The sequence below is a fragment of the Tachypleus tridentatus genome, chromosome 13, assembly GCF_004210375.1.
Source record: "Tachypleus tridentatus isolate NWPU-2018 chromosome 13, ASM421037v1, whole genome shotgun sequence".
NCBI lineage: Eukaryota > Metazoa > Arthropoda > Merostomata > Xiphosura > Limulidae > Tachypleus > Tachypleus tridentatus.
Genome location: NC_134837.1, coordinates 182605573 through 182749751, shown reverse-complemented (window position 1 = coordinate 182749751; position 144179 = coordinate 182605573). Strand labels below are relative to the sequence as shown.

Below are 144179 nucleotides of genomic sequence, written 5' to 3'. Positions count from 1 at the left end.
TCCAGGCCAGTCCAGCACCTTTTTCGCATTGTAGTTATAAAATTCTTCACAAGTTTCGATGTCTGGCATAGAGCCAGATCTTGCTGAAAAATGCCAGATCCATCTGGAAATCTCTTTTTCAATTCTGGAACGACTGTTCTCTGCAAAACTTTGATGTACTGTGGTCCTCCCATCATACCTTCTATGATATGAAAGCCTCCGACACCATAGTAGCTGAAAAAGCCCCAAAACATCTTCAAGGGATGTTTTATGAACTGATTGATGTGAGATTCTTGAAGTTTCTCACCTGGAGATCTGCAAACATGCAGACTTCTTTGACCCTGTGTGAAGAAATGAGCCTCACCACTGAATAACACCTTCCTCCATTGTTCTTGCATCCATTTCGTGTATTTCAGACCTCATTGATACTGTTTTTTCTTCATTGAGTTGGTAAGAAGTTGTTTTTTGACTGGTCTACTTGCCCTTTTAACGCAATTTCGAATATGGTAATATTCCTCAAAATTTCGTCATATATCCCAAAAATAGATCGACTGTACTGCAAAACACCGCTAATGATGTCATCTGTGTGAAAAAATGACTATTAAAAGAAGTGGGTCCAGCGAGCCTACACTGGCCGCCATATTGTAAAATGACTGTTTGTTTCAATTAATTTGCACAAGGGTGTAATTGTAAATAATTTTTAAGCATATCTGATGGTAACAGAATGAGAGTACCTTGGTCTGTCATTACAAGATAATCAAGTATCTGCAAGTTTTTTGTAAATACTGTTTACAAGGTAAGATGTATAGTAAGTCTCCTTCCAGAGATAATCTAATATCCTAGAAATGATGTGGTTCAAGATTGGAAATAAAAACAGAAGGTCAACCATATGGGTCAGATAATGTTTATCTTAGGTTATTGAAGGAAGGAAAAGAGCAAATCTGTGGGCAGTTAATTGTATTTTTAGTTAATGAATTTAAAGTGTAAAGGTACTATAAGATGGAAATTAGCTAATATCACTGACTTGTAAGGAGAGTAGATGTTCAGTGTCCAAACACTTACTGTAAATTGCTGCTCAGTATTATTATTTTGGTTGTTTGGAAATTACCAAATCTGTAAGTAAAACCTTTTACAATAGCATTTAAGGTATGTTTCGTAACAGATAATCACCATGAGTCTAGAGAGGAAAGGATAAGTTACACTTAAGTTATGAGTAAAACTGGACTTCCAGAAGGCTTTTGAAAAGGGACAATATAAGAGACTTCTCAGAAAGATTGGCAGGAAATAAGCTAGCTAAATGGATTAGGAATTAGTAAAATCATTGCTATATATATATTCTAAAAATGCTATGTAAATATAGGTTTACTGTGATGGGTAAAAGCTGAAGACACCATACTTATAATGTAAAAACATTGTTTTTAAAAGTTATCCCTGATGGTTGCAGTGAAATATTGTCAAAACATTTTATTACAAATTGCAATTAAAGTTTGATTATACATGAAAAAAACATTAATTTTCATGTGTTGTTCAGAATATCCATCAGTAGTTATTTTTTCTAAGTTGGCTGCCACTTGTAGCTGATTTTAGCGTTGACTATAAAATGATAATTTTAAGTTTTTTGAAGTTAGACATAAAGTCTTGTTTGATAAAAACATCAGTTGAATGTTGAAGAATCATGTACAGCAGCAGGATAAGCTTTCTGTTCATCATGAGTTAATTTTTAAATTTTATATTAACATGAAAGATTAAGGTGAAAACACAATCCATTTTTCTGTTCTTTAAGTTTCAAATGTTTTTTGTTATTTTTAAGACAAAAAATTTCAGAATCTTAAATTTCACTTTTGATCACTTGCAAGTTTGTGAAGTTCAGAAATCTGTCTTTAGTAAGTGTATTTTCTTTATTAGCAAGTATTTTTTTCTTGGCACTGTAGGTCATGATGGAAAATATGAATTTGGAGATTCTGAAAGAACCATTGGGTTTCTTAAGAGTTATTCAACTTGTAAGTATTAAGATGGTTTATTTTATTTAAGAATGTTACTGAAACTATGAGAATGTCTTAAAAATAGTTTGTTAAGGATTTCTTATTGTTTATTCTTCTCATATATTTTAACTTATTCATTTAGCTTCCTGGTGGCTTAGAAATAAGTCTTGGGACTGGCATGGCCAGGTGTTTAGGGCACCTCATAATTTGTGGGCCACAGATTTGAATCGCTGTCACACCAAACATTTTTGCTGTTTCAGCCATGGGGGTGTTATAATGTGACGATCAATCCTACTATTCATTGGTAAAAGAATAGCCTAGGAGTTGGTGGTTGGTGGTGATGACTAGCTGCCTTTCCACTAGTCTTACACTGCTAAAGTAGGGATGGCTAGTCCAGATAATCCTCTTTAGCTTCATGCAAAATTCCAAAATCAAACAACAAAATAAATCTTATGACTCTTAAAGTGTTGATTTAAGTACTGGTGCCAGGCAGAGAACAGACAGACAATAACGTAGTCTTGTTCCTGGTAGCAAACATTAAGTTTCGATACTTTATTGAATATACCTCTTTGTAAAATGATCGTATGTTGGATAAAAGAAATCATCTTGTGAAACTTCAGTTGTTGACAGATTTGCCAATATATGTAAATTATCTATAACCCTAATTTTTTTAAAAGCCTATTTGGTATTCACATACTGTGTATGTTGCTGTAACTAAATTAAGTTTGATTAAGATAGCATATCTATCAGAAGGTTATAGTGATGTTCTAAAGTAAGATCAGCAAATACAGAAACTTTGTACAGAGCTTAATTGCAGACACATTCTTGATCTATGTTTTTCACTGCTAGTAGTAATGCTAATAGTATTTGAGGTTACATTTATAAATATATTGATTATAAATCATTAGTTAGGCCTTAGTTAGAGTATTGTGTATAGTTTTGGTCTTATCTAAAAAATACATACTGACTTAATAGAAGAGTGTAACAAGAGGGCTATTAGGATAATTCTGAGCATGAAAGGCCATGGACAGCTTTAGATCTTGTGTATTTTCTTTCCATAAAAGAAGGGTTGAGGTGAGTTTAGAAAAGCTTGCTAGGTGATCTAAGGATCTGATAGGATAAAGTCATCTGATTTTTTTGCCATATGTTCTTAAAATAATAAGAGAACATAAGTCTAAAACTTCAAAATTTTAGATATGCATGACACTTAAAAGGTCATTTATACCAGTCATGATAGGGGTTAATATCATATTATGAATTTTTTTTTACACCCTGCATTTAAAAGTCATCTTTATGATTCTTATTATTTTTAATGTATTTATGAAAATGTCTTGTTTTTTATATAGGAAAAACAACAAAACAAATTAAAGTAATATTGTCATATGTATAGTAAAAAATTAGTGTGACAAAATCAGTCAAAGTGTTAACCTGATCAGACATATGTTCTACCAGAAAAAAAAAAATATTTTGCTGCCTTAATATATTGTGTAGGGATATTGTGGATTGAAATTTGAAAAAAGTTATGTTTTAATGGTAAATAGTAGATATAACATGGAATTGTGGACTAATTGGTTCTTATTCTACTTTAAATATATGATTTGAACTGCCTCATACCACCTTATTTCATCAGTAAATATAGTATTGTAAATTAGATTTAAAAGTTACTTTTTCAAATATATCAGAAGGTCTATAAAATAATTAGATTTAAATAGTTTGAAACATTTACTTGTTATATGGAAGCAACTATCAGTGTATGTACTTGATAAATATAGTATTCAACTGTGTTATTGGTTTAGTAAAATATCATACTCCAGTTCCAGATTTATTGGTGTTTCATTTGAGAAGTAGTTAGGTGGGTAACAAAAGCACAGATGTAATCTTATGTCTATTTAATCTTTAGATTGTATACTTTAGATTTATTGGTGTTTCGTTTGAGAAGTTGTTAGGTGTGTAACAAAAGCACAGATGTAATATTACATCTATTTAATCTTTAGCTTGTATCCTTCAAATTTATTGGTATTTCATTTGAGAAGTAGTTAGGTGGGTAATGAAAGCGTAGATGTGATGTTCCATCTATATAATCTTAAGCTTGTATACTTCAGATTTAGTGGTGTTTTGTTTGAGAAGTAGTTTGGTCAGTAATCTCTTGCCTTGTATGCTTCAGATTTAGTGGTGTTTTGTTTGAGAAGTAGTTTGGTCAGTAATCTCTTGCCTTGTATACTTAAGATTTAGTGGTGTTTTGTTTGAGAAGTAGTTTTGTCAGTAATCTCTTACCTTGTATACTTAAGATATAGTCGTGTTTTGTTTGAGAAGTAGTTTGGTCAGTAATCTCTTGCCTTGTATACTTCAGATTTAGTGGTGTTTTGTTTGAGAAGTAGTTTGGTCAGTAATCTCTTGCCTTGTATACTTCAGATTTAGTGGTGTTTTGTTTGAGAAGTAGTTTGGTCAGTAATCTCTTGCCTTGTATACTTAAGATTTTCCAAATCAGAATAATTTGTTAAAACCTGTTCAATTACTTGTATTTACACCTGTATTTTAAGGTTTGTTTTCAGAAGATTTTTATTTGATAAAAGTATCTTCATCATTAATGTTGTTGTCATTATATATGAAGTTTTTAAAAGAATTGCCTGAGTGTTTAGTCTGATTTTACTGAGTCTATTTTCAACAGTAGTGCGTTCATCTGTGTATCAGAACACATGCTCAAGCTAACAATAACTTTTAGCTGAAGTTAATCTATTTTTTATATGTAACCTTTGTTTAAGAAGCTACAGGGTTACATTATGAGGTTCTTAGCTCTCTTTAATTATTTGTATTAAAACAAATACAGGAACTGAGTGTGTACAAGTTGTACTATTGTTGTATAGAAAATTATAGAATTTTCCTGTACCTTTCTTTATTCAGTTGGCTTCTCAGGAGGAGACTTTTGGATCAACTCTCTCGGGCTCACTTTCTTCAGTTTGTCCATCAAGAGTGTAATGTTTTGGATCTTTCCCTGGTTGCTTTTGAGCCTGCACCTTCCTTAATGGCTGAAAGGTCTTAGTTTGCATTCCATTCCCTGATGTTGTGGTTCATGCAGGGAGATTTACTGTTTTGTTATGTGAAGGGACAGCTTTGCCTTGCCTGTCAAGGTTGTCAGAATTATGTTATTTTGTCTACACCACCAGATCGAAACATATTGTGACTCTCAAAGAATACATCTGCTACTTTAAATGTGAGGCTCTGGAGCAGAGTCTGTAGTTACCCTGAATAGATCACAACTTTCTATAGTTAGTCATACCCTTTTTATGTAGGAATGAGTTATTTATTATCTTTGTTGTAAGATTCTCAGGATCACTAGTTCCATTGATGATCAGTTGGGATCATTCTTAATATGCACATTGGTTCAATTGCCAGCTTCTATGTTCATCTCGGTTGTCGTTGGCATCTTGACTTTCCTTGTGTCCAAGAAGGGGTCATAGTTCCACTTCTAATCGAAGGTTCCAATTCCTGATATCAGCTCCTTAGTCCATTAATACACAGAATAGATTCTGTCCATATTCAAGGGTTATTCTACTAAGTTGGAACACCTCCAATGGTGTTGGTTGCTACTGCATGCCTTTGGAGTTTATGACAGCTTGGTTCTGAGAATTTCTGGATGTGGTGCAGTTCCTCCACTGAGATGTTAATCTTCTATTGGCACATCTATGATTTGTGCAGATGTTTTCTGTATGGACGATGTCCACACTGGCCCCTCCACATTTTCATTGTAAAATTGTAGCTGTAAGTGTGAGAGGAGGTAAGTATGTTTTGGAAGTTAACATTTTTTCAATCAAAAAATTACCAGTAATACTTATCTTCTCTTGCACTTTCCACTAAGTGCTGGTGTTAAAGACTGCAGAACGAGTTGGTCCAGAAAAAGTGATAATATTTCAGAAGTTCTTATATACAGTACCAGGATAGAGGGCACATTGACATAGGTAGAAAGTCTTGTGTGACAGGTAATGCTAATGGCAATTAATTTGGGAATATAATAATGGGGCAAGTGAGAAAATTTCAGACCAATGCTCAGATGGGGAAGGAAACACTGGCAGTTGAGTAACAGCTGTTGTATGAAAAGAGACAAGTATTATTGGAAATACATTTTTGATTTAAGATAATGTAAACTTTTGGATCAACATAATTTACATATCACTTACAAAGTCACTGAATGTAGGTTTCAATGATGTTGTGCTATGATAAAGGGCATTGCAAGTGAGTATAAGAATAAATGTTTTTAAATGTACACTCGCATTTTCCATTGTTTTATTTTAGTAAATCTTTCTTAAAACAAAATTTATTGTTGTATTCATATAACTTGTAATCCAAATATCAAATGGTCAACTTTTATCTTAATTTAACAGATAATGTCCATCTTTGCTTTTGCGACCACTGCAGGTTTCAGTACTTACACATCTTTTAAGATCAATTGTTCAGCTGGGAAGATCAGTGAAGTGATTTTTAGCTTTGGTTATCCATTCAAGTAAGTGTATAATTTGGTTTATTTTATGAGAGCTCTAAATATACTTTGTTTCTATGTCAGTGTCACCAATGGTATTTACCAGTGTAGTCATCTGTTTTAAAGTGTAGTACTGAACAATTAAAGGGGTGTTAATGGCAATGACCAAAAGACAACATTTCAGCTCACAAAATAAAATCATTAACTAATGAGTCTAAACTTTTGATCAACTTTGAAATAAAAAAAAATAGAAAAATAGCTTTAATTTTATATGTAAATGTATTTCTTTGCATTTGAAAGCCCAACTGCAAGAAACTAATGTTGTATAACAAAATAAATAGACAGTTAATGTATTAGTAAACATATTAAACAAGTTATAATGTTCAGTGTTATACATAATTTATAAGTAACCTAATAGTAAGTGTCAGAGAATTAACATTTTTTGAAAGAGGGTATATGATAGGAGGGTGTGGCATGTGAATTTTCATTTATAGCTCTGTATCTGTAAATCATGTTGATTGTAGGTTATAAAACTAAGTTGTGTATGAGGAATATATGTACTACAGACTGGAGTTTGTACTAATAATTGGAAGCTCTGTTAAAGATGGAAGGAATGTTTAAATGGACATTTCAGAGCATACAAGTATAAGAAGATACATAAAGGTGAAGTTATTAGTAATGTTTCGATGGCACTTTTGTTGACACGTGACGATATTAAAGTCGTGTAATTACATTTTGAATTTAGTTCTATAAAATATCATGACGTTCACATTGACTCATCACTTGTACAGATAGGGTTGAAAAATACAAATCCACATAAATATTATGTGTCCAATCTGTCTGTCTCTCTCTCTCTCTCTCTCTCTCTCTCTTCTATATATATATATATATACACTGCTGGCCCAAATCTTAAGGCCAATGAACATAAAGAAAAATATATATTTTGCATTGTTAGACTCAACCACTTATTTGAGTAGAGCTTCAAAAGATGAAAATAAGAAAAAGGAAAATAAAAATAAACTTTTTTAGTATCTAATAGGGAAAATGTGAACACTATGAAATTATCCTAAATACTAGTTGGTCAAAAGTTTAAGACCATACTGAAACAAAGCGTTAATCGGTAAACGTAACAAAATTTAGTTATTTGTGTTCAAGCATTAGCATTATCAACATCTCTCACTGATACCTTTTGTGTTACATTGCGTAGAAACATGGCAAAGGCGAAAAAGTTGACAGAGTTTGAACTTGGCAGAATTGTCGAGCTGCAAAAGCAAGGACGCAGAATGCAGCTCAAGAAAATAAGACAGCATCTTCGAGAGAAAGGCTTTAAAAATCGTAAACGTCTTCAAAGGCCACGCCTCCTTCCATGCCACGAAACAGCTCGGTTAACCTTTGCTGAGAAGCACCAAACATAGGAGGTAGGAAAGTGGACAAAGGTTTTGTCCTCTGATGAGAAAAAAATTAACCTGGATGGTCCAGATGGCTTCCAACGTGACTGACACGATAAGGATATCCCACCGGAGACATTTTCTACACGAAACAGTGGAGGAGGTTCCATCATGATCTGGGGTGCTTTCTCCTTCCATGGAACAATGGAGCTTCAGGTTATACAGGGGGCGTCAAATAGCAACTGGCTACTTGGCATGTTGAAGAGAGAATCCTTGTTGACTGAAGGCCCTCACTTATGTGAAATGGCTTGATCTTTCAGCACGACAATGCTGCAATCCACAATGCCTGCAGGACAAAGGACTTTTTCATGGCGAATAACGTGATTCTTTTGGATCATCCAGCATGTTTGTCTGAACTGAACCGCATTGAAAATGTTTGGGGGTGATTGGCAAGGGAAGTCTATAGAAATTGACGTCAATTCCAAACAGTGCATGATCTTCATGAAGCCATCTTCACCACTTGTAATAACATTCCAGCCAGCCTTCTGCAAATGCTTATATCGACCATGCCAAAGCGAATGTTTGCAGTTATTCGCAATGATGGCCGTGCAACTCATTACTGAGACCTCTTGTTGGGCATTTTCTACCCTGTTTAGGACTTTTTTTTGGTATGGTCTTAAACTTTTGATCAGCTAGTATTTAGGCTAATTTCATAGTGTTCACATTTTCCCTATTAAATGCCAAAAAAGTTATTTTTATTTTTATTTTCCCTTTTCTTATTTTCATCTTTGGAAACTACTCAAATAAGTGGTTGAGTCTAACAACATAAAATGCATATTTTTTCTTTATGTTCATTGGCCTTAAGATTTTGGCCAGCAGTGTATATATTTAAACATTTAATTTTATATATCGTATAACTAAAATCTTGGGCAAGAAGCACTGTTGGAAGGAAATTGTTTCAAATATTTTGTTCAGACATGGAAGTAAGGACTTCTTTAATTATGTGACTTTAAAATAATGGACTGTAGTGGAGAAATTCTTTATGATTTGTTTTATTTCCTTGAAAAATCTGATATCTATTAAGTCTTCATTACACCACCATTTTTGTGGATGACATCTTATACAAATTTTTGTTCTGGGTCAATGGAAAGCAAAGATAGATCAGAATTGTGTTGGTATTTATTGTTTTAAGAAAAGTTTGTATGCTGTGTAATTTGAATAAAAAGAAAGTTTTTAATAATTGTGTGATGAAGTGATAAGAGTACAATTTATTAAACGTGTATATAAAATATATCAAAGAAAAGTAAATGTTTTTCTCTAATTGGGCCAGAAATTTGAAAAATAATGTGTAAATGATGACTGTTTTTTCAAATTAATTCATTATGCATGGATGGGGATCTCTACATTGCTGGTTGTGTGGTAATTCATGTTAGAATAGAGAAAATACCAGATACTTTATGTAAAGATACTGAAAAAACAACAGTATATACATTTATGAGGTTATAAAGGTTATGTAAATGGAATTTGCAAATTATATGATGGAAAAAAGTATTTTTATTCTATGTATTAACATCAACTTGGACTCTGGCTTCCAAGAATCTGAGTCAGACTGAGTTCAGCACTTTTCAGACAGTGCAAATGTTTCAGCAGCTATTCTTATATTTTGTGTACAACAGACTTGTGATCTAGACTAAGAGCTTGCCACATTTCATGAAGATATACTTGGTAAATATGGAACTATGGTCAACATTACTTTTCTGATACATGGCTGGTTCACTGAACTGACCCCATACACATGTGGATAATGAATCATGTGGCAAAAATGTGCTTCAAAGCAATCACTTTACATTATGTATCATTAGAAAATAACGTAGACATTGTCATTGGTGATTAGATTTAATCACACATGATAAGGAAACTGTTATTGATGATTAAGACATAGATAAGTATATACACAAAAGTAAAAGCGATGTTATGAGTCTTTTTTTTTAAAGTGTATAAATTTATAATGTTATGTATGTTAATAATGGTGTCTACCTGTTGAGAAGTGAAAAGTACATACACAACAAAAGTTGTGATTGTAAATATTTGTTGTTGTAGTTGGCCAGTAAATGTAATTATGTTAACTCGTTTTTATGATAGGCTGAACCATATACCTATAAAAGTAGTGAAGTGTGATGATAAAACTGTGGTAGAAAATTTACCATGGGACTTTTCAAGCAGTGCAGAATTCTTTGTGGCAGTAGGTGTGCTTACCTTCTTGTTCACTCTGTTAGCTCTTGGGATCTACATTTTATCAGTATCCTTCTACACTAGTAATCAAATGGTTCCTGTTTGTGTAAGTATGTGGAAATAAAGTGGGTGTGTTTTTATTTATTCACTGAAATGTAAAATAAGTTTATAATCTATTATGTTTTAATTTGGAACGGTGAATTTGGTCGTATGTCATATAAACAAAAAATATCCAATGAGCTTGAAGAATGGAAGATAGAAAATAAATATGTCAAAAAGGAGCCCTAAATATAGAGATAATATCATTATCTTAATCATTTCTTAATGTTCATATTTATTATTGTTTTAGTTTGTGTACAGATGTTTTTATAATGTTGCATTCTTGTGTATCTTATATTTTGCTGATTAAATTTATCTCATTAGTTAGATTGGATGATGAGAGACAAAATATTTTATGAAAAATTATTTATATATGCTGTATAATGCTTTAAAAATTGTGGTTTAAATGCTGAATGTATACAAAATATTGGCAAAGCAATAGGCTTAAACATTATTCTAACAAGTTAACTGTAGATGTTCTGCTATAGAAAAAATGGCTTTATTAGAAAGTGATTTATAAAAGACAAAAGTTAGATCTGAAATGGTATTTTTACACACTTCTAATTTTAAGTAACAATGGACAAATGAAAAAGGACTAAAAATGCTTGAAGTTTTTACAATTTTTAGGCCTGTTGGTTTTTCAGTATTTATCCAGCTTTCTGCTTTAAAGTACAAGTTTTAAAATGAGTTATGACTGGTCATTTCCTTAGGTTTGTTACAAAGTGTATGAGTGAGTGTGCAGATATGGATAAATATTATTGTAAACACTTACAAACATGTAGAATATTTCAGAATTGTATGAAACTAAATCAGTAAAAGTGTGAACAATATTGTTACAACAGGTGGTTGATAACAGGATAAGTCCTCTTTTTTGTTTCTAGATGTTATACAATGCAGTTGTATTATGTGTATAAATTTTCATGTACAAAGTATAGTGTCTAAAGATAGTGTTTTTCTCTGGCATTTTGTATTTTTTTGGTGCTTGCTAAAATCTTTAGAAAAAACAACACATTTTGAAGTCAGTTTTAAACTATATTTCAGTAATTTTAATTCAGAAATAGTTTAGAGTTAATATTTAGTGTAAATTCATGAATAAAAAAAAATAATTAAAGGCCTAGCATGGCCAGGTAGTTATAGCATTGACTCGCAGTCTGAGGGTTACAGGTTTGATTCGCCATTACATCAAAACTGCTCACCCTTTCAGCCATGGGGATGTTATAATGGGACGAATAATCACACTATTCATTGGTTAAAGAGTAGCCCAAGAGTCGGTGGTGGGTGGTCATGACTTGTTGCCTTCACTCTAGTCTACCACTGCTAAATTAGAGATGGCTAATGCAGATAGCCCTCTTGTAGCTTTGTGTGAAATTCAAGACAAACAAACAAAAAGTTATTTCAGCACAGATGCAGAGTTTCACCTTTAATAAATACCCAATTTGTGTATTTATTCTACAATTGTTCTGCCTATCCCAAAGAATAACTTTATTTGTGCTGTGAACCTATCACCCCTTGAGAACGTAGTCAGTTTCGTGATTTTCAGATGTTTCCCTTAGTTTTTGTATAAGCCTTGGTTCAAACCTTATTATGGTGCCACATCAAGGATTTACTAACAAAATACTATTTTGAAAACAAAGGAAGTCTAAATTGATTGAATAGAGTAAGAATTAGACTGTGATGTAATAGTAAAGTAAATATATAAGTTTGTTACATTGCTATGAAAGCTACAGACATTTTTTTCAAGAAGAAGACACCAGATAAATTGAGATAAGGTATGGTATACTTATACGGTTTAGAAAGAAGTTGAATGGGTAACAAATAAAACTATATTACAGGTTTAACACAATAACAAATGGACAATGCTTGAAGGTTTTGTCACCACCAGGTTCAAGTAGTTTACCTGGACACAGGTTGTTTACCAGTGATAGTAAGACACACTTTCAATATTTCATTATCAATGTATTTGAACTGTATAAAATAAGTGGGAAATTACAATATATTTTGAAAGCAAACATGAGGACAACCATGTGTGGTATGTTGTCATTTGGTAAATATGAAATGTGTAGGTTATCTTTCAAAAAATTTGTGGCAAAATATTTTTTGCAATTTTCAAAACAGCTGTATTGTATGAAATCAAGTTTAGTTTGAAAATTACTTTAAACAAAAGATAACATTGAAAGATTACTATTACATTAGGGTAGAGACATATTTAGATACTTATGTACACCCAGTTTTATTTTTATTATATAGGGGAAAGGGGTTGGAGTGGGTGTGTATTTATCAATTATTGAGACCAACATTTGACTAGCAAACATGATAAAATACCCAGCTCTAATATTGCTTGAAAATATAGATAGCTTTTAATAAAAAATAGCTTGATGTGATTCAGAAGAAGTTTGAAAGTATTTAACAATTAAATGTTTTCTAGTTCAGTTTGGGGTTGTGGGTGTGTTATAGGAGCAATAATTAAATCCCACTTTTCAGTGAAAGAAGTGCAGCCCATGTGCTGGCAGTGGATGTTGTTGACTACCTGCCTTCCCTGTAGTCTATATTTTCAGAACCCTTTGTGTAGCTCTGCAAGAATATTTGAAACAAAAAAATAATCATCCCAAAATATAAAAATTAAATAACTATATTTAAATAACAGATGTGAAACCCAACAGCACAGTCTGCTTTGTTTTTATTTTGATGTTGTTTGTTTTCACCAGCCTGGCATTTTGGAGCTGATGGTGTTATTCACAAGTGAAGGTATTAAAGTCAAATAATTTTAGTTTATAGTTATTTAGTGTATGTATTTGTACAGGGTGTTTGGAAAGTCACTGTGCACTTATATATTTATTAACAGACAAAACTGCACAGTGACTTTCCGAACACCCTGCATTTAAATAATACATGACCACATTTAATCACTACAAACGTAGTAATACCATTGAAGGTACAATTCTCATATCTTGTATTTTCTCACAAACATTTAGTTGGTTTTCACCAGGGTGCAGTAGGGCTTATGTAAAGAAAACAGTTTTGCAGAAACTATTTAATATACAGACACAAATGCACATATGTGAATGATATAAGTATAAAATGACAAGTTTATGGTTTGGGTCTATTTATTAAAAGAACTTGATAATATAAATGTGCAGTAGGTATTGTGATTTTTAAAATGTAGAATTTTAGTGTCAAAATTCCAAAATAGATAAATCATATACAAGTGATTAAACACCATCTACATCTCTGAAATAAAGAGCCTGGTGTTGAGTATAAGATTTAATGGTTTGATGTATGTGTGTGTGTGAGCCAAGTTTTATGTTTAACTTTCAGGATCTGGCTTCATCTCTCCTCCTGACGATATTATGGCTCTCAGCTGCTAGTGCCTGGGCACATGAAGTTGGCAATGTGAAGTTCTATGCTACTCCTGACAATTTTTTTTACCAAATCACTGAATGTAGAAAGCTGCCATGTGTAGAAACCTATGGTGGAAATTATGCATCTCTTAATGTCTCCTTGGTAACTATGTGCTCATGATATTATTATGGGTAAAGAACTAGATTTCAGGCTATTCCTCTGAAAAAGAAAAAGTTCTCTGCTCAATATTTTCCATTGCTATATTATCCAGATTTCTAAATGTGGTTTAGTAACATGAGATTCATGATGAATTTCTCCATTTTTTTGCAAGATTCACCAGTGTCTTTATTATTTTGTATAAAAAAACAAACTTGCATGCATGTACATAGACACAGAAAAAGTTTGTGGACTGTATAGCTTGTGTAAAAGCTGAACTAGGACATTTTAATATATGTATATTAGTGAAAATAATAACATTTTAGTGAAGTTAAATGGTGAACAAAATCATAAGGAAGGACTGCATTAAAAACAGCAAATCCAAACCTCTGACAAATTATGTAATTTGTTATTTTAACTCAAAAACATGCCAAAACAAAAACAAACAAAACACTGCATCAACTGAAAAGATCCCAGGGTACAAGCTACAATGTGGGATCATAAAATGTACTCTAGAGTGCATTGTAGCTTGTACCCTGGGATCTTTTCAGTTGATGCAGTGTTTTTGAGTTACATAATATATATATAATGTTATTTTAACATATTATTGCCCTATTGGGAAATGGAATATACCTCTCTATATAGATATTTTATAAACCTATGTGAGTCGTGCAGAAAGTATAGACAGAAAGCATCCTGTAATGTTAAATGAGACTCTTTTAAGAAATGTATTTTTTCTTCTTAGTTTGTTAATTTCATGAGCAAAACTCAAATATGTGATTTGTGAGACTTGAGAGACTACTTAGGATTTACCAGGAATTACAGTGTAAGAAAAAACTTTTTCTGAGTTATAGAAACTTCAATAAGCAGTGAAGAGTTTGTTAACTTTATGGGCAAGAAGTACGGCATTTATCTTAATGTTGACACAGAAATATAAGTTTATCTATGGACTATGATGCTGTACACAAGTATTATCTATATGTGGACAAAATAAAATACAAAAATTATATTTATCAAGATCAAATCATTTTCATATAGAACCTGTATGTCAGTTACATAGATGACATTTTCCTGCTGGTTTTTGGTTTTCTTATGACAACTGTTCGTATGTTTGTTGTAATTATCATGTATAATATTATGTGTGTGTGTATATAAATACAGAAGTGTTAATTTCAAGTATATAATGAACTAAAGATGGTGTACTTGACATGTAATGCATACATCTACAAACCTAATTATATACAATACAGAAATCTGAGTAATTCAAAGTGTAATAACAGCAACTTACATATTTGGCGACTTCTGTTTGGTCCATAATACTGGGCCATCATCAGTTATAGAGTTGCATTCAAAGAGGCAGCTGAACTGCCTTTTGGACACTTGCAATTCAACTACAGTATCAGAAGCTACATATGTTTGGTGGTGTTTCTGTTTTTATTTGTAGTATTAAATGAGTGTAATTTAGTGTTGTAAGGTAATTTTTATTTCTAGTATTAGTTGAGTGTCTAATTAAATAAAAACAGCATTTGGGTGTTACAAAGTTGTTTTTATTTCTAGTACTAATATGCATTTTACTATTTTGGAGGTAAAATATCTTGGAAACATGCCCTGAAATTTCCTTGTAAACAATGAGAACACCTAGAATGGTAAGTAGATGAATGCTTTGTAGGAGCAAAAGAGAGAAGAATGGATATTCTTGGCATAGTGTTCAGTGTAGCATTTACTTTTATAATTATAGCCAGGTCATTACCAAGATCTTGACTAGATTAAGTTGTGTAAAAACAATGCCATGAGTTAGCTAACATCAATTTTAGGAAGGTCAAACCTTCTGTATTGAACATTGACCAAGTCTGTTATTAACAGTACTAGTTTTACTTGCTTCTTTTCAAAAATTCCATACAGCTCCTATTGCATGTTCTGACATGGCCATGTGGTTAAGGCACTTGACTTGTAATCTGAGGGTCACGGGTTCGAATCCCCATCACACTAAACATACTTGCCCTTTCAGCTGTGAGGGCATTGTAATGTGATGGTCAATCCCACTATTTGTTGGTAAAAGAGTAGCCCAAGACTTGGCAATGGGTGGTGGTGACTAGCTGCCTTCCCTCTGGTCTTACACTGCTAAATTAGGGACAGCTAGCACAAATAGTCCTCATGTAGCTCTGCACAAAATTCAAAACAAACCAAACCTACTGTGAAATGAAATATAACCCCCATATATAGTATTTACCAGTCCAGATTTTGATTTGTAAATTGTACGCATATAATGTTTTTAATAAAGTACAATCACCACACTACTGCTAAGAGTAGTAAAATTATTATGCTGATGTGGCACTGTCTGATTTGTTAAATGACAGTCCAGTGTAGCTTATTTTTATGCAACAGAGGTAAGAAATTTTATAATACTTCCATTTTATATTATTTTTATTTACTATTTTCGTAATTATTTTCAATACTGTATATAAATAAGATTCTTTAATGTCCAATAGAAAATTAGTCAAATTTTTCCATTTAATTTTAAAATTGCATTAAGTTGTAAGTTTCTATATATGTTAGTAAAACCTAAGCTTGTTTTCTGTTATGTAAATTGAAGAAAACAGCTTAATATCAGGAGCTACATATGTATACAGTTTTGCTTCTACAGAAAATAAGTTTCTTGTGATGTACAACTGGCTAAACATACGGTGTGCACATAGTATGGATTATTCACGAATAGCATTTCAAATTAAGTTTTTATTTCCATATGACCATATAGCTTGTGCAAAATTACTCTTAATTAACTTAAAAGTAAAACTGTGTACAGGGATATATTTTTGTGTCTTTTAGTATGACTGTCTTTGAGATAAAGAGAATTTTTTGTGTGTATGTTTACAACTCACTTTTTCTTTCATGTGTCAGATCTTTGGATTTGGAAACTTCCTACTTTGGGCTGCAAGCCTTTGGTTCGTTTTTAAAGAAACAAAATTCCACCAAGAGACTAGTCAACAGGAACAACAACAACATCAACAACCACCACTGTACTCTTCGTAATCTTCTTCAGTGATGAGTTTAATACATGCACTGAAATGATTTTTCTGGCTAGATAAGTTGTACTTCACTTTTCACTGTGATGTGACGGAATGGGTTGCACTCCTAGTAGTCTGCAGGTATTGGCAAATAATCTTTAGTTTGCCAACTGCAGAAGCTAGAATATTTACCAGGAAATTACTTGAAGTTTTTGTTTGTGGTTTTAGGATGTTTGTTATAACACTGAAAGAGTTCAGAACAATTTTTAAGAGTTTTCATAACTTTTTAACTACTATTTGTTTATTGTTAAAACTAAAAATAATTATATATTTTTATGTATAATTTAACTGTTTTAAAAAATTAGGGTGGTTCTTTTACACTTGTGAAATATGTAGTCTGTGTAATTAACATAAATCTTAACAGATCTCAATTTTTCTTTTTATAAATGAAAGCATCATGTGGTTGTTATTTCTACTATTGCATAAGTCAATCGTGCTATTACTCTGTGTTTGTTTTTTTATTCCATGTGTTTTGGATGTGTGTTTTGAATGGTCTCATTTTTAAGTATTCAAATATTTTATTAATACTTAGTGGAAGTGTATTCTCAAGATGGCTGGTACAGGTATTAGCACTTTAATTAAAATAAAATACAGAACAATGTAATTAAAGTGCTAATACCTGTACCAGCTGTCTTGAGAATACAGTTCTACTTCAAGTGAGTTTCTCATCATCACAAACTTAGTAGAACTGCATACACATGTCACTTTTATAGTTGCCAAAAATATTTAAAGATTTTTATTATTTAAATAATAAGAGATAATTTTAGTTTGAGTTTTTTGTCTCATTTCTTCTTAGTATAAAATACACAAACCTATTTTTTGTTGTTTTGTATTTGTTGGTTTCTTTTGTATTCTTAATATTGACCTCTGATGATTTAGTGGTAAACATAACCAGATTATGGTGTTAGAATTTGTGGCTCAGTCTCTGAAACAAATCTTTTAAATGTTATTATCATATCTAGAATTAAATCACCAGGTAACTAAGGAAAGTTGTTTTATTTAAACTGAGATTTTGTAATCTATAAATGTGTGACTGTGATCAAATTTTTCAGTCAGTATCTAGAACTAGAGCTTTGGCATGTGCCTTTCTGTTTACAACATTGGATTTTAACTGTCTAGTAAACATTTACAAACTAGCAGCAGCCAAAAGTTTGTATCATTATAAAACTATTAAATGTTTCACCATGTATTGGATAGCTTTGAACGATGTAAAAGTGCTTTTGTGAAATTAGTGCTTCCTAAATTTAATGGTTTTTGAAAATATAGCCAAAATACTGAAATGCTATCTTGGCCAATCAGACATAAGAAGGAAGTAGATGCATATTTCAAAGTTTAGAGTTTGATAGAAGTTATTCTACATATTCGGTTTGGTTTCTGACTGAAATATGTTATTTACAAGTGCCTTGTATGTACTGGTGCTCTAGTCATCAAAAGAATTGTAATAAGATACTTTATTAGCAGTGGAAAGTATTTTGTTTAATAATTTATGCTACTATTTAAAGGCAACATAGAAGTATTTTAACTATGAAAGAATTTATCTGTTTTAGAAATTATCAATTTCAAGTGCCATAGTTAAGAGTTAATCCACTTTTCATAGATTTGCATTACACTTAAAGAAATGAAGTGTCTTTTAAAATATATCAATTTTTTAACTTCTCTATGACCACACAGTTGAAAGTGGTGTTCTAGTCTCAAAGTTGTTTGTTTAAATTTTGTACATTGTTATTACTTAATTTATATTAAAAGTTAATACTTCAGTTGTGTTAAGTAGTCTTAACAAATGAAACAAAGAATAATATTTATGAAAATCTGGTTACCTTGTTTTTTATGACAATTGTAAAAATTGTTCATTTCAGTGGTTTACCATTTGTCAGCATTTAAACATTACCTTTTGAAAATACATGTTGATAAAGAGATAAAGTAAAACAAAAGTTTTAGACAAGAAATATACTAAGACCTGTAAAAGGTTCACCCATTATCAGTCAGAGTTTGTTTTGAATGGGTTCAATTATCACCTTAAATGTACCAGATGAACACAATTTTCATTGGTAATTTTTTTTGCACTGATTTGATAGAAAATAAATACTTAAATTTTTATGGAAAGAAAAGTGTGACCAATAGAGAGGGACTAGTTCATAGTTTGTTCATATATCTACTTGGGTTTAAATTGTAATTACTTTTTGTGTGTTAAGTGTTAATGTATCAAATTGTACCAGAAGTATGTTTACACGAGTACAGCTTGTAAGTTTGTTAAAGTTGCAACAAGTCTATTGTTCTCTAATATCTAATTGTAGATACAAGTTGAAATATTTACCATCTTCCATTTATGTCCAGTAGTATGTACTTGATAAACTATCTACCATCCTCTGTTTATGACCAGTATTATGTACTTGTTAAACTATTTATCATCCTCTGTTTATGACCAGCAGCATGTACTTATTTAACTATTTACCATCTTCTGTTTATGACTAGTAGTATGTAGTTAAACTATTTACCATCCTTTATTTATGACCAGTAGTATGTAGTTATTAAAGTATTTGTCATCCTTCAGTTTTTTGTAGAATTAGATATTTATCGAGCTCTAAACTTCCTTTTGTGTGAAGTAATACATACCATTTAAATAGTTTTCAGCTTTCAATTTATATGTAGAAGTGGATTTTTTATTTCTCAGTTGATATTAATAATAAAATACAGTAATTGATACAGCTTTACTGATTATAGTGTTGGGAACAGAAGATATCACTGCTGTCTTATAGTGCTACTACAATACTATATTACTGTCGTAGTGTGTGTCCTCATAAATTTTTTTAATGCTTTGGGTATCGTAAACATTATGTACTTGATATCTGGTAAAACTATACTGTTATGTTTGTACAAGGTCTGATGATATTATTTTATTTAGTTGTGATCATTCAGAATTGGTACTTCTGATGGCACTTAGTTGATTGCACTTGAGTTCTTTGTTTGTATGGTAACTGAGTGAGCTAGTAATAAAGAGGTTTGGATTGTGTCTTATATATTGTAACCATGTGTTTTATACACTTTTGGTACTTTGGACACTTTCTTACAGGTGAATTGGTATGACAACGTATTAACAGTTGATGCAGTGTTTCTTTGGTTGTCTATAGTTACATGATTTTCGACATTCTTACCAATCTACATCCTGGATAATTCTACAAAACATTGTGTCCGGCATGGCCAGATGGTTAAGGCACTCGACTCGTAATCAGAGAGTCAAGGGTTCAAATCCCCGACATAACAAACATATGCTCACCTTTACAGCTGTGGGGGCATTACCATGTGATGGTCAATCCCACTATTTATTGGTAAGAGTAGCCTAAGCGTTGGCAGCGGGTGGTGATGACTAGCTGCCTTCTCTCTTGTCTTACACTGCTAAATTAGGGACGACTAGTGCATATAGCCCTTGAGTAGCTTTGCACAAAATTCAAAACAAATCAAACAAAACATTGTGTTATTAGTACAGGAGTTAACATCTTTATCAATAAAAGATGGTGAATATGATTATGAATATACTCTTCAAAAAAAGAAATGCAAAAGGCAAAATTTGAGACATACTGTTAACAAGTTTATTCCAGGTAGTTCTGTATGACATGTGTGAAACTTTGCACATTCACTGCTGAACATCCAAAGTCTGCAGAGGCAAAGTCCACGCTCACTAGTTGAAGTTTAACGTTACATAACGTCAATAACGAGTATGCCACTCGTGAGCATCAATAACTGCTTGGCATCTCCTGCCCATGGAAGCGATGAGATGACGAATCACATCCTGTGGAATGGCTGTCCACTCACCCTGCAAAGCTGCTGCAAGCTGAGGTTGAGTCTGCGGTTGAGGTAGTCGCCGTCGCAGACGTCGGTCCAACTCGTCCCAAAGATGTTCGATGGGGTTTAAATCTGGTGATCTGGAGAGCCATGGAAGAACGTTGATGTTGTGGTGTTTCAAGAAGACAGTGGTGGGTCGGGCTGTGTGAGGACGGGCGTTGTCATGTTGAAAAACGTCGTTGACGTTCACCATGATGGGTTGCACATGGGGCCTAAGAATCTCGTCGACGGTTGCGTACGGTCTGATCGGAAATCCTACGCAGCCCTGGTATGGTTGAGGCAGTAAACGTCGCAGTGGTGGTCCTCTCCCGAAGGTGACGTAACCGGATGTAGCGATCTTGTGCGGGCGTGGTCACACGAGGTCTGCCAGGTTGTGGACGATCACAAGTTGATCCATGTTGTTGGTGACGATTCCATAGCCTTGTGATGGTGCTTGGGTGGACATTCACAGCTCTAGCAACATCTGATCGAGATTTGCCTGCTTTCAAGCGACCAATGGCGTTGTTGCCTTGTGCTTCAGTCAGTCTTGGCGTAACAGTCGGTGGCTTAACACTGAGCTATGGAAACCGAGAACCTGTCACTTTTATAGGGATGTTGCACTTGCAGAACATGCAGATCTCTCAAACAAATTTATTGGACACGGATTCATTTTGGCGAAAAATCCGATGTTTTCCTCCGTTTTCAAAGTGCAGAACTTTTATTGTCATTTTGGTCTGACAATCAGTGCCTTAACACATGTAACATCACATACTCTGAGCTTGTAACGTTATTATATATATTTCTCTTTAAAATAACAAAAATATCCTTTTGCGTTTCTTTTTTTGAAGAGTATATTTTTGTTAATAATTCCTACCCTAGTCCAACCACACTTTTCTGTTTTAAATTTAAATCAGGTGTCTGATATTTCTATGGTTAAATATACTATATTAATTAACTCATTGGAAGTTACCAGTAACATATGATTCATTTTGTGTCACTCAGTCAATAACTAGTGTATGTATATAGTTGCCAAGACAATTTTCTCTGAGTATCGATTACTATTAATACACAACATGTACCCTTTCTGTTGTCGAGGCAGTTTTAAATCTGTAGGGTTTTTATCTTAATTAATGTTAATTGAAACACCAGGTTACATTGTGTGGGTAAGATTTTCAATAGGTTATGATTTTAACTTCTAATACATAGCTTGCTGCAGCGTTATTGTCTAAAACCACCATGGGAATTGAATGACCTTAAAAGTGAGTCAAGAAACTAACGTTTTTCTGTACGTAAAGGAGGGATTTTCTTATGTTGGCTCAGAAGTACAGTAAACTTTTAGAAACTTTTGTCATGTTTTGGGTCTCATTCTGGTATTGATATTGAGTAGTTTTTGGATGCAGTTATTGATGTACAATAAAGATGAAAACTGCTGACTATATGAAAACATTTAAAAAATATTTGAATGTTTTGGAATACACTCAATTTTTAGTAAAATATTGGAATATTATTGTAATCACATTTAATCAATCGATGCTTTGATAAGAGCAATAACTCATTTACATGAAATATTCAGTGATGAAGTGAATGAAGGAAGGCCTAAAAATTATTGAATATGTAACGGGAATAACAAGATAGGTTGTAGTAACCTGGTAGATCAGTGGTAGGTTTCCAGACTTACTAAAATCCGAGGTTCAATTTGCTGCGATGAACAGATCATTTTATGTAGTATACTGCGTAGCTGTGCTTTAAACTACAGGTTGCATCAGACTTCAACTTATAAACTATACTTGACAAACCGTTAATGTTTTCAGTGAAGTTATTCAGAATAAATTTAAGTCTAAGGATGTTTATAAGTGAATGATATTCAGACGTCTATTGCTACAAGTAAGTTTTTAATGCACATCTCAGGGTCAGAAGGCTCTGTAGTAATAGTTGAATAGGTGCATCCAGAAATGTTCGATGGTTTTGTAAATAAATTGTTTTCGTCATGTCAACCATTTTCATTATTAGACTTTTTTTTTCCCCATCATCATTCTATTGATGTGGTTGATATATGTTGTATGTTACTTCTGTTTATATAAAACAAAACTGTTCAACACTTCAAAGAAAACTTGTATGGAAGCTTTTTCGAAACTGGGGATATATTGGTATATCACACGTGTGTCAGGACTTAACATATGTGTATGTTAAGGGTTCTTCCATAACAGGTGTCTGTGACTTGTTGGAGATTCAAACAATAAACATGAAGCACATACTCCACTCGTTTTAATAAAATATTCTAAACAAAATAAATGTGTGTACAAAACTTTTTTTTACGTTATAGAGATCACAGTTGTATCTTATACACTACACAGTTCTCTTTTTCTTGTCAAAAGTCCACTTAGCCTGATTCCATAACTGTAAAATCCATTTGACAAGAACTATTTTTCCTATTTTTAACACACTATTTTCGGTAAACAATTCACTTAACACTATCTTGTGGATTACCACAATTGTATTCTGAACTTCAAGTAGTTGTCTTTTCATCAAAGACCTAATATATGGGTTGAGTTACTTTAGAACACTTTCAGTCGTGGTCAATCTCATTATTCGTTGGTAAAAAGTATTCCAATAGTTGGTGGTGAGTGGTGATGACTAGCTTGCCTTCCCTCTAGTCTTATACTGCTAGTTGGTAAGATTCAATCAGTAGTCCCTTCCTTCGTTTTGGTAAGATTCAGTCAGTAGCCCATTCTTTTATCTTCGTATGATTCAATCAGTAGCCAATTCCTTTGTTTTGGTCAGATATATTCAGTAGCTTCATGGTTGATTTGGTAAGATTCGATCAGTTATTATTTTTTTTGACTTGACACAGTTCAGTTAGTAATACTTTAATTGTTTGTTTTGAGTTTCGCGCAAAACTACTCGAGGGCTATCTGCGCTAGCCGTCCCTAATTTAGCAGTGTAAGACAAGAGGGAAGGCAGCTAGTCATCACCACCCACCGCCAACTCTTACCAACGAATAGTGGGATTGACCGCCACATTATAACGCCCCCATGGCTGAAAGGGCGAGCATGTTTGGTACGACCGGGATTCGAACCCACGACCCTCGGATTACGAGTCGAACGCCTTAACACGCTTGACCATAAGCAAATACTTTAATACGTTAGGGTTTGTGCTACCCGAGAGTCAAAACTACAAAGTCAAGTTAATTACAGTTATTTTTCCTAGCATTTATTGTTATTTGATCGTATATAATCTTAACTGTTAGAAGTCACAAAATTCGGAACTACGTTAACTTATGGATGCCTTTATTTTTTCAAGCATCTTGCTGTGGTGATACGAAGAGGCTTTATTATTACAGACTTCATTCTTATGTGGCCAGGCGGGCTAAGGCATTCGACTCGTAATCCGAGGGTCGCGGTTTCGAATTCTAGTCGCACCCAACATGCTCGCCCTTTCAGCCGTGGGGGCGTTATAATGTTTCGGTTAATCCCACTATTCATTGGTAAAAGAGTTGGCAGTGAGTGGTGATGGCTAGCTGCTTTACACTGCTAAATTAGGGACGGCTAGCGCAGATAGCCCTCGTGTAGCTTTGCGCGAAATTCAAAACAAAAACCAATATTCCAATGTGTAAAATTTCAGTTTTTAAGTTTTGGAAGGATGCTTCCTGTTTCTCCATTAAATACGCGAGTTAAATGTATTTAATAACATTTTTGTTTTTACGTTTGTTTACGAACTTTACCATTCTAATTAACGTATTACTGGTGCAAAAGGATTGTCTTAAAATAAACGTTCAAAACTACTAAGTTATTTGTTTTTATACAGTTAACTAGTTGTGTGGTCCAAATATCACACCGTACAGAATAATTTAATATCTGTAACAGTGCAGATAGCCCTAGAGTAGCTTTGCGCGAAATTCAAAACAATTAATATCTGTAACCAGCGTTAACCAACTAAAAACTTGAGTGAAAACATTCGTTTCCTGCTTAAAATGCACCAGGAACCCCAGCAGTGATTAATTAGATAAAGGATTTTTTGATGATGTTTAAACCTGTGATCATAGAAGAACTAAGAATTTACCCAGTAATAAGTACCTGGTCTAACTAAAACATGTAATGATTAAGATGCAGTGACTCAATAGTTGGTTGCCCTTTCTGTTATGGAAGATAACCTTTGTTTGTTTGTTTGTTTTGGAATTTCGCACAAAGCTACTCGAGGGCTATCTGTGCTAGCCGTCCCTAATTTAGCAGTATAAGACTAGAGGGAAGGCAGCTAGTCATCACCACCTACCGCCAACTCTTGGGCTACTCTTTTACCAACGAATAGTGGGATTGACCGTCACATTTTACACCCCACGGCTGGGAGGGCGAGCATGTTTAGCGCGACGCGGGCGCGAACCCGCGACCCTCGGATTACGAGTCGCACGCCTTACGCGCTTGGCCATGCCAGGCCCGAAGATAACCTTTTGTACCCAACTCGTACAAAATTAGAGATCTGTTTGTTTCGAATTTCGCACAAAACTACTCGAGGGCTATCTGCGCTAGCCGTTCCTTATTGAGCAGTGTAAGACGAGAGGGTAGGCAGCTAGTCATCATCACCTACCGCCAACTCTTGGGCTACTTTTTTACTAACAAATAGTGGGATTGGTCGTCACATTATAACGCCCCCACGACTGAAAGGGCAAGCGTGTTTCGTGTGAAGGGGATTCGAACCCGCGACCCTCAGATTACGGGTCGAACGCCTTAACCCGCCGGGCCTAATTATAGATCTTGCAAACAAACAAATTGTGCATCCACAAACAAGTTAATTCATCGAAAGTTTAGAAAGTGTGTTTCAAAACCTGTCATACCCTCACTGGTAATTCTAGAGTTGAAAGATTTAAAGATACTAGCCTAAGAAATTTCTTAATGTGATACATTCTACCTGGAACCTACATTGTTGTTAAATAAGCAATTTTTACTTATTTTTTGTTTTTCTGAAAGAGAGATCAGTAAAATATTTCATTTAAATAATATTTATTTATTTTCATGGTAAAATTATTTGTTCATTTTGAATGAGATTCAACTGACGAGCGAAACGTTTTTTACTTTTTATTTTTTATAACTTCGTTTAATGGGGCTCCCGATGATACACGTATGTACTAAGAAGTAAAAATGAGTGTATATTTTCGCCACTTACCCTTTGGGGAAATTCAAAAGAATACAATATATTATATGCTTTATGCATTAACCACGAATAGCACTTGAAAAGGGAGGTACTTGTTACAGCACATTGTTTTTCAAGCTTCTTACCTAATAAACTATCATACATCACAACAGTTAAAGGTCATTCTCCACAGAAGTTTTAAATAAGAATATTGGTTTTTGAATTTCCCGCATAGATTCACGAAAACAATTTGCACAAGCCGTCCATAATTTAGCAGTGTTAGACTAAAGGGAAGGCAACTAGTCATCACCACCCACTGCCAACTTTGGGCTACTTTTTCACCAACGAATAGTGGGATTGACTACAACTTATAACGCCCCCACGGTTGAAAAGGCAAGCATGTTTCATGTGATGGGGGTTCGAACCCACGAGCCTTGTATTACGAGTCGAGCGCCTTAACCACCAGGCTATGCCGGGCCCTGTAGGGAGAAAAGAAAATTCCAAGACATACACCAGATTCTCTCAGGTTATTGTGGTCTAAGTACCAATTCGGACCAACTTAGTTTGTTAATAGCATGTATATTACTGAGGTGTGTTACATGTTGCTTGAGAATTGTTGCTATTTATATTCTAAAAATTGAGTGTCAATACCTGTGATTGGAAAGGCATAGCCAGCCTATCGTATAGCTTTATGCTTAACAAATAACTATAGCAAGTCATTTATATTTAGTTTTTAAGTATACAGGAATATTTATTTGTTTCAGAATTTCACGTGAACTTATACAAGGACTATCTGTTAACCTGGAAGGACATTCAGATAACATATCCCATCGCCAACTCTTGAGCCTCAATTGTCTAATCGAACAGTGGTATTGAACTATTATTTTTATAATGCATCCACGCCCCTGAATCCTTGGGCTCATATTCCAGGTGTGCTAATTACTAGGACTCACCCGCAGTTGTAAAAGGAACTTTGCTTAGGCGACAAAATACTTGGTGTGTTTTTTGCATAGTGGTCGTCGCGAATATTGGACATTAATTTATAGCGTATAAGCTTTCAAGGTTACTGCTGAACTACATGGAATTGGGACTAAAGGCTGAGCTAGCTTAATATAACTGCTTGTTTTCATAGACGAAGGTACCGTTTGTTTTTAAAGATACAAATGTTCGTTTTTTATTTTAAAATTTTCTCTTAAAAACAAGAGATTTTTTTGCATTACGGAAGAGTTCATATTTAATAAGAGTTAGGGCTTAAACACCAAAAAGTGACGAAATTTGAGAGATATTTACGCCTCTGTTGGCGATTGAATTAAACTAAAATGGGAAGGGGACAGTGGAAAGAGGAAGTATTTTAGGATAAGTAGAACTGAATTCGAAGAGCTCAAGTGTGGCTTGCACACTGACCAATCGCCACACGGCTTTCGTGATTATGATAATTCTTAAGGAGAAGACTCAATTTTCTTTGCACACAGGTACACACGTCAACCGTTTAAATTTTAAAACCAAAGTGTAAAATATACTGTCACCTTTTTAAGATTACAAAATATCACATCTCCTATCATTAATATATGGAGCCTCTCTGTGTATATGTGCGTACATACACACACACACACACCAAAAACTCATGTAGGAGTACAACTTACTAATCGTAAATGTACGTGTGTAATGTACCACCTTGAGCATTGTTAACGGAAGGTTTGGAAAGTTTTGTTGAAAAGGGTAGTTAGTGTCTTGTTGAAAAGCTATTTTTCCTGTCATAATTTCAATTTATATTCATTTTTTTTTTATATTTCTGTGCTGTTTGAAAGGTATACAAATAAAAGCAGCATTTCGTGTACAATTATTTATTGTATTAATACCATTATTATTTCAGTAAGAGGTCAGTTGACATAATTTTTTAAAAATAGCATCAAGTTTTTCTTACAACGACACGAACGTTTCATATAACTTTTTATGAGAACAAGGGAGTGCGATATCTTTATTTAGAACTAGCCCCCCGCTAGTACAGCGGTATGTCTCCGGATTTACAACGCTAAAATCAGGGGTTCGATTCCCCTCGGTGGGCTCAGCAGATAGCCCGATGTGGCTTTGAATATTTAAAACTAAGTGATTTAGATTCCTAAGTGGTTATTATTTGTCAAAAAGTTACACGTTACTTATCAATCTTATTTTAGAGCTATTTACAAAACATTATTTGAATATTTAAAGAGTAATATTGTAGTATAAATTAGAAAACTTACTTTCTATAGCTGTATATAATTGTAAATATTTTAGTTGCTCAACGTTTATTAATTATGTATGTTGAGGACGTTACATGATGAAATAAGGTGCATGATATGCGCACAAATTATTTCTACTGTTTCTATGTGCCTTTTTTAATTCAGGAAACCTCATCGATACATGTACATTTGTATCAACTGAGCGGAAAGATGGAAGAGAATGACATCACAAACAAACTTTCGATCGAATAAAGTGAGGTTTTGGTTTGCGTGATTGGTTGATAGTATCATTCAAATCTATGTCTTCGACACGTGGAAGTGTACAGAGCCATTTGTGAATAACGCATGCGTTACATCATCCAATATATATATACACATGTATTTGTTTTCCGCAGAATAGCGGAAGAACAGATTAACAACATGATACCATCGCGAAGTATCTCACGTCATTAAACACTGATTAAAGCGACACAATGAGTGAAAGACACCCCATAAACTATCTGTCTTATCCAAGGTACGTACATTTTACTTGAAGATTTATGCGACAGTCAAATCCCATTACTTGAATAGAGTATTTTGTTTGTTTCTGAATTTCGTGCAAAGCTACATGAGGGCTATCTGCGCTACCCACTCCTAATTTAGTAGTGAAAGACTAGAGGGAAGAAAGCTAGTCATCACCACTCCATTGCCAACTCTTGGGCTACTTTTAACCAACGAATAGTGAGACTGACCACACATTATAACGCCCCCACGGGTGAAAGGGCGAGCAAGTTTTGGTGTGACGGGGATTCGAACCCGTGGCCCTCGAATTACAAGTCGAGTGTTCTAACCACCTGGCCATGCCGGGCCAATAGAGTAGCCAAATAGTTGGTGGTGGGTGCTGTTGACTAGCCACCTTCCCTCTAGTCTATCAAATGAAAGTTAGTGGCAAATAGCGAAGACACCTATGAAGTAGCTTTGCGCAGTTATTAAAAACATGAAAACCAATCAGTATCGTTTAAAGTAACTATTTAGTACGATGTTAAACGTTTTGCTACTTGGTATTGTTGAAACGTTTCATCTGTAAGACAACTTTTACCTTCCAATGAAGAATTTCTTTGTGCTGATAATTTATTTGAAGTTTAAATATATTAAACCTTCATAAAATATCAATTTATTTTCCAATTTTTGAACTATACAGGGTTAGGAAAACGTGTATAACTTCAAACTGACTGACGTATCTAAATTTAAAATAAAACGATAAAATCATTTCAAATGCGTATTAATATCAGTTGCCCCCTAGAGTATCATGTGATGATACTATATTGAGTGTAATCTGTGTTTTCTGTTATGCGTGTAAAATGGTTTCAAATCATAGCCAAAACGTAAAAAAGAGCAACAGTAGGTTAGTTTAGAATATTGCTTTATCTGTTGTGTCGTACATCAGGGATCGAATCTTCAAAATAGAAATTGATAAATAAAAAGTAATCCAAATCCAACAGTTATAAAGAAAATGATTTACCATAAAATGAAATTAGTAATAAGAAAATTATTAGACAAAACGAATAAAACTCGTTTCTCAACTGCGATTTATCCAATTGACATGAGTTTATTTCTCGGCAGTGTTAAAATGAATACACCATTTGAATTATGTTTACGAGTAGTTAAACATAGCTTATCCACTTGCATTCTTGCGTATCTTTTTCTACAAATGTAATATTGATTTTTGTTTATTTTTAGTAGTTTCATCTTATTCCTAATCGGTTATGCGCTTTTTGTTTATCCGGAAAGTGGAAATGGAAACATACAAGAAAATAAAAGTACTGCTTCCGTCACAGCAGAAGATGTTCGACGAAAATGGGATGCAGAGGAAATTATTAGGGACTTAGAGTAGGTATCTGTTTGTTTATTTGTTTTGTTTTTAATTTCGCGCAAAGCTACAAAAGGGCTATCTGCACTAGCCGTCCCTAATTTTGCAGTGTAAGACTAGAGGGAAGGTAGCTAGTTACCACCACCCACCGAGTAGTGGGATTGACCATAACATTATAACGCACCCACGGCTGAAAATGAGCATATTTGGTGCTGCGGGATAGCTATCCGTGAAACCCTTAAAAAAGAGGGTGGTTTAAAAGTTAGCTTTCTCCACAGTGGTATATTACCTTTCATATGTTCATTTATTTCAGATAAGTACTTGTGAATGGTACGTAACATAAGCATGGCACACTGATTGACAGGGAACCAGCGAATTTTGGTGTTGCAATCAAAACGTTATCTGCACAAATTAGATTTAATTGTGAGTGAACCGACTTTTACTTGTAACTCAATCCCAACTTATATGCGTGGTTCCATTTATAAAAAAACGTATTTCGCAATTTTTAATTTTATAAAGCTGGCAATTATCGTCAGTAACGAACGTCTTAAAACGTCCTTCTGGATATTTTGTGTAATGAACATCTAAAACAAGTCTTGAGAAGGTTTAATACAAAGAATGTGTATGATAATTGATATAATGAAAGTCTAAAAACAGGTGCTGGGCACATTTAATATAGTGGAAGTATATGAAAGTGTATGTATATTATCAGAACCAAGACATATGATTTATAAGTTATTTCACACGTGAACCATCAAGGTAAAATGCTCATTGAAGTGAAGGAGTGAACTGCTGACGAATAATTTGTTTCTAAATTTCTCATGCACAATTCTGAGCACAAACAAATTCGTTCCTATTCTATCTTAATAAATTCCTTTTGACCTTTATTCTCGAACACAGTGTCTCACAGAGTTTGTGTGCATTAAATTGAATTTCAAAGGATATTTAATCTTCGTTTAGTATAGACGTTTGTAACAAAACTGTAGTGAACGGCGAAATATATATATTTTTTGTTTTTCTGCTTCTTATGCTTAAACAAGCCACATAAAAGAAGATCTGAATAATATTCTGGAACTCCATGAATCGGGAGCAATTTCTCCAAATGACTCTTTATTTTATTTTTTTCGGTAAGTACAGATTCTATGTGTAGAAATATGTTTCGTATATATATAATTATAATTATAATCCACAAGTATTTATGCTGTAAGTGTTTTTAAATGTTTTCTAAATTTGTCAATTTAAAAATAAGTATGACAAAGCTGTCATATAGTTTTTTAGCTTTATTTAGTTACTCACGGATTTTAGGGTTTCTCTTTGCTTGCACTAATTACACTATAGTGCACCCATCTATCGTTGACTTATTGTACTAAATCTACGACATATATTTAATTCTTCCTACATTTTTTTAGTATGCACGACTTTGACGACAATAAGATGTTAGACGGTATAGAGTTGATAGTCGCTGTTCGCCACTCCTTCGAACACTCGAATCAACCAGAAGATGAGATGCCATTAGTTGAAGTGGTTCGTAAGTATAAATATATTTTGGGATATGTATTACACATATGGAAGTTGTTATCGTCACAACTATTTGGAGATCCAACTGTACAGGAAATAAACTCGTGATCAAATTTGATTTAGGATACTTATTTCTTGCTACTTTCGATATAAGGACCTATTAGTCTTTAACACTGAAATGGGTAAATAGATAAAGGGTTTTGGATTTGAGGTGATTTTTTTTGTTTGAGCACAAACCAACACATTGGACTATCTGAGTTCTGTTTGTCATGAAGATCGAACCCTAAATTTAAGAGTTAGTATTCAGGCTTACTACTGAGCTGCACAATCAAAGAAACCGACTGTCTTTGACAATAATTTGAGGTTATTAAAAAAGACGTATTATTTCAACATTAATTTCAGTATATAAATAAATTTATTGGTCAATAGCAATGATTTAGGTATACAGATACAGGTCCAGTAATCTTTAACAATGATTTAGGTATACAGATACAGGGTCCAGTAGTCTTTAACAATGATTTAAGTATACAGATACAGGGTCCAGTAGTCTTTAACAATGATTTAAGTATACAGATACAGGGTCCAGTAGTCTTTAACAATGATTTAGGTACACAGATACAGGGTTTAATAATCTTTAACAATGATTTAGGTATACAGATACAGGGTCCAGTAGTCTTTAACAATGATTTAGGTATACAGATACATGGCCAAGTTTAAGGTTTAGGGTGTGTTGATAAATTTACCTGGAACAACTAATCGAAAAGTTGAGACTGTTCAGCTTTCCACTTAAATCAGATGTTACAGTACTACATTTTTTATTTATCAGATTTTGTTCCCAGGTGTACAACCCAGAGAAAATTAAAACTAGAAACACGTAGCTTCTAGATGATGCACGTTTTGAAACCCACACAGGAACAAAATGTAAAGGTGTTAGTTTGTGAAGAGAACAGTTAGAGACGGATTAAGTTCAGGATGTTTTTGATATAATAGTGCTGTGAGGGTTAATATTGATACCAAAACTGAAAGAACTGTGGTCTTTGCTTTACTAACAAATGCATTAATGATACACTGAACATTTGAGGAATATAATTGTATAAAACATGATATTAAACTGAATTCTGTCGTTAAAATAGACCAATGCTGTGTGATTAACATCTTGAGCAGTATTTCTTTATGACAGATGATAGTAAGAAAAAAGAGAAACAGAGCCCAAATAATATTTAAATTTTCAAATCTTTTACACATCGTGAAACAAACCGAATTCGCTTATTACGACGTTTCCTATATATTTTGTGTAACTCTCTTTCTCTCTTCACATATATATATATATATACAATGCTGGCCAAAATCTTAAGGCCAATGAATATAAAGAAAAAATATGCATTTTGCATTGTTAGACTGAACCACTTATTTGAGTAGAGCTTTGAAAGGTAAAAATAAAAAAAGGGAAAATAAAAAACTTTTTTAGCATTTAATATGGAAAATGTGAACACTATGAAATTAGCCTAAATACTAGCTGGTCAAAAGTTTAAGACCATACCAAAAAGAAGTCCTAAACAGGGTAGGAAATGCCCAACAAGAGGTCTCAGTAATGAGTTGCACGGCTATCATTGCGAATAACTGCAAAAATTCGCTTTGGCATGGTCGATATAAGCATTTGCAGAAGGCTGGCTGGAATGTTATTCCAAGTGGTGAAAATGGCTTCACGAAGATCATGCATTGTTTGGAATTGACATCCATTTCTATAGACTTTCCTCGCCATCCACCTCCAAACATTTTTAATGGGGTTCAGTTCGAGTGAACACGCTGGATGGTCCAAAAGAATCACGTTATTCGCCATGAAAAAGTCCTTTGTCCTGCGGACTTTATGGATTGTAGCGTTGTCCTGCTGAAAGATGCAGTCATTTCATGTAAGCGAGGGCCTTCAGTCAATAAGGACGCTCCCTCCAACATGCCAATATAGTCAGCTGCTGTTTGACGCCTCTGTATAACCTGAAGCTCCATTTTTCCACGGAAGCACCCCGGATCATGATGGAACCTCCTCCACTGTTTAGTGTAGAAAATGTCTCCGGTGGGATATCCTTATCGTGCCAGTCACGTTGGAAGCCATCTGGACCATCCAGGTTAATTTTTTTCTCATCAGAGGACAAAACCTTCGTCCACTTTTCTACGTCCCATGTTTGGTGCTTCTCAGCAATGTTTAACCGAGCTTTTTTGTGGTGTGGAAGGAGGCGTGGCCTTTGAAGACTTTTACGGTTTTTAAAGCCTTTCTCTCGTATATGCCGTCTTATTGTTCTTGAGCTGCATTCTGCGTCCGTAAGGGCCTTAATCTGGTTCGACGATTGGCTGGTGACTTACCGGACAACCCGTCGAATCCTCCTGCTCAACGCCGGCGAAATATTCTTCAGCCGACCACTTGGCATTCTTGTTCCGTATCTCTCAGGATCCTTTAAGAAATTTGCAACAGCAGTTTTACTTCGCCAAATCTCACCAGCGATGGCATGTTGAGAGAGACCTTGCTGTTGCATCTCGACAATTCTGCCACGTTCAACTTTTTAGCCTTTGCCATGTTTTTACCCAATGTAACACAGGAGATGCCAGCTAGTATTTAGGCTAATTTCATAGTGTTCACATTTTCCCTATTAAATGCTAAAAAGGTTTTTTATTTTTATTTTCCCTTTTCTCATTTTCATCTTTCGAAGCTCTACTCAAATAAGTGGTTGACTCTAACAAAGCAAAATGCATATTTTTTCTTTATGTTCATTGGCCTTAAGATTTTGGTCAGCAGTGTGTGTGTGTGTGTGTGTGTGTGTAAAATTTATGGCATCTCTGTCACAAGACACAGATTTGTTAAGGCTGGTTTAGTGGCTAGGGTGCTCGACTTGCAACTCAGGGGTCGTGGGATCGAAACCTGCCAACAAACGTACTCGCCATTTCAGTCTTGGGTGCACTATAATATGGTAGTCAACCGAATTTATTTTTTACAATATTTTATATGTATTTGCCTCTAGCGGCACAACGTTATGTTTGTGGACTTACAAATCTAAAAACCGGGTTTCGATAACTGTAGTGAGCAGATTACAGATAGTCCATTGTGTAGCTTTGTGCTTAATTCAAAACAACAACCTATGAGTTTACTGTAGCTCTACATATACGAAATTGGTAGGATTTCTATTAAAAACACAGATTTATTAAAGTTGGCTTCATGGTTAGGGTGCTCGACTTGCAACTTAGGGGTCGTGGGATCGAAACCTGACACCGGACATACTTGCCATTTCGGCCTTGGGGGGCTATAATATGATGTCATTCCTACTTTTTGTTGGCAAAGAGTAGCCAAAGAGTTAGTGATGGATGATTTTTACTAGCTGTCTCCCACCATTTTAATCTATTGCTCCTAAATTAGGAATGGCTAGCGCAGGTAGCCCTCGAATAGCCTTGTGTCAAATTCAAGAAACAAACTTTAAGGTTATTCTAATATTTCTTTGTACTAACAAAGTTATATCAGTTATCTATTTTAAAAAAATGGTTGGGATGTTATAGAAGTAACCTAAACGTGTGATGGCTGTTAAACATTATTGAGGTAAACATATTGCAAAAAGTACTTAATTTTCTTAAATAATATTTCAATCGATTTAACTGGGAATTGTTTGTGATTTTTCTAGAAATAGTTGATTCCTTTTTCAAATACGACGAAGACAAGAATGGATTTTTGACATATCCAGAAATGAGAAAGAACCTCGGAGACACAATACAGACCAAAGAAGAACACAAAAAATGAACTCTTCCTTTTCCACGTGGGACAGCGGCAAATCTACGAATTTATAATGCTAAAATCCGGGGTTGTATTCCTCGCAATAGCCAGCCAAGTTTGTCTTTGTTTATGTAACATACTGAGAAGGCTATTATTAAAATTTGTATCTAATTGTTGTTTTTTTCTGTAAGAAAATCAAACATATTTATTGTGCTAATAAATAAATTGCATTATCTGGAACCATAACTTTCAGAAGTACATAAACATTTAAAAATTAGGACCTGAATCAAAAGTAATCAGATTCACAATGTTTATTACTGCAAAAAAATTTTGTTCACTGTTTAAAAAAATACGAAACAAACTTCAAACAACAAAAACTGCTAAAAAAGATAAAACTTGTTCAATAATTTCTCGACAAAAAAGCGAACAATTGATTCTTAAAGATATACGATTTTTTTAAACTAATAATAAATCAAAAAGAAAGACAAAAAACCGTTTTGGAAAGATTAAAGTTAAAGAAGGAAAATTTTTTTAAAAAACTAGCTTTGAAACCTCCTACCTGAACACATCTGTATGATCTGAGTATAGAAATATTGTGCAACAATATCTTTAAATATCTGAAAGAATATTCTGAAATAGTGGTAGTTTCGAAAATGGATAATTTGATTTTTGTGGAAGAAAGAATCGATGATTTTGTAGTATTTATAGTTAGTTTAGGCAGTAATCAATCCTTTTATGTAAAACACTGTTTGAGAAAACATCCGTCTCTAATGAATCAGTAGCTCTTAAGTAGTTTTTTATTTCTGTTACACGAAATATTGAACTTATTGAAGTTAGTGACAAAAAAAGAAAATCTCCTTATCTGCCTAACAAATTTGGACAAGACAGAAACAAGAAGGAATAATCCTCTGTGACAGTTCAGTAGATATTTGCTGCTAAATGTTGATAAATACCGATTGAAATAAATTATTTGTACATCTCTCTGGTTTTGTTTCAATATTTATTAATTTATTTATAGATACATATATATTTTCTATTTTTGACAGTTATATATTTATTTCAACATTTATCTTCATAATTGTTTATTTTTTATTGAGGATAAAAACGTTTAAGTACGGATTTGTAACAAGCAAATGTTCATTTAATTCAACAGACCCAAAGTATGTTAAAATATTTGTTACTGACCTTTAATGAAAATGTTATTTTAATATTTAATATGTGTTACATGAAAGTTGACAGTCATATTTGGATTAAGCAAGATCAAATTATGTTGAAACCTAATGTTACCGACTTTTAGCTGACAAGAAATATCTTCTAAAGTTGTATTTTCTGATAATCTGATCACCCTAAAACGTTGGAAGTGACTTAATGTTTGAGGCTGTGTACCAGAAGGTCCATAGTCTATAACATGAAGCCGGTTAATGAGTTTCATACTTTCAGTTATAGGTACGTTATACGAATGTTTGTTTTGTTTGCTTATTTTTGAAATTTCGCATATAGTCACATGAAGGCTATTTACTCTAGCCTTCCCTAATTTAGCAGCGTAAGAGAAGAAGAAAGGTAACAAAGTCATCAACGTCTACTGTCAACTCCTGGGCTACTCTTTTACCAACGAATAGTCAGGATGACCTTAACATTATAATGACTCCACGGCTGAAAGGGCTAGTATGTTTGATGCGATAGGGATTCCAATCCGCGACCCTCAAATTACGAGTCGAGCGCCCTAATCACCAGACAGTGCCAAGCCTGTTATATATGTGATAGCCAATCCTTTTGTTTAATTAAAAAAATCTGAGAATTTCCTTCATGGTGGTGGGTGCTGTGATTGGCTGGTTGTCTTCCCTCTGTTCAGTAGCTCAAAGTTAGAGATGGTTTCCACTAATCTCAAAAAGGATCTCGGACCTAGTCGTTTACCTCACAAGGTGTCGTTTGTGTTCAAAATACTAAATATCAATAATTGGCCAAACTACAGATATTTGTTTTGTTATTAAACACAAAGCTACACGAGGGCTATTTGTTCTGGGCCAATCACAGGTATCAAAACCGGGTTTCTAGCGTTGTAAGCCCGCAGATATGCTACTGTGCCACTGGGGAAGGGGGTAATTATTTGTTATTATAATGTAAAGAAGAAGGAGTATGTTACTGAGTTTTCTTTTAAGTGGTGATGGATGTTACAGTTAAAATTAAGTGGTGATGGATGTTACAGTTAAAATTATCTGATTTTACATGGAGGTTTCATCTTTCTAAACTGTATACAGTTTCAATATCTGATTAATTTTAATAATGCACTTTAATATTCAGATTTCGGCCCAACTATAAACAGTTAAGATAAATACCTTCATTTGATAAAACGTTACCATAAGCTATATTTGATTGAGCTGAGAGTTTAAATAGAATGAACTTTAAAACCGAGCAACTGTCACAAATTTTGAGATTTTCGTTGAATAAAGTTTGTTTGCTTTTGAAATTCGCGTAAAGTCCAAAGGGAATATCTGCACTATCTGTCCCTAATGTTGCAGTGATAGACTAGAGGGAAAGTAGCTAGTCTTCACCACCCACTGCCAACTCTGGAGCTACTATTTTACGAACGAATAGTAGGATTGTTCGTAACATTATAACATTCCCACGGCTGAAAGGGCAAACTTGTTTTGCGGGATGAGGATTTGAACCCAATACCATAGATTGCGAATAAAGCACCCTAATCACCTAGATTTTTGTTGTAAGATATTTATTAGTTTGTTTTTTTTGGGGGGGAGGGGTAACTTTTATAACCTAGAGCACAATATATCTTTTTTAATAAGTTTTCACGGTTTTAAAATCTGATCCACTTTTAGGAAAAATAGTCTTTGCGCACTTAGGAAAACAGCTGGTATAGTATTAACACTTTTACTATTAAAGCAGAGAACAACGTTCCGACTCTCCTAGATATATTTTTGTTTCAAGTGGGTTTCTCTTCATCAAAAGTTTGTTTCTCCACATTTTTAATCACGTGTAACTTACAAGAAGCTTTTCTTAAAATCAATTACTTAACTTTTATTGAGTTTTAACAGAATTTATTTAGTTCATTTAGTCTGTTCTTAGAGACTTTTTAGCGAAAAAAACGCAGCAACTCTTTTCTTAGAAAGAGACTGAAATAACCTGTTTTGAAACCACCAATCGAGTGTAAAACAAACAGTGGCATCTATGATAAAATTACAAATATTATTTACTGAATACTTTATTTCATTTTAAAAATTTGAAAGCTATTTCAATTTAAACAAATTTTCTGATAGAAATTTAGTTTCTGAAAGTTTATATGTCACTAACTAAGCCTTGGAAAAGTGATGATGGTGGCGATACAAGTCTTATTAAAATAATGTATAATATTTAAATCACGTACCGTACTAAACAGGAGACTAAGTGCCGTACTTATAAAGTGATTGTACATGTGTATTTTAAAATATATTCCGAAGTTTTTCTATAATTTCGAACGCCTTAATTACAAAAACTCACTTCAACTGCTTTGAACATAACAAAACGTAGTTGCGTTTTACTGAAAACGTTTAACATCGAACACAAAATGCACACGGATGAAGAGAGACATAGAGCCAAGAATACAATAACCATCTGCTTACCCGTATTTAAGGTATGCCACCTGTTCGCACAGACCACGTGACTGAACATCTGTCCAAATTTTTCCTAATCTGCCAAATAACAAACTAAACCGATAGAGACGTATTAAATGTTTCATACTGCAAGACACAGCTATAATTTAATGAAACATTTAAATAAAACAAAAAGTTACAATATAAATTCTAGATCGAGGATTAGTAACAACCTGAAAAGGTAAGTGTTTTCTGAAGATAAACTTTTATTCAAGTTAATTATTTTCAGCCTATCATGTATGCATACCTAAGTACTTCATAGTTCTGCTTGATTGATAAACATCGAAATTTCCAGTTTCTTACACAAAAAGTTTATTATTTTATACATTACAACAAATTCCTTGCAGTGGACAAAGGTTTAATAAATATGCAAGCCTGATGGAGAAAGCTTTAAGCAATATTTTTATAACGTTTTATATAGTTTGACGAGTTATTCTGGATTATTCCGTAAATATAATGACAAATCCAAAATCCACATAAAAGTAACGAATTCATTTATATCTTCACTAACGTTTACGACAATACAGGTTATGTTCACTTCGTAAATAACTTTTGATCAGAAGTTATGAGACTACAGATACAATAAACAAACACCCTAAATAACTGTTTACCTTACTGATTACTCATTAATTAACTGAACACTTTACTGACTGTGGCATTTACATTGTTCTCGTTTTCTTCTTATTGCACCAGATTTCTAAATTATTACATCACGATGATCAGTGACGTACTTAGATAGGTGTTAGAGAGGACCTCAGCCCCAGGGCATATTGATAATTTTATTCTATGTAAAATTACATAGGATGTAGGGCACACAAAACTTATTATTCCCTAGACCCACACAACCCTAAATCCGCCACTGACGATGATGATGTAATGACATCTTCAATCTAGAAATTAAACGCTTAAACTGAAATAAAAATATAAATTACAAAAATACAGATAAGTTTTTTTTTGTATTTTGAATAATAATAAATATATACTTAAAATATTTTGGATTTGGTTTGAATTTCGCGCAAAGCTACACGAGGGCTATCTGCGCTAGCCGTTCCTAATTTATCAGTGTAAGATTAGAGAGAAGGCAGTTAGTCATCACCACCCACGGCAAACTCTTGGAATACTCTTTTACCAACGAATAGTGGAATTAACCGTCACATTATAACGCCCCCACCACTCAGAGAGCGAGCATCTTTTGTGCGACAGATATTCGAACCTGAGACCCTCAGATTACGGGTCGTGTGCCTTAACCACCTAGCCATGCCGGACCGTAAATATTTTGGAAGTTATGTACCTAAAGCTTTGGTGAAAATGAAGTGCAAGGTTTACACTTCGCAAGTCAAATTCTACCTCAATATTACTATAGTTTTGTTGTTTCATATTTTTTTCGTGAAATATGTAATATTTTTGCATTATTAGTCATTCATATCCAATAGAAAGTTCTCTGTTTCAGCTAATTCACTCGACGTTGTTTGTGTGTTCTGTAAAACTAGAAATAAATATATTTTATAAATAAATTTTCTTTGCTCTTATTTTGGACTGGATAGTTAATTTTTGTTACAGCTTATAAAATCTCAATGTATTATTTGCTTATAACAATACTCAGTGTAAGTAACTAACCAAGAAAACTGTGTAAAATAAAGTTTTCTCCGTAATACGTACAAAAAGGGACCTAACCAGCAGTGATTGAATGGGATTAATTAATATTTATTTTTTGTGAACAACTGCGTGTGAAAGATATGCGTCATTCATTATTTATATTTCGTTGTTTACTTCAGTACTCGAGGAAATGGAGCTACGCCTAGTTCCTCTCTGGACTGTTATAATCTCGTCCAGTCTTCCAATGGTAATGTTGAGAGAACCGAGGCATAATGGCCACGTCCCAGACTTACTTGACAAGGGATCTTCAAGTATTCTTCATGATGAAAGGTAAGAAAATAATTCAAAGAAGGACCTTAAAAGATGATAAGTAATCTGTATAATGAAATTTTATCTTCTTTTTTATTGTAGAAATTTACAGTCTTCACCCGTCGAGAATTCCCAGAAGGTAACTAAATGTTTTACAGAAAAGTAAAATATTTGGTTTTAGTAAATTAATAGTAATCTTGTTGTTTTCCAAAGTTCCTGAAATATGTGTTATATGAAGTGTTTTAACACCATGAAAATTGTGATCTACTGAAATAAATGAATTAAAGTTTCCATAGTATTAATAAAATCTTTTTTTATGTAAATTAGCGTCTGGAGAATTAAAGTTATCCTAGTTTTATAATATGGTAAGAAATTAGCGTTTCGGAATCTTTTTATTCTATCAGCCAATTTTTTGTATTAATTAATGTTGTATATTTTTATTCATCCAAAAATATTAACTTATCCAATAAATGCATGTATTTAAATACAGGCACATTCGAGCAGATCTTTATAACTACTTCGGTGTCAGTATGGACGAAACTTTGACGAATAGTGAAATAGGTGTATACTTTTTTCAGTAAGTATTTGATGAAATGTATTTTTCGTAGTTGTGTGTTGATGATGTTTAAAGATAGTCTAAATATTTAGACTATCTTTAAATTAGTCAGTTTTAAAGCACAGGGTTTGGTTTGTTTTGAATTTTGGACAAAGCTACACTAGAGCTATCTGCGCTTACCGTCCCTAATTTAGAAGAGATAGACAAGAAGAAAATACATCTAGTGAAGATCAACTTTTGAACTATTATTTCACCAATAAATAGGAAAATTGACCTTAACATTATAACGCCTCACGGCTGAAAGGGCAAGAATATTTGGTGTGACGGGAATTCGAACTCGCGACTCTTAGACTGCGAGTTCAGTGCACATCATAGAGCACAGCATTAGATGGAATTAATCTTTTCGTCAGGGGCGGCGTGTATAAGAGGCTTGTGTGTATGTTTTTATCCTAAATTTCTGAGAGGATTTGTTTACTTACTAACTGTTAAGAGCAAAGCTGCGCAATGATTTTTCTGAGTTATGCACATTGCGGGTATCGAACCACTATTTTGTCATTATAAACCCTCAAGCTTACTGCTGAGCCTCTGAGGGTTATTAAAATGATCATGGTAACTTTAATAATACTGAAAATTTTTACAAATTGTTCACTAACACATTGTTTCTTGCAATCTTTCACAGGTTACACGATTTGGACAAAGATAATAGACTAGACGGATTAGAGATTCTAGCCGCAATAAATCACGTTGCTGATAACGTCTATGATCCGTCTGATGATGAGAACGAAGCATCTCATCCGGCAACTTACTTCGTGCAACAAAAGTGGAACACAAAGTTTGCCAATGACGCAGGTCGGTTGGTATTAAAAAGGATTGTGACGTAAAATTAAAGAAAAGGCTTCCAGAAGTAGCTTAATGTATATTTTTTTATGTTTCATTTCAAGTTTAAAATAATTAAAATGGAAATTATCACTGAAGAGTCGAAGAAGGACTGACAAGATCAGTGACCAAAGGTCAGTATTAGAATTAGTATCTCATTAAAATATATAGGAAGAAAAATTGAATGTTTTGACACCAATTTCAGGTGGACATTTATACACTTTGTCTATCGTGGGTGTTGTTGTACACCATAAAAACATTATTTATACAAATGAGATTGTTATAAAGAAATTCATTACAGCATGCTTTATCACTCTAACTATAAAATAAGTTCATGCAGGATATGAAAGTATGTGGACTTTTTATCTTGTTTACAGAGTTGTTTCTGAAAAACAACAACAAATATACTAAACAAAACAACATGAAACTCCGGAATTTTCCCGTCTCTTATCATAAACCCAAATCCACAATTTTCACTTTCGAACTAACTTATTGAAGTAAGGCGTCTTTGTATAATACTTCACGACATATCAAATATGTAAGTTGTATAGGTAAGATTTAGATACGGGGGGAGGGGCAAAGTTTGTTTCTTTGTGTGTTTTGGAATTTCGCGAAAAACCACATGAAGACTATTTGCGCTAGCCGCCCTTAATTTAGCAGTGTAATGCTAGAGGGAAAGCAGCTAGTCATCACCACCCTCCGTCAACTCTTCAGCTACTCCTTTACCAACGAATAGTGGGATTAACCGTCACATAATGACGCACCCACGGTTGAAAGGGCGAGCATGTTTCGTGTGACGAGGATCTGAAACCACGACCCTCGGATTACGAGTCGAGTGCCTTAACACGCTTGGCCATGACAGGCTTGGATAATAATAATAACGACTTCTTTCTTTTCTCGTTAAATTCACATATGCATTAATTAATAACGAATACAACAAAAACAAAGTAACGTACATGATACAACTTCAATAGTCCAAGTTCGACTTTTATACCATTTGCACAACACTGTATCGTTTTATTATTATACTCGCTGAGGTTTTATTTCACCTTTGACACTGTGGAGGTATTACAACCCCACCTTAACTTGTATTGCATGATGTCATGAAGTCCTGTATGTAGACATTGTTATTGTTAAAAGCTAGTTTTAACATTTAGAACTGCAGATTTGGCATGATGTTAAATAATGAGGAAATTTCTATGTTTTTCTGTGCTTTTGTTTCAATGGTGGGCTCCTACTCTTAGAAATAATACTACAAAATTCTAAATACTCAACTGAAATCACAGTTCACACTAAATTATCCTATAAGTGGACTGGTCAAATATGGCGAAGTAATCTTTTATGATCATCTTACTTGCATGTGCAACATCTAAACGTCCACCACATTATTCCTGTTGACCTCATTCATTTGAAATTGGTGCACAAAAAAATTCAATTTTTTTTACGTATTTCAATGAGACACTACAAAGTTCCATCTCTGTTACTAACTTTTGATCACTAATTTTGCCGGTTCTCCTTTGATAAAGACTAAATATTGTTTTTTTGGAATCAAGGAGAAATTAAAGAAATATTTTACTGAAAACATGTAATTTGAAAGTAGCTGCATATATATATAGATACATATATAGATATATAGATACATATATATATTAAAATCTAAATAGAAATATCAAACATTATTATCATCATTTATGACTTCCGTATTTCAGACATCACTGCTTGTACAAACATCTCAAGGAAACTACACCAAAACATTTCGGAAACAGAAACTTGTAGTTTGTTACTCATCATTTGTTTCTCTGTTTTTAATTTTCAGTTGTCATCGATAAGATCTTGCAAGAAAACGACTTGAATAAAGATGGATTTCTGATCTACTCCGAGTACGCATTGGCCAGACAAAGAACGTGAATTTTCCCTCTAATTTAGATCTAAGTTCTTTGTTTTTTTAATATTTCTGGTAATTTTTAATCTGAAATTTCAATTACAAATTGAAGTTCATTTCTTTGTTAAATGTTTAAATAATAAATAACTCATTTGTGAAAAGAAAACTAGTCGTTGTTAACTGATTATCACATTGTTAAACTGATGAAACAGTATCTTTGTTTCATGACCACAAACGAAAATTAGTTAAGAGAGATATTTGAAAATTCGAGAAGAGTTCTTAGATGATTTTATGAAGTAATATATTTTTATGTGCCCAAGACAACTAACAAATAATAAAAATTAATTTAGAGATAAAGAGTGAGAACATTGCGCTCTTACTGAGAAAAGGTGACCTAACTTAACTGCAGATGTGTAATTTTGAATGTTCCAGATCAGAAGTCGGCAACCTTTTTCCGCACAGGGGCCAGAGGCCATGTCTTTGAGCGGATGGACGGCAACATAAAGTTAAAAACTTGAATTCTTTTATAGGACCACCACGGGCCGGGTGGATGGGATATTTCGTTTGAGGACCGAGGGTCAGATGATTTCGGCTGGCGGGTCGTAGGTTGCCGACCCCTGTTCTATATTATAGGATAAGCTGTTCAGATCGATGAAGGGGTCTTAAGCAACATACAAACACGTGAAAGATTTTTTCCCCATTAAGGATTTATTCCTAATTTAAATATAATCTAGTTCAATGTAGTAAATCTCTTTCTTTAGAACAAAATTGTCAGCCATATTTGGATGTAAAAATCAACTTAATATTATCACATTTCATTATATTTATGTCAGGAAAGGCTTTTATAGTCCGTTTACAAAAAGAGTTTACAGATATAAATGACACAAGCAGAATAGTTTTGATCAGAACGTTTGGGTAAAATACCTCGTTCTTAGTGTTTGTCAACATATATAAATATAATTTAATTACATCAATAAATTCAAGAGTGGACAGCCAGAAAAGCATCAATAATCCCGGGAAATGATGGCACTCAAAAACAAACAGAACATTCCATTACGATAACTTAAATACAGATACACAAAAACAAACAGAACATTCCATTACGATAACTCAAATACAGATACACAAAAACAGACAGAACATTCCATTATTTTGATGGACAGAGGAAGACGAGTCAGAGGCAGATATAGACTTACTTGGCTCGATGATATTAAAACTGTGGATGTAAACGAGAAGTTATAACTAGGAAAGTTAATGTAAGCATTGATTACCATGGAAATATAGAGGGTAATGAAGAATCAGTCATTGATCCTCAGAATTGGAGAGGACGCCATAATTAATTAATGTTTTAAACATGGTATTGACTTAAAAAAAAAAAACACTGTTCAAAATGTAAAATACATGTCGTGAAGAAAGTGTTTCTTCATTTATTTATACAAATAGACATACGTACATATGTAAATAAATTCATTAAACAATAAGTATGATATTTTCAAGAAAAGTGTCGAGACGACACTCGAACCAGGATTTCATAAGTAGCATATTAGTATTCTACATTGAGCCAATAATTACCCGAGAGTTGTTTTTTTTTAAAGCTTAGGCTTAATTACTTATGTACGTATGTACATAGATACACAAATTCATTGAACAATAAGTATGATACTTTCAAGAAAAGTGTCGAGACGACACACAACCAGAATTACATAAGTTGTTGTTGTTGTTGTTGTTTTGAATTAAGCACAAAACTACACAATGGGCTATCTGGGCTCTGCCCACTACGGGTATCGAAACCCGGTGTTTAGCGTTATAAGTCCGTAGACATACCGCTGAGCCACTGGAGGGTAATTCCATAACTAGCAAATTAGTATTCTACATTGAGCCAATAATTACCCGAGAGTTGTTTGTTTTTAAGGTTAGGCTTGATTACTTATGTAATTCATTCAAAGAAACATTAGAAAATAAATATTTAAATCAATAAGAAATCTTTCTGAACAGCTTTCGAAAAGAAACAGAGTATTTGATTAGAATATAAATAAAGAACAGTGGAAGACACTTTGTAGAAGTTTATCCGTAGCATCAGTTACCAAGGAATTCAAAAGTTTAAGCCTAACTTTTATAGCAAGTTTTATTCTAAGATAATAATTGTTAAAAAATGAAATTATTACTCCTCAGTATCTTTATGATGTTTAGGACGCAAATCATTAAAAGAATGTGAAAGCTATAGCGCGAAAACGTAGTTAACGGTGTTTTCAGCCATAAGTATAGTTTGGATGATGTTGAATATTTAATTTAAACCTGAATAATTATACTAAGCACTATTATAAATAGTCGTTAAAGCCTAAAACGAGTAAACAAATAAGTTTAACGGTGTTTCAACTTCAATATTTTATTAATTTCGGTAAAACCACATGTCCGTGGGTTCATTATTTTCAAGATAACCGTATTGAAGCTACTCGTTGATTTTTCACATGCTAAGTAGTATTATCAGTTTTCACCATTACGAGTGATGAGCTACAGACCTTAGTTAAACATATTAGTTCCAAGTTTTTTATATATGCATACTTGCTTTATCACGTTGCTTTAAAAACTTAAATTTGAAAACTATTAAACATTTCTGGTTAAAGGTAAGTTTAGAATTAAACAATTTAACATAATAAGAAAGAGAAATATACAAGAAGTATATTTGGATAATGTTGGATGTTATCAATTGGATATAATTGCTAATAACGATATTTTCCGACTAATCCGAACAAAATCACACGTCGAAAATTTGAGATTAATTAAATTTCTTCAATTGTCAAAAAACAAACAAACAGACTTTACTTATACATCTTAATAGAATAAACACAAGTAATTTCTACTCGGAGACGCTAGACTTTGTTATTTTTATGTCTTTAGTTTTAAAATATCGTACGCCTAAAAGTTTTTAGTATAGATGAAACTTCCCTTATTAATGTGACTTTTTATCTTCTGAACATCACGATACCGTAATTCAACATTATATACTTTTTTACGTTTTTATTGTCAAAATGTTTCACAATATTTGAATATTTCTGGTGTTTTTACCAAACTTGAACCGAAATGTTGTGTTGTGGAAGACGCCATTATAATCGAGAGTGTTCTGTGATGATACATAAATATGAAAACTTAAAAAGAATAAAAAGACGTGAGTGAGTGTTTTATTCACATTATTTTCGTTCTTATGATTTTAATATCCGAATGCTGGCTAAGCATTGTAAACTAATAGGCCTAATACCTGTGATAAAAATCGCGTAAACTGAACAAACGTGATAATGTTAAATTTCTCAGAGTATGTGAGTTGGAATTTTTTATGAATTCACAAATAATTAAGTGATGGCTTTATGCGAACAATAAAGCTCTGGTTGTGTTACGAAATGCTTGATGCGTTTTTTACAATTAGCGTGTATTTTTCACAGAGAGAATTTAAGAACTAACATATCAGTACTTATGAGTGTGACGTTGTAAAAATTATTATCACAACTAACAAGTATTCTTTACACAACAGTTTTTCAAAATATACAATAAACAAGAAACACAATATTACTAATATCAATGCATTATCAACTTAAGACTCTCTTATTTGTTATAACTTTTTTTTTAATGTTACGATCGTGTTAATTATTTATAATCTAGTAAAGGAATGCTGCATGCTGTAAATCTAGGTGTGGATTACCTCCACCCCCATCCGCCAACACTCTTTGTGTCCCCCCATCCACTATTCTACGTTGAAACATATGAACCAATTGGGTCCGGCATGGCCAGGTGGATAAAGAACTCGACTTGTAATCCGAGGGTCGCGGGTTCGAATCCCCGTAACACCAAACATGCTTGCCCTATCAGCCGTGGGGGCGTTGTATGTGACGGTCAATCCCACTATTCGTTGGTAAAAGAGTAACCCAAGAGTTGGCGGTGGGTGGTGATGATTAGCTGCCTTCCCTCTAGTCTCACGCTGCTAAATTAGGGACGGCTAGCGCAGATAGCCCTCGTGTAGCTTTGCGCAAAATTCAAACCAAATTAACCAATTGTTTGTTACAAAGGTAACTATGCTTGGCGCGAACTTACACTCTTGTGCAAATTAATTGAAACAAGACGAAAAATTACGATTTTTTCAATTTTTTGCTTTTATTTCTGAGAATTCAAAAATTACTCACAAATTAATACATGATATGACCGCCTATAGTTTTCAGAAGATCATTAATCCGCTTTGACATCGAGTCCAAGAGTTGACTGGAATCTTTACTAATTTTTGGATCGCTGTATTACACCTCAATTATGGACTCAACTAGCTTATCTTTCGTAGTACAGTCTTTTCCCCGAAGTCTTTCTTTACAAATCGTCCAAAGATTTTCAATAGGATTTAAGTCCGGAGAGTTTCCAGGCCAGTCCAGCACCTTTATGCGTGTTGTAGTCATAAAATTCTTCACAAGTTTCGATGTGTGGCACGGAGCCAGATCTTGCTGAAAAATGCCAGATCCATCTGGAAATCTCTTTTTCAATTCTGGAACGACTCTTCTCTGTAAAACTTCAATGTACTGTGTTAACAAATTAGCAGAACAAGACTTCCTTTTATTGAATCTATAAAATCTTTCTTTTATCTCACCATATGCCATTAAATTATTTGCAAATTTTTATATTTAGGTTTTTCCCACTAAAGAAGTAAAATTCAACGGTTTGTAATTTCCAAGTTAACTCTCTAATGATCTAATCTTCAGCCATCAACGTACTGTCTCTTGGCCGATCGTTTCTAAAACTTTAAGAAAATAATTTTTGGTTCTGATACTGTAAATCGCCTTAAAGTTAATTTTAAATTTACAAATTCAAAATTTTTCTTTCTTAGAAGAAGGATTGACACGAAGAAACAAATAACTGAAGTCTGTGGGAACAAGAAATCCACTTGAAGTAAAAATGTGTTCTCAAAACGCCTGATATGGGAATTAGAACTTTAATTAAACTTTGTTAAACTGAAGATGACATAAGAAGGTCGAAACGTTGTTCTGTACTTTATTTTAAATAAAATTCTGATACCTATACCAGCCGTCTTGAGAATACAAATAACTGAAGTATTTTCAAAATATGGACTTCATACTTAATAGCGTAATAATGTATTCTATTTTTATACACAGTTAATTTTACTGAATGTTATTCATTATCATATTTGAATAATTCTGAATTTTTGAACTATAACGATACCATTGATGATTATTTTGCATTATTGGCTTAATCTGTGGACTGAGGAAAAACTGGATTTAGTTAGATTTTTAAAGCATAATTAATCTCATGGGATGGTATGATATAAAAGTCTGTTTAGTTTAGATATTATTAACTTTGTTAATAAAAATTTTATTTTTGTTTAGTTGTTTTCTTTTCTTTTTTATTATAAGAGAGTTAAAAACAGACGAGTATTGAAAGCTGTGTTGGTAACTCAATGATGTAGAGCAGCGTTTCTCAAAGTGTAATCTGAGGACACCTTCAGGAAATCCACGAGGTCAAAACTATTTTCATGTAATTCCTTCAATGAAACATTTTTGTACGTTTTGAACCAAGCGAGAGAATGAGAGTGAAAAGGCAAATAACGTCTTAGTACGTTTTGAGTATTTGAGAAGGAAGGTTGTGTCTTCAAGCTCTAAAATTGCGTTCTTATGTTTTTGGATATATAAGTGATATTATTTTAGGTCAAATTTTCATTCAATTTATTTGGGATTTAACTGAATTTTAATCTGTATGGTCGATAAATTTGAACTTTTCTCTATTCTAGAAATAAATACATATAAAAATTAAACTTATAAATTGAGATTTAACATTTTAATAGAAAACTTTGTAAGGAGAGATATAAATGCAGAGAGGAACCAGACAACAAACAATTGTTCAATCGTTTGAAAAGTAAGTACACTTTGTTGTCTTATTTTGCAATAATATTTGTAAAAAATTGAAACTTTTTAAAATTTTATCTAAAACTTTTATTATTTTATAATTTTATTTTATTATAAAATAAAAGGAATTTTATTTATAAAATATTTTTCTTATATTTAAGGATGCATTGTTCGCTAAAGAATAACGTAGATTAGAAGACTCGCTTTCACAACACACAGCTGCACCGTTTACATCTAAAGATGCTGAAAAAGATGAAACTGACATAACAGAGATTTTTCTGACTCATGGAGGGAGGAATCTACTCCAGAGAAACTGGGTGAAGCCGTAAATAAATAACGAAAATATGACAAAAGCTACCTTCGGCTATATAGATGTTAATAATTTACCTTATTGTGTCTTATGCAACAGAACATTTTCAAATACTATTATGGTGACAGTTAAGTTGCGGTGTCATTTTAAGACCAATCATTCAGAGTTTAAAGAAAAAGGAACTAAATATTTTAAATGTAGATGTAATCAGCTCTTTAAAACCCAGAAATTATTTGTTACAGGTTTTCAAACTAGAAATGAAAAAAAAAAAGCCACTGAAGCATCTTACAGGGTAAGTTATTTTATTGCATTGGCTGGAAAAGCACACACAATAGTTGAGAGACTAATAAAACCTTGTACAGTTGACATTACTGAATGCATGCTGGATGAAAAGTCAGTAAAATAAATCACGGCAGTGCCACTTTCCAACAATACAGTAACTCGTCGAATTAAAGAAATAGCTGCAAACATAAAGACTGAGTAAATATTTCGTCTACAGAATTGTACTTTTGCTTTACAAATTAACGGACGTGGTTGGACTTGCTGTTTTGCTTGTATTCGTTCGGTATCAGCACCAACTAACCATCGAAGAAGATCTTCTTTTATGTAAATTCTTGCTAACAATCACAACTGGTGCTGAAATATTCAATGTGTTGAATAATGTTTCTGAATCTCATGGTTTATCCTGGAACAACTGTGTTGACTGACATTTGCACTAATGGTGCAAAAGCAATGGTGAGTTAAACTGCTGGCGCTTTAGCACGAGTAAGCCAGTGGCACCAATCTGTACCAGTAGTCATTGTATTCTTCACCGCCACGCACTCGCGGTAAAAAAAATGACAGTTTTACTTTAGAATGTTCTTGATGAAGCAGTAAACATTATTAATTTGATTAAATCTCGACCCATGAGTGTATGTCTTTTTAATATTCTGTGTGACGAAATTGGAAATTTGCATAAAGCATTACTGCTGCATACCGAAGTGCGATGGTTGTCTTGAGGAAAAGCACTTATGCGATTGTTTGAGTTGCGAGCTGAACTAGCCGCTTTTTTCATAGAACACCATTTTTACTTGAAAGAACGACTGGCAGACAAACTACGATTACTCCGACTTTGGTATTTGGCAGACATTTTCTAGAAAATGAACAAGGAAACCAATTAACAGTTTTTGTTGTCAATGGTAAAATTCGAGCCTTTAAGCGAAAGTTAGAATTTTAGACAACTTGTATCCGCTATCATGAGCTTGACAGCTTCCCAATACTTAAAGACTTTTTTTGACGAGATCATTGGTGATATTAACGAATGTGATTTTTTGGTATTGTATATGAAACTTGTCAACATTTCGAAGATCTGCATAACTTAGTGAACCAATATTTTCCAGATGACCAATGCATGATGCTACAAAATCATACATGGGTAAAAGATCTATTTCAAGTGCAAGACAGACCAATGAATTTTAATGTAACAGAGTACGAAAACTTCATTGATGTGATTTCAGATTCAACGTTGCAACTAACCTTTGAGGAACTACCACTTGTCGAGTTTTAGTGTAGTATCAAAGAAGAAATCCACAATTATATGAAAAAGCTGTTAAAATATTCCTCTCTTTTCCAACTACATATCTGTGTGAAGCAGAGTTTCTTCATATGCTTCAACCAAAACAACATATCGCAACAGACTGAATGCAAAGGCAGATATGAGAATCAAGCTGTCTTTTATTAAGCCAGACACGAAAGAGATTTGCAAAAATATAAAACAATGTCGCTCTTCTCATTAAAAACGTTTTTTTGTTTTCGAAAATATAGTTATTTTCATAAATATATGCTATGCTTAACATGTAATGGGTTTATTATTGTTATATTAAAATTAATTAATAAATAAACATTTAAAAAAGTTCTCAGTTTTAATTTCTAATACGGTAAATATCGATAGATATAAGCCACTTATACAAAATCTTTTTGGGGGTTCCCAATAATTTTTAGGAGTGTAAAAGGGTTATGAGACAAAAAAATTTGTGAACCGCTGATGTAAAGAATATAATGAACAGCAGATTTGATAATAAAAATATATATATTATAAAGATTAGCGGCGGGCAAACAGCAGAGAGATAAGAGGGGACGAGAAAGTAAATTTCCGTAGGAGGAAAGGCTTAACAGTAGAAGTAATAGAAGTAAACAGAATAGTGTATTTCGTGAAAGAGAGTTATAAAGTAATTAAACTAGTCTCAGTGGACTTTGACAAACAGGCGATTCTTGGAAATACAAAAGAAAAAAAAGGGAGACGAATTTAAAAGTATAGGACATAACCGTGGTAACCCGACGATATAGTAAGTGAACTATATTCGCATAGTTTGGCTATAGTGATAGAGAAAATAGTTCGGTTTGTTAACTGAAATTCTAAAATAATTGAGTAGGCCTAACTGGAATTTTGGCAAGAAGAGAACCATATATAGTGTTTTTGATATGCCTTTGACTTCTATAGTGTGAATAATTTATTGTAAACACGTTTAACTTGTACCGAATTTATGTTAATTGGAAAACAAGCGAAATGGTACTGTTTATTTATCGTTGAATTTATCATAAGTCACAGACACCTGCTGTTAAGCCAAACATCAAAATGATATATACAACAACGGAAGTCTGTAATTGTAGTCTCCACAAACTGATTGAAAACCCCTCTAGTTTATATCATTAAAGTACCCTTTACAAAAAAGACAAAAATGATTGCCAGCTTTAAAACAAAAACCAACAACAACAACAAATCAGAAGAAAATATTGGGCATCTTTTGCATTTCAACACTGCACAGAATTCTACATATTTTAACAATAAATCTATTAAAATTTATTTTGGTTTAATATTCCATTTCTGACCATAGAAAATATTTATACTCTGAAATATTGAAAGTAAAACTTGATATATATGTGTGTGTATGTGAAACTTTAAACAAGAAGAGTTAAAAAACGCTTAGAAGGCATATATTTCTCACCCTACCGGAAGCAATTGTTGACAAAAATTATAATTAAGAAATTCAGGAAACGTCTCACATCTAAGGACTCCAAAATGCCGAGTGAATAACTTTTCAATATTTAATTTATTTGATATCGAATTCACGTCAGTAATTTAATCTCTATAAATGTGTTTGGTATAGATAAAAAAATTATACTATTTTTCTGTTCAGTAAAAATGCACGTGACCTTAAAATTATGAAAAAAATCGTTTAATGATAGTGAGGATTTTTTGTTATCGTTCAAGTTAATGTAACTGAGTGAGTATGAATTTTTGAAATACGTTCGTAAAAGACGAAGTTCAAAGAAATGCTGTTTAATTTTTGTCACATTTTGCAATTATTCCCAATATTTATTTCAAAAATATCGCATTACGGAATACATAATATTCACATGAGAAATATGTTAAATATCCCGTTTTTAACCATAGAACAATTAAATTACAGATATTGAATTGGAAAAGAAAGTAGGCTATCAGATAATTTTACAAAATATAAAAGTAATTGCAAATAATAATGGTTTTGGGGAATTAATCCGAATTAATAACAATAACAATACTTTTTTATTATATTAAGAGTACCACCAAATTACTAGGTAGCGCTGCATGCAAACATGGCGCTTGGGTAGGGAAAATGGATTTTGCAAAGCTTGAGGTTAAATGTCTGCCTTTTCACTGAAGATTAAGCAATCTTCTAAATGTTAAACCAAAGTATCTTGAGGAAGGAAAAGAAGCAACTGTGACCAAGGTATGCAGTGAACATGACTGAAAATTTTAAATTTGTTTCTGCATGCTTTGTGAGCATAAGACAAAGGATACGTATCTGATGCGCAAAGCCAGGGCAATGCTAAAAGGGGGAATGCCGTGACTCGACTCGAAGGACCCCACGTGGCGAACAATGGCGGGAAGTTCAAAAAGATGTATCGCGATTCAAATTCGCGTAGAATGTTTTAACAGAGGTTTAAGTGACCTAAAGGATTGCTGACATCGATCAATCATCCACAAATGTCAGGAATGTATGTTTATGTCAGACTGTGGCTTTCGAGATACTAGCAAATATAAGCAATACATTTCTGCACTCGACAATATTCTTCGAATTCATTGCAGATTTAAGCCTAAAGCAATGTAAAACTTAATAATTAATTTGTTAATAAGAGTATCAATAAATGACAATATATTTTTGTCATGTGATTTTTAAGGTCAGCAAGTACCTTTCATTTCAAGTTCTTATCATAAAAATACCTTATGGGTTACCTCGACATATTTACAATAATTTATAAATGCTTTGTGAAATAAGCCATACGGTGGCGCTTTAAACGACAGCCATTACGTTAGTTTTTCGAAGGGTAAGCACAATTTTGCTCTGTACGCCAATTGTAAGAGGAAATTTTACAATTTCTTAGACGTTTTAACAAATCTTTAATCAAATTATAAACAAATCCAAAAGGATTTGTAGAATTTAATTTTGGAAAGTATGATCTTATTATTTTTCATTGTAAAGGGATGAGTATTTCAAGATTTTAGTATTAATATCATAACGAACGCAAAGCCTAACGGGAAGTGAAAGGACCTTGTGAAATGGCGGGAATTAAGCTGGTTTGCTTCGTAAGCATCGTGCTAGGCGCATCATCCTTTGTCCTTACTCAAGGTGAGTTTTCCCTCTACTTTTATCGGAAGGACTTTCATAATAAACTATGAAACTATTGCCAATTATTCTGATTTTTATATTGACCATTAAAAATATGAATGCACACATCAGGGGCGTAGCGGGGACCAAATGACCATCCCATTATTCTAAAAGTAAAACGCCCGGTATCTTCCGATTTATTTAAAAATACACTTGACTTTCATTTAAATTACTTATAGAACCACTTTGTCACTGCATTGTGTTGGCAACGCCTCGTGTATTGACTATGTATGTATTTTTCAGTTTAACAGACCATAATGAGTGCAGAACATGATTGGTGTTAGACAAAACGTATTATACATCTTGACCAAAACACCCTATTATATATATTGGTTTTATCATTTGGATTATGAATAACTATCTTTGTAAGAGAATCAGTTTTCCGTAAATGCTAAGAATAAACTGTCCAAAATTAGGATATAGTTAAGCCTAATCTGTATCTGCTTTATTACTGGACACAGAAGTGCATTCGAGATTAACCAAATAATTTATGTACGGTAACTAATGGATTTTTTTTCTTAACACTTGATATGGATTTAGTTTCATGCGAAGGGAAAATGTTTTATGGATATTGCTAGAATATGAATTACACTTTCTTAATGCCACTGAGAATTTTTGGAAATCAACTTCTGTTGTATATAAGAAAAACAGTATTAATATAGCCAATTGAATGAGAAACTATTATAAACTTAAAACAGTGTGAAAACTAGTCTATATTTGCACTATTTAAAACCTAACGTTTTTTTCTTATTTTAGTCCTCATAATATGGTATAATGATGTTATTTTCTTCAAACTTGTAAATAACAAGTCAATCTATCAGTAATTTATATGGCGTAGCACTTTGTAGTGAGGACAGTTCAGATAATATTTCTCAGATAAATTGTATTTACAAGTATGTAAGTGACAATGAACAAACTTTTGTTGACTAATATCCATAGTAATTTACAAAATTAATAGATTACATCTTAATGTTGTACATTCCTGTACAAGTTTTGTTACTCATCATTAGCGTACACATATAATACATAGATGATGAAAAACTCATTAGTTGAACTTCATTACTACGATTTTAGTAAAGTGACGTAAAATAGTTACATTATATTGAATATTGATTCGCTGTTATATGACATTTTTCGAAACGGAAAAAATACGTATGACCAGTTTTTTAAACGAAACGTCTTTTTATTATTATTATTTAGAGAAATAATATTAATGTATTGAATGTTCTGATATTTTTTACTCTCAGGTTCTTAAAGTCTTTACGTTTTCTGATAATTTTGCATTTATGCAGGTATCAAGTTTTCCATTCTTTTCCATAACAGAACCACCAACGCTACAGTCCTTTGGCTTTCCTAATGACATAGTTTTGGGAGCAAGTGTACAAGTTTTCTGTAACCTGAACAAAGGAAAACCACCCGTAACGTTCATCTGGACCAAGGATGGCCAGGCTATCAACGAGGCAGAGGGAATCAAAACTGGTCTTTTCAATGATCGATCTAGTTTTTTGGTGATTGAAAACGTGGCTGCCGACAAGATGGGTAATTACACATGTACTGTGAAAAACACCAACGGAGCGGACAGTCACACTGCACTGTTGGTTATTCCAGGTACTTAAACTATTTGCATCTGTTTTTGTGTCTATGAGAATTGTTTATCTGTCACGCTAGTTGATGATCCCTTCTTTTAACAGTTCAGTTTAGTTCGATGCTGGTATAAAATAATCAGTGTTGTCTCTGTGAATTAATCTCATAAAGTAAATCCGGTGTGTTGGTAGTTGTTGCCATTTTCACACCAGTAATAACACCCATCAATAATGTTGTAAGCATAATGGTTCATTTGTTTGAATTATGACGGTTGTTTCTATGTGTTCAATGTTTATATTAGTTGTGACAGAAGACACACTAATTTGTAAGTTGACAAATGAAAAGGTTCAACACGTTTTTTAAATCACAATAATGAGTAGAAAATTCTGCAGTACGTATGAAAAATAGATTTGTTAGTATCTGTTAGACCTAAAGTTAACGTTTATTTGTAAGCTCTGAAAAATATATTTATTGTGAAAAAATAGTGTTATGGAAACGATTGTATGTTATACGCACTAACGCAGTTTATGGTTTTACAAGTTTTTGTTTGTTCGTATTTGGGTTTTGCATATCTATAACACCTCTTTGAATGGTTCACTCACAAATTAGCATTGAACTGATTCGTCTAATAAGACTGGTGAGAACAATCAGCAGCGCTTATCGTGAAATAATTGACTTTCGTGTCATAATTAACGTTTGGTTATATCAATATACATTTCTACCACTGGGATTGATAAGTTAATTTATACATCACATGATGATGCATCAGATTCCTCTTTAAAATATCATATGAATTGGCGACAAACACCGCAGGTAAGCAAATAATTTTTTTCTATAATTATTGATAAAATATAATATTTGTATAAGCTATAGAAATAAAGGAGTATCAAGGTAATTAATCAGTATTTCTGTTATTTATTATTTCTACCTGACATCTTTCGTGTTTGATAGCCAAACCTAACTCGTGTTTGCAAGTCAAACTCAAAGTGTGTACTTGAGATACCACACATGTAAGTAAACAAAATTAATGAATGCCGTGTTATTTTTCCCTTTAAGTATTCAAAATACATTTCGCAAGAAAATTATTATTTATTAAGAATTAGTGTGGCACTATTGCATTAAGATTTATATTATTCGGAATAAAATGTTTGTTATTTTTATATTTAGCCGTCTGTTAAATATTGTCTAATTCTTTTTAGTAACTTTTATAGAAAACACATGTCAGTTTTTTATCAGTTCTATGAAGAATTCGACGATTTGAATTCCAAAGAAAGATGTTATTTGAAACCACGGTCTCCATAAAGGATTTTGTAAAATTCGACACCAGAGTTTTTATGGAAGAACATACAACGTTTATAAATAGAAGGCTGTTTCTTCATGGTGGATTTGCTTGATGTTTCGGATCTGAGCTGTGGCTATAGCAAATTCGAACACCGCCAATGCAATTTTGATGGTAAGAATTGAACCATATATTGTTATAAACCATTGGTTCGTCATCTTGTAGTTTTATAAGCAACTGAATTTTCTTTCAAGGCAAGTAATGTCTCATTTAAAATAAATATCAAAATACACTTTGTTCTTCGTATCAGAGTCGGTGTTTCTTTTAGTGTTTCCAATAGGAAGGAAATAGAATGATACAATTATTTACAAGTTTATAATTCATAAGTAAAATATAACTACAAGTTTAAATAATGACAACTTTTCCATTGTGTGAAACGCCATATTTGGTGATTAAGTATGAGCTTGCGGTAACATCCGACAGGTGTAGCTATATACAATGACGTTTTAATCCTATTATAGGGAAATAAACGAAAAAGACAAAAATTGCTACTTAAAAGTGGTAATGTTAATAAATTCGATTTTAACATTAAAAGTATGTTTAAGGACATCATTGTAAATCCGCGAAAGTACTGAAAACGAGATGTTAGGTTTGCACAATACAAAACTATCACTGGAAATGTTTTGTTGTACAAAAATGCACGTTGTTACGATCGTAGTTGGGATATGTGCAATCGTTGTGAAATAATCCTGAAAACAAAGAATTTTATTATTGCAGACAGCCCGACCTACAAGTATATTATTGTAATTACATTTATGTTTTTGAATTTTCTTTCTGTGCACGTGTCCAATGAACTTTCATGTTTGATCAGTTATTTCAAATATATGGCTATAGTGCATCATAAATAAGCTCCGCCTTTTAAAAAACATAATGGAACCTACGACACCATCATGATGATAACACTTAAAGTAATTTATTAAAATTAGTGTTTTGATTAAAAAGTGCGTAAGCTTATTTAAGTAATAAGGAAAGTACATAAAATAGAATTATGTAATTAATCCTAACACAAATATAAGTGACTTGAATTAGTAGAGCTCGATAATAGTTAGATCCGTTTCGGTAAAGTTAATTTCTGATTGCTTTGTGACAGGTAAGGTCCTTATGGAGTACAAATCACCAGATAAACATTTTCAAACCTGGGCTGACCTAAAGGGTGACTTGATTTGTCGACCATTGGGCCTGTTGTATATTTAATATGTTCCTGGGTTGTAAATACTCCTACCAACTGGAATACTGTCTTACTAATAATGTGTCTCAGAACGGCCTAGGAAGGTCGAAACGTTGTTCTCTGCTTATCAGTAAGTGTTAATACCCATACCAGCCATTGTTCTGAGATAGTTTTATTTCAAGTGGGTTTCTCGTCAAGAATGTCTTATTAATAACTACACGACAAGTTGATTGGCATCAAATAACTGGAAATATACCTGTGATTGTAATTTGCAAGTAATTGTCCTTTAAATGAGTGGTCTAAGCGTGGCATAGTTTTTAGCATGACAAGAGTTATCAAAGGGGGTCACCATGCTTTGGACCGTAGTTGCGCAGTAAGAATAACAGTCAAAAACAGCTGTTATTTCCGAAGTGTACTCTTCTTTCCCTTCTTAGTTTATCAGTTTAGAATTAAGGCTGGCTATCTCCAAATGTCACCTGTTTGATTGCACACAATAAAAAAGTAGCAAACATTAACTCTTTAGATCCAAAGTATTGCACACAATACTTTAGATCTAAAGAGTTAATGTTTGCTAATTTTTTCAGGAATCGCTAAGTAAATTATGATTTACAGTATTATTCGCTGTTTTTCGTGCAAAGCGATGATAGATAATTTTTAAGGGGGCAATATTTTACCTTTTTATTTCAGAGGACTTTTATTCCCCTCCAACAGAATGGGAAAACGTAAGAAAGTGTGACTAAAATGTATTCTCTATACGTACTGAAAGACCAAACGTATTTTTATTTAAAATTGGAGATATGAAAACAAACGACATGACGACATTGCAGAAGAAAACCATAAACCACAGTTTTCATTTGTTAAGTTAATAATTTCAGTAATTGCCTAAAAAATAAACGTTCATTTTTGAGTTGGGATCGAGTATTAAAATTTGTTTCACGTATATTGATTAATTAGGTGTTTGTTAATTTGGAAATATTTTATGGACTTCACACTCTTTAAATGATTTTACATTTCGCCACCACGTTGCGCTGTATTAGCTGATGCATCGTAATGTCGGTCAGGAAGTAGAATCTTTTGTATCCAAAGGTCTTCATCTGGGAGTTGAATATATTAATTAATGTTCTATATGAAAAGTTGTAGTCGAAATCACCCATTATATTTGAAGAACGTATTATTTCGAAAGAAGTTTAATTGTTGGTAAGGAACTCTACAGTCACTTGTAATATTCTCAGTCCACTTTCGAGCCGTAGCACTCTGCGAATATAAGCCGCCATAACTAGGATCGACGTCACAAAATATATAAAGAAATGGCGCCGAAATTCCTTACGATTATTGGATGTCTTCTCCTTTCTCTTGATGATTTAGTGTTTTTAATGGGTAGGTTTTTTTTATGGAATACAGTTCTAACTAATAAAGTTATTGGTTATTCAGTCTAGTCACTGGTGAAATATAAATATTCCTAGTATGAAGCTATGATTCCTTCAAATAATTTTCCTCCTTGTTGTCTTAGATTCCTTTTTGGCTTAGAAAGTTGTAGAGTAGTGATGTACATTTAGGCTTAGGAATGATGGTTACATATCCATCTGTAGAAATATTTGTAAACATAAATTACTGGACGTCAAACTGTTGGTTACTTCAGGTTACCCGTATTTTGCTATAAAGAATTAAGCTTAATTTTAGTTATTTAAAATAAACTTTCAACAGCTTTTCATAATTGTGTAATATTATCAACAGTTGTATATGTTAATTGAGGGTCACGAACAAAATAAATTCAAAACAAAATTTCGTAGCCGAGATACGAAATTTTCAAATTTTTGGTTAGAGTACGAAATAGTTTGAAGTAACGTCTGGCCAGAATTCCGTGTTTATAATAAACATTAAAACATATGAAAATAAATTAAATATTACGTATTAATAATAGTCTTTTTACATGTATATTGTACATACCACAACTCAGTGGTATATTTAATTCTATCCATAAAATAAAAGCTAACGTAAAAAGTTACTTATTTTTGTACTTAGTTGTAGTTGGTTCTGTTATAAGTGTAAATTTAAGACTGGTTCATGTTTTGGTTAACCATTTTCGTATTTTGTTAAATTATTGGAAAATGTGCCATATAATTAATAATGCAAAGTTGTTTATATATGAATTTCTTTTCCTCTTGAGAACGTGAAGGTTCAGTAAAGAAGTGATGACGTATTGAAGTCTTATCTATTCGTTGCAGCCGCGAGGATAATGAATCAACAAATAGATCAGACCTGTATGTCTGATTTATTTCATTAACTGAAATTCAAGATTTGATGATAAAAAAAAATATTCGTATATAAGTGACCAGTTTGTTTGTCTGTCAAATAAAAATGGATAATTGTGACATGTTATCCCACACCTAACGTACTTCAGCTTACTGGAGATGATTCAGGGATCATACATTAAAACCAGTGCGTAATTATTGTTACTGTGTTATTTTTTGTTTTCCTCTGTCATTTGGGCGCGCCATGATCATCTTGGATCAATTGTCTCGTGATTATGCTTATGGACTACTTGCATAAATTAGGGTTAGCAAGTACCAAACACGTTATTTTCAGTGGGTGATGTACAGAAACCAGGAAGTCTTTTTTTTCATGTGGTTTTGACTAAGTACAACGTTTTGATTGTTGTCAAATAGAACCTGCTGTGGCAATTCCATTATAATTGATACCATAACTTTGAATCCTGTTTTACTTTGTGTGTGTTTTTTTTTATTTATTAGAAGTGTTTGGATAATCAGTCTGAAATAAGACATTTTGTGGATGATGCTGGTTCAACTTTTGTTTTGTGGACCTAATTTGTACAAAAAGTTGCAACTTCTGATATGTTAGGATAAGTAGTTCATTCAGGAAGTTTCTATTGATTTTATTATATGTATTGGTATTAAGAGTCGATTTGTCTGTAAAAAGTGGTTTCTTTTTTTTCTAGATGTTCCTAAACTTCATATTTTTGGATTCCCTGAAGGCGTGGAACTTGGAGGAAGTGTTCAAATACTGTGTAATCTTAAAAAAGGAGATCTTCCAGTAAAGTTCTCTTGGACTAAAGATGGAAAACCAATCAGTGATAAGGAAGGGATTGAAACCGGAATCTTCAATGATCGTTCCAGTTTCCTTGTGATTCAAAGTGTGTCTTACTTGAATATGGGAAACTACACTTGTGTTGTTAGAAATGATAAAGGTTCCGATAGTCACACTGCTCAGTTACTTATTCCAGGTATGTCAGTTATTAAAATAGGGCATTATCCATTATTTGTTTCTGATAAATGACCAGAAGACACTGGTATCATAATATTTGACCATTAACGTGATTTACACCCAAGTTTCGCTTCAGAAAGTGGAGAATCCAGGTTGGTGATTCCATACAGTTCAATATTTCCATTGATGAACTGTTACATTCGTATTGGAGATTACCACTAATGATCCCATACCAACATATTTTATTTGAGCTGAAACATTTTATTTTGTTTAATCTGCACCAGTCGGAATATTTCATTTCCAAATTAACGAGTAAGACTCCCAGTTTATCAGGGTGCCCTATATAATGACATTGGTTATTACATACGTGTTAATCCGGCCTAACGAGAAATGTCTAACAGCAACCATCATTTGGGGCCACCGCACTGACGTGAGGGGGCAGGCTCCTCCCGTAATGATGCTCCTGGAATTAATACATATTATTTACTCTCGTTATGTATTACAAAATGGCGAATACTTTTGGTAGGCGAACTTCAACTTTACTTTACACAATTTAAAACAAGTGAATTGCCATGAAAATCACATTATTGTGACAGTTGAATGTATAAATCTTTTTATATGATATTTGACAAGTAAAACATTTTCCTTTGTTTTTTATGTTGGTTTTTCGACTTCTAGTGTGTAATTATTCTTAGTAAATAATTACTTCTGATAAGTAGAAAGCACACTTTTAATGTTTATGCATTCGGATAAAGAAATATTTGCTGCAAGTGCTTTCGGAACAATATATATTTCTAATGAACTGATTTAGTCCTAGCAATATTTTAAAAGCTCTAAGTCTCTACTTTGTGTTCTGCTTAGGTTTATTAAATATATATTTATAAGTAATTTCACACTTTTTTCATTGACAATTAAAATCACCACCACGTGGCGCTACGTTTAATTAACTTGCGTAATATCGGAAAGGCAGAAGAACCATTTCTATCCACATTGAATGCCACGAAATCTTGGATATTTTAGCTCTTCTGTTGGAAATATTTTTATATTTGCACCTAAAGAGATACGAATAATTCTTTCGCACGTCAGATCTGTGGAAGCAACTGTTTTAATCAAACTATACCTGGACTAATTGCAACCTAGTGATACCGTTGATTGTAGAAGCAATCACCGCCATTCTTTGTTGGTGACGTCACTCACTGCATGGCGCCAATGTTATTGTGGATCTTATACTGCATCTTGTTATTGCCACGTGTTTTGGTTTTAGGTAAGGATTTTGTGAGTTTTTGTCATGTGTAACTTAGTATTTTTCGCATTATATTTAATTGAAATATTTGACTTATTTGTACATAATTGAATGCGACTTTGATGTGTATTTGTTATTATAGTAAATTTCACTTTCGAACTTCGGCTTTATGATCTATCACAATATAACATTTAGGCTTAACTATGACTGTGCAATTGTTTAATATAGATACAATGAGCTATTTTTATGTACATATCCAAATTAAAATGATCAAATATGTATTATATTTATTAAAACGTTAATTTACATTGAAAATCTAATAGATAACATGTGAAGAATATCTTTTTTAAATTCTAATCTTCTTGGTTTGTTAATCATTCTTTTAAAGCCTTAACTCTTTACTTTTAAGGTTAAGATTAACCAAATTCATTTGGTTATAGTTATCTTATGGGTTTTGTAATATAAAATTAGTATATGTCCAACATTCTCCTGTTTGAAATAAGACATTTTGTGGATGAGGCTGGTTCAACTTTTGTTTTGTGGACCTAATTTGTACAAAAAGTTGCAACTTCTGATATGTTAGGATAAGTAGTTCATTCAGAAGTTTCTATTGATTTTATTATATGTATTGGTATTAAGAGTCGATTTGTTTGTAAAAAGTGGTTTCGTTTCTTCTCTAGATGTTCCTAAACTTCATATTTTTGGATTCCCTGAAGGCGTGGAACTTGGAGGAAGTGTTCAAATACTGTGTAGTCTTAAAAAAGGAGATCTTCCAGTAAAGTTCTCTTGGACTAAAGATGGAAAACCAACCAGTGATAAGGAAGGGATTGAAACCGGAATCCTTAATGACCGTTCCAGTTTCCTTGTGATTCAAAGTGTGTCTTACTTGAATGTGGGAAACTACACTTGTGTTGTTAGAAATGATAAAGGTTCCGATAGTCACACTGCTCAGTTACTTATTCCAGGTATGTCAGTTATTAAAATAGGGCATTATCCATTATTTGTTTCTGATAAATGACCAGAAGACACTGGTATCATAATATTTGACCATTAACGTGATTTACACCCAAGTTTTGCTTCAGAAAGTGAAGAATCCAGGTTGGTGATTCCATACAGTCTAATATTTCCATTGACGAACTGTTACATTCGTATTGGAGATTACCACTAATGATCCCATACCAACATATTTTATTTGAGCTGAAACATTTCCTTCTGTTTCATCTTCACCAGTCGGAATATGTTATTTCCAAATTACCGAGATTCTAATATATTAACAGTTGGAAAAAGAATTTTAAAACTTTTTTTAAAATTCAAAATTCTTACAAGGTTTTTCTTTTGTGTTTTGGAAGTGTCATTATACAAAAAAGCTTGAGGAGTGGACAAAAAAAGACAGACTCCCCGTAAAACTCCCAGTTTATCAGGGTGCCCCATATAATGACATTGGTTATTACATACGTGTTAATCTGGCCTAACTAGAAATGTCTAACAGCAACCATCATTTGGGGCCACCGTACTGACGTGAGGGGGCAGGCTCCTCCCGTAATGATGCTCCTGGAATTAATACATATTATTTACTCTCGATATGTATTACAAAATGGCGAATATTTTTGGTAGGCGAACTTCAACTTTATTTTACACGATTTAAAACAGATGAATTGCCATGAAAATCAAATTATTGTGACAGTTGAATGTATAAATATTTTTATAGGACATTTGACAAATAAAACATTTTCCTTTGTTTTTTATGTAGATTTTTCTATTTCAAGTGTGTAATTCTTGGTAAATACTTACTTTCGACAAGTTGAAAGGACACTTTTAACGTTTGTGCATTCGGATAAAGAAATATTTGCTGCTAGTGCTTTTGGAACAATATATATTTCTAATGAACTGATTTAACCTTAGCAATATTTTAAAAGCTCTAAGTCCCTACTTTGTGTTCTGTTTTAGGTTTATTAAATATATATTCGTAAGTAATTTCATACTTTTTCATTGACAATTAAAATCACCACCACGTGGCGCTTCGTTTAATTAACTTGCGTAATATCGGAAAGGCAGTAGAACCATTTCTATCCACATTGAATGCCACGAAATTTTGGATATTTTAGTTCTTCCGTTGGAAATATTTTTATATTTGTACCTAAAGAGATACGAATAATACTTTCGCACGTCAGATCTCTTGAAGCAACTGTTTTAGTCAAACTAGGCCTGGACGAATTGCAACCTAGTGATATCGTTGATTGTAGAAGCAATCGCCGCCATTCTTTGTTGGTGACGTCACTCACTGCATGGCGCCAATGTTATTGTGGATCTTATACTGCATCTTGTTATTGCCATGTGTTTTGGTTTTAGGTAAGGATTTTGTGAGTTTTTGTCATGTGTAACTTAGTATTTTTCGCATTATATTTAATTCAAATATTTGACTTATTTGTACATAATTGCATGTGACTTAGATATGTATTTGCTATTATAGCAAATTTCACTTTCGAACTTCGGCCTTGATGATCCATCATAATACAACATTTAGGCTTAGCTGTGGCTGTGTAATTGTTTAATATAGATACAATGAGCTATTTTTATGTACATAAGCAAATTAAAATGATCAAATATGTATTATATTTATTAAAACGTTAATCTACATTGAGAATCTAATAGATAACGTGAAGAATATCTTTTTTAAATTCTAATCTTCGTGGTTTGTTAATCATTTTAAAGCCTTAACTCTTTACTTTTAGGGTTAGGATTAACCAAGTTCATTTGGTGTATAAGTTATCTCATGGGGTTTGTTATATAAAAGTAGTGTATGTACAACATTCTCCTGACATTGGAATTACCAAAACAGTGTAGAATACTGTTTCTTTTCTAATTATTTTATATTTTTTGACAACTAGTTAGATGCTTTATTTCATTGAAATAAACTGTTAACTATATAATACTGATGTTTTTTATAGAAGCACCCAGGCTACTTTCGTTTACTTTTCCTGATGATGTTGAACTTGGAGGACGAGTCCAAGTATTATGTAATCTGAATAAAGGTGACCTGCCGGTAGAATTTACGTGGTTCAAAGATGACCAACCGGCCAACAAAATGGCGGCAATCAAGACAGGAATGTTCAATGAACACTCTAGTGTCCTGATTATTGAAAAGGTGTCTGCTTTGAATATGGGAAACTATACGTGCGTCGTTAAGAATAATATAGGTTCGGATAATCATACTGCTCGACTAGTTATTCCAGGTTTGTGAAAAGATCCATAGAAAAACGCGACTCTCTTTTAAAATTTGGATCTAAGATGATGCTACTGTATTACAATTAGGAATTTTTTGTACTTTAAAGCATTTGTGGTTTACCATTTTGTTGTGTGTATTGACTTGTACTTTCAACCATTAATAAGAGTTGTTAATTCCACATATTTCGACTGAGCCCTTTGTATTTCTTGCTTAACAGGTAACTTTTAGTTTATTCACAAAATGGGTACCTTATTTATAGTTTTAGATTTTACCCTTTTTTAAAATATATTTCTTAATGTTTGCGAAAAATATGGTGCCTCGCTCTCATTAGAGTATGAAATATTAGTTGTTTGTTTGGTATATTAAGAACTGACGCTATGTGGCGCTTAAGTAACTTTGTATGACGCGTTTTATGTTCAGAGAAGATGTTTGGTGCGTTGTTTAGAGGAATTCAAGAGAATAAGGAAGACATTTTGTCATTTCATTCCAAGATCTAACTATCAGGGAGTCCAGTACCTTGTACGTTGTGAATTTATTTTGATAGTTAACCATTTTGTGGTATTGAATCCAAATATTTGTAGCATTGCTCACCATTGGAATACTAAAGGGATTGCCTTGTGACGTCATTATGTATCTAAACATGGCGATCGTGTTCCATTATCTCATGATTGGGCTGCCGTTGGGAGCGTGTGTTTCTTCTTTATCTGAAGGTAAGTTAATTTTCTTTATTTTATTTGTTTTATGATTGGAATATTATATAATAATGCCAGCTTTGTCTTAAATAGTACCACACTAAATTCTAACAACAGTTCTAGGAATAACTTGGTTAACATGGCCATGAAGTTTATTAATATTCTTCCTAAAATAACTGCAAAAAACTGAAGATGCTAAATCAGCATTGAGCAAAACATGCGTCTGTTGTTGTTTACTTTGATATAAGCCCGAGTTTTTAAATCTAATCTGGTTTTAAGCAAAATATTAATTTCACCTTTGATGAAATTAGGAAACAAAACCAGAGAAAAATAGAATAAAATCAATCTCGTTTCACTTTACGGATAAACCTAGAGTGAAGATAAGAAAGTAAACATGACTTTAACAAAATGTGTTCATGTTGGTGTGTGAAAATTTGACTTTTTTTTTTTTTTTTTGAATTAGAAGCGCCGAAACTGCATTCATTCGCATTCCCGAAGGAAGTGGAGTTAGGGGGAAGAGTGCAAGTGTTATGTAATTTAAACAAGGGAACTCTTCCCGTTATCTTTGCTTGGAAGAAAGATGGCCAGTCAATCAGCGTGGGAGAAAGGTTTCAAGTTGGATCACTGAACGATATTTCTAGCTTATTGTTAATACGTAATATAACCCCAATGGATATTGGTAACTACACGTGTTTAGCAACCAATCGTATTGGCACTGATACTTATACTGCGAAACTTCTTACTTCAGGTATATGCAGTGTATAATTATTTTGTCTTTGTGTTTGCAAAACATGTTTTTAACTTATTATGGTGTTTTCTAAGTATTTACTTATTAAAATTAATATTATATGGATCTCTGTAATTCAGTCTTTTGTACGTGAGACTTAGAGCTACATTGAACATTTATTCTCTTTACTCCATTGTAGGTTCTACATGGTTTCTGGTTTAATTATTGAAGTTTAGTATTAACTTTTGAAACTGTTAGCGGCTGTAATAGTTTTATAATTTCATTTTTTTTCGTTTTCTGACGTTCCTATTCTTGTGAAAACTGTTCGACAATGGTTTACATATTTGTATTTATTGTATTTAAAGAAACTAGGCAGTAATTTTGGTAAAATATTATTGCAGAGTTTCACCACTATGTGGGGTTAGTGTAGCTTAAATAGTGCAGTGTTTGATGACACAATGGCGTTGCAATATTTTCACCGTTAAATGAATTGAAGATTTTTCGGACGTGAATTAAGTATTGTACAGTTCTACGACTTTCCTCGCAAATCATCTTTCTCATCGTGGATTTCAGTTTTAAATAGTGCGGTTTCATTAGTTCATTTCTAAACTAATTAACATTATCTTGCATGTTGTAAGCAAACCTTAAGAAAGTTGGTTGCGAACGGCAAAGCGCAGATGTACAGATCCAGTGACGTCACATTTCTTGTTGTGTAAAATGGCGGCAAAGCCAGCAGTGGTTCTACTGATCTACACACAATCTCTTCTCTGTTTGGTATCACTATCAGGTAAACTGTTATTTATTTTCTTTAATAAAATAAATAAATCTCATTTATAAAGTTACTTATATCTAATATCGAAAACTAGCACTTGTTTTGGCAAACAATTATGCCAGAGAGTCACGTGTACTCTACTTTTATCCAACTTTGTAACCATGATACTTTTTAAACATTTACTACACGCTAAGGATACATGATTTTAAAATGAAATTCGCAGGGATATGATTATAATGCCGATAATAAATGAAATCATTCTACGTGAACATTTTTAAGATTACAATTATTCTAGTTATTATTCAACAACCACCGTTGACGTGATTTTTATTCCCATTTACCCTCTTTTATTTAGATCCTCCGAAAATTCAACCATTTGCATTTCCCGTTAATGTTCGTGTAGGGTCACCAGTACGTGTTACTTGTGGTCTTGAACAGGGTACGTCTCCTGTGACATTCACTTGGAAGAAAGATGGTATTCAGTTAAAGCCCACTCCAAAGACAATACGGTTTTTAGAAGATGAAGGGTTTGTCGTGCTTGAGATTAAACAGTTGGATGTGTTTGACGTTGGTAATTATACTTGTGTTGCCAGAAATTCAGTTGGTGAAGATTGGTTTACCACCCAACTTCTTGTGAAAGGTGAGGTCTTATGGTGACAGGTTATTGAGGTTCATTTGTTACGTTTTCTTCTGTAGAACTACGTGAACGCCACGAATCCTCATTCTTTCACCGATTGTATAACTTGGATTTATTATATTACATTATTAATGTTTAATTTCGTTATTTTCTTTAAGAACATTTAACGTCTATCACGTGACTTGACCATCTGCAACGTGGAAGTGTAAACAACATCTAGTGTTTCGACTTTGTGTTATTATTTAATTGGCCTAGCGGCTGGAGTGCTCAACTTGCAATCGGTGGGTCGTGGGATGGAAACACGTCGGCGAAACATGCTCGTCTTTTTAGCTGTGGAGTCATATATTATGTGGCTGTCAATTCCACCTTTGGTTGGTAAAGAATAACCTCAAAGTTGGCAGTGAATGATATTGACTAGCTGTCTTCCCTCTAACATCTCAAAATTAGGAACGACTTGTGCAGATAACAATTGAGTAACCTTGCGCAAAATTCAACAAACAATTATTTAAGAATTATACATCAACTTAAATGCTGTTACACTCATGCACACGACCCTGATAAGGGAAGAAACATTATATTTTAGCCCTTTTTTGTGCATTATTAGCTAGAATTTGTCCGTTTACAATAAATATCGTAAAGATGGAAGAAAGTGGCAAACTTCACCTGACCATCCCAGGTCACGACTGATAACGTGATCAAATACCAATACAGGTCGACATACGTCTGTTTAAGGCTCTTGTACGTATGAAAAAAAAAATCTTTTAACATATTTCTTGTTAAAGACTATTTTTCTGTATTACAATATTCAAACTGTTAAGCACCAACGTTTTGAAGAAAGAATATTTAACTTATGGCATAACGATCAACAAGTATTAGGCTTAACTAATATTGTCGGATATTACAATAGCATTGTATCAAAGAAAGAAAGAGTACCCTAAGAGTTGGCGGTGAGTGGTGTTTACTAGGTGCCTTCCCTCTAGTCTGTCACTACAAACTTAGAGATGGTTAGTGCAGATAGTCCTCGTGTAGCTCTATGCGATATTCAAAACAAACCAAGTCAATTTCTTTTAAAATAACAGAGCAGTGTGTGTTACTGTTAATATTGTTGAAATTTGGTACCTCATACCAAATGTGCATAAAAGGATTCCAAGTTTCACAGAGGGCTAGCATGCAACAGCTCAAACGTTCTGACAAACAAGTAATAATGAAAATTGAGGCTTGCGCATTCAGAGCATGTGATCTGTATGACCAGCTGTTTTAGAGTTTTTGGATACTTGTATTGCACAAACAGTAATGTAAGCGTGTTGAGGGTATAACAAGACAAACTTATTTCAAGTTATTTTAATTAAACTAGTTAAATATATTTAATATGAATGGTAATAGGCATAATTAACAACGATTCACGATTCGATATAAAAGAAATCATAGTTTTGGAATTCCAAAGACGCAAAGCATAAATAACCTAACTTCTTGTAGTCTGTATTTTAGAAGGTTGTTATTTCGTACCTGATACGTTCAACAAATAAACGAAACAACTCTTTAAAAGATTTTTGAAAGAAGCCATTTCGTATGCAAAGCTACCTTGGATCATTCGAATTTCTGTATTATAAAAAGAAAATCGTTCAGTACTTTGTCCATGGACGAAACAGCCACGTGGTCAGATGAGTGAAGAAATTCGTTGTATTACCAGGCAAGATTAAAAAAAATATTCGATAAATGCTTTGACATTACTCGTTTGTCAAGTCAATTCAAATTCACCACTTTACCAAACTTAGAAGATTGTGGCTGATGTCTTAAAGGTTGCGACCCGTTTTACATTGTTATTTGAAATTCAACATACTTTTGAAAGTTATTACGAGGACTTGCGTTTTAGTTCTAGAAGTGCCATTTGTTAACCACCACGGCTGGCAAATTTTATCAGCTTTAGGATTTATTTAATTTCAAAAGGCATATTTGATCTATCTACCTCAAACCTCATCGTTGTTTCTTTTCAATTAACTGGAATTATTAAATATAAATACATTTATTTATTTAAATAATAGTCAATTTTTCCTCCAAAGCATAACACATTTTAGAATTTTTTATTGAAGTACTATTATACTTTCTTAATTGAATGCTTTTATCCACCAGAAGGCGCCTCTGGTTCTTTGTGAAGTTCCAGAAGACGCCATCGACGTAGAGAATAGTTAAGTGGATAAAGGTATTAAAGTAAAAGCTTTCTTAAATGAGTAAAGTTTTATTTTCTAGTGCTTATTTTGTGAACATAGTTATATTTTGCACTTGTGCTAATAGAAATTGAGGACGCTGGAATGGAATAGATTATCAAACATTGTAAATTAAGTACGACATTTCCCACTGTCGCTACTCTACATTTTCGCTTCGTACTTCCAGTGAAATTGGCGACTAAAGATATGACGTCATAAATATAAAACTGAAAGAAGATGGCGGCCGTTGAACAATGGCCTGCTACAAACTTCTTACTTCTGCTGTATTTGTGTCTCGTAATATCGCTTGGTAAGTATTTGTAATTTTAGTATTTGATGTGAAATGTGTTTAGAACCTGTGTGCATTTTATTTTTATTAATTGTAAATCTTGATATCAAAGCTGCATCCTTGGTAGTTTAATGGTTCATCTATAGAGTTAGAATTTCATAAATTTTCAGAAATAAAACAAACTAAATTGAATAATTTATTACATTACAATGTTCTATAGATAATATTTTTTATTAGTTCATAGCCAATAAAAGATAGTTTGTTAAAAGAATTGTTAAATAAAGAAAATTTTATTTTGTTCAGAATCGCCCAGAATTCAGCCATTTTCCTTCCTCCAAAAAGCAGAACTTGGAACTCATGTTCGTGTTACTTGTGGGTTATTAAAAGGAACATTGCCCGTTACTTTTATATGGAAGAAAAATGGAAAAATTTTGCAGATGGTAAATGATAAAGTACGTTTATTACCACAAGAAGGTTTTGTTGTACTTGAAGTCAAGAACGTAGATGCAAATGACAACGGAAATTATACGTGCATTGCCAAAAACGCGGCCGGTAGTGACAGCTTTACTTCTTTGTTAACAGTGGAAGGTAATAAACATAGCCTGGTTAGTTTTAATTATTTTAATATTAAGACCATGTCTGCCATTTAAATAAACCAATAGAAAGCTTTTGGAAAATTGACTTTGCTTTTAAGATAGCCTTTTGGTTTTTTTCAATATAAGTGGCAATTTTATTTTCAGCCCTGTTAGGCTTTGCTTTATGTAATTTGATGTGAAGATTATAAAAAAAATCGTTAATTTTTGGAAGCAAAACTATTAAGTATATTATTAGAAGAAATTCATTTTTTCAATACTGTGTAATGTTTTTGTTTTAATTGATTAAAACTTGTTTTACCAAGAATGTTTTTTAAAGTATTATTATTTTAAGACTAATATTTGATGATCACTATGTGGTGCTGTAGTAGCTAATCGTCCGATGCCATCTTTACAAGAACAAAACGACTAGGAGCTCCTTCTGGTCAGTGTAACAAATTTTGGTTTACAAATGATTTTATCTGTGTGGAAAATTGTGAACAAATTCTTGTATTAATTTAACAAGTTAATAATAGTTAAATTACAAATTTTGAAACCGATTTTCCAACACTTCTGCCGAGGTGCTAAAGTCACCGAGACTAGCCTTTTTTGTGACGTCGTTGCTTCATTATCAATGGCTTGGAAGGTGTGCGAGGTTGTGCCTGTTTTCTTCATTTTCCTCATTACGTGCGTGATATCCATAGGTAAGACACAATCATATGCTAAGAATATAATTTTTAACATCAAACTTTGGGTGTACCGTAATATCAAAATATTAAATTATATACAATTATGTGCCCTAAAATTAATTTACTATGTATTCAAATAAAAGATTGCATTAAAACTAAAACACAAAATTCACTTTAGCTGTTAATAGTGAATTTAAATAAATGAAATACCGTTTCAGGAGTTCGATGCTTGTTGTTATCAAGATCCGTAAGGAAGAAAATGGTTTCTTTTCTAGATCCTCCAACCATTCAACCGTTCAGTTTCCCGCCAAATGTTGAACTTGGGTCGCAAGGTCGACTTACATGCGGTTTACAGAAAGGGACATTACCGGTTCATTTTCTATGGAAAAAAAATGATAAAGAAATTAGTTCTTCTAGAGACTCAATCCAATTAATCCAGCACGAGTCCTTTCTGGTTTTAGAAATAAGAAAGATTACCGTTTCGGATATCGCTAACTATACTTGCATTGCTCAGAACCCTGCTGGTGTGGATCGTTATGTGACACAACTTTTGGTGAAGGGTGAGTGGCTGTGAACTAGAATATTGTAAATAAATGTTTCTTTATTAATAAACGTATTTGAAAAATGCTGTCGTTCTTGAACTATTTACTGTCGTATCAAATTAATACAAGGTATTTTGTATATAGCAGTAATTGTTTCGATTTATAAAAGGCGATTCTTTGACGTGTACACGATTTTGCTGGAACATCATACTTTTAGAAAAAAGGGAAGTCGCTGTGGTGATGGGCAGTAGTTAATGTCTTGTTAAGCATATGAAATATTCCTTTTATTCAATTTGATTAGTATACACTTTATTTAATAAACGAAAACTAATAAGTGTTGTATTTTTTAGTGTTTATTTTATCGTTCGTTCAGAGTGGAATTAATTAAAGACGAAACTTAGATGGATTTGAAATATCTACACTGAAGTTAATGCGACGTATGAATTTAGTTACAATGTCTCTGTTCAAGTAATGTGAAGATAGAAAATTTTAGGGACGTTCGAAGTTCAGTAATACAACTAAAATCATAAATACTTTCTTACAGAAAGTACATTAGTTTAACGAGTTATTTGATCGTTTGAGCAATTCTGATCAGAAAAATATTTGTGGACACTTACGAGACCTCATACGTATTGAAGTTTTACATAAATATGATACCACTTACCAACAAATAATTCCCTAGGTTCCTTTATGATATATTTTCACTGTTGTTGCTTTACTTTGGTATTTGATGGACTAATAGTTCTGAAGTCCGTTTCAGTTAAAAGTCGACACGCTAAGATCCGAATTTTTTCCCATTAGTCATCGCTAACCGAAACTCGGTGTGTGCGCATGCGCAGAACTACTGGAACGTTATAACGACGGTGAGTCGTTTGTTGAAAGTTTTTACAGTATGATTGCACGCGCGTTTTTTTGATGAGGAATACAGGATTTATACAGTGACGTATGATGAGACGGTCTACCTTTAAATAGTCGAAATCAAGAAGAAAGTGACCTGTTTTTCTTTGAACTTTCACAATTTTGAGAGAAAATGTGGACTTCGGTAAGACTACTGGTCTCAACCATGCTCTCCCTAGTACCGCGGACCACTTCTGTTGGTAAGTTGTCCATAGTTTTTATCATTAAGTAAATAATAGATAAAATTTAACCTACGTAGGATAACATGTTTGGGTTTCGTTTCTGTATTTCTGATACATTTTAAACTCAATAATCGTTCTTACAGTTCACATTTATACCTATCAAAGTGTTGTCATGTGATCATGTGTCGCTGGATCTGATTGTCACCGTATGTCAAGTTTAAAGATTTAATAAATTCGTCTTAAGTTGTCGCGTAAGATTGCTTGCTGTAAGGTATGTGAAGATTCCTGATTGTTTGTTTTTTGAATTTCGTGCAAAGCTACACGAGGGCTATCTGCGCTAGCTGTTCCTAATTTAGCAGTGTAAGACTAGACAGAAGGCAGTTAGTTATCATCGTCGAAGCTTGGGCTACTATTTTACCAGCAAATAGTGAGATTCAAGCCCGCAACCCTTATTACGAGTCGAGCGCCCTAACCACGTGGCCACGCCAGGCAAATTTTTCATTGAACGATGACTTGTTTCTGTTAATAAACTCTTACTGACTCATTTCCGACTTATTAAAGTAAATCAGTAAAGACAAAAGTCTGCTGAATCTATTATTTTGTGAATATGATTTTTAGTATTTCTACAAGTACAGTTTTAACTTCAATATTACTTAGTGAAATAAGAATGACAGTAGTAGTATGTAATCTACTGGTGATTCCCAAATTAATGACCCGAGTCGGTCTAAGGACTCCAGAATACGTATATTTCCTTTTCTCAGCGATAATTTTATTCGTTGTACTCGTTATGTCTACACATCGTTGCTTATGGTTTAAATTTCAAGAGAACAAATGGGGAAAGGTAATATACTTTAGAGTAGCAATAATTTAGATTTATGTTAAATGATTACAGTGTCCCAGCTATCTAACTTCGAGGGCTGGTGCTAAGACGTCTGGGAACTCTTGTGTGGCATAATTGGAGATGCACGTTAATTTCTTAAATTGTCTTTGGATATAAGAACAGTTTATTCTATTAGTGTTTTGAATTGCTGGATGCTTATCATGAGGCTTAGGAGCATCATATAACAAGGTGATTTTTTTGCTGTTTAAATTTTGATCTAATTTTTATAAGATACATCTTGTAGTTGAGACTAAAACGCAGTTTTAAAACCGAGTTGATTCAAAGTAAATTTAACATAAAATACTTTAGTTTCGTTTATGGCCACGTGGTTAGGGCGTTCGACTCGTAATCTGAGGGTAACAGGCTCGAATCCCTATCACACCAAACATTCTCGCTCTTTCAGCCGTGGGGGCGTTATAAAGTAACGGTCAATCCCCACAATTCGTTGTTAAACAAGTAGCCCAAGAGTTGACGGTGAGTGGCGATGACTAGCTGCCTTCTCTCTAGTCTTACACATCTAAATTATGGACGGCTAGCGCAGATAGCCCTCGTGTAGCTTTGCACGAAATTAAAAAAAAAACTTCCAACCGATTAAGGTGCATCTAACTTCGACTACCCATATACTGCTTTGGGTAATAGGATGAATAAATAAAGGACCGCTTGCTACTTGTTTAATTTAGCCTGTTCATCCAGAACTGATCAACTCTTGGTTCCAGTGAACTTTAAAAGTTCAATGAAATACATCTGTATATTCAGGCCAGCACATTCACTGTGCCCGAGGAGTTTTATAGATGGGCTGCAGACCATAAGTTGTAAATGGAAGGATTCTTCTCTTCCTCTAGAGAATGGATATTACGTAGATGAATGATGAAATTCAGCCCCATGGAACTATTCTGTGTCTTCTTTAGATGGATCCATCTCTTTTTGACAGTTTACAGAATATTGTGTCGATCCACCCATTCAAAATATCGTGGATAGTATTTGTTGGTCTGTTTCAGTTTTTAGTTGGGTTTTATGTCTGTATTAGCCCACAGTTAATGGAGCTATAAATACATTGTCATTTTATGACATTCTGGAGAATGCTGTACTGGTGGGATTGACAGTTTTAGAATAATCTATACCTTCTTCAATGTATTGGTGCATATTGTCATATTGAACCACTGTGTCGGTTAGTGGATTGATACAAACAGCATATAGAATATGCCTTGGTCAGCTAGGAACCTTGACTTCTCTGGATCAGATGGAAATAAAATACGATTATTTTCGAAATACAACCTAAGAGAAAAAAATGACAGGCTCTGGAATTTTGCTATAGTTAGCTGGCTTCTCATTTTTAAATGAGTGTAAGTTTACTGTACGAGTTGTACACTCAAGATTTGTGTTAAATATAGAGTAGAAGTGTAGTGTATCAGTTGTACACCCTAGGTTTGGGTTTAATGTTCGTAAGAGTGTGTGTTGAGTTAAACTGTTCTATACTGTAGTGACGTCCCGACAGTGAACCACAACGGCCCTTTCTTAATTGACACGTGTTATCTAAAACTTTATGTATTACAACAACACGCTCATTTTTATATCATTGAAATTAATATACCTGAATCTTTTAAATATCTTAGCCTCTGTATTTTCGCAGTACTTGGATATTATTTAACAGCGTTAAAAACGCAATGTTAATATGAATTTTATAGCTTTAACATTTATAGGTTTTTTAATTAAAATTTTTGCAGCGCCCCCTAGGATTCAACCTTTCAGCTTCCCAGTTACAGTGCAACTTGGTAAACAAATTAACTTGTACTGTGGACTTTCTGAGGGGACTCCTCCGCTTAGATTTTATTGGATGAAGAATGGAAAAGGAATTGGTGAAGAAAATCAGAACATTCAATTTATTAAACATGAAAGGTCGTCTATATTAGAAATAAAATCACTTGTCGCGTCCGATATGGGAAATTATACTTGTGTTGTAAACAACTTGGATGGTGAAGACACTTTTACTTCAGAACTGTTGGTAGAAGGTGAGGTTTAATACACTGACAGAAAGTCGCATATTGTGTTTAGCAAGTTTGGTGATAGCACCATTTATATAAGAAACTGCAGTAATAAAAGTTATTTTAATGATTCGTAGATTTTGTGTTAATTTCATCAAACTCCTTGAAAACTGAAATTTTATTTTGAATATTTGCTTAAGTGTTCTAACGGTAGGGTGCGTTGCCATCGACCTTCATTACTCTGCTTTATCTTTGTGAGGTCCGTGCGTTACTTTTGTTGTGTAAGTTGACATTAGCAATATAGAGGAGTATTGTGAACTTTTCAGTTTAGTCTGTTATTGTTATTGTATCAAAGTTTTGGTTTAGAAACATTATTCAGAGTTTCCAGGGAACAAGTAAGCTGTGGATTAATTGTTCTGCACCGTATCGACAATAACGTATTGTGACGTCAACAAATGGCGTCAAGGCTGTTCTACTTCCTTGGGATCATATTGTTGGATAACTGTGTGTTTCTATCTATGTCCGTGGGTAAGTTCCAATTTAAATTTTTAGTGCGTTTCGCTTGCTTATTAATCTGCTCATTTTCAATTGTGTATTGTTTTTTGACGCATTTATAATCCTAGATAATTATTATTATTATTATTATAAAGTAAACATTTTTCTTCCACTACTTTTTTCACAGAATCGCCCAAGATCCAACCTTTCGCTTTTCCAGCTCAGGTAGAACTTGGTACACAAATCAGTGTGTACTGTGGTCTGTCTAAAGGAACAAGTCCAGTCCATTTTACTTGGATGAAGAACGGAAATGAAGTGAGATCTAGTGGAAATAAAATCCGAGTTTTGACTCCAGGTGGCTACACACTCCTTGAGATTCAAATGCTCGATGCCACTGATATCGGAAATTACACCTGTGTTGCTACAAATACAGCGGGAAATGACAGCTATTCGTCTGAGTTATTAGTGCAAGGTGAGGCACCAGAAGAAACAAGATGGACAGCCAGGTTATTTGGTTAGAGGTTAAACATGTTCTAAAACTTACTGCACGTAAGTGTTTTCTATATAAAGTGGAAAACTTGTATCTAAAGATGATTAATACTGAAATATTTTTAAAGTCTTGGTTACTTACGAGTTCTACGATTTATTTCCGATGCCATTCTTTGGTTCTGGTTTGTAATTCATACTTGTATGTTTATATTAGTACATTAAGTTGACTCCTTGCGACGTATTTTTATTAGCATTTTTCAATATGAACTACAGTTTTCAACATTTGGCAGAGGGCGCTACAGTTTTTATTTCAGCCGCCTCTTTACATAAGTCGAAGTTCTTTGTCTAATCCAGTTCTGGTCAGTGATGTACAAGAACTTTGAAACTAATTTAAACTAGCAAACTCTCTCAAGTTCAATGTGTTTGTGAAATGCGTTGAGGATGTACTCTTAGCCGTTAATTTTGTTCAGTAAGTGAATTTATTTGTTCTCGAAGAATTGCGACAACATCATCTCACTGTTGCGCGTGACATCATTCAACTTAAAATGGCTGCGATCCTGATTTTTACTGCATTTGTGATTGGCGTTAGGTTCCATCTTCACGCTTTTACATATGGTAAGTGATATTAAACCTTTTAAAGAATTGAACATTTTAATACATTATAGACATTTGGTTTTTGGTTTTTTTAATAAAATATTAATGTAACAACGTACACTTTCGACAGAACCTCCGAAGATACAACCATTCACGTTTCCAAGTAGAATGGAACTTGGAACACAAGTGAGTGCCCACTGTGGTTTATCCAAAGGCACTTTACCTGTTTCCTTTAATTGGAAAAAGAACGAAGTAGATCTAAGTACGTTTCAAGAAAAGGTAAATATTTCACCACATAAGGAATACGTTATGTTGAAGATACAACGTTTAGATGCCTCGGACATTGGTAACTACACTTGCATTGCAACGAATTCTGGTGGTGAAGATAGATACACAGCTCAGCTGGTGATAGAAGGTAGGCTTTGTTTTCGTGAATTCCACCCTGGATTTTTACACTTACTGTTAATTCATGTTACAAGTTACTGATGTTTTTGTACTTCGTGCCTCAGCTAATTTATTTATGTACATGAATGTATATGTTAAATAAACGTGTGATGTTTTACCTTGATAGTGGCTCATCAGGTCCGTCTGTTTTAAGTAGTATTACTTTTCTAAATCTATATATATATATATATATTCTTCATTCCTTTTTGCTGCTAGTCAGTTGCTTGTGACCACTAGATGGCGCTGTTGTGACTATTGGTTTGTGGGATATCATGATAGGGTTTCACGTGAAAAGCCACCCTAATGTTGGACCAGAGGAATATTTTTATTTGAACGAAGTTGAATTTTAAATATTTTATAAGAACTGGATATTAATCAGCAACTGGTAATATTGAACATTGTAAAAGAAACATCCTTACATTTAAACCTCTGATTTACCTTCTGGTTCTGACATCAGTGACTTTAACTTTAACGAATTGTGACGTTTTCTTCTGCGTCGGAAATGGCGGCAACACAAACGACATGGATTTTACTTTGCATCGTGGCGAAAGCTTCTTCAATAGGTATGTAGGATTTAGCACAGTACTGTTAGACATTAATGAAAAATATTAAAATGTTCTCTATTTAATACGTTTATTTTGCATGACAAAAATAATATTTGTGGCTGTAATAACGTCCTTTTAATGATTGTTTTACTGTTAAACCATTCAAAGTACACTATGTTCGTAAAAAGTGACTTTTGACCATTTTTATAGAACAAGTTTATATTTCTAGTGATGGAAGGTTGGTAAAGGATATGATGGCTCACAAACCACCTATTTTCTTGTACGTTTTAGAGCCACCTATCATTCAGCCTTTCAGTTTTCCGAACAAACCAGAAGTTGGAACTCACATCCGGGTACCGTGTGGGTTGTACAAAGGGACACTTCCAGCTACGTTTACGTGGAAGAAAGATGGTTTAAATTTAAAGACATCTTCGAAGGTTCAAATAACAACACACCATGATTATGTAATCCTGGAAATAAGAGATTTAGATGTTTCGGACATCGGCAACTACACATGTTCAACCAGAAATTCTGTAGGACAAGACCAGTACATAGCTCAATTATTATTGGAAGGTACAAGACAATTACGTGACGTATAATTTGCTTCAAATCTGTTAGAATATTAATGGGTGAAATATAACATATTTTTGCTCACTGTGTTTTGAGGCAAAGCTGTTAGTCATTTCAGTTTTTATTGTGCGACAAAATAATTGAAATGTGAAGTAAAGAAAGGTGAAACAGGTGGTAGAAGGTTCTTTTTTATGAAAATTATGAATAAATCTCAGTATTAATTATTCGTTTCATACAAAAAAAATGTTTACCATTTGGTTCTATCACATTTTTAACTAAAGGTCAAATGCCAAAAACAAGTAGTTAGATAAACACTTTTCTGAAAGTGATAGAAACTTATGAAGAGTATACTTGGAATAACTCCATGTGTCTTCTTGCAAGACCTGAAAATCTTCGGACATATTTCCTTCATTCCTCTGCGAGTAATTCAAATAGGTCTTTTGAATAGTTGTAATTCTTCAAAAATAATTCCAGAATATAATTTAGTTTTATGTTAATCAGGTTATATCATAAACTGGTTATAATTTGGGTTTAGGATTGTGTGGTACATGTTGTTAGTTTATTTAAAAAATGTTCATCTTTCTCTTACAATGAAAGTAAATTAATGAAGTTTTATTTGTTTAATATACCAGTTATTTTCGTTACCGTTAGGCGGTGTTGCAGTTTGCTCGCGAATTTGGTTTTTGGAAAATATAGTAAGGGACGTCGATGCTAAACCTTTAGTTTCATCGTGGATAATTATTTATATTTGGTTATTATGTCCGTTATATGAATTAAAGTGAATCTCTGAAACTTTCCTGTTGAAAAAGAAATAGTTTAACAATTGATTTCAACAAATATCCTCGCGCATTCACTGTCTTCTGACGTCACGATTAGTTCAGCATATGGCTGCCGATAAAAGTGCAATATTATGGTTGCTAGCCTTTGGGTTCTTCGCTTCCACGTTGTCTATAGGTGAGTGAAACAATTTTTAATGTAGTCTGTGAAAATATATTTTAAAAATTCCAAATATATTTAAGAAATCCGCTTAGATATACATAAGATAATTCTAATTATTTTTGTTTTTACTTTCATAATTATTTCATGGATTTTAATGTTTCCTTATTTCATGTTTATTTGATGCCACAATATTCTGAGTCGATGTTCCTTGTTTTCTGTAATGTGTTAAGTGTTTATACAAAATTAATTGACTGTTTAATGATTTGGTTCTTACTATCATGTAACTTAAACAAGGTAACCGTGTTATATTAGGATGCAAAAAAAATATTCTAAATCGAAGTAATTATTTATGATAATTACTTTTAAATAAATATCTTGAAACGTAAGACAACTTTGTTTCCTATAATTAACTTAAGCGGTGATGTTTCCTGGGGTTACTGTTGGGGATTATTCTTGTCAATAAATCTACACTTGTAATTTGTTCTAAGTGAGTATTACTCCCATAATGCTTTAGTTCGATTGTAAACTTGAATAATTTAGCAGTATTTTAAATTCATCTATACAGCAAGAACTAATATTGAAGTGGATGAGTTTTTTACATAGGCTTAATAACACTTGTTGACCAATTCTTACAGATGGCCCTATGATTCAGCCGTTTGGGTTCCCGAAAAATTCGGGAGTTGGTTCAAAAGTTAACGTTCATTGTAGTCTCTCAAGAGGAACTGTACCAGTCATTTTCATGTGGAAAAAAGATGGCGAAGTTGTTAACATACCAGAAGAGGAAGGTCGCGTGTTTACTTATGATACTTTTTCAATGATGGAAATTAACAGGGTGAAAGCTTCTGATGTTGGTAATTACACTTGTCTAGTAAAAAATTCTGTTGGTGAGGACAGCTTTACTGCTGAATTATTGGTTAAAGGTAAGATTTTTAAAAAAATGTACATTAGGCTTACCTATATAATTAGAATAATGTTACATCTACTTAGGAATGGATTAGTCGGGTGACCGGTGAATTTTTTTTTTTAATTACATATTCATTAAGAAAATGTTCGAAATGTAACGGTTAAAGTCGCATACTGTATTATTCATTTGATTAAATGCAATAAAGCTATTTGAAAATAGGTAAATACGTTAGTGATTCCTTTATATTAATAATATTTGTATTAAAATATGATAAACCAAACTAAAGATAGTTTATATTTCGTTTTAACCTAAGTATAAAAACAAGTTAAAATGTATAATATAAATTTGCTTCATAATTTATTGCTCGGAGTATTGGAACAATTGTCTGATTGAAATTTTCTTGCCAATTGGGTCATCAGTTGTTGGCCATGTATTTTTTAAATACTTGTCAGTTCGTTTTGTATTTGGTCAATTTGTAAAGTTCAATCAAAGCATGGTTTTATGTTCAAATATTTGTTTATAAATGATGACAAATTTCTGCCGCTACGTGACGCTACTGTAGTTTTACCAACGGTTCCTGCATAAGGTATCAAGCGTCCTTTGTTTTGTGTAAAGTTTTGGTTCGTAAAGCAATTGAAGTAATATTCTTTATATGCAAGTGTTATTTAACTTCGAATGTTATATTGAGGTAGTAATATAATGTTTTGTTTTAGATATTTGGATATATAAATGACTGTTAATTTAAGAACTGTAGGCTGCGCAGTTTCTGTAGAACGGGACTGGATTAAGACACCAGATTATCTTGACGTGAAAACCATTCTCAAAATGGCGGTAAAATTTACTGTGTTTACAAGCATAATTTTAACCAGCCTTGCAACTCCAGGAAGTTTATTAGGTAAATAAATGATTTATTTTTTGTAGTTAGCGTGATTGCGGAAAAACTTTTATATATATAAAGTATATCTGTAAATTATGATAATTTTAAACAGTTAATTCCTTTTTTGAACGTAAACACTTCCTACTCTTGACAGATAGGGAAGGATAACTAATGTAGAATGGAAGAATGTTATTCTAACCAGTTATATAACTGTTTTTGCTAATTCACAATTACTCTTTTTATTACGGTACTTTCAGGTATGTCTCATTACTTTTAATCTAGTACCTATATTAAGTTGCATTAAGCCGACAGTTTTCTTAAGCCTAATGTGATATTAGGCCTTGTTTTCAATGTTAAGAAACGTATTTGTGTTGCTATTTATGGAAAATCGGCCCCATTATAATACATATTTTACCGTGAGATTAATGTAATTAAAGTTTTATAAACTTGTCAAGGTTATAAGTAATTGGTTTACGGTTGTCTCTTGCAGATTCACCAAAGATTCTACCATTTCATTTTCCAAATAATTTGGAACTTGGTACTCATGTACATGTTGTATGTGGACTTTCCAAAGGATCGTCACCAGTTAATTTTATGTGGAAGAAGAAAGGCGATAAACTTCTGCCGTTGAAAGGAAAACTTGAGTTTCTATATGATGCTGATGTATCCAACTTAAAAATAAAAAATTTGGAAAGTAATGATTTTGGAAACTATACATGTATAGCCAGAAACGAAGTGGGGGAAGACAGTTACACATCCCAACTAATCGCTAAAGGTGGGAAACTATCCAAACGAAAATATTAATTTCGGCCTTACTTTTCGTATATTGTTTTAGTTATACGAAAGTGATTCATAATCCAGTTGTATTGTTGAAAAACGTTACAATTCATTATAGTATAATTAATGTTTTAAGTTTTTATGCCCTTTATTCTGAAAGCTGTATAGCACTCAGTATTCTTTTACAAAGTAACTTAGGTGTGACTGTCTTCAGGAAACGTCATCGTACTTTATGGCTAATTTCATTTATTTAAAACTTTAAGATGTTCTACTGGGTCAGAAAACACGACTATCTTTTAGTTTTTATGTGAAGATAATTTTATTCAATAGCGATTATTCTTAGCTAATGAAACAAAACAACAATATGCAGCTACTAGAGTCGATCTGTACGTGGCAAGGGAAATAAATTTATAATATTTCACTTTTAGTGTAGGTGTGAAAAAAGTTTTGGTTTATTAACGAATAAATGAGTATCATGAGGTTGTATGTTTTGATCGCAATGTGGCGCTTTAGTTTTTGTGTAATTGTACTTAGTGTCGCGGTAAGCATCTGTTTATAAGTAAAGTCCGTTATGCAATTCAATTTCTGTTTCTGACTATTAGTCCTTAGTGTATATTGATAACAGAAGAAAAGGTTTTTACCATGTGCAATTAATCGTAGGTCTTTAGTTTTAGAGCTGGAGTTCCTTTGTGTGCTAAATAAAAACTGAGCTGCCGCCATCTTGGTAAAAGTGATTCAGAAAGTTGATTCTATAGTTAACATCATCAAATGGCTCCAATGTTCACCGTGCTTTCAGGCTTAGTGTTGCTAATACTAAGCTTAGTTGACGTCGGATTTCAATTTGGTAAGCTGCATTTAGGTATATATTTGGCAAAAAAAGAATTGTTTACAATTAAGATTTATTTAAATGCTTATTTAATACATCCTGTAGTCTTCAAATATGGGGTTTGAGTATTTACTTTTTTCTAAAGCAAATAGTTAATCACAAAGAAAGATTGAATGTTTTCTTAATTTTAAGAAATCCATAAACATATTTATAATTCGTCAAGACACTCATCCCGATTTTAACCAAACTAAAAGCTTAGATTTTTTTTGTTTTGTTTTTTACAGAGCCCCCAAAAATACTCCCTTTTCATTTTCCAAAAGTGATTGAAACTGGCACTCAAGCACTTGTCACATGTGGACTTTCGAAAGGGTCTAAACCAGTCACTTTCGCGTGGAAAAAGAATGAAAAACATTTGGAACCAAAAAACAATAAAATTGAATTCCTTGATTATCCAACCATTTCCACCTTGGTTATAAAGAACGTGAGTGGTAATGACATTGCAAACTATACTTGTATTGCCAGAAACGATATTGGAGAGGACACATATTCTTCCGAACTTACTGCTCGAGGTGAGATATGTTGCATGTGGAGATCTAATGGAGTGTTGTCGTTTTATTAAATAATGGTGACTCAGTTGCAAATCACACCAGAATCCAATTAACATTGAACTGATTATTATTATTATTATGAAACGTTATCGGTAGTTTGGAAGTACAGTTATGAGATGTTTTATGCTTTTTACGTTTCACTATAGTAATATTATTGTCATAATAGATTATGAAAATGATTAATTACCAAATTATGTTTGTGTACTAAAGAAATGAGTATGTAGTATACTAATCGCTATATTAGGGTTAGGAGTTTGGTTTTCAATGTTGATACATTAGTAATAGAAATTGCTCCCTTCTCTTTATACTTTTAGTTAGAATATTTATTCCTAAACTTTAGTGTACGAGCTTAATGTAAGTAGAAATATTTTTAAATGTATTAATTCATTTTATGATGTCCAGTTTCATTCATGAATATTAACTATTCCAACTTATTAAACTGTGTAATATGTTGTCATATCAGTAATTGTAATATATTCCAGGTATTAAAATGTTTTGCTTTTAATCTTTTGTCTTTGTAATATTTAATATTTACTACAAACCACTGTTACTAAATGCTGCTACTAGAGGTCTCGCTTTGCCAGTGTTTAGTACATACGTGTTGTCTGTGCATAGACAACTGAGTAACTGATTAAGGAAGTAGTCGCTGTTGATTGATCTGCAAATCAAAATTGGAAGTGGAAGGCCAAACTTGAAACTTGGGGCTTTTGGTCTGATTGTTTAGATAAATAACTAAAGCCACTCAGAGTGGCCTAAACCTGAATTCTGTTAGGCTTAATCGATGCATATGGAATGGCGCAACTACAAACACTTTTTTGTTTTAATTTCGCGCAAAGCTACACGAGGGCTATCTACGCCAGTCGTCTCAAATTTGGCAATGTAAAACTAGAGGGAAGGCAGCTAGTCATCAGGCTGAAAATGGCGAGCATAATTGGCGCGACGGGAAATTGAACCCACGACTCTCAGATTACAAGTCGAACGCCTTAACCCACTTGGCCATGTCGGGCCTATTATAGTGTTACCCAACATGTGTAGCTATTCTAACTTAATATTTGAAATTTTCATTGTGCCAGACTGTTGTCCAACTGTAGCTATTGTTTTGTTGTTTTAATATAGACTTAAGTTCTGTCATCGTTATTAATATACTTGGGCTGAACCATTGTGATTATTTAGGCCTAAACGTGTGTGTCATTATGTAGGTGAACGTTTATTATTTTTCATGCCAAGTAATGCGTTAAAAACTTTTCTCCGTTGGTCAGTTATAGAAAGTTAATAAAAAGTATTAATTATAAATTTGATATATTAAAATTAACTATAAATGAAAAGGTAGTTCTGTCTATACAGATAATAGCAATGGATAAAATTTTTTTGATTTAGTGCGTATAAGAAGTGAATTAGGTTTATATACTTGTCTTTAGTACATTTCTATTTATTGTTTTTTGTTGATCTTGCTAATGTGTAGTAGATTTTATTTACTGAAAATAGAAATGTTCTTAATACCACTTGTTAGGATATTTGGGCTATAAGGCATTTTAAGTTAATTGTTTCTGTAGTAACTAAACTAGTGAAACAATTTGCAAAGAAAAAATTGAATTTCCATTAAAATTTTTCCGTTGTGTGGCGCTTCAACTCAAGACTAGAATGCTGTAACAACAGCTTTTATAGCTGGTGTAAATATGTGAGAGCTGTAGAAAAGAACGAGTTTGATTGACAACTCTATTCAACCGTCGTTACATTTTTCTGCTACCAGTATAACTTGCACAAGTTTTCCCAGGTATTACAGCTTCTCAGCTCTCTATTGTTTGCTTTGTTGGCTACAAAACGCACCATTATATCCAGTAGTAGGTTCTACATCTTGTGACGTGATCCAATGTCTTTGTGTTCAGCTTCGTCGTAGGCCTAATAGTAACACTAATAGGCTTACCGCTTTGGGGAAGTTCTATAGGTAAGTTCGTTGTTTTGTTTATACAAGATGTATTCACAGCTTTTATTGCATTTAGAGATAGGGAAAATAGATTATAAAATAATTTTAAACCATGTTGATTTAAATATAAAAATAATAAATCGTGTTCAGAGTGTCTGTAAAGTGAACATTTAGTTATATTTTTAACCGTCGTAATTTTGCTGTAATAAGTAGTTATTTTTGTAGTTTATACGGAAAGGAAGGTTTTGAATATTTAAAAAAAAAAACTTAAAAAATATTTTTAAAACAAGTAATATTTATCTTAGACTCATGAAACTATTAATCATATTTGTCAGTCTCGTGTTTAAACTGTTTTGCGTTCACTTAAATTTTTTACCTATTTTAAATGGTGAATGTATTTTACAGATTCACCGAAAATTTTGCCTTTTCAATTTCCAACCAGTATTGAACATGGTACTCGGATACCCGTAACGTGTGGACTTTCGAAAGGAGCGCCACCTATAGTGTTTCACTGGAAGAAAGATAACAAAGAGTTATTTACTACAGAAAAAAAATTTGAAATTATAACTCGTGGAGAATTTTCTCTTTTGATAATTAAAAACATAAATGGAAGCGACATTGGGAATTACAGTTGTATTGCCAGAAATAACGTTGGGTTTGATAGTTATACTTCTGAGCTTTTAATCCAAGGTAAATATTTTCGATATTTTTATGGCACTCCTATAATTTATAATATAATTTTTCCGATTGCATTAATTTTTTTGAATGTTTATTTTTACATAAGTGTATAAATGATTAATAATATACAACATTCAGAGACTGAATAAAAATTGTATAAGAACGATGTATATAAATAAATTTAGTTCTGTACTTGACCAATGTTGATTTGACCTTTCCTCTAGATTCTTTCTGAATCAGTTGGTACTTTTAAAATCTTGAAAATAATTATCGTAATTCACAAAATACCGAATGACACATTAAATTAATTCTGCGTGTTTAAGGCTTGATGTAAAGCGCAGTTTGGAACACTTTGAAGATTTGGTAGTATTGTATTTATTTAAATGCTGTTTGACAACGAATTTCTTCAATTTCTGCTAAATATGCCTAATGTTTGTCACAATCTACCAGATGTCGCTTTAATCGTGAACCACCAGAAGAAGGCTTGTTACAAGTACTTTATTCTCAGCTTGCAGTCAGTGGGTTCAGAAAATTGTATGTAAAACTCCTGTGATTTTTGTCCTATAAAAACTTAAAAACAAATTATTCGGTACATAAGTTAACACTTGTTTTTATATTTGTAATGGTTCTGAGTCTTTGTTAAATTTGACGAAGAGGTTGAGAACCACCCTAAATCTGTGACGTCAGTTTTTTTGTGAAATAAGCAACCATTTTGTTTCCTTGTGCCTTCATCTCATCGTCAATGTTATAGTAGCTGATTATTTAATGAAGAAGATGAAAACCGAAACGTTACCCATATTTATTCCGTTTCTCATCTGTGTTGAATGTGCAGGTAAGTCAATGAAACTCTTAATTACATTTTAAATTTAGTTCATAATTATGTGAAGATTCGGTGTGTGTAATGAAATAAAATATAATCCAATGAATAAATTATTTTCTGTTAAAACGTACGATGCTTAAATGTCAATAAACACCATTTTAGAATAGTCGATATAAGCTTGCGTAATATAAGACTACAGTTGTATAATGACTTCAACTAATCTTAACTATTCACGTATTGCTTACTGTAATTTTTATTTTTCAAAAATAGAATATATGAAACCTAATGTTTCTCTGTAAAAAAAGTCATTTTATTGTTAATTTTGGAATATTTTTTATTTTTAGATCTACTTGTTGCGCCATTTTCGTTTTTGAAAAATATAAAACTTGGAGAACAGGTTCGTGTCTTCTGCACGGTTCGACGTGGGGATCCACCGTTTTCATTCTCCTGGTGGAAAGATGGGGAGGAATTGTATGTTGGACCACATTTTGATATTGAGCAAATCGACGAATATACAAGTAGGCTAGTTGTTCGTGGTGTGTCAGCTTATGTCAATGGATATTACACTTGTAGAGCATCCAATACTGTTGCTTCAGATAACGCGACAGCGCAGTTGTTTGTAGAAGGTATGTGTATATACGAGTTTGTCGAATTTTAAATATCTGTATTGGTGTATTGATTGTTTTAGCAATACGTATTTTGTATTTCGTCTCGAATATATTATTTCATGGGTTTCTTGTTTTTTGTTGTTTTTTTTCCAGTGTCGAATAGTTAATTATCAGTAAAGATTGTACCGCCCCTAGCGTACGTATTTAGAAACAGAGGTGAGGCCAAGAGCTGTTTTTTGCATAAAAATTCCTGTAGCGTTGTACATAGTTTATTAAAATAGCCCAAGTTTTCGCAATATATATAGTCTTATTTGAATGGTTCAAATGTGAATTTCTATGCGTTTTGGACCTAACATTAAATCACAAAAGCAGTGATTTATATTCCCAAAGTGTATGTCTGGGCTAATATTATTCAACACAGTAATTGGTTGATTCCATCTGTTTCTATTTGGTTTTATTTCGGTTTTCTTACAGAATGTACGTAATGTTAATACTGTTACAACTTGGTATCAGACTTGCAGTTTCTTTGAAAACGTTTATAGTGTTTTAAGAATATTACAGATATTAGTACCTGTATAGTTTCTAACGTTGGAGTCTACGCTAATTTATATTATATTTGTACAACGTGTAGTAAGAGCTCAGTCGATTGTGTCTGTCATAGAGTACTAAACTCGGTGAGTAATTTATCTCGTGGTACACTTGAAAATTGTGTAACAAAATATTGAGGCACAGTGTGTATTTCTTATTTCTCATTGTGTTGAACGACGTCACATTATAAAACGCTGGTATTTCTTTTGATGTACTTTTTTAAAAATATTTTAACATTGATGAAAACAATCAACAGTCTTCTAACAAACTTAGGATGTGAATTAAGAATTAGGGACTAAAAACGATGTTACGTACGTTACGTGTGGTGTGTGTTTGTGGTTACAGTTCCTCGGTGTGGATTCCTGTACGTGGTGAGGGGACCTCCCAGGGAAGGTTTTATCCTCTCGGGTCTAAACATCCACCCACGTGTTTGCCGTGCGTGGTAACCTGTGAAGGAGAGGAGAGGATCCTGGCGGTTGAGGGGTCCAACCCAAACACACCACTTTGGTCTTGAATTCCTGCAGATGGGCGGCCTTGGGGTGGCCCCCCTCCCCTTGGGTGGATCGGCTGAACCACTTGAGCTAGAGTCAACCAAGTACCTGTGTTGGATGTTCTCAACAGGTGTTGTGGACAGTGTATCTGATGCTGGTGTTTGGGTATAGTGCTCACGAAACCCTGGCGTTGCTATAGTGTCCTTGTTTGACATTGTAGTGTGTCCCCTCGTAGGGCTCTATGGTGGGTGGGGTCAGTGGTTACCGAAATATTCTTTTTTTTATTATGAATTTTCCAAATAAAAAAATAATGAAAAACAGTCCATAGGTAAACGACCACGTCTTGATTATGAGCAGCAATCTTCAACATTTGTAACACCTGTTGTACCTCATTTTCTTATACTACATTCTCTTTCAGACAAATCTTTAGGGCAAATGTTTCCCTTTTTCATTCAGAAGGGACTAGATGGACTTGCTGGCTCTCCATAGGCAGTAAAGAAGCTTCGATCTGGTGACATATTGGTGGAAGCATCCACATCTCAACACAGTGAACTCCTCTTGCATTCAAAGGTGATTGGGGATATACCTATTGAGGTTACACCTCATGCTACTTTGAATTCATCACGAGGAGTTATTGTTGATAGAGATTTGAAGAATATCCCCGAGTCAGATTTTTGCTGGTTTCTGCACCCAAGGAGTTTCTGCAGTGAGGCGTATCTCCACTCGCAAAGATGGAATTACTATGCCGACTAATGTTCTCATTTTGATATTTACATCACCACGTCAACTTGCTACCATCAAAAGTTATTTTAATTTCAGGGTATAGCCATACATTCCAAACCCTCTCGGATGTTTCCTGTGTCTGCATTTTAGTCACTTGAAGACGTCATGGTGTGGTTCCTTGACATGTGCTTGTTGCGGTAGCAAGGACCACGATGCCTATGAATGTGAAATGGACCCTCATTGCATCAATTACAATGGCTCTCACCTGTCCTACTTTCGTCCTTGCCCTAAATTGTTGGAAGAAAGAGGTGCAGCATTTGATAAGGATTCAACTCATTACCTTGAGAGTCGAAAGTTGCTGTCCACCACGGACGTGTGCTGCTGCACTTCATTCTTCTACTACAGTGGGAGTGCAGACGGATCTCTGTGCTTCCAAAAGAATTGTTCTGAAACCAAATGAAAAGTCTTTTGACCTCCATGGTTAAAGTTGATGAATCATCTTAAACACCCATCTCAGTCCCTGACATAATTCCAGCAAATCCCTAGGTCTACTTCCTTTGGTTCTGGGTACGGGCATTTCCTCGGGTACATCTTCTTCCACATCAAGATGCAAAACGATCAATTGTTCACGTCCTCAGTCGCTTGAATCCTCTTCCAACAGCAAAGACTTGCCCAATTGACCCAGGGCAGGATTCTTGGAGGTCGATAGACTTCCCTCGAATAAAAACAGTAAAGAAAAAAGACGTGGCCGTAAACAGAAGGGTTCTACACCCAATTTGCGTACACATAAATAAAAGTGGCCACCTTAATACAATGGAACTGTCGATGTTTGTTTCTATCTGGATGACATCAAAACACTGATTGCTTCCTACCATCCTGTATGTCTTTCCTTACAGGAAACATTTTTGAAACTTGCCGATGCAGTTCTCTTTGTACGGAAATGACAGGCTGTGTGATGGACGAGTGCATGGAGGGGTTGCATTGTTGGTTGATCAGCATGTGTCCACCCTGTATTTGTCACTCAACACACCCTTGGATGCTGTAGCCATTCGTGTTTCCTTGGGTCATACCATCACTGTTTGTTTTCTCTACTAGTCGCCTGGAGAGACCTCTGATCAATCAGACTTTGATTCTCTCGTTGAACAGCTGCTGTCTCCTCTTTTAATCCTGGGAGACTTTAATGGACATAATTTCCTCAGAGAAAGTGGTGATATTGATAAGAGGGGTCGTTTTGTACAGTGTATGCTCTCTGATCACAACCTTTCTCTTTTTAATACTGTTTCTTCTACTTGTTTTCATGCACATAGTCAGTCCTTTACTGCTATTGATCTCTCTATTTACTCTCCTTCACTATTCTCCCATTTTTCTTGGAGGGTTGACAATAATCCATAAGGCAGTGATCATTTTCTTATAATTTTGAGAGAGACTGGCCGTGCAAGATGCCACCCGACCCGTTTGCATCAGTGGAAGCTTGAATGGCAAACTGGCCCTCTTTCACTGCTCTTGCTGAACTTGATCCTGCCACAGTCTGTAAGCCATCAATAGACGACTTGTGACAGCAGTAATTGACTGTATTATACAAGCAGTTGCTCAGTGTATTCCCCAAATCTCGACATGTTTTCCACAATATTCTCGTCCGTAGTGGAATCCTGCCTGCCACATGGCATGGAAGGCTCAAAAATGAGCCTGGGATACTTTTCGTAGATATTCCACACTCTTGCACCACATTTCGTTCCACCAAGTCCGTGTACATGCTCAGTGGGTAAGACGTCAAAGCCAGAAGGAATCTTGAATTATGTTCACAACCAGCATATCTTTTACCACTAATTCCAAAGTCATGTGGGACAAGATTTGAAAAGTCAGTGGGCAATATCACTCTGTCCCCCTCTCGATCTTGCTCTCCGATGGCCAGGAAGTAATTGGTACCCAGAGCATCGCTAATATTCTAGTTGAAAGCTTTTGCCGGGTGTCTAGAACTTCTCCTCATCCTCCACCTTCTTAGCCATCAAGACTTGGGCAGAGTGATCACCTCTTTCCTTTCGAGCTGATTGTCTCTATGACTATGACTGTCCCTTTACACTGGAACTCAAACTGGCCCTTCATCAATCTGGCAGTACATTGGTTGAACCTGATGATGTACACTATGAAATGCTGCGCCATTTATTCCTGCTTTCCTTGTTATTCTGATTGTTTTTAACCTGATCTGGCAGGAAGGAGAATGTTTTTCGTGGTGCCAGGCTATTAATGTCCTACCTTTCTCTAAGCCTGGGAAGGATCCCAAGATTCCTTCCAACTACCGTCCAGTTGCTTTGACGAGCTATCTCTGTAAGACTTTAGAGAGGATGGTTAATGATCTTCTTGTTTGATTATTAGAATCAAACAACCTCCTCTCGCCCACCCAGTGTGGGTTCTGATGACAGTGCTCCACCATGGACCACCTGATTCGACTTAACTTCAATCAGAGAAGCCTTTCTCAAACAACTTCATCTTTTATCAATATTCTTTGACATTGAGAAGGGTTATGATACAACATGGAGGTATGACCATGTTGCGAGACCACCGTATATATGGTTTACGTGGCCATTTGCCCATTTTTATTAAAATTTTTTAATGGACAGGAGGTTCCAAGATTGTGTGGGTTTGACACTTTCCCATTCTTTTCTACAGGAATTTGGAGTCCTTCAGGGCTGTGTTTTGAGTGTCACACTTTTCATTATAAAGATTAATGCCATCCAGTGATGTTGCAAACAGGTTCTATGTAGACGACTTGCATCCAATGTCAGTCATTGAATATGAGGTATATTGAGCAGGGTTACTGACTGCCCTCAGTCGTTTACCGAAGTGGACCACAGCAAATGGCTTTAACTTCTCTTTCTCTCTAAAACTGTTTGCATGCACTTTTGCTGCCAGTGGAGTATTCACTCTGATCCTGAACTCTGTATCAGTGAAGTTGTGCTGCCTGTGGTCCTTGAGACAAAATTCTTGGTGCTTATCTTTTACCCTAAGCTGGCCTTTATACCACACATCAAGTAGTTATGGGTCAAGTGTACAGGAGCACTGAACATCCTCTGTGTCGTCTCTTCCACCACTTGGGGAGTGAGTCGATGCTCTATGCTAAAGATATATCGTGCTCTTACTTGACTATGGATTACTGGTCTATGGCTCTGCCAGGACCTTGACCTGAAAGATGCTGAACCCCATTCATCATCAAGGACTTCAGCTCTGCACTGGGACTTTCCTCACTTTCCCAGTTCAGAGCTTATACATAATCTCATGAAATTTCTTTGTACCTCCACTGTTTGTAACTGTCTTTACTATATGCTTCGAAACTTTGTTCCTTACCAGAACGTCCCACCTGGAGTTGTTTTCCTTCCTCGATGGGCCATACGTTTTCAGAACAGGCGATCTGCCTTTGCTCCTCTTGGCCTTTGTGTCCAGGTGCAGTTGGATGAATTGGGTCTGTCCTTGGATAACATTGCTGTATCCACTGCTCAGCTCATCCCACCATGGTTTTTTTACAGTCCCCAAATGTGACCTATCTTTAAATCATCTGAGAAAAGCAGACACTCCTGATTGGAAATACTGTCATTTGCTAAACATCTTTTGAATCATCCTTCCATTCCTATTTATACAAATGGTTCAAAATCAGGTGACTGTGTGGGCTCTGCCATGGTTTGTTGTGGTTCAGCGGTTGCACACAGAATCCCTTCTACAGCTTCTGTGTTCACTGCTGAACACTACGCCATTTCTCTTACCCTGGATCACATAAAAGCTAAGCAGTACTCAAACTACACTATTTATACTGACTCGCTTTGTTCTCTACTAGCCCTGGAATCATTTCACGTTAGTTCACACCCTGTTCACGTTGGTATTTGCGGGAACAAAATCGCTGACAGCGCAGCTGAATCTATCTGATCTGGCACTATCACTGCTGTGCCTGTTCTGAGCATGGTCTATAGCCCTGTATTCAAGGGTCGTCTCCGTGCTAGCTGGCAGTCGACTTGGAGTGAGCAACGTGAGAACAAGCTTTTCCAAAAAAAACCCTATATTGGACTCTGGCCATCTTGCTTCTGTAATGATCGGAAAGAGGAAGATATTTTAACTGGACAATGGTCACAGTTTTTTTAACTCGTTTTCTTTTATCTGGGGCTGATGCTCCAATGTACTGTCTGTGTAACACTCAGGGCACTATAAGCCACATTTTACTATTTTGCTGTCGTTATGACTCTCAACGACGGCACCATTTTAAACATGTTCTGTTCTTAGGTTTGTCCATAACGTTAGACAGTGTTATTGGCGATGGTGACACTGTCCACCTTGGATATATATTTTTAGTTTTTTAAAGGACATTAATCTTTATAATGCCATTTAAGTTTTTAATTTATACATTAGACCTTTTTTAATATGAAACCCTTTTAAGAATCACAGCCCATCTTGTTTGATTTGGAATTAGAAAATGGCCATAACGTCAAATAACTTGAAACCAGGACTGGAAAGGCCAACTTCAGGTGACCGACGGTGGTTTTTGAACTTACCTGTTAGTCTTCCTGGCGAGTTACGATAATTACAATTATGTTACAGAAAGTCCTTTACGACCTGTATTACTCTAGTTTTTCTCTTAACGTTGTAGACTGGATGTAAACATTGGTTTTATGTTATTTGATTTTCTTAACTTTTTGTTTTACCTTAATTTCCTTTTATAAATTTTACTAAATTTAATTTTAACTTATTACCAGATGTTTGTCACAGATAGCCTAGCTGCTTTGTGTCAAAAACACCAAATCAACCAACCAACTTTATATAGAATAAGGATTTTTATTAATTTTACATGGTAACTCATTATTCACACACAAGCCTGTTCTGTAATTTGTTTTTCGAAAGCTTTGTGCAGAATCTAAGGCTTAAGGTGGTAACTGATAAATTAATTACTCGTTAAAATTGTTGTACGCTTCTGGGGTCCAGAAATTTAATACAAATGAAATGAAAATAGTGTGGTCAAAGGACGGTAATTTAGCCCTGAAATGAAACGATCCACTTGTCGTGAAACTACTTGAGATTGGTACGAGATGTAGAATTGTGAAGACGTTGTTAAAACAAGAGATTTTGTGAAATAAACATTTAACACAATACGATTATTACCACAGCAAGACTGATATGTAATGTTTGGTTACTGTTAAATGTGGGCTTCGAAAATTGACTGTGGATTAGCCAGTTGAAAGGGAAGCCTATACCTTATTGTCATCATACCTTATTTTATATCAAAAGGTCATCTTATTTTCATAATTGCTTTTTTTTTCTTTTAGTAATGTGCCTTTTATCAAATCTAGATATTGTAAATCATATTGGAACCTTTATTTTTTGTTTTGTGCGTATGTGCAACAAACTGTGGATGTGAAAATATAAACCATTAGGCTTTGTTATAAATTAGGGAATTGCGGCTGCAATTGTATTTTGATTATATGAGTGTTTCTTCCGGTATGTGGCGCTGCATTTCTTAAGGAGCTTTTGGTTTTACACGGATATCTAGCACCTTCCGTGATATTAATTTATCTTCTCCAGTTAAAATTGTATGATCAGTTAAGATTATTGGATATTTTTTTTCAAATTTGCACTTTTGTAACACTTTATAGAGTGGAAAGCGAGGAAGGTTAGTAATATTACTCAGAACATTACAAATACCAGGCCATCTTACCCTTACTGGTCTTTGAATAGTTGTCTACGTATGCTATTAGACGTCACACTGCGTCACCAAGAATGGCGGTAAATCCATCCATTGTTGTGGTGGTTTTCAATCTCGTGGTCAACACAGCTGGTTTCGGTAAGTTTGTTTATGGAAATGTATGTATAGTAAATTAAAACATCATTTTATGCAACATGTTTAAAAAATTCTATAAATATATATATATATATATACCTGTGTGTGTGTGTGTGTGTAAATGCTTAAAAATAATCTTCCAATTAGAAAATGTAGGTTCTATAAAAAAAAAAGTTTGTTTTTTAAATATGTACTAAATTGTTATGTTTCAATTATATATATTTTTTTACAGATGCCCCCAGAATTCAGCCTTTTAACTTTCCAGGTAAAATCGAGGTCGGTAGTCAGGTTAATGTTTTATGTAGTTTGTTCAAAGGAACTTTACCTGTAAGTTTTACTTGGAAGAAAAACGGAGAAACTCTCACAACATTCGGAGACAAGGTAGAAATATTGATTTTGAGTGACTCTTCAAAATTAAAGTTAAAAAATCTTGATGGTGGAGACACTGGAAACTACACCTGTAACGCTAAAAACACCGACGGTGAAGACAGCCTTACAGCCAGCTTGTTAGTAAACGGTAATACAGATAAGTTATTAGTTACAGTGGTACATCAGAATTGTTAAGTTATCCAATACAGTGAAACTGTTGCGTAATGAAGTAGGGTTTGTTAGTTGTTTCTGTGTCTACAGCCACGAAATGAACGCTGAGGTGTACAGCTCTAGTTATTAAATATGGGGTTAAAAAGCCCCTGTTTGAACTGTGAAGTATTTTTAAGTAGTTTTAATATAACAGTGAATTAAACTGAAAATAGACTTATAAAAATATTGGATTTAAAACTAACAAATCAAATAATGTGTAATCTGGCTGTCAAGAAATATAATGTATATTTTGTTTTGTTTTTGAAAATTTTTGATCTCATAATTATAAATGAAGTGTATTGCTACACGTATAACATTTTAAGCAATAATTAAAGTGTGTGATAGCATATTCTCGTCTTTAAGTTACTGTATTATGTGCGTGTTTCAATTAGCACTATACTTTGTTTTCAGAGTTCATGATTTGGCAAATGTATTTTTTTCACATTTAACTGGTTAATATTGTGTGCTTATTGTAGATCATGTCTTACACTCAGGTCTAGGATCAGTATTTGATATTTTGGTAGTTAACAAAATGGTGATTTGTGTTTGTTCTAGTGATACAATGTCGTGACACTAATTCTAGAGTTCTTACAGTGATACTAACATTTATGGGAAATTAAATGTTAGTTTCTATACGCTGTATTAAGCTTTTACTTTGTTTGGGTTACCGTTAAAAATACGGAAAATCCTCACATGAAATAGTTCCGCTATTATGTGGTAATATGTAGACATCCTGACACTTTCATTTCCAGTTATTAAATTTTAATGTTATCATTAACTCTTCGTTATGTGTTAACCAACGTTTTGTGATGTTTGTTAGTTGTGCGTTAACACGATTTTCGTGCAGGTTTAATACAGAACATAATGTATGCTATGAATGACATAGTTTTTCTCTTAGATATGTCTAACACAAAAATTAACTTGCAAATAACTTGTGTGGATAATTTATTTACTATGTTTTAACTAGTTATAATTACTTTTCGTCGTTTATCGACACTTAATCTTCCGCACTGTGGCGCTTTATCCTACTGTGGCTGGAATTTTGTGGCATTTAGGGTTACGAGGCATTTGGCGCTGTTCTACACTTTAAAGAACTACCGGTAATCTTCATGTTGAATCAAGGTTTAATTGAAAATACCTCAAATTCCGTCAGATAAAGTTTTTCAGAATATCTCGAACACTTCAGTGGACGTTCATTGTCTTCAGTCACACCTTTATACATGGGAATATGGCCGCCATACTGATATGCTTCTTTGCTATTGTGATGCATGGAACATCCTTAAACGTACTATCTTCAGGTAAATGTTTTCCTTTTACGTTTATGCTATGAAAGAATAATTATTATGAATGAAATATTTACGTCTTACCGCACTACATGATGTTTGGATCCATTTATAGTTTGTCATATTTTTAAAACGTTAGACAATAATTACATGATCTACGTTTTTAAACAGAACTAATGTATGAAAGTTTCTGTTTTCGAAGGTAATTTTTACTGGAAATTGCTAAACATCTTTCCTTTTTAACTTGCATTCAGAAAATTATTAGTTTTTAAATTTAACTAGTCACAAACAATTATTGGTTAACCTTGTATCCTCCACACTTACTGTTTTGAGATATCTGATAATTAAACATAATTTTTTATTAATTTTAACAGAACCACCCATCATTCAGCCATTTTACTTTCCGACTCGACCCAAGCTTGGGACCCAGGTCACTGCATTTTGTGGTCTTTCTGAAGGTACATTACCTGTTACGTTTTCTTGGAAAAAGGACGGGCAACCTATCAATGAACTGGAAGATAAAGTACACATTCTAACTCAGAAGGATAACTCTCAGTTGAAGCTAAAGAACTTGAATGCTGTTGATGTGGGGAACTACACTTGTGTCATTAGTAACGCTGTCGGCTCTGACAGTCACACTTCTTACTTAGTAATGAATGGTGAGACGTTGTTGTAGCATATTTTAAGTTTGGTGCTGCTACTGGAAGCAAATTTTAAGATTAAAAAAAATTAAATTTTACCCCAAGTCGTAACAACTGGGATGTTTTTATTTATTGCTAAAATATTTCAAAATAAGGTTGTTTTAATTTGAAAATAATTTAACTATACACAAAATGTTTATACATGTAATAAAAGTGTATTTACGAAGCATGAACTATCAAGTTACAGCACGAAATAAATTTTGTTTTTTTTTGTGTTGGGTGTTTTTTCAGGTATTTTGCACTTTGTATTTTCGGGTCACTATTCATTAGTGATTTTTATTTGTCACTTAGTTCGATGAATCTTTGGTGTTTAAAATAGTTTATAAAGTTGGTTTGGTGTCTTATAATTAAAAAGTACGATATATTGTGTGCGTTTTAAACAAATTAACTAATTAGTGTTTGTTGCCAGAAGTCAGATATTCAGACACGTACGTCTTTGCCACTGGTGCTCGAAATTTCAATGTTTTGTTTATTTCATAAACACAAGCGTTTTTGGTATTCGAAATGAAATGGTATTTAACCACGTTGAACATTTTGAACAAAGGCTGTGACTTGCTCATGTATTTTAGTATTTTTTTTAAATTTTCATTCCGTTTCATTTTGTATTTTTGAGAGGTCGTTAAACACTTGTGATTGTATTTCCCACTATGTGGCGCTTCAAGAGCAGATGAAGCCAGAGTTTCCAATTTTATAACCGATCGTATGGTATACCAAAAGTAAGGTTTGTTTAGGATTAAGTGTCAGTTATTTGTGATCTTCTCGCAGGAGTGTCAAAGGCTCAAAATATTGAACTTAAAAAGTATATCTGAATAACTGTTTACTTGGGACTGTTTTACGTCGCAATATTACAGTGTAGGTTCCAATAAAGAAAGCTATTCCAGGGTGACGTCATAGAAACTTGTAATGGCGTTCGACAAGATTTCGTTTTGTGCAGTGTTTGTGAGCTTGCTTGGGAAACTCACATCCTTAGGTAAGTACAAGCTTGTTTAATAAAATAATTCAGAACATTCTGTAAAAATTCGGTTGGTCGTAAAATTTATTACCAAGTTTAGAGGTTTCTATATTAGCATTTGACTGATCCAATGAGCTTTACATAGTTTAAACTGTTAGCAATAGGCTTAGTTTTATGTAGTTTTTTTATGGGTTTAACGAGTAACATTCTGAAATGTAATGTTAATTTTACATTTTTACAGAACTCCCAGAAGTTCAGCCTTTCTACTTTCCAGAGAAAATTGAAATAGGTAATCAGATTGGTGTTTACTGTGGCCTGTTGAAAGGAACACCACCCGTTCAGTTTTCTTGGCTAAAGAATGGGAGACATCTTTCTTCGGAAGACGGAAAATTAGAATTTTTAAATGAAAATGACTTTTCACAGTTGAAAATAAAAACTTTAGACGGTAGTGATATTGGAAACTACACTTGTGTTGCCAGAAACAACGCTGGGATCTCGAGCTATTCCGCCGAATTACTGGTTAAAGGTAGGAAGTGCATGTCCAGGTGAGGTCGTTCCGTTAAGAGAAATTTGTATGTTCTCTTGGCCAGCTGTTTGTATTTTATTCTAAATTTGTTAAAACATTACTGAAACTTTAGCCAGTAAGAATGAGCCTTATTTGAATTCAACATCAAAGATTAGGCTAAACACAAGGCCTATCTTGGTTGCACCAAATTAATTGGTGTTATATATTTAAAAATGTCTCGTTACTCGTCGGTTAAAACTTTTTTATCAAAAAGGGAAATTCAGGAAGTATTATAAAGATAAGTTGAAACATACACCTTAGAGATCGTTACAAAATTGTTTTAATTCTGCTTTGGAGATTCAACATTTTTAACGCTTTGAGTATTAAATTTCGTATCTTATCAGTGAAGGATTGTTTTATATTTTTAGGGTCTCTTCTTTCTGGAACATCCATTTAAAATTGCAAACAGTTTATATGCTCTTTAAAGGAAATTAATTCCCCTTGTTTATTTTTATTCCGTATCCTTTTGTATTTTTGAAAGGCCATTAAACACTCGTGACTTTATTCGCCACGATGTGGCGCTTCGAGAGTTAGTAAGGTAAAGCCAGATTTTCCAATTTTCTAAACGATTGTATAGTATACCAAAGTAAGGTTTGTTTAAGGTCAGGTATCACATTTCTTTGTAATCTTCCCACAGAACTGTCAAAAACTAAAATCATTGAACCTAAAACGTGTATCGGTGTATTTGAATAATTGTTTATTTGGAATTGTTTTACGTCGTGATTTTAAAGTGCAAGCTCCAACATAAGCTGTTCCAGTGTGACGTCATAGAAACTTATAATGGCGTTCGACAAGATATTTACAGTTTGTACAGTGTTTATGGGCTTGCTTGGAAAACTTGCATCCTTAGGTAAGTAAAAGCTTACTTATTGGAATAATTTAGAGTATTTTGAAAAATTCAGTAGGTCGTAAAATTTATTATTCAAGATTGAGGTTTCTCTAATGGTATTTGACTGTTCCTTATTAATTACTGATTTGTGGTGATCTTTACATAGTTTAAACTTTTAATGTTAGGCTTAGTTTTATGTAATTTTTTTATGGGTTTAATGAGCAACTTTCTGAATTCTGATATCTTAATTTTACATTTTTACAGAATCTCCAGAAATTCAGCCTTTCGGTTTTCCAGAGAAAACTGAAATAGGTAATCAGATTGGTGTTTATTGTGATCTGTTGAAAGGAACACCACCCGTTCAGTTTTCTTGGCTAAAGAATGGGAGACATATTTCTTCAGAAGACGGAAAATTAGAATTTTTAAATCAAGACGACTTTTCTCGATTAAAAATAAAAACTTTAGACGGTAGTGATATTGGAAACTACACTTGTGTTGCCAGAAACAACGCTGGGATCTCGAGCTATTCCGCCGAATTATTGGTCAAAGGTAGGAAGTGCATGTCCAGATGAGGTCGTTCCGTTCAGAAAAGAAGTTTGTGTGTTCTCTTGGCCAGCTGTTTGTATTTTATTCTAAATATTTGTTAAAACATTACTGAAACTTCGTTCTTTAGCCAGTAAGAATGAGCCTTATTTGAATTCAACATCAAAGATTGGGCTAAACACGAGGCCTATTTTGGTTGCACCAAATTAATTACTGTTACATATTTAAAATTGTGTCGTTATCTCGTTATTCGTCGGTTAAGACATCTTTATAATTCTTCCTGAATTTTCCTTTTTGATAAAAATATAAGTTGAAACACATCTTAGAAATCTTTACAAAATTGTTTTAATTCTGCTTTGGAGATTCAACATTTTTAACGCTTTAAGTATTAATTTTCGTTTCTCAGTGAATGATTGTGCGTTTTCTATTTTTTTAGGGTATTTTTTTCTTTCTGGAACGTCCATTTAAATTTAAACTTTTTATGCCCTTTAAAGGAAATTAATTTCATAAAAAACCCACAAGTTACTTAATATTTGTTCTTCCACTATGTGGCGTTTCAGGTGCTGTTCGATATTACCATGTTTATAAGGTGTTGGTGTTCTTTGTTGGATACATTCGTTGTTATAATGTCGCCATTTCTTAATCGTAATGTGTTATCTTTTTAGTCATTAGTGTTTTAAACAGAGGACAGAATTTCCTTAGAGTTTAAATCAGTGTTATCTACGAAAGTGTTTGATCGAACGTTGTATCAATTCCTAGTCTACGAAGTGACGTCATTCTAATGGATGCACACTGGATTAATGGCATCTGTTTAATCCTGCAGATGTCTGTCTTGATTGTTTTTTCACTTGGTAAGTTAAATTATTTATAGAATTTTTTTTTGAAAAAATAGTTAACCATATTTCAATGATAAGATGTGGTTTTATTCGTTCATAAAATTATGTGAGTGGAAGTTTTGACTTAAGTATTAGTTGTGTAGTTCATTGGTGCCATTTTAGCTTGTTAATTTGTATGTATTTTATATAGATAAACTTGTTTGAAATATTCTGTTCTGTCTAATAATTGTTAGTGAACATTAATATATATATATATATATATTTTTTTTTTTATCCACAGACCCTCCCAAAATTCAAAACTTTGCCTTTCCAAACAAAGCAACAGTAGGGACTCAGGTGGGAGTTTATTGTGGACTGTCTACTGGGTCTTTTCCTGTTCGTTTTACGTGGAAGAAAAATGGTCAAGTATTAGAAGATTCACTAGAGAGAATGGTCATTGTCACACATGATGCTTTCTCCAGTATGCGGATCAAAAATTTGCAAGGTGTAGACACTGGTAATTACACGTGTATGGTGGAGAATACCGTTGGATATGACAGTTTTACTGCTGTACTGTTGGTGGAAGGTAAGAAGAAAAGTGAATCTTACCCTGTTCATTTGTTTATTCCAATAAAGTTATTGTTTGAAACTTGTGGTATTTTGGTGTTTTTATTGTAATTTTATAACGTACTCTTTACATTGGTGTATAAATGGCCACAGTGTGGCGCCGCGTATCGGTTCTCAGTGACGTTGATGGGAGCGTTATTTTACATTTGTTGGACAATCCACTTACAGTAGAATTTATCTACTTGTATTTCAGTCTGTAGAACTGTTTTCATGAAATACGAATTCTCCCCAGTATGATTTCTACAGTCAGTTATTAAATAAGATACACCAAGAATAACGTTCCAACGCCTTGGAACAAGAAATCGTTGTTCGGTGACGTCATTCGCATCAGAAACAAATGGCGTGTCATATTGGACAAGATTGTGTGTTCATAGGCCTGTTTTTCACTTTGTTATTACAGAAGGTATATTCAGGTGAGTTTCCTTATTAGAATATTACAAAAATAATCATATGTAGGTTATTAGTGAAATAAGTGTATACATAAATACTCTTGATTTTACTAGTTGGTCATTTAAGTTGGATATCTCATTGATAGGTTTTGTTTACATTTAAGGATGTAATTGGTAGTAACTAAGCCAGATTTTAAAGAAAAAATTACGTTGCTTATCCTAGTGGAACCTGGATCACGATTGTGGCATTCTCTGTATGGTATTTGTTCACTGATGTAACATTAGGATAGTTTGGACATGTGTCTGTGGTCTCAGTAAATAGACTTTAAATAAATGTAGGATAACAGAAAACTAAGTGTTACTTCCTATCTTTTCCAAGGATGAAAGTAAATGTCTTACTAACGTATATTTTGATATAATTTTTGGAACAACTACAACATACTGTCCCCGTAATATTACTTCATCATTTAATACCTACAGTAGTGCCTGCTTTCTTGTATTGAATCTTTAAGACTATATATTGTGATTTTGTAACTCTCATGTAGTTATGTTATTGGAAATAGTTTTAAAATAATTTTGACGTTAGAAGTATTTAATTTTATTTAATAGTAATAATAATAATAAACACGTAACTTTAGTGTAGTTATGTTATTGAAAATAGTTGTTGAATAATTTTAACATCAGAAGTATTTAATTTTATTTAATAATAATAATAAACACGATCGTTTTATACAACTTAAACATCTCTAATTTACTACAGAGAAACCCATAATTCAGCCCTTCCACTTCCCAGAAAGGCCTGGCGTTGGAATGCAGGTACGAGCTGTGTGTAGTCTTCTTAGTGGTAATTTACCAGTTGAGTTTGTATGGAAGTTAAATGGTAAAACCATCACGCCGGTAGCGGACGCAGTAGACATAGTTACACAGAGTGATTTCTCCCAGTTGAAGATTAGGGACATTGGAGCACGTAATACTGGTAACTATACGTGTGTTGCTACTAGCACTGCTGGTATGGATACGTACACTGCACGTTTAGTGGTTGAAGGTAAGCTAGCAACACCTAGCGTTAAGAATGGAAAACGTCTGTGGTCCGGGTAATCGTACTTACGTGTATGTGTGAAGATAATATTAGATTTTATTTTTGGTATGAAAAAATTAAAAAAAAAACTGATTTATTACTAATATTTACTGTTAAATGACCAAAACGTAATATACACTGACACACCAAAGGTTTCATAACTTAACCCACCGATGGACAATGTGTAAGGAATACTTGATGACGAGAAACCCACTTGAAATAAAAAAATGTATCTCAGAACGGCGGGTACGGGTATTAACACTTTTATTGATAAGGAGAGAAAAACGTTTCGACCTTCCGAGGTCATCTTCAGGTTAAGAAAGTTTTAATGTAACCGTTGACGGACACGTTTCTTAGGAGCGAGAGTATAAACGGGTACGAGACTGTAGGGGGCGTTGCAGTCGGATGTTAGGTTATTAGTTGGTATGGTATAAAGGTGTTCCTGTACGTTGGTTTAATTTTGGTTTTAGTTGCTGTATAAGTAGAGCTTCTTTGATTTTGCGTTTGTTTCCCTACTTAATATCTGTGTTTTCTATGGTTATGTTGTGTTTATTTGATTTGTGGTGTTTAAAAACGTATGAAGATGTTTTTCTGTGTTCTTTGAATCCAGTTGCCCTTTGTATGCTTGTTTCTCCAATATGGAAGTCGTGGCAGTTGTTGTGTTGTATTTTATAAATAATGTTGGTGTTGTGTCAGTTTAGTTTTTACATAGTATGGACTTCAGTCCTGATTTTTGAATAAATTTGATGTTTACTGGAATGTTGTGTGTTAAGTTTTTTCCAACATTGTTCTCTCCTTGTCAATAAAAGTGCTAACACCCATACCAGTCGTTCCGAGATGTATAGTGTGTAAGGAAATGGATACAGGTTCCTGATAAGGTATTTCTACAAAACTATTTATGTAAGGAAGTTTTAATTTAAAAATAAAGTATTTGCAACATTTCCAGATGGAATAAATCAGAATAAAAAAAAACTATATTGAAATAAATATACACTTTACATTCGGGACATCTGCATAACAATAGTGTTATTCTTCAAATATGTGAAATGACCCCAAATCAGTAACTTTATTGTATTGAATAACTTGTGTACTAGTAACGTAATAAGATTTGATGACAGTTGTTAAAAGCATTTGAGACTTTGTGTTGGATTTAATTCGTTATATTTGAGTTATGAGTTACTTCAATTTTATTTCACATCGACAACGTTATGTTACTAACCGTTTATGTAGTGCTGCTATTTCACTGCCTCAAGTTAGATAATGTTTTGAGTCAACAACAGAATTGTTACGAGAATTTGAACTGTTAGTAATAAAGTATTTTAACAGATTCTGTCTTGTTAATAAAAGTGACTTGTTTTCGAGTCACAACAGATACTCAACACTTTTTTTATTACAATGAAGTGAAAATTTCATACAAACTGAAACTCCTTTGTACACAACTATACTGCTACAAGCAAAGTGTTTGACTTTCAAAGATTGGCGCCATTGTCTTTAATGCTCACTTGTAACTTAATAGAATAACTAATATAACTTTTCTCGTTTTGTAGTTGAGGGACCAGCTACGGGAACAAACGACAATAGTTCACTGTTGTTGTGAATAATATAGTTATTCAAGTATAATAGTACAAAAACACTAGTGTTATAGAGTAAATAATATTGTGTTATTAGCTATTATCATAATAATCTCATCTGTAAATGACTTAAATAAAATTAATAACTATTACAATTATTTCTTAGTCCAGTTCTCACACCATAAGTCATTGTTCTTGCAAAATTATATGAATAGTGTTTAGACAACTGCTTATGTCTGTAGTATCTCAATCCTCTTAATTAGCTTTGGTATTATACGAAGAGCATTGTCGGCACTGATATGACAAGTACTGTGGTTGGCAAAGTGTAACATTTTCATCTTTGCTTACACTCAACGTTTATATAAATTGTATGTGATATTAAGTTTTGTTTTCCATTGAAGATTTTATATCTGTGAAAAGAATAAATTTTGTCCTGACGTATTTCAACCTGTTTTGAAACGAAGTGCTACAAGAAAATATCTACAAGTAATTTTAGGGATTTATTCCTTTGAAGTTGATGCCATGTTTTCTGCAGAAACGAGTTTCCTCAAACCAAGCCGAATTTTTAAATCAACGGATTTAAAAACATTGGTGTTAGTTAGACCTAACTTTTCATAAAACATGCTGTCACCAATAGCAGGTTGTTTAATTTAAGTTCTGTAGTTTTACTGTTGGAATACGGAGAGCAGTTTGATCATTGTAAATTTAGAATAACTTAACAGTTATTGTGTGTTATAAAAGTACAAGATGTGTTGCTTGTAATGTATTTATTATCCAGCCTAAATCTTGTACTTCAAACTCTTTAGTTTTACTCTTATTGCCTAGCTTGAAAGTGTAACATTGGGTTTAGAATTTGTTTATACTTCTCGTTGTGTATTGATTCGTTTGATTTGCTGGAAATAAAGATTATTGTGACGTTAATATCGTATTTATTTTATAAATGTATATCTTTAAGTGTTTAGTATGAAATATATATAACGTAGTACACAGCCATATCAGTAAGTATCGTTCGAGTCCAGTTCATACTTTACAACATCTTGAAGATGAACAAGTGCTATATTCATTTAAATCTATGATAGTCAGATGCTCTGATATATAATTCCATGACGAATTCAAACTGATTAATGTTTATTGTGGAACGAATAATTAGTTTTATTTATAAACCAGCTTGGTACAGTTTATTGTAGGAATTAGATGTATAGACGTTTGCAGAAATATCCTAATTTGCTAATAGTCTCATGACCTGATGATTAGGGCGTTTTGCAGGTTTGATTTTAGTCCACCGAATAGGCTTAGCCGTGAGAACGCTATAATGTGGCGATCAAACCCACTTTCCGTTGGTAAAAAGCTGCCCAAGAAATAAATGGCTGCCTCCCTTCTAGTCTATTTCTAAATTAAATAGCCCTCCAGTAGTTTTGTGCAAAATTTAAACAAACACGTAACTAAAGGTCACCAGTATTTACTCCTAAGCCTATTTTGCTGATACTTTCCAAGGTCCCACTAGTCATTTTACAATTACTTTTTATAGAAAGAGTATATATATGTAGCTGTTGTGTTCCAGCCAATAAGTGTTCCTTTAAAAAGAAAACAGAGCACGACTTGCCTGTGGGTCTTACTGGAAAACTTGACCCACATGTGGGTCATTTGGGAGCCAACGTGTTAAACTGGATAACCTGGCGTCAGTTCACAATATTTGTACACAGTAATTGCTTTACATTTAGATGAGATTTTTAAATTTTAATAATTTTAAACTATTCACACATGGCATGTATTTTTAAAGGAAATTCATCACTTGAAAAAATAATGTACAGTTGACCATTATATTTCTTTCTCTCGTTTAAAAATGTTTTCGGTGTCGCATTTTCTCGAAACTTACGTACATCGTGATCTGTTTGTATGTTATATATTTATACGTTTTTATAAGTACATATTTCACTTTGAAAGAAATGTGAACTAGAAGGAATATATATATATATATATATTAATATTTGGCGGTGGTCAAGTTACCACCAAAAGATTTCTTGCTTGCGAGGGAACAGACAAGTGTTCATTTGCACAAACTATGGTTATTAACTATTTTCACAAGTGATGTTGTATCTTCTGTCTGGAATAATAATGTGTGGTACTCCAAAATTCTTGAATAGACTTATAAGAAGGCAAGGTTTTTATTTTATACCCATATTTAAGTTCATGGAACGTAAACAACGCGCGGATTAATTTCTTTTTTAAAACGTTGCAGATTTTGGCGTGTAGGTGAATGCATCATCCCTTGGGATATTTTATCGAAATGATATCCGCCATGTTTCTTATCGAACCTTTTGTTTACTGACTTCAGTGTTAACATATATTTTATTTGTTTCTTGTAGCACCCCCTTTCTGGAAAGAACAACCTAAAGATACTGAAGCCGTGTTGGGGCAGAGTGCAAGTCTTCAGTGTGGAGTTGGTGGCTATCCAAGACCCAAGATTACTTGGAAGAAGGCTTATGGTAGGCTAATCACTTTGTGTTGAGAACCTAAATCAGCAAAGTTATTCACTGGTGGTGATGATTTAATTTGGATAGGGCTTTGACGTGATTTTGATGCTTTGTTAGGTATTTTATTAATTGAATATCGTAATAACATACACCATAGCTAATCTTAGCTTTAAATCTATTTTCACGTGATAACTGTGTAGAACTAGCAGCAACTACATCGTGTCCTGTGGTGTGGGCATGGCTTTGTTCATGTGCTAAGTTGTGAATCTGAGTGTTAATGGTTCTCATCTCTTCCCAGTATTCGATTAGAATAACCCAAGTAATGGTGGTATGTGCTGTTGACTAGCTTCATTTTTGAAATCAGTAATACAAAATGAGACAGTTGTTGTGTAGTACTATATGAATTATTGAGGCAACATTGTATATGTCATCTCATGTATTCACTACTAACTGGCTGTAGTTTAAGTTTTATTTCAAATGCTTAACATCATAAAACATTTTAATAGTGTGCATTGGATGTGGTTGATAGAATTTTGTAGTTTATTGAAACACTTAAGTTTATTGTATAAACTGTAACCAATTCTACATGGGCCAGGCTTAGTGAACTATGATTTCTTATAGTTTTATAAAAAGCACCAGAGTATAGTTGTGACTTTTCAACAAGAAGTGTTAAGTTTTATATAAACAGTAACCCAGTGTTGAAACTCCTTTAACATTTCATCAAATCTTAATTTTTGCATCAGTAATAAATTTGCTACTGTTGTAGGAATCGTACAAAATATGAGAATACCATTTTTTTAATATTAGAAATAAATGACCTTATAAGAATAAATTTATATTTAATTAGACACTCAACATTTCACTTTACTGCTTCTTCAGGAATGTTCCACTAAAACTGTGAACTGACAGTACACTACAGGGGTTAAATAGTAAGCCTCTGTTGAAAAAATATTTGTTTGTAGTTAAAGATGTTTTTTCAATTTTCTGTAATGTTTCTTTACTCAACAGGAAGTCAGTCCAAAGATTTTCTGATCATCCATAATGAATACAAGAAAACCATCTTGGAGAATGGTACATTGGTCATTGACAGTTTGAAGGAGGCAGATGAAGGGGTTTACACTTGTGAAGCTGCGAATGGTGTGGGTGACAGCATTCAGACCACTGTACGGCTTTCTGTACACGGTAAGGTAATCATGATGACACAATTATCCATGTGGGGTTTAACATTAGTAAAAAAGTATGTTCATAATTACTTATATTCCCATGCTATTACTACTTGCACATCTGTTGGTAGCAGGTTTGAGAGATGGGTTATACATTCTTACAAGTTTCAAGTTGTTTTTTGTTTTTCTTGCACTATTGTTAGGAAGGGGTTGTAATTTGAAATCTTACAATATTTGAGGTATTTCACTAATGATTTCTTCGTATTGTAGGTAAAAATAAAAATATTTATTCTGTTGTCTACTAGTATAATCGTTGTGGTGGCATACTTCTGATTTGAAATTGACAGTGGTCAATTTAGATAAACATGACAAAAGAAAAAAAACATCTAAATTAGATGTTAGAAAACGGAAGATTCTCAGCATTCAAAAAACATTATGTAATGAAACTAATGTAAATCAAGGATTGGTGAACAAAAAAAATTTCATTTACCAGCATGAAGATTTTTTAGGTAGACACTTGTCGATAATTTGTTGTGATTACCAACGTTCCTGACATCTGAAACTTCACACCATATAGAAGGCAAACTGTTGGAGGCACTCACCATTGAGTAGCAGAATCGACTAACACCATTATAACACTACAATAACTTAATGTATATAATAATGCAGTATACAGTGTCTTGAACCTTGGATGTCCTAATCCACATTCTGGCATGCTGAAAGTCAGGCTACTAACACCAACAACCAGGCAACATTCTGTCAACTACTATTAACACACTGGCTCTCAAGCCTGTTTTGCTGATACTTTTCAGGTTCCCACTAGTCATTTTACAACTACTTTTTAGGAAGAGTGTATATGTAGCCATTATGTCCCAGTCATTAAGTGGCCATTTAAAAAGAAAATAGCATGATTCACCGTTAGGTGTGTGGGTCTTACTGGAAGACTATCATGACCCACTGGTTCATCATGTGGGAGCCAACTTATTAATCAACTTTATATAAGCACATTTGATTTTCTGTGTAAGTTATTATACCACATAAAATGTATCATTTCACATGTTATTTGCAGATTTTTATATACAAATAACTGTCTTCATCTTTTAAGTTAATAGTAGAAACTGTCTAGTATATAAGTTCTATTAACCTATTAGCATTTAAGTCAGCTGTTTCAACACCATAATTAGCTGTTGATTTTGGACATGGATATAACATATAGATCATACCTGTATAACCTTTTTTAAAAAAATATTCGAAGCTTACACAATTATTGAAGGAATTGTTTTACAGCTCCACCTACTGTAACGTCTGTGAAACGGAGGACTTCTGCTAAACGAGGAGAAACAGCAGTAATTGAATGTGAAATAACAGGGGAGCAACCTTTATTGGTGTCTTGGGAAAAAGATGGAACAAAGTTGACAATGCCTTTTACCAGGTGAGTAACTCCTCACCAGACCTAAATTGATTAGTGAAATGATGGAACAAAGTGGATCATGTCTTTTACCAGGTAAATAACTTCTCACCAGACCTGGCCATATTAATAATAAACGTATGACCTGTTTAAATATTTTACTTGTATAATAATTAACATATTTCTCGTAAAAGATGCGTTATTCTTGTGTCAAAGTGTTGGATTGTGTTAGGTACACACCCACTATTGTAATTCTGCTGTTGGTTAAATCGATTGTACGACACACAACAATAACATAATTCGATTTTTCATCGGTACACACGAGTTGCTGCAGGCCTAATGGTAATATCTACAGATGCATTCGTGCGTCTTTTGTGGTTGTGTTATCGAACATTTTTGTTTAATTGTCGATACGTATCGGATAAGCGTTCGAACCTGGATTATAAGAAGGTTTTGAAACTTTATATTTTTATCTACGTAAATTCAAGTCATGGAGTGATCGACTTGGGAAACTAAATTTTCTTGAAGTCGGTCACAAATAACACGTAACATCTGAACGGACTACGTTAACTTCCATAAATATTGATTTACACGTAGCTTCACCCGTTCGAAGGACACTATTTATGCTGGTGTATAGGGATTTTCACTACAATATAGATTTTGTTTTAAGTCCATGTTTCATTACTCTTGTACGTAACAGTGGTGAAATTTTGACGTGATGAACGTTAGCAATTATTTTCAGTAACGTATAGATAGTACCGATGAACTGTATTTCATTTTAGTAGAGATGTCTAAAACAAGTCTGGATTTCATATTGCCATATACTGTGTACATTCATATACAGTTTTATGTCTATGGTAATTAAAAACGGGTAAGCGTGTTAAAGCGTTTAGCTAGCGTTGTATTGCATTTAAAATACGTGCGAAATACCACTGTGATGAAATTTGTGTTCATTTAAATCAGCAACTTCTTTAGTAGCACGTATGGTTTTCTACTAAAAACAAACGTATAATAGTATTTCTACGATTTTCATCACTTTTTATCAGAGTTTGTTAGGTCAGTTTGGGTACGGCATACCGTGGTTTAGTTTAAATATGACGTATCTGTTATTTAATGGGCCACTGGATAAAAAAATTATACAAATTACCTTCGGCTTTATTATGTAATATTACTTTAATCGTAATGCTTCCTTTGATAATTCGTACTACACTAAGTTTGTTCAATTTTTATTTGTCTAAAAATAACTTTATATGTTACTTCTGGCATGGTAAGGACACTTAAATTGCAATATGCGAGCTGCTGGTTTGTATCCCGTTATCGAACATGCTTGCCCTTTCAGCTTTTGGGTCGTTATAAAACGACGGTCTATTCAACTATTCGTTGGCAGAAGAGTTCAAGAGTAGTTGATGTGTAGCTGTCTTCCCGATACTTCTTGCTTAGAGCCAGATGAAATAAATATTTTTAGTTGTTTGAACTCCCGTATCATATTTTAGTCAGCTGTACTGTTGTGTCCTATTATTAAATTGTTTGTTTGTTTTAATTTTTTTGCTGAGGTTTGAGACTTACGAAGAAGCCAGTGGTAAAGGGGTCAAGGCCACTCTACTTATCAGCAACGTCCAACGTCGTGATCAGGGAAATTATCTGTGTAATGTTCAGAATGACTATGGAAGTGTAAAAGATGTTACTGCTCTAACAGTGCAAGGTAAGAAAGAAAACTGTTAGTTCGAATTATGAAACATTTTAGCTCCAAGCAAAACATTAAGAATTAAAAAAATCGCCGAAACCGTGCGTTATATAAACCGAGAACAAAAGAAGCCACATTGTGAAACCTGAAATAGTAGTCTTCCAGATTGAGGGATTTGTTCATGTTACCCAACATTCTAGTCAATGTGAAACCTAAAACAGTCTTCCAGAGTAAGGGACTTTTTTTCATACTACCATAACCATCAGGATAAAAGGTTTCATTGTTTAATATTCTATAATAAAAATAACTTGAAGCTTGCTCTGATCTGGAGTTAACTGCTAAAACTGTAGACCTGACAGTTCTGGTAGTAGTGACAGTAGTTAATTATACATAATCAAGAACAGTTATCGATATACAAGATACTGTTTACAGTGAATATTATCCTGTCTTCTAGAACAAGGCCACTTCTATATACACGATGGTTTTTAATCAACTTGCACATTGACGAGATGTTACTTTTTAGTCAATATTATGCAGTCTATTTATTTGGAGCACTTAAGAAGTAGTATGTTAAAGTGCTTTAAAAACTGGTACAAATTATTTGAACGAGTTTTACTTTAGGGTGTCTGATAATCCTTAAATACCAAGTTTTACTTCATCATTCATATTTCGTATGTGCAATGTTTATGAAATTCAACCAGTCTTTAAAAAAGATACAACTGAAAACTGATAAATAATTTGATTTATTTCTAAACAATGATAAGTGTTATATATTGTGAACAAATTAATGAAAATGCGACTAATTAGGTTTATACAGTAAATGTCAGTTTACATTAATGTATATGGAAAAGTACAAGTTGTTTCTAAAACGTCACGTTTAAATGCTGTCTGTATCAACACAAAATCTTTCACTGATCATCGATATTTAAACCAGTTTTACTGTGGTGTTTTGTCCGTGTGAGCTTCCCACCCCGTTTTATCTGTAAACAGTCGCAGGTCACGTATTCTGTGGTGTAAAGCATCTTTACAAAAAAAAAAAGTACGAACGTTATTGTGATGACCGGAAATAATGGTTATTATTTTGTCTACTCAATCGCGCAGTGCACGTGTCCTTGAGGGCATTTAAACACAGCTGCGCGACGCTTTATACGTCTACATCGTGTGTAACAACCAATAGAAATATCCCATCGTTCTGGTTACTATGAGCAACTTCTGCCGTGGCAAAGAAAAACAGTGGCAGCTGTTTGTGTTCAACTGAAACACAAGGAGACATTCTACGTAGTGTCGCCACCTGTAAGCCACTACAGTTTCATAACGATAACTAAAAGTTGTGTATTATTAATCCACCATTTAGTTAGCAAAATGCGGAATGTTTATTTACAATTAAATATTTATGATGTTTGGCTTTTAAATATTTATAAATTAATTAAGAACGAGCAATCTGATAACACACCCTCATCCTGCCGCATCTTTTCGACTTTACATGCGTTGTTTATATTTGATAACGTTAAACTTCATCTTTTAAAACTCAGAAAAGCTCACAGAACCAGAAACGATCCAGCTCGTTCATTTGTGGTGTAACCATGTGTCTAAGACATGTTTGGCATAAGGAATGGCAGTTCCTTATGAATACGATCATCCTTTATACAATTACTAACAGAAAACCGCGAAAATGTTCCATTATGTATAATAAAGGAATGCTTCAAAGTGACCCTGCCAAATGTGTGGTGGACTAACCGGCACTGATTTCCTATCTTGTGATATTTTCGTGTGCAGCAATCTTTTAGTTTTCGAAATATACGAGTGAAAACGCAGATATATGAACCTGATTGTAATATCTTCCCCGTAAGGGGGCAAGAGTAATGATATGATTTTAGGTCTTATGTAAATACAGCCCTCATAAATACCATCATTTTAGTTCAGTAAAGAAACAGTAGCTTTTTTAAAAACATCCAAACAAACTATGCTCTTGATATTCCAGTGGCGTTGAATAACAACTTTAATAAACGTACAAAACATAGCTTGAAATGGTGTTTGTGCCATCTGTAGAATCATTGGTAACTTAGTTTTGTATTTTAATTTTCCTTTAGTGAAGCCGTAAATTTAAAAATATTATAATGAATTACATTGTCTAAGTTTTAGCTGACCAAGCTGAAATCACATTATGACCAGTAAGGTTACTTGGTGTTTGATAGTTGGACCCTGATAGTTTGTCGTATATGAAATATTTATACCTTTTTAATTGGGAGTCATCTGTCTGAATTGATTATGTTCCTGATGGGTAGCTCGCCAGTCTAACATTTGAAGAGTGGTGCAGATAAAGACTTGTACTTTCATTTGCCGGCATGTTATTAGTGACACAATCCAATGTTCCAGTTCAAAGAATTAGACCTGGCCATTGTGACGATGAATGTTAATAACTGATTGCCTTTCCTCTCTGATTAGAACTAAGGATTAGGTTACCTGAATCCTTTGTGGTCAGTGATCTGACCATTTATTTTACATGAATGTGAGATGAATTCAGATTGGAAATTACAACTTTCAACACTGTGTGGCTAGTATGTTTTCAATGTAACACAAATATTCTTAACTTTAGCATCTAGCAGATATAGTTTACAACAAAATATTTCATTAAAATTAAAAAAAGAAACAAAGTGACGTGATCTTTGTCGGGCACTTTAGTGTATAGTTTTCAATTTTATCAATGTTTGTTTTATATCTAAACTTTGCCATGTTTAGAACCACCAGAAAGTCCATCTGATGTTAAAGTAATCAGTGTCAACAGTCGCTCAGCACAAGTGATGTGGGGAGCGCCATCTGGTATCAGTACTTCAATTAAGCAGTATGTTATGATGTTTTGGAAGAAATCCAGTAAGTATTTCCTGAAGTATCAGTCTTGTAAATCCTTTCAGTACTTGCAGCTGTTAAATTTAGCTTTTAGTTAAAGTATTCTAGATAACATACATTTGTAATAAAAACTAAAAATTCTATTCTAGAAGTGACAAAATGAAAAGTGATTAGTTGAGTAAATTGCTCATTGAGAAACTTATATTTGACTTATTGGGTACTCGTATTAGATATGTTTCTATTTAAGATATTTATATCATAGTGTGGAAACTTCAGTGTCTCAAAGTAAAATAAGTGAACTGTACATAGGAACTGTAACTAGTTGAGTGTCTTAGATACTGTGGGAATGATTGGTTTATTGTGTGGAAACAAAGTAATACTGAATAGTTTTCTTGATGTTTTAGGAGTAAGTAACTTGTGTTTGTGATACTTTAAATTATTGGGCAGTGTTCTTAAGTGTGGAATAAATGAATAATTACTGGGTAGTGTTGATAATTAAGGATTAAATGTGCAATTATTGGTAGTATTCTTTAACCCTCAAACAGGGGAATGTTCTAGGTAGCAACATCAATTGATGGCTGCTGTTTAAGGGTTAACCCTTTAATGATGGGTCAAGGGTCAAAAGACCATGTCATCACATTTGTTGACTTCATTCAAAATTTTATTGATCTAATATTTTATTAATTTATGTCAATAAGTTTGGAATGAAATTGTACATTATAATTCAAACTTGAATTTATGTACACTAATTTCTTAATTTAAAAGTAAATATTAAAAGAACACTTAAATATTGATTTTAGTGAGTTACATGGTACATTGAATGCAGCACTGTTTAAAATTAGGTAGTTGTGATGTCAAAATACTAAATATATAGTTTCGTACAAATTAGCACTCAAATTACTAATATTGACAAGCTAAAATATAAAATAAGAAACTCGTATCTTTTTATTTTACTGAGATATGGCTTGTGTATCGAATCAAATATGGTGACCCTGTTCAGCTCTTTCCATTTTTTGAAACCGTTCATTATATACACTTCAATATATGGCATGTGAATAACCAATCAACAGCTTAGAATGTCCCAAGAGTGATTTTTCCTGCCACTTTATTCTTTGAAAAGGCTTTCTTGCTCTAAGATCTCAATGAGGTAAATTGTGTCTTTAATCTGTTTGAATTTTTATATTTTATAAAATTTAAATAATATATTGAGCTAACTAAAAATTAAAGTGGAATTCTATGGTATCAATGTAGCTATTTATTATTTTTTGTAGTTATATTCAACTGTAAATACAACCTAAAAAAACTATCCTCCATGTGCAAAATTTAAAAAGGCTTAGCAATCTATGTCCAGCAGCAACCGAGTTTAAAGGTCATAGCAAGAAGAGAATTGTTTGTTTTCTTGGTTTATTATTGGTCTATAATTTATGAAAAATGAGTATAACAATTTATTTCTAAATTGTAATAATCTATATACATTTATATAATATATAATAATTGAAATGTGACTGTATATTATAAAATGGGAGTCCACTAAAACATAGCCAAAACAGGGAAGACTAAAGGTCAGTTTTATATTACTGGATAGGTGACCTGAGTGTAGTACACTATTAATGCAAGTTGTGTAATGTCAGGTAGGAAAGACTGGAAGGTCAAAATAATAATTACACACACACCATTATGAAACTTAAGCTACCTAGACTAAACGTGTTTTCGTGTTATAATGTGGTCATTCTAGCATGAACAAACATAATTATATTTATTTCCTTTTTTTTTTTTTATGATGGTTACAAGGTTGGTTAATTGACAGACCCCACATAGTTAGAGCAGAGAAAATAACAAAATATAATGTGTTACTGAAAACAAACTTGAAATGTATTTAGGAGGTTTGAGGTTATGCATATTATATTTGAGGTTCTTAGGATGAAGAATAGTTTTCTTAATCATGACATGAAATCACTTTGCACTGAGACTAGTAATGAAACAGACTATTTTCACAAACAAATCTTTAGTAAAAATATTTCATTATAAAAAATCTAATTTTTTGTATAGAAAATACTTGCAATCTTTACTAAAAGTCAACCAAATTTTGTGAAGACACAATGCTGTATCAAAAGTTACAGTGCAAATACTTAGTGTGTGTAAGTATGTATAAACTTGTGTATGTTATATTGAACCTTCAGTGAAAGGGTTAAGTTTAGAATAAATTAGTACTTATTGGGCAGTGTTCTTGATAATTATGGAGTAGAAGAGTAATTATTGGACAGTTCTTGGTACTTTATAAGTAAATTATTAATTACTGAGCAGCATTTTTGATAATTGTGGGGTAAATGAGTAATTATTGGGACAGTGTTCTTCTGAGTTATTAGGTAGAGTTGCTCAGTACTTGTGGGTTGAACAATGTTACTGATAATTATGGAGTGACTAAACATTTTACTTGATTATAGAAGTGTCTGGGAAGTTACATCAAGTGTCGCTGCTCAGTTCAGAAACATCCACTCTTCTTCGAGATCTTCAACCTGGAAATGAATACACTGTCCAAATCCTGGCAGAAAATGATGTAGGTAGGGGAGATCCCTCTGACCCTGTAACCTTTGAAACCAAAGAAGAAGGTGAGTTGAAATACAGGCTAGAAATAACTAGTTTATAAACTGTTAAAATAGATGGTGTACATGTGTTTGTGTGCCAAACAGCTGGAGGTGTATTCTAAGCTACAAATCGTGATTTTGTATATATGCAGGATTTCCATGACTGGGGATGCAGTGCATGCATTTACACAGGGTAACAGGTGTTTGAGAGCATTTTTGTGTATAATTCCTTTAATGTCAGAATGGTGAGAATAGGGGGTTAGGTGGCAGTCAACAATTACAAAGATTGGCAGAACATGTCATACTAGCCCTATGTACATGAAGCAATAAAAATAATCTAACTTACTCTGTTTTAACCACAAAAGTCAGAGTAAATACTTAGTGTTTATCATACTTTTATTATACTATTCATTGTTTGAAACTGAAATTTTAATTTTATTCAGTATTTTCTAACTTTAAAAAAATGAAACCAAAATGTAATAAAGCTAATTTTAATCACTGAAAAAAGGTTTAAATCATCATTTATGTTTGTTTACTTTGTAGCTTATTGCCATACCCATTTAAATATCAATAGATAATCATTACATGCACATGGGTTTCAAGGACATGTACCTATGAATTTCTACATAGTACATTTGCTAACAGCAGGAAAATCTTAACAAAGCACGTGATGTTTCATACAAACATAATGTAATGCTAGCTGTATGTCTTACTTTGTTTATTAATAAAATTGTTTCAGAACCAGAAGCTCCACCTGTAGACGTTGAAGTAGAAGCACTTGATTCACACACGCTTCAAATTTCATGGAAGGTATGAATTTTATTTCACTTTGAATGTTTGTTTCACTATTTTACACTGCATGAGTCAAGGTAGATAGGAAATATAATTAAATTCAAATAATAGTAACTTTTATTATTCTTAACATTGTTTGGTTTTTGTAGTTTTTGTGGGATATTGTACACATATGTATGCACATGTTTGTACAGAAACTTTTGTTTAAAAAAATAATGAAAAATAATAATGTAGGCTTACTACAATAATAGTAATTCAACAGTGAAGGGAACTGAGCAGATGAAATTGTGATAATCATTACAGCCACCACCTACAGATACATGGAATGGCCAACTCAAGGGATACCATGTGGGCTACAAAGTAGAAGGATCGACTTCTCAACTAGCTTATGAGACTGTCATCAAAACCAACTTACGTGAAGAGAAGACACTTCTACGTAACTTGCGACCATCCACTAGATATTCTGTGGCAGTAAATGCTTTTAACAGTGCAGGTGATGGTCCATCCTCAGAAGAACTTGTCACTTCAACTCTTAATGGAGGTGCGACTGAAATGTTAAGTTATAGTATCTTGTTGGTTGTAGATTACACATTTATACAGAGATTTCTATCTAGTGTTAAGAATGCTATTCAGTGAATTTTATATTTGAATTATCAGAGTAGTAGTTAGTATGGTCTGTATGGATATAATATTTATGTTGCTTTCAATTTAAAGAATTAACTTAATTTATGAAGTGTTCAGGCATTAATAATGTTTATACTTCCAGATCCTCCTCAGTCTCCAGAAGTGAAAGTCAAGAATGTCTCCCAGACATCAGTAACCATCATGTGGTCACCACGTGTGGAGTCAGATGCATCCGTGGAGCGTAAGTCATGTTTCTTGTTTCTTCAGGAAATGTATTTTATCTGTATGAAAATGCCAGCAATATTCGACAGTTTGGCACAGGTTCAAGAATTGAACAACTATGTATTTTGTTGTGGAAAAGTGATTGTACAAGATATGTTTGAGTTGGGGCTAATCAAGATGCACAGCAGCTTGTCTTGCCACCTAAAGAAAACAACTTGCAGTACACACTGTAGCACAATGGGGACAGTATAGTGCCTTTTCATCTTTTGTAGTTCAGACTGTAGTAATCCATATTTTTTGTGGATGTGCTCTACTGGGTCATTATTTCACATACCAAATTTCAAGGCAATCCGTGAAGAAAATTATGCAAAATTATACAAATTATCTTCAATTTTGATTAAATTTCTTCCTTTTTCTTTTTTTTTTTTTCACTGAGTACAGAAACTTTAATATAAAAACCTATTTAATTTTGATAGATTTCTTTCATATCTGATACTGATATATCTTTTTAGCCTATTTAGAGTTTTGTTTGGTTTAAGTATATGCCACATGTGAAAAGTTACTCAACAAAAAACACAAATTTAACAATTTTGTGCATGCCTCAGAGATGCCAACCATTACGATCTTGGTGTATACATTATGACTATACGCTCATACAGACAAATATTACTTGTTGCAACTCCCAAATTATTATATATTATATAGGCCTATACAATAGTGATAAATTGTTCCCTCAGGGCTTGAAAGGGGTGAAAAGGAAATTTCTAGTGAGATACAAATAAATTTTGATAATAAATAAGACATAGTCCAAATGGCTACTTGCAATAATCATGTTTGTGCTTGAAATAATAAAAAATATTTGTATCTCCGTCTGCCAATAGTTTGAGTGTGGTGCTTCTCCATACTGGATACGTGGGGGAATACACAGTTACGTCATCAGTGCTTGTCAGCCAATCAGCACTTGTGTAGATGGGTATTTCTCATTTTCTAAGCAGTATAGAAACACCAATGCGATTGTTCACAAGATGGAAAAAAAGAGGCCTCGTTCACCAGATTGTCTTGTTTTGGGAAATTTAAAAGAACTAAAACTGTTAATCAAAAATTTAGAAAAGAGTATAGTGCAAAATATCTGGTCATTGCATCAAAAGTTAGTGACAGTCATGCATTTTGTACTGTTTGTCACATCGATTTTTCTGTGGCGCATGGCGGAATAATCGATTGTTCCAGACATACAAAATCGGTATCTCACCAACAAAAGACTGAGGCAAAGACAAAAACAATGCAGATAACGACATTTATGAATAAGAATTCAGAATATGAAACCATAAATACAGAAGTGATGTTCATGCAATTCGTCATTGTTCATAATTTACCTCTAGCTGTAGCTGATCATGCAGGACATCTATTCAGAAAAATGTTCCCAGACTCTGATATAGCAAATAAATATGGCTGTGCTAGAACCAAAACTACAGCCATTGTACAAATGTTGGATTGTGAAGATGACAAAGTGATTTCAAGCATACTAATAGTGTCTACAGTTTAGCCACAGACATGGATGACTCAACTGTATCCAGTGGTTGTACGATATCTTGACCCTTTGCTTGGAAAAATTGTTTGTTCTCTTTTAACAATGATGGAATGGAAAGAAGCTTCAACGGGGGAGAGTATTTTCAAGCTTTTGGATCACAAACTGGGAAAGAGGAAAATTCCATGGGAGAACTGTCTTAGGTTTTCTTCAGACAGTGCCTCAGTTATGTCTGGTATAGGTAAAGGTGTGATGGGACACATCTCAAGACGACAGCCTAGCATTTACTTCATGGGCTTTGCCTGTCACCCTATGAATATTGCTGCCCAGAAAGCTTCCAGAGAACTGCCTTACCCAGTTTCTGATATATTGATAGATATCTACTATTTTCTGGACAAAAGTGCTAACGGAAAACATTTCAAAGAGTTTCAAGGATTGTATGACAAAGAAACAAGAAAAGTTTACAACTTGTTAACACAAGATGACTATCACTTGGTGTGCCTCAACAGAATATTGGACATGTGGAAGCCATTGAAGAAGTATTTTCACTGTGAAAAGGAAAAACTAGACTCAAAAGGATCTAAACGTGCAGCTCAGTCAGGCAGCAAGACTAACAGTCAGGATATCCTCTCAGTCACACAGGGACACACTCAAGACACCCTCTCAGCCACACGGGGACACAAGACAACAGTCTCCAAAAGCAGACAAAGAAACATTTGACATAACTCAATATATGTTTAGGCAGTCTGACCTTGAACTAAAGAGACAATCAATAAAAAAAAAGAAAAAACGAAAGCTAGCAAGGAAATAACCAAGTAAAGTTATGCGCAGAGCAAGTTAGATAAGTTAACAGTTTTCTTGTACAACAAAATGAACTTGTTATTTTGTCTTTTTCTTCAGTCTGCAATTCCTCTATTTGAGCAAGCCAATTTGATATTGCAAAGAGAAGAACCTTGCATACACATTATGCATAGAACTCTGATTACACAAGTTAAAAATATACTTGTCAGATACATCAAGCCAGAATATCTTGAAGGCAACATCACTGAACTTGACTACAACAATGAATCCTTACACAAATCTGATGAGGCAGTTTCTATTGGAAATGCTTCCAAGGAAAACATTGTTAAATATGAAAAGGATCTGGACCTGATCAGCTTCTACACCAGTGTCAAGAAATACTATATTGCAGCTACAAATTACATGATGAAACATTTCCCTCTAAATGATGAACTTCTGATTCATGCAAAAGTTGCTGATCCAAAACTGAAAGTCAGGAAAGATTTCTCTTTGTATGCTTCTTCACCTTCACAGACAGGTATCCTGTCCTTGTCAATACACATGAGCATGACACTATTGAGAAGATGGATGGGCAATATTTGAACTAAGAAATTAATACTTTCTCAGAAACTGTCCTTCAGTTGAATGTTGACAAGTTTTGGGTTCAACTTTCTACAGTTAAGGATGGAAATGGCAACCAGAAGTATGACATTCTTTGTGGGGTTATGCTTGGAATTCTTACAATCTTCCATTCTAATGCTGACAGTGAAAGGATATTTAGTTTTGTGACTAAAAACAAAAGCAAGTTCAGACCAAACATGAGCACATCAGTTTTGAGCAGTACTATCACACAAGGTGTGTTTGCAATCAAATGGACAATGTTATAACTTCCAACCATCCAGAGACATTCTTATGAAAACAAAGGCTGCAACAGCTGCAAAACTATTACAATAAGTGTCATAACATGATATAAACTAGTCCTTGCAGAAAGGCTTTTTCTGCTTACTGTTTGTGCATGTCAATGTTTTACCAGTATGTTTGTTACTCTGAACTAAAGACATAATTTCAAAAGAATTTTTAAAATTTATTTATTAAATATACAAAACAGTCATAAATGAGCAATCTATAGCAGTAATAAATCATAATAGTTATAATAATAATAATAACATAATAAAAAACAGCTTAGAGACATTAGTCAGGCCTAGTAGCTGCAAATAACAAAGGGCTCTGTCTACAATCATTACACTTAGTCATTTGAAATTGTTGGCATCTCTGTGTATGTTAAATCTGTTTTTATTGTTTAAGTTGTGTTACATTTGGAAATGTGAATGATAGTGTGATTAAATCCAAACAGTTTAGTGTAGAATATCCTGCTTGTTAAATAACATCTGGCATCAATGTTATTTATGCCTGTTCTACCATGGTTTTAAAAGTGAATGTTGAGCTTTGGCTATGTGCGCAGCTTTTCAAGTGCAGTGTGGGAAGTGGTCACAGTAAAATAGAAGACAGGTAGAAAGATGTCATTTTTTGAAATACATACAAGTCAATCGCTGAACTTGACAAACTGTCATTCTTTGTATTAAAGCTTGATTTTGGTTTACACATTTTGTTCTATAGCCACAAGTTTGTCTTGTTTTTCTGACCAGCAGAAGAGCAATTCTATTTTTGTAAAAATTAAATTAACCTACTCTTTTTATGCAAGTAGTTTTTGAGTTTGTACCAATCAGTAAGGTAGAAGTTGGTTGGTATTAGTACCAGACATTAGTCTAGAGCAGTGGTTCCCAACCTTTTTTATGCCCCGCACCCCTAAAAATATTTAACATGTTCTTGCACCCCTCACAGTAATTATTTATTTAAGAATAAAGGTGAAGGTGGCCAAAACAAATGTTATCTCGCACCCCTGGTTGGGAACCACTGGTCTAGAGGTTGATCAGATTTTGTATCAATCACTAATGTAGAGATTGACTATACCTTTCAGGAACCGTTTTGCCATGGGTACCCTTTACAGTGCATGACACAAAGTTTTATGAAACTACTAAACTTTTACATTATTCCAAGTAGTGTAGCAAATAATCCATATTTTAATCATATACAAGTTTTAAGTTCTTAATTCTATCAGGAAATATTTGCAAAAATCCTGCATTTTCCCTAGTGTGATGCACGACACACATTCTCTAGGTATGTTCTCTCTATTTTATCCCTTACCCCTTCAAAATGTGCAAAGTTAAACGTAAATTACTCACTACAAAATTTTCATTCCTCACACAAACAATATATTGTTATAGATTTCAATTTATTTTGGTTACAGAACTATCGTAGAAAATCAGACCTCTCATGACATCCACCTGTCACTTTTTTTCATTCAGGATTTGTTAATAGTTCTCTCGTGTTTAATTATACATTGCTTATAACTAATGGAAAACCAAGGTTTTCATCTGTCAAATTGTGTATTGTATAGCTTTGTGCTCTAAACAAATGATCACCAATTTCATTCAAAGTACAAGCTGCATTTCAGTGGGAAAGTTTGACTAGCTTGGATGAATTTGTAATGGTTCTTGTTGCATAGTTAGAAAGCTAAAATTTTGGAAGTTCAGGGATATTGTTTGTTCATTGCATGCTATTAAAAAGCAGGGTTAAATATCATCAGTGATCAACAGCAAGAAATGAAGATTTGGTATTACTTTATCTCTTGTTTTCAATGTTTACTTTTTATTTATTATTATAAATTAGAAATAAAATGTAAAAAAGGCTTAGTTAAGAATAAATTAGGTAAAATTGATGATAATGAACTAAGAATGGTTTCACGAGATACACATGCAAGTGGCTCGTAGATAATGGAATTCGATAGAATAATGCGAGTTGCATGTTCCTCAACTGATTTAAATTTAGTGATGTGAATTGTAGTTTAACACACTTTAAAGGGGAATAAAATAAAATTTAAATATAAGTAGATGTATACCGTGAGTTTAAAGCTACTTAGAATAAATTAATCTAGTTTCATCTTACAATTTGAAGTCTTTCTGGGAAGGGGAAAAAGTTTTGTTTTTTTTTGGTTACAAGGTAGGTCAGATTGACTTATCCCATTTAAAGATAGGGTTGAGAAAATGTCAGTTTTGTTGAAAACAAACTTAAAATGTATTTCGGAGGTTTTTCAGGAATTACACAAAGAAAAGGAGATTTTTGAGATAAAAGTATTTTTAATCTTAAAAATGATTTTTTTTTATTGTGTAAGACTTGTAACATTAACTAAAAAAACTACCAAATTTCATGAAGATGTATACACTATTGAATATATAAAGTATTAAATCTGTAGGCTTTAAATAGGTACAGAGATCATGTGGACTTGGTCAAGTTTGAGCAAGTCCATATTGGGACAGTGTGGATCCTATCGGTCCACCTTGGCTGTTTCACACTTTAAAGTAAATTAATTTTTAAAGAATGTTTAAAACCCTTATCATTCATATATTTTTCAAGCTTTTTCTTAAACTTGTTTAAATTTACTGCTTCTACAACACCTGAAAGTAACCCATTCCAAAGGCCAATCATTCTGTTAGAAAAGTAAAACTGTCTTAGCCAAATATGACTCGTACCCTGTCAAAATGTGTATTCGTGAACCCGTAGTTCTACTGTTCTTGCTGTTAAAAATGAAAAGTTGATATATTAACACCATCAATTCCATTTACAGTCTTGATGCCTCAGTCACATCCCCTCTAACTTTTTTTTTTTATTGAAATATTGAAAAATATTGAAAAAGTTTGAAATATTTCGACTTCTAGTATGACAACCCATCTGTGCCAGACACCATTCTCATAACCTTTCTCTGAACCCTTTCCAACAATTCAATATTCTTCTTGAGGAAGGGAGTCCAAGACTGAACACAATACTTGAAGTGTGGCCTAGTGACCTATACAATTAAATTATAACCTATTGAGACTTGTATTTACCAGCAACAGTACACTGCTTATCTGACTTTAGAAACTGATTGACTTTTACATCAAGATCCCTTTATTTTAAGGTTATTCCTATACTTATAATTCAAATTATGATAACTCATATGCACATTATCTTGCATTTATTATAATTAAAACGCATCTGATATTTTCCGAACTCAATAAATGGTACATTTTTTATTAATGGTATATATGGTTAATTTTTAACTTTCCAACCAATCATACATACTTTTTGATGTCCTAATTTCCTGGTTCACCAACTTTCTTTATATTCTATAATCTACTAAGTTTTTTCTCATACCAGTCAATTTAAATCACTTAAATTTATGATTCTTTTCTTTAACATAGCAGTATATTGGAGTTTGAACCAATCATTAATAGTGTAGTCAGTAGAGTTTATCAATCATTATTGAAGGAGTTGTTACAGGTTGTATTAAGTAATTTAGAAGTTGATTAGTTGGTACTAATTATTAATCTTATAACTTGTGCTTGAGATATCTACCCTTAGCTTTTATTTACAACATAACAGCTTTTTTGAACAATTTTGTATCAAAAGGTGTTTGCTACATTTAGATGTGTGTGTGTACCTGTGTACAGGGAGAGAGACAGACACACATGATGAATGTGTTTGTTCTTTTCTTCCCCCTTAAAACAGAGTACGTTCTGGAGTATGTGGATACAGACCAGAATAAAAACGAGTTTCATGCCCCAGGAACTCGTAAAGAATATTGCATTGAAGGTTTGGAGAGTGGTCAACGTTACAGCATCCGTGTGGCAGCGTATAACATGTTTGGACGTGGAGATTTTTCCCCATCTTTAGTAGTGATTACTGAGGGTAATGGTAAGTTAGTGTTTCAATTTTTTTTCTCAAAAAAGGAACTGTTACATCATCAACACTGCTTCAATATTTCTGTATCTTTAAATAAGATACTATTCATTAAGCCTGATACTCATTACATGACATTTTACTCTCCCCTCTAACAAAGCAGTACACATATCTATGTTAAAAAAATCAGTATGTTATTGAAACTGTTCAACTCGTTAATGCAAAGATATTCCATGTACTTCATGTATAACATGGAGAATAATGATTAACTATTTTCCTTTTGTTTTTTAACCATGAGCTTAAATTTGACCAAGTAAGTGTAAGCTTAGCTGTTATAATTCTGTAATTATTAAATAAGAAAATTTTTATATGTAATATAAACTACATAACTTTATAATCATTGTATTATTCACAAAGCAAATTATGATAAAGGTTAATCCTGAATTATACTGACACACCGTTGTATTGTTTGTTTTATTGTATTGTGTGAAAAAACGACTAATGGATAAAATAGTTTGAAAGTTGGTAAGAATTTTCTAAACATTTAGTTTCTGTAAGTGATATATATTATACTTGCATATGGTATTTCCAGGAATTTGCACCTTTGAAATTTTAAAAGATTTCATTGTGATGTATTTTTGAGAAAAAACATTAAATTTTCTTTTTATATTTCAATTCCTGGTATTCATCTCTTTCCTTGAAAACATTCCTTTAAAGTTTTACCTTTGTTGCTTTTTTTAAAACAAAATTCAGTTCTACTGTGTTTACAGCCATTTATGTATAATAAAAATAATCACCATATTGAAAGTATAACAAGCGATCTTTATTAAAATTGTTAAGCAGAAAGTTTTATTTAATTAGTTTTAAACCTAGTTTGTATTCATTTCTGTGTATTTTTTGTTTCACTTTACCTCTTCGAACAGTTATTTAAGCCAAAAAAGCATAATGTAGACAGTCTAACAAACAGTATTGGCAGTGAAACAAAATGTGATATGGTCAAATGAAAAATAATCGGAGTGCATGAAAAATATTTATCTTTCTAAAATGACAATACTAAGTTTTTCAAGATTCAAAAACAAGTAGGACTAATTAAAGCAGTAGTTTTTTTAGCAACGTATCACCAAACTTTCATTTGATCACTTTGTTTTGATGTCAACACACGTCTTCAGTGTATAAGCAGCCACCATCCAACAAATGAAAGGTGGTATAAATGTAAGGCACTGCAGACTTAAGTACTTGATGTGCATCTCTTGATTTTCAAGGAGGTGAGATGTACAAACTGAGATTCACTTTGGTGATCTGAGAATGACGAATAGTATGTGTTGAAACACGAAGAAGTAAACCCTTTTGCAACAGTCAAAAGTCATTGTGTTTGTTGACTTGCATTCAAAATTTTATTGATCTAATATTTTATGAATTTAATCAACAATTTCATTCCAAATTTACTGGCATAGTCCAAACTTTAATATTATATATGAGATAATTTAAAAGTAAATAATAAAAGAATACATTTAAATATTGATTTTAGTGAGTCACATGGGATATTGAATGCAGCACTGTTTAAAATTAGATGTTTGTGATGTCAAAATACTAAATCTATAGTTTTGTACAAATTAGCAACTCAAATTACTAATATTGACAAGCTGAAATATAAAATAAGAAACTTGTATCTTTTTATTTTACTGAGATATGACTTATGTTTTGAATCAAATATGGTGGTATTCTTTAACCCTTAAACAACGGGAATGTTCTCAGTAGCAACCTCAATTGATGGCTGCTGTTTAATCATGGGTCAGAGGGCCATGTCATCACATTTGACTTGCATTCAAAATTTTATTGATCTAATATTTTATTAATTTATGTCAATAAGTTTGGAATGAAATTGTACATTATAATTCAAACTTGAATGTTATGTACACATTAATTTCTTAATTTAAAAGTAAATATTAAAAGAACACATTTAAATATTGATTTTAGTGAGTTACATGGTACATTGAATGCAGCACTGTTTAAAATTAGGTAGTTGTGATGTCAAAATACTAAATATAGTTTCCTACAAATTAGCAACTCAGATTACTAATATTGACAAGCTGAAATATAAAATAAGAAACTCGTATCTTTTTATTTTACTGAGATATGGCTTGTGTATCGAATCAAATATGGTGACCCTGTTCAGCTCTTTCCATTTTTTGAAACTGTTCATTATATACACTTCAATATATGGCATGTGAATAACCAATCAACAGCTTAGAATGTCCCAAGAGTGATTTTTCTTGCCACTTTATTCTTTGAAAAGGCTTTCTTGCTCTAAGATCTCAATGAGGTAAATTGTCTTTAATCTGTTTGAATTTTTATATTTTATAAAATTTAAATAATATATTGAGCTAACTAAAAATTAAAGTGGAATTCTCTAGTATCAATGTAGCTATTTATTATTTTTTGTAGTTATATTCAACTGTAAATACAACCTAAAAAAACTATCCTCCATGTGCAAAATTTAAAAAGGCTTAGCAATCTATGTCCAGCAGCAACCGAGTTTAAAGGTCATAGCAAGAAGAGAATTGTTTGTTTTCTTCTTGGTTTATTATTGGTCTATAATTTATGAAAAATGAGTATAACAATTTATTTCTAAATTGTAATAATCTATATACATTTATATAATATATAATAATTGAAATGTGACTGTATATTATAAAATGGGAGTCCCTAAAACATAGCCAAAACAGGGAAGACTAAAGGTCAGTTTTATATTACTAGATAGGTGACCTGAGTGTGGTACACTATCAATGCAAATTATGTAATGTCAGGTAGGAAAGACTGGAAGGTCAATATAATATAAAGTAATTACACACACACACACACACACACACACACACACACACACACCATTATGAAACTTAAGCTACTTAGACTAAACGTGTTTTCATGTTATGTGGTCATTCTAGCATGAAAAGCATACCTAATTTTGTGAATATACACATGGTGTATCAAACATTATGATGAAGATATTTAATGTGTGCAAATGTGTAGATGAACTTGTTTATATTAATTAAATTAAGCCTGTTGTGAAAGGGTTAATCATATGTTTTGGAACATGAAGTAGTTTTACACTTTTATTTTGACTTGTATATAGGTTTTAAACCATTGATATAGTTGCAACATTTTCTTTTTACTATTTCACACTCTTGCTGACCTAAATATATCTTGTTTCTCCCAGCCAGGGTTCCTGGTTATGAACCCATTGTTCACGAGACACCTTTCTACTTCCGTCTGTATTTTGTTATTCCTGTTGTTGCTTCAATCACTGTTATTTTGTGTGTGATTGTTGTAGCTTGGGCTTGTCTGAAGAGGGCACATTACATTGAAGGTTAGTGAGTTTCAAAACACTTGTTTTTTTCTTTGAGAATAATTGTTTATTTCTCTGTAAGCATTTCTCATGTCATAAATTGCATAAAATTTTAAAGGGAAAGTGTATTAGCCCATCAAGGATGTCCCAGCTCCCAACTATAACCATTCCTTACTACTCCCATATTAATCCAATGTTTTCTTAAACTAAGTTATTTTCTGTATCCACTTGAAGGTAGGTCATTCCAAAAGTCAACCACCCTGTGTGAAAAGTAATACTAAGCTGCAGATAACTCCTATGCTGCCAAAATGTGAATTTATGACCCCTTGTTCTATTGTTTTCACTGCTAAACCCAAAGTTTAAAACCCTTAATAATCTTAAATGCCTCAATCAAATCCTCTGTGACCCTTCTATTCTCCAGAGAAAATTTTAAAGACTTTAGTTTGTCCTCAGAAGACAAATCCCACCATGCCAGGTATCATCCCAGTAGATCTTCTCTGAATATTCTCCAACAAATCAATGTCCTTGTTGAGGAAGGAAGCCCCAAACTGCACACTGTTCTAAATGAGGTTTTATGAGAGATCTGTACAATGAAACAGTAATATATTTTGTGTTTGATACTTCTGTAGATGCTACCCAAAACCCTATTAGTCCTATTGCTAGCTACAATACAGATGACTTCATGGATTTTTTTGGTCACAACACCAAGACGGTTTTCTTCAACCTCAGTATTTAATGTATTCCCATTTAAATTGTAACAGTAATATGATCTATGAAAACCTATATGAATAACTTTACATTTTGGATAGTCAAACATCATCTGCCACATATTAGCCCAATACATCAAATGATATAAATCTCCCTGTAAATCTGCAGAATCTCTGATCTGGTTAGTTGGTCCAAAAATGTTAACGTCATCTACAAACTTCAAGATTTTGTTGATCATTCTAGTCAGTATCATTAATATAAATTAGAAACAGCAAAGGGCCCAGCACTGAACCATGAGTTACCACTTGTAACTGTGATCCAATCACATCTAACTTCGTTTATAACTATTCTCTGCTTTTTTTCTACTCTCCAGCCAGTTTTCAATCCAACTTAACATTTTCCCAGTACCCACAGATTTACTTTTTGTGACAAAAAGTGACTCTCAGCCAGCCCTCTTTCATATACAGTTTTTATCCTTTTAACTTCCTTTCTAACCAGCTCTCTTGATTTCCTATAGTCCTTCAAGTCCTTATTGTTTCGAGTAAGTTTGAATTTATCTTTATCCCAAAAATAATCTCTTAAATCATAATGGTTTATTCTGCTCTGTTGTCCCTTTTTTTTTCTCTCTAAAAGAATGTGTTCTACATATATATTAGTTGTTCCCTAAATGGTTCCCACATCTGTTCAAGATCCCCTCCCAATTCATTAGTTTAATCTACAAAAGCCAGATCATGTCTTTTGACATGAAATTGACTTTTCTGGAATATGAAATCAGGGTACTATTCATCTGTGATTCTACTTAACTGCTCACCAATCATAATTGTCATATTTACATCAGATGCTAATATCAAATCTAATATATTTTCCTCTTTTGTAGGTATCATCACCAGTTGGTGTTAAAGTATTCTGAATAATTTCTAAAAACCTATCCTCCTCACTCACTCATTTTTCCAATAAATACCCCTGAAGTCTCCCATAATAATGTTTTCATGTATCATTCTGATCACATTGTACAGTTTCTCATCATCTTCCACATTCTGACCTCATGATCTGTAAGAAATCCTAATTAAGAGATTTTTCCTTTTATATCCACTAACACTAACCAGATTGACTCAACCTCAGTGCTGTTTTCTTTGTTCTAACTCAACAGGACAATTCACTTCTCACATTTAAAGCTACTTCTCCAACCTTTTTTCAATTCTCTATCTAGTAAAATCTGTAGTCTGGTACTTCAGATAATCTTTATCATCAAAATTGTTCAAATCCAACCAAGTCTCTATAATGCCCATATTATCAAAGTTCTGAGTTTCCACAGCTGCTTTAAACTTGTCAGTTTTATTTTTAATACTTTTAGAATTACAATAGTAAAAATTAATAATAGATTTTAAATTACATTAATGTATTATCCTTGTTTTATGCATTTTCCTGTCAATTATATTTCCTATTTTACTAATATCATGGCCCTCACCTGTCTTGCATTTGTATAAATCAATCACCACAGATGAGTTAATACCCCTTGTTGAAGTGCGAGCCATCCATTCCAACAAGATTAACTTTCCCATCAAAATTATCCTAAGAAATTCCTTCAGATATGTCTTAAATACATTATCTTCCAGGCTGTTAGCCCTTTGTCTTTTCTTAGATCCCTGGAAATCCTGTTTGCCAACTGCACTCTTTGTGTACAGAAGTTATAAATTTGAGAACATAAAAGCAATATTTTCATGAACATATAATTTCCATTTTACAGATGCTTCATACAGCATACTTTATTAAAGAAGTTGTGTAAATATATATTCACCTGTAGGGCGAAAAGCACAGTTGTACGTTAGCTACCAGCAACGCCTCACGTATGTTCCTCCCTCAGAGATTTCCCGTGATAGCCGTGCTGTGGACGCTGCTTACGATATTCCATGGGATGTTCCTAATGGAGGGGGCAGCATGGTAATATCATAAACTTTCAACAATTTACTATAGTAGCTAATATTTGGATACAACTTAACAGACCTATATATTTGTTCACCATTTACTGTTTGTCAGAGCAAAAGAATGTTAAAGAGTATATTTTGAAGTAATTGATTGTTGAAGTGGCAAGTGTTTTAGTTTATAGGTAACTTTGATTGTAAAGTTATCTTGTTTGTTACAGATAACATAAATGGATAGAAGAATCAGCATAAAAAGGTAAATCAATAAAAGTGAAACTCAAACTATAGCATGCATGACATTCACTTACATAATCATATATTTTCACACCATCACAGATATGATGTAGGTAATTGAAAGCAATTTCTTCCATATTAAGACTTAAGGGAACGTAATAAATTTTTAAATTTGCACTTTCAAAAACATGGATTTTATAAGTATAAAAACTCTGGAAAAGTTCAATTCTTGTCAGAAAACTAGACACAATTTTACATTAAATTATAAAATATTTGCTAGGATTTTATTACAGTTTGGTATATTTAGATATTATAATGGTATGAGATTAAGATTAGAAGTCAAAAGCATACAGAAACAGCTTTTACCTTTTAATATATATATAGACACAAATTAACCCACACAGGATTGTATAGGATTTCCCCAGGGGACCAACCTCATTCACAATACAGCAAAATTTCCTTCAAAACAACATTTATATAAATGATGCTAACATTAATTGGTACCATTATTGTTGCACATAACAATACAGGATATAAATACCACTGTAAAAAGACCATATAAGCTATAAATATCCTGGCTTAGAGCCATATAGGATAGAAGTAGAGAAAAAAAAATTCAAAAAGGAAGTAAATGTAAGATGGCTAGTATCAGTCATTCAAAAGCAATGTAAACAAGATAGTACAGATGATATTTACATCATCCCAAGATAATACCACAGGCAAGAATTAACATATATCTGTGTGTGTGTTTATAATAATAAATTTTTAAACCATAAACAAAACACATTAAAATTAAACAAAATATGCTGCATATTTTTAAAAAGATCATAAGATACAAGTTACAATGTGGGTTTATTAAATGTATCCAAGGTTTTGAAGGTGACTGGAAGTAAGATCCACACTACGGTGGGGATACACAGTCTATCAGTTTTAACCTCCAGTTTGCTAGTCTTCCATAAGATTAGTAATTAGGAGAGCTAGATGTGGCTGCTCAAGCCCACAACACCCCACATCTATATCAGCATTCACTGCCTCCAGACAGTTGTGGAAAGGTGACTGTTCTCCCAAGTTAAAATAAGAATAAGATAAATAAATAACATTAAAAGTAAGGTTAGTATCATTTGGGGGTAAGTAAGATAAAGGTTAGCATTCCTGCCCCCAATATGGTAGAGGCACTAACTAACATGACATCAGTAAAGTGATAGTTTACTGTTACTGCTGTGCTTTTATATGCAGCTCAAGTTGTACATCTGCATAAAGTAGTGCCATGTTCTTAAATGACCTTATTTTAACTAAAAATAATTTACCTTATTTTACTTTTTGTATTTATTACAGAGCAATTTAATAATTTTATTTACAATATCTATTAAATCCATCTATTTTCATATCAGTGTCAACATTATTAATAAAATATTGTAATTTATTATAAATTTTACAATATCTAAACTGCAAAGTTATAATGTTTATAATAGATGGGTATGGCACATTGGTATATAAGGAGGGTAAACCATAAATTGGAAAATCAATCTTTTCTTTTGTCAAAAATATTCATATTGATATCCTTTTTATCAACTACTTTCAATTTCTAATGCAGAGACACATTATTTAGATTTAGAAATTAACTATTCAATTTTTAATTCTATTGGATAAATGTGTATCAATAACATATTTCAGAATTTATGCTAATTAAATCAGTATATCTAAGTAAAAATATTTGTATTTCCATCAATTTCAAGTTAAAATGGTATAATGGTATAAATATAAAAATAAATATATAAAGTTGAACAGTTAGCTCCCATTGGAACTCCTATCACTTGTTTAAAACCTGTTTATTGAAAAATATAAATAAAATGAAATTATTATAAACTTAAAATATTTTATGTTTTTGGAACTATATTTTCCTTTCTTTTTTCCAGTTCTATACAAAGATAACAATATTGTTCTATTAATGAATTTAAAGGTTAAATATGTTTATGGTATTGTGGTATTGCTGTAAAATCAAATGTTTGAATACTATTTACCTGCTTCACACTCTTGGACATTCTTACATGTTATTTTTACTATCAAAAACATGTCTTTTATTGTTACAACTTACATTTTCTATTTTTTCAAGTAAAATAATAAGTGATTTTATTTAATTGGAAATAAATCTAAATTTAATTGGAGATTTATGTAATTTTGCAATAGCATAAAGAAATGGCAAATCTATTATTATGTTTAGAAAAACGTTTATCAATAAGCTTTAACAAAATTATTAATTACTGTATCTGGATTGATTGACAAGTTTAAAAGTTTGTGTATTATTAATTTTTTATTATTAAGTGTACTAACTTTAATATGGAATATGTGGATCAAACTTCAAACCCATTATATATACGTATAAATTTACATTGATCTTAAGTTAAAAACAATTTAATAAATTCTGTAGAATTGAAACATTTCAGGATTCATCCTTTTACCTTGATTAAAATAACTATATTAGAAATAGTTAGTGAAGACACCAATAGACTTCAAAAAGAAAACTTTTAAATTTTAAAACTAAACATTATATCCTTATGGATTAAACCAAGATTTCAATAATTCTACTGCTTTGAATTTGAGCAATGATTATTGTATTGCTAATTTTTCTGTATAAATAACTTTATTCATAAATAAAGAAAACTGGAGGTAAAGGAAATAATGAATGGGCTAATTTTTTCAGAATTGTGTAATAATTTAGATAATAGATTTTTATACTAGCACTAGTATATGTAAACTATTTTTAAAAAGATTTATGAACTTAATGTTCCCCAAATAAATGTTAATTGATGTAATAGATAAATATAACTTTGGAAATGATCATGCAGAATACTTAGACATAAAATATTGATTACAAGTTAATGATGTTTGAAATTTTGAAAAAGAGATGGAAAGTAAAACCTTCATATTTGGTAATTAATTTTATACATAAAATATTCAATGATTTACAGATTTCTAAAATTACTCATCAGTCTATAAACAATATTTTTCCTTGTAAAAATTTAAGACCTACTGTCAGTTATAAATATGAAGTTCCCATTGGTCAATTAAATGTGTTAGCTAATTTAAATTCAGATAATGTGAAAGTAGTATATTTGTTCATACTCTTCATAAGCACCAATAAACACAAATTGATAATTTAGGTATTATAAAAGACAATATGTGAAATAATCAAAAAAGGAAATAAATACAGAATAGCAACATGTAATAAAATAATCTAAAATCTCTCAAAAATATTGATGAATATATTTTAAAATTTAATTATATTACAGCTTATCCACCTGGTTGATTTTTACAATGGAAATTATATATACTTAAAAAATAAAAATAAAATTCTCATATAAATTTAAAAAACACCATACAGACTTACAATTTAATCAACCAAAAAATAAGATTAAAGAGCTGCAAAAAAAATGTTATAGTTCCTATTGATAAAGCTAACTGACATTAGTATAATTTTCAAAATATTGTATGCATTAATTACAATAAAAGAAATTATTAATACCCAAACTTTTAAACTTGTCAACCAATCCAAAGATACAGTAATTAATAATTTTGTTAAAGCTTATGATAAGCTTTCTTCTAAACATAATTCTTGTGTAGATTTGCCATTTCTTTATGCTATTGCAAAATTACATAAATCTCCAATTAAATTTAGATTTACTTCCAATTCAATAAAATCAATTACCAAACAACTGGCTATATTATTAAAAAAGTTACTTAATATTTTACTTGATAAAATAGAAAATGTAAGTATTAACAATAAAAGACGTACGTTTTGGATAATAAAAAATAAACCTGTTTTAGAATATCTAAGAAAGTACGAGTAGGTAAATAACATTCAAACATTTAATTTTACACCATTATATACCAAAATACCATTAAAAATTTTATCTTTGTTTTAAATTCATTAATAGAACAATTTCTATTAATTACATGTTATTCATGTAGATAACTACATACTTTTCAATAAACAGGTTTTTAAACAAGCTATAGGAGTTTCAAGGGGAGGTAACTATTCAACTTGTATAGCAAAATTATATTTATACTCTTATGAAAATACATTTAAAGTTGAAAACTATGCAAATCTAGATCTTTTTACTTTAAGTTATAGATATATTGATGATTTAGTTAGCATAAAAATTCTGAAGTATGTTATTGACACCATTTATCCAACAGAATTAGAAAGTGAAAATAATTCAATATCTAATACAGATACACATTATTTAGATTTAGAAATTAAGGTAATTGGTAAAAAAGATATCAATATAAATATTTTTGAGAAAAGAAAAGATTTTGATTTCCCAATTTATGCTTTACTCTCCTTACATAGTAATGTGCCATACCCAGCTTATAAACATTATAACTTTGCAGTTATTTAGACATTGTAAAATTTGTAATAAATTACAATATTTTATTAATAATGTTAATATACTGATACAAAAATTAATAATGATGGATTTAATAAAGATATTGTGAATAAAATTATTAAATTGATCTGTAATAAATACAAAAAGTAAAATAAGGTAAATTATTTTTAGTTAAAATAAGGTCATTTAAGAACTTGGCACTACTTTATGCAGATGTACACCTTGAACTGCATATAAAAGCACAACAGTGACAGTAAACTATCACTTACTGGAGACAGGAATGCTAACTTTATCTTACTTACCCCAAAATTGTAGTACCTTGTTTTTTATTTTTAATCTTTTTATGTTTATCTTATTCTTATTTTAACTTAAGTCACCTTCCCACAACTGTCTGGAGGCAGTGAATGCTGATATAGATGTGGGGTGTTGTGGGCTTGAGCAGCCACATCTAGCTCTCCTAATTATTAATCTTATGTAAGACGAGCAAACTGGAGGTTAAAATTGATAGACGGTGTATCCTACTTCCACAGTCACCTTCAAAACCTTGGATCATTTTATAATCCCACATTGTAACTTGTACCCCAGTATCTTTATAATAATGCCTTTGTTTTATATAATTTTAATGTGTTTTGTTTATAACTTAAAAATTTATGACTAATATAATTAATCAGAGGTTGGGATTTGCTGTTTTTAATAGTCCTTCCTCATCATTTTGCTTACTTATTTGGCTTCATATGTATATATATTTATCTTGTCAGTTGACATTTTACTACAATGTGTACCTGTTTTCCTTTACTTTTTTTGGTACAGTTTTCTTAAAGGTCATATTTATAACTAAGTTCTAAGTGCAACTGTAATATTTGCATGTTATTCATACTGTATATAAACCTTCTTTAAAGAAATGCCATATTTCTGTAAGAAAGCTAACTTCAATGAGTAGAGATCATTTACATTAGAAGTATATTTTTTAAAAAATGACAACTAGTTATAAAACTAGATACTCTGTTTGAAACTGTCACCTCAGTGAAACTGGTCAACACCATTGTTTTGGTTTTTAAGTTGTATAATAAAAATAGCAGAAGAAAGAACATACTATGATATTTTCAAACATTTCTAGTACTTATGATTCAGTCATTATATATTGTTATATAATGAAACACTATAGTATCTCATAGCTCTGAGCTGTTGAGATATTTAAAATACTATTTCAGTGAACAATTTGAGTCATCCATATGGAGGAAGTGCTGCCACCTGCCTGATAAATATCACTACATAAGATCATATATAAATATTATTCTATAGGATTCCTGTGCTACTATGTAAGGCCATTTGAAATAAAAATGTTAAAATATATAATTCAACATTTTATAGTTAGAAATATTTAGCATCTATTAAAACTGACATTTTCATAGATACCTCAGAAGTAGTTACTTTTGAAATCATAAGAGAATAGTTATTAAACAGAAAGTTGCATGTTTACCAATGTTTAACAGAAATCAGAGATTTATTTTATTATTACAGCTAATTAAGATGTAAGACAATGTGAAAGTGAGAACAAACATGCTACAATCTGTTATTACTTAACTGACAACTGTATATAAGAACTATGCATTAATGTTTGTTTATACATGTTAGTCTGTTTTAGTGATTCTTTTATTTTATAAGCATTCATTATTAGAAACTTTATGTACTTAGTATGTAGTGTATTTTGTTTACACAAAACAAAAAATAAATGCATAGTTTTGTAAGTAATTATTATATAGTGTATTTTTTGTATAGTTTTTTGATTGTTGCTTAGAGTATATTGCTTTTCATTTGTTTTTGAAGCAATATTCTTGTATTTTTTATATACCTAGTTTTAAATATTGGTAAAACTTAATAAAACAATTTTTACTAAATGTCTTAAATATTAATGTCTTATGTGATGATGTGAACACAATACTGGTTGTGGATTTTTTTTTATACATATTTGAGCAATTATCATACTGTGGTAAATTTGGTCCTATGCAGTCATGTAAAGGTCCTTTGGTGTCCCATATAGTCTGTTGGTATGAGATCCGTGCAGTAGGTACAGTAATTATTGGGACCATCTAAAGCTATTAAAATAAACTTTTAAGGTTATATATACCATTTGGTAAATGTCATCTGTTTAATTTTACTTGTTTACCTTAATTGTATTATTAAATGACATGAAAAGGTTTCAAAATTAATAAACTCCACAAAATATATGACATTAAATCATCTGTTTACTGGTAAAGATGTTAAACAAAAAATTTGCAGTTATTTTTACATAATCGTCCTTTCTCCCACTAAATACACATTTGTTGAACTTCAATTCTCCAACTATGCTGCAATTTGTTACAGAAGTTAGCACTATATCCCCTGGACATAGCACAGATAACATACACGTTCATGTTACCAACAGTTGATGCAAGTTTTTAATTCTAATTCACAGTTTAAAATATTTTATGAGTGTGTTTGAAAGTTCTCACACATTTAGTATATTTCCCCAAACTTCACTACTAATATAAAACACACACTTGCCACTTTGCTGCTACCAATTACTGTTATTTCGTTTTTTCATATTGAATAAATTTTGTGTGTTGGAAGTCTTGCTTGTCTTGTGGCCTGCTCTTTTGTGCTTTCCAGCATGTTTGAATTAAAACTTTTACTGAAATTAACTGATCAGTTAAGGCATGTGATTGTAATAGGTTTTCATAGATGGTGGGTGTGTAATTAGCACAATTAATTTATACACAGCACTAAAGTTTACACTTTAATGTTCAGCTTTTTCATTCCTCAATTTTTTCAGTTGTGTTGATTATTTTGCAACTTAAAAATGTGTTAATTTGTTCTTCCTACTTTGTTTTGTCTTTCAGGGAAGAGACAGATCTAGCTATGTGAAACTAAAGCAAGGTCAAAACTGTGTGTGATAAAAGAAAATAATAATAATAATTTGCTTTCATATTTAATTGTGATTTAAGCTAAATCCTGAACTGTGCAGACCTAAGTGGATTCCAAGATCTGACTTGGTGCACATTTAGCTATGTAAGTGTGTGAATGATAAGGCTGTATAACCAACATTTTTTATAAGCTTAGTGGATAGTTTTGTGCGATGTTTCCATTTTATATAATTTGTATCACATTGAAGTAGATTGCTAAGGTTTTAGAGAATTTATCAAAATAAACTGTATTATAATTTCTTTCTCAGTAATGTCAAATGAAATTAGATAACATTCTGAAAATCAGCATGCATCAGAGTAAAGATGATTATGATTGTTCTTATGCTCCTAGCTCAGTGTATACCATATTTATTTAAAAACTCTTGAGAACAGAGCTGTGAAGTTCAGAGACAAGGGAGTAAGTAGTTTTTATTTTCATCCAGATTTGTAGTTAAGGAGCCAAATAATAGTGTATTCAGAATGTATCAACATGCAAAGGTTTTAGCATGTTATTTGTATCCAAATGAAATGTTTTAATTGTTTTTAACATGATAGGATAGCACTAGTATTAAGGAATACTGTATCATGTATGACAGAAGAGATGGTTTATGATACCAACAGTCCCCTTCCACTGTCTATAACATTAATTACAATAATAAGAATATTTCACTTGGGACTGTTGCATTAGAACCACTTTTGGTTGATTAAATGAAGACAGTTTTTCATGAACAAACTATAAAAACTAACTTTCATGTACTAAGATTTGCACATGAACATACAGTTATAATATCAATCATGATTCTTGTTCTTCTGAAATGGTACAATAATGCATTTGTTAAAGATGTTTTATTAATATGGATTGTTACTTCCTTATTGTGTGTTCCACTATTGCTTTTTTTTTTCCTTTTAACAACATTATTTGCATAATTTTCACTTGGACATCACTGGAACAGGTAATAGTCAGTCAGTGTTGTTAGTTAGGAGATATACGTTATAACTTCCAACAATACACAAGTAATGGACGTTGTAGTTCACTTGATTTAAGTACCTACTTCTAGAATCTCTCCTGTACACACCAAATATAAAGACACAGACTATGACTGTTAGTACAATAATCTATGACTTAACATTCACTACCCTTTCTACTTAGTGTACAATAATCATCATCAATAGATGTGACTTATTAATTGTAGGTCAAGTCATCTTATTGCATGCTCATATGTAAATTCATACAATTTTTTTATTTAAAAGATCTTTTCAGGTGGGTTCACTTTGTGTACTAACCACCTGCCTCCCAGTAAGTCTACAGACTCTCGAGGCTAAAATATGAGTTTTGATATCTGTGGTGAGCAAAGCACAGATAGCACATTGTGTAGCTTTGTGTTTAATCAACCAACGAACCTCCTTAACATATAGCTTCTTAAATACTACACCAGTTAACTGTTATACTAGCTTTAGGGAACAGGTTTTAAGCTTGTTTCAAACAGTTTCTTTTGCCTTATGACATATTTATTTATTTTTATACCAATTGGTGTATCTTCAAATTTATTATAAGTGTAAACTTTGTGGGCCTATTGATAATGCTAGTTTAAGTTATATTTGTATTTTAAGTAGTACACGGGGATCTATGGGCTAAGTAAAGCATGCACTACAACTGAACCCGATATAGATCCACATTTCAACTTGATGTAGTTTGTTAGTTTGAGTGTTAAGTTCTGCAGTTGTGAGAGCCGTGAACAACGTGATCACATTAATTACGGATTGTTTTAACGAGTTTTGTTGAGTGGAAACTTTAATGAATGTTCCACTAACTTATACTTAATGGGTCACATTGTATATTACCTTTGTATGTTTTTTGATAGTTGGACAGTTTGTATTATTTAAATCAAATAAAGAATTAGAGACCTTTGTTCAGTAGTGTTTTTATATTAACAGTGAGTTTGCGTACAATATTGTTACTGTATGCTATTGTATTAAAGTTTTGTAACTTTGTTGATTATTGCTTAAATATGTCGGTTCTGACCACAGCTGAAAGTCTTGAATATAACAATAACAAAATGAATCCTCCAATAAAGATATGGTATTAAGGGAAGTGGATTCCTACGAGTTACAAAGTTTTAATTAACTACGTCATAAGAGAATAATTCTAACAGTATCACAAAACCTTTCGTGAAATGTCTAGTGTTTACTGTCTATAAAGTTTCCCTGAGTAACCTAACTCCACAGGCAGTGACAACACAAGTTCGTAAAGATATATATCTATTCTGACAAATAAGAACTAACATAACAATGTACTTTCGATACACCTGGAGACTAACTAACCAATCAGCGTCTGGTAAAATGTACTCGCAAATATACTGCAGTTAAGTAAGAGACTTTTTAAGATCAACGGTGAAGCTAAGAAAAAAAACTGTAGAACAAGAACCTTTTGTTAGATAAACGTGATAGGCCATGAAGAACATTTCTCATGAAGCCAAACACAGAAGAGGAACCGAAACGTTTGTTGGAAAAAGATTAAA

At 32.9% G+C, this 144179-nt stretch overlaps 7 protein-coding genes and 1 long non-coding RNA gene across 53 annotated transcripts in view; 7 read left to right on the top strand and 1 right to left on the bottom strand.

The window, feature by feature from the left end:
- Window positions 1–19729, top strand: part of LOC143236744 (synaptophysin-like protein 1) — a 22525-nt gene extending 2796 nt beyond the window's left edge. For all 4 annotated transcript variants that reach the window (XM_076475224.1, XM_076475225.1, XM_076475222.1 and 1 more), the window contains 5 exons: window positions 1911–1979; window positions 6341–6459; window positions 9966–10161; window positions 13470–13655; window positions 16548–19729. In XM_076475224.1, the coding sequence (XP_076331339.1) occupies window positions 1914–1979; window positions 6341–6459; window positions 9966–10161; window positions 13470–13655; window positions 16548–16679 (699 nt within the window). In that variant the 5' untranslated portion in view covers window positions 1911–1913 and the 3' untranslated portion in view covers window positions 16680–19729. The remainder of the gene's footprint in view (window positions 1–1910; window positions 1980–6340; window positions 6460–9965; window positions 10162–13469; window positions 13656–16547) is intronic.
- An 8517-nt stretch (window positions 19730–28246) lies between these two features.
- LOC143237973 (longistatin-like) lies at window positions 28247–35975 on the top strand. 3 transcript variants are annotated; one of them, XM_076477791.1, is made up of 5 exons: window positions 28248–28390; window positions 29596–29745; window positions 30766–30852; window positions 31135–31253; window positions 34906–35975. In XM_076477791.1, the coding sequence occupies exons 1-5, from the start codon at window positions 28350–28352 to the stop codon at window positions 35019–35021; spliced, it is 513 nt and encodes a 170-aa protein (XP_076333906.1). In that variant the 5' UTR covers window positions 28248–28349; the 3' UTR covers window positions 35022–35975. The 3 variants fall into 3 exon arrangements, with proteins under 3 accessions (XP_076333908.1, XP_076333906.1, XP_076333907.1); XM_076477792.1 differs by having other exon boundaries at window positions 28258–28390; window positions 29599–29745; XM_076477793.1 differs by lacking the exon at window positions 30766–30852 and having other exon boundaries at window positions 28247–28390.
- A 2689-nt stretch (window positions 35976–38664) lies between these two features.
- LOC143239289 (multiple coagulation factor deficiency protein 2 homolog) lies at window positions 38665–44023 on the top strand. Its single transcript, XM_076480214.1, has 5 exons — window positions 38665–38819; window positions 40414–40564; window positions 41034–41120; window positions 41779–41948; window positions 43792–44023. The coding sequence occupies exons 2-5, from the start codon at window positions 40425–40427 to the stop codon at window positions 43881–43883; spliced, it is 489 nt and encodes a 162-aa protein (XP_076336329.1). The 5' UTR covers window positions 38665–38819; window positions 40414–40424; the 3' UTR covers window positions 43884–44023.
- A 10388-nt stretch (window positions 44024–54411) lies between these two features.
- On the top strand, window positions 54412–62504 carry LOC143238539 (junctional adhesion molecule A-like). Of its 4 annotated transcripts, none has more exons than XM_076478872.1 (4): window positions 54412–54707; window positions 56070–56354; window positions 57567–57783; window positions 61794–62504. In XM_076478872.1, exons 1-3 carry the CDS (start codon window positions 54638–54640, stop codon window positions 57572–57574), a joined length of 363 nt encoding a protein of 120 aa, XP_076334987.1. In that variant the 5' UTR covers window positions 54412–54637; the 3' UTR covers window positions 57575–57783; window positions 61794–62504. The 4 variants fall into 4 exon arrangements, with proteins under 4 accessions (XP_076334987.1, XP_076334986.1, XP_076334984.1 ...); XM_076478871.1 differs by having other exon boundaries at window positions 57542–57783; XM_076478869.1 differs by lacking the exons at window positions 54412–54707; window positions 56070–56354 and having other exon boundaries at window positions 57587–57783.
- A 499-nt stretch (window positions 62505–63003) lies between these two features.
- LOC143238536 (cell adhesion molecule Dscam1-like) lies at window positions 63004–143569 on the top strand. Of its 36 annotated transcripts, XM_076478825.1 has the most exons (19): window positions 71510–71870; window positions 72153–72437; window positions 73386–73670; window positions 77336–77620; window positions 78276–78560; window positions 109607–109726; window positions 110723–110896; window positions 112165–112309; window positions 113839–113987; window positions 116709–116840; window positions 119261–119425; window positions 120141–120211; window positions 120497–120734; window positions 120960–121058; window positions 127950–128135; window positions 131338–131487; window positions 133979–134115; window positions 134318–134352; window positions 141598–143569. In XM_076478825.1, exons 1-18 carry the CDS (start codon window positions 71798–71800, stop codon window positions 134324–134326), a joined length of 2988 nt encoding a protein of 995 aa, XP_076334940.1. In that variant the 5' UTR covers window positions 71510–71797; the 3' UTR covers window positions 134327–134352; window positions 141598–143569. The 36 variants fall into 36 exon arrangements, with proteins under 36 accessions (XP_076334975.1, XP_076334964.1, XP_076334966.1 ...); XM_076478824.1 differs by lacking the exon at window positions 134318–134352; XM_076478834.1 differs by lacking the exons at window positions 77336–77620; window positions 78276–78560.
- LOC143238541 (uncharacterized) lies at window positions 72868–74460 on the bottom strand. Its single transcript, XR_013020631.1, has 3 exons — window positions 74317–74460; window positions 73321–73489; window positions 72868–73143 (listed from the first exon to the last, which is right to left on the bottom strand). It is a non-coding gene; the product is annotated as an uncharacterized LOC143238541 (long non-coding RNA).
- LOC143238538 (junctional adhesion molecule A-like) lies at window positions 80743–83451 on the top strand. Of its 3 annotated transcripts, none has more exons than XM_076478868.1 (3): window positions 80743–81684; window positions 82305–82589; window positions 83320–83451. In XM_076478868.1, the coding sequence occupies exons 1-3, from the start codon at window positions 81615–81617 to the stop codon at window positions 83325–83327; spliced, it is 363 nt and encodes a 120-aa protein (XP_076334983.1). In that variant the 5' UTR covers window positions 80743–81614; the 3' UTR covers window positions 83328–83451. The 3 variants fall into 3 exon arrangements, with proteins under 3 accessions (XP_076334983.1, XP_076334980.1, XP_076334982.1); XM_076478867.1 differs by having other exon boundaries at window positions 80746–81684; window positions 83287–83419; XM_076478865.1 differs by lacking the exon at window positions 83320–83451 and having other exon boundaries at window positions 80744–81684; window positions 82305–83050.
- LOC143238537 (cell adhesion molecule Dscam2-like) lies at window positions 88320–97673 on the top strand. The gene is made up of 4 exons (XM_076478864.1): window positions 88320–89095; window positions 89428–89709; window positions 97124–97311; window positions 97541–97673. The coding sequence occupies exons 1-3, from the start codon at window positions 89029–89031 to the stop codon at window positions 97255–97257; spliced, it is 483 nt and encodes a 160-aa protein (XP_076334979.1). The 5' UTR covers window positions 88320–89028; the 3' UTR covers window positions 97258–97311; window positions 97541–97673.
- Window positions 143570–144179: the final 610 nt, after the last annotated feature.

What these genes read in the sequence shown, in the direction of transcription:
- LOC143237973 (XM_076477791.1), top strand. Translation starts at nt 28,350, where the DNA reads ATGAGTGAAAGACACCCCATAAACTATCTGTCTTATCCAAG. An exon ending in GAAATTATTAGGGACTTAGA is followed by an intron (nt 29,746 to 30,765) that starts GTAGGTATCTGT and finishes TGCTTAAACAAG; the next exon opens with CCACATAAAAGAAGATCTGA. An exon ending in TCTTTATTTTATTTTTTTCG is followed by an intron (nt 30,853 to 31,134) that starts GTAAGTACAGAT and finishes ACATTTTTTTAG; the next exon opens with TATGCACGACTTTGACGACA.
- LOC143239289 (XM_076480214.1), top strand. Translation starts at nt 40,425, where the DNA reads ATGGAGCTACGCCTAGTTCCTCTCTGGACTGTTATAATCTCGTCCAGT. An exon ending in AGTATTCTTCATGATGAAAG is followed by an intron (nt 40,565 to 41,033) that starts GTAAGAAAATAA and finishes ATTTAAATACAG; the next exon opens with GCACATTCGAGCAGATCTTT. An exon ending in ATAGGTGTATACTTTTTTCA is followed by an intron (nt 41,121 to 41,778) that starts GTAAGTATTTGA and finishes AATCTTTCACAG; the next exon opens with GTTACACGATTTGGACAAAG.
- LOC143238539 (XM_076478869.1), top strand. Translation starts at nt 57,708, where the DNA reads ATGGTGGATTTGCTTGATGTTTCGGATCTGAGCTGTGGCTATAGCAAA. An exon ending in CCGCCAATGCAATTTTGATG is followed by an intron (nt 57,784 to 61,793) that starts GTAAGAATTGAA and finishes TTTTTTTTCTAG; the next exon opens with ATGTTCCTAAACTTCATATT.
- LOC143238536 (XM_076478824.1), top strand. Translation starts at nt 71,798, where the DNA reads ATGGCGGCCGTTGAACAATGGCCTGCTACAAACTTCTTACTTCTGCTG. An exon ending in GTGTCTCGTAATATCGCTTG is followed by an intron (nt 71,871 to 72,152) that starts GTAAGTATTTGT and finishes TATTTTGTTCAG; the next exon opens with AATCGCCCAGAATTCAGCCA. An exon ending in CTTTGAAACCAAAGAAGAAG is followed by an intron (nt 119,426 to 120,140) that starts GTGAGTTGAAAT and finishes AAATTGTTTCAG; the next exon opens with AACCAGAAGCTCCACCTGTA.
- LOC143238538 (XM_076478865.1), top strand. Translation starts at nt 81,615, where the DNA reads ATGGCTGCCGATAAAAGTGCAATATTATGGTTGCTAGCCTTTGGGTTC. An exon ending in CGCTTCCACGTTGTCTATAG is followed by an intron (nt 81,685 to 82,304) that starts GTGAGTGAAACA and finishes CAATTCTTACAG; the next exon opens with ATGGCCCTATGATTCAGCCG.
- LOC143238537 (XM_076478864.1), top strand. Translation starts at nt 89,029, where the DNA reads ATGAAGAAGATGAAAACCGAAACGTTACCCATATTTATTCCGTTTCTC. An exon ending in CATCTGTGTTGAATGTGCAG is followed by an intron (nt 89,096 to 89,427) that starts GTAAGTCAATGA and finishes TTTTATTTTTAG; the next exon opens with ATCTACTTGTTGCGCCATTT. An exon ending in AGCGCAGTTGTTTGTAGAAG is followed by an intron (nt 89,710 to 97,123) that starts GTATGTGTATAT and finishes AACACTTTATAG; the next exon opens with AGTGGAAAGCGAGGAAGGTT.